At 45.0% G+C, this 100,954-nt stretch overlaps 1 protein-coding gene across 1 annotated transcript; it reads left to right on the top strand.

Moving 5' to 3' along the window:
• The first annotated feature begins 31,912 nt into the window (after nucleotides 1-31,912).
• On the top strand, nucleotides 31,913-89,718 carry LOC145402715 (tektin-2). The gene is made up of 10 exons (XM_080274684.1): nucleotides 31,913-31,922; nucleotides 33,058-33,209; nucleotides 44,777-44,884; nucleotides 49,584-49,733; nucleotides 54,648-54,782; nucleotides 57,866-57,959; nucleotides 63,470-63,582; nucleotides 63,971-64,114; nucleotides 70,281-70,471; nucleotides 89,520-89,718. The coding sequence occupies exons 1-10, from the start codon at nucleotides 31,913-31,915 to the stop codon at nucleotides 89,716-89,718; spliced, it is 1,296 nt and encodes a 431-aa protein (XP_080130810.1).
• Nucleotides 89,719-100,954: the final 11,236 nt, after the last annotated feature.

The following is a 100,954-nucleotide window of genomic DNA, read 5'->3' as shown; positions in this document are numbered from 1 at the left end:
TTTGCCTTCCTCTGCTTTGTCTTACATTGTTTTGCATTTCTCTTTCACCTTACTGTTTTGCCTTAGCCTTTTTACCTTACACTGTTTTTCCTTACCCTGTTCTTCCTTATGTTGTTTTGCGTTACATGGTCTTGCCTTGTGCTGTTTTGCCTTGTGCTGTTTTGCCTTACTCTGCTTTGCCTTTACTTCACTCTCTTTACCTTTACACTCTTGCCATACACTCTTTTTCCTTGCACTCCTTTTCCTTACACTCTTTTTCCTTACACTCTTTTGCCATTCACTCTTTTTCCTTACATTTTTTTGCCATTCACTCTCTTTCCTTACACTCTTTTGCCGTACACTGCCCTACGCTCTTTTGCCTTCCGCTCTTTAGCTTTGTGGGTATAGGAATCTTAATATTGCTTTTCCATAACCGTGCTTTTCCATGTTACACTTTCACACTGTCTTGTATTTTTATCAGCCTATTATGGATAAATATAATAGAAGAGAATCCATCCATCCATAACCCTATCCTACGTTGTCCCATGAGAAGCGTAGGAGCCCTGGGCTAGGCAAGTTGGTCCTGACATTTAAGATGAGAGTGACCAGCCTCATTCATCCCTGAGTGGCATTACATGATCAATAAACCCCAACCACCTCTTGGATATAAACCTTCACCGGCTCAACCCGATTGGAGTGCCGTAATTACCCACTAAACCACCAGACGTCAAAGTTTGGTTTTATGGTTACCACCCAGCGTCGTAAGTGGTTTCCTGGTGTACAAGAAGCCATTTGGCTTGTCATTCAGTGTAGAGTCACCCACAGGCAGAAGGAAAAGGAAAGAATAAAGGAAAGAAAGACAGAAGAGGGAGTGTAAAGTCATCCGTAGGCAGAAGGACGAGGAAAGAATGAAAGAAACAAGGACAGAAGAGGATGGAAGGAAAGAATAATGGAGGAGAGGAAAGGGTTGACACCTGAGAGCAGCACTACATTGAGTGAGTGGATGGTGAGCGCCCCCACCTACCACAAATACTGGAGTGACATCGAAATAAATAAATAAATATATATATATATATATATATATATATATATATATATATATATATATATATATATATATATATATATGTATGTATGTATGTATGTACCGTATACAGTATATATAAAATTTATTTATTAACTTATTTATTTGTGCATTTTACATGAAACTGTATGAGAAATAATTTATAAAAACCTTAACGATTGTCACTGTACACTTAGTAATTCTCTACAGTGCTTCTCAAACGAGGGAAATGGAGTTTTGAGACGAGTTTAATGTTCGAAATTAATAATTATAAGTGTTGTGTTTATGTGTGTGGTTGAACGTGAAACGCTCTAAGGAGTACACGATTTTGATATAGGTGAATCTTTTAGACAAGCTCTGTCAGTCTGTCGTTTATTATTATTATTATTATTATTATTATTATTATTATTATTATTTTGACGCTAGGTCCTTCACTCCCGTACATTTTTGCGAAGCCACATATTACGGCTTTGATGGTCGTGCCTGTCAGTACTTCTGCATTTGTCCTGCCTGTAACACCACCTTCAGTCATATCTGGTGAATCTGGATGTCCGAATATAACTCTCCCCTTTCACTCCACCAAGCTATTTCTCAAGTGTTTTGTGGACGGCTCAGTGTTTTCAGTATCTACCCTGCATCATTATTTTATTCATATCCTACTCCCACAGCCACAACCACGACCACACGAGCTGACTGAGCCGTCCACGCAACACTTAAGATACTGCCATATGGACTTCCAGCTGAGCGCTGTTTACGGGCCACCCTGTGTTTGTCCTTGTCACATAGTTTGTATAGTCACATTTTTTATGTTACAAATATGTGTGAGGTACATGTGTATGTGAGGTTGCATAAGTGTAAAATGGCCATCTCTTCGTCACAAAACTTCACATACACATATACCTTCATGCATATATGTAGCATAACTAAATTCCCAGTGTGAGCCATAAGGAAAAACACATCTAATACTGTTTTACTATACTGTGAGGAATTTATTTGTCGTCATTCATTCTTCATCATATGTGACAGGGAGCTACCCAGGTTTTGTCCTAACCCCCGAGTCGACCTACCTTGTGCTCTGACCGTGGCTTGCGGTGGTGACAGAAGCAGCAATATGATTACGTAGACGCTGATGTCCACTAGCACGTTACTCCATGTGTGCACCGCCATCTTGCTTTGTGCGGGACAGGTGCAGGGGGTTAAGGTAGTGGGGTGAGAAAAGTGGTGGTGGTGGTAGGTGGGTTGAGTGTGGATGATGGCAGAGTGTACTTTGTGAAACTAAATTCTGTTCACTTTAACTGGGTTTAAAAGTGCCATCTCCCCAGTTTGCATGCCAAGCTGTAACAAGTGATTAACAATTGAATATGATGCTGGTCACCAAGTATCCTTATGGAGGGGAGTAGTCTTTTTCAAATGGACGAAACTTTCCTCCCAGTTAGAGTAAATAGGTGGGATTGTGGTGAATTAGGCTATAAATGAATTGAAGGAGCTGGTGTTGGGTGGGAAGGTGTTGGTTAGAGGAGCTGGTGGATAGGTGGAACAGCGGTTAAGTAGGACGGAGGCTAGATGATATGATGATTAGATGAACTGGTGGATAGGTGGGCTGGTGGTTATAAGAATTGGTGGATTGGTAGGACTGCGGATGGGTGTAATGGTATCAGTTCTGCTGTACGTTAGGTGGAAGATTCTGATAGATGATTAGGTTAGATTCAGTGGAAATTTGGGTAATTTACGATTCACTAATTTCTTCACTATGTAAGAAATGCCATGACCATCCATTAAGTTCCTATGAGTACTGCAGATACTGACGTTTTGTGGGAGGTTAGGTTAGGTAAGGTTGGTTAAGCTGAAAATAGTAGATGGTTTGTGTGGAGAAGATGCTAGGCCGGAGGTAGGGGTGAGTCAGGGTGAGGCAGGGGGGTGATGGTGGCAGGGTTGAGACATGAGGCAGGGAGACATATGTGCGGATGAGGCAGGGTGAAGTAGGGGAATGGTGATGGGAGGTAGGTAAAATGAGGGAAATGGTGATGCTGGCAAGGGAGAGGAAATCGTTGGCAAGAGTAAGACAGACAGGGTGAGGCAGGCAGTGGTGGTGACAGGGCGAGGCACGTAGTGGTGCTGGTAGAGGTGAGGTAGGCAGTGGTGGTGGCAGGGTGAGGTAGGCAGTGATGGTGGTAAGGTGAAGTAGGCTTTGATAGTGGTAGGGGTAAGCTAGGCAGTGGTGGTAGCAGGGGCGATGTTGGCAATTGTGGTGGCAGGGATGAGGTAGGCAATTGTGGTAGCAGAGATAAGGTGGATAATTGTGGTGGCAGGGATGAGGTAGGCAGTGGTGGTGGCAGGGGTGAGGTAGGCAGTGTTGTCAGAGGGGCGGCGCGAGGAGGACTAGCACGTGAGGCAGAAGAGGTGGGTCTATATAACGCCAGGATGTGGGTCACTCCACCACTGACAACACCAGGACACTGACAGCACCAATACACTGACAACACCAATACACTGACAACACCAAAACACTGACAACACAAAAACACTGACAACACAAAAACACTGACAACACCAGGACACTTACAACACAAAAACACTGACAACACCAGCACACTTACAACACCCCAGAACACCAACAATACCAGGGCCCATATTCTCGTTGGTTGAGGACGCTTCCTAATACCTTTTCCTAAGCGATTTGTTTTTCTTATTTCCTTTTACTGTCTTCTTCTGTGTAATATTAATCCTTCCAATATTGTCATACTCTGCATAAATAACGTACGAAAAGATATTAACCACCCATATCCAGGAATAAATAGCTAAGGAAAGGGTGTTACGGAGTCTTCTTAACCTTACGAGAATACGGGCCCAGGACACTGACACCACCAGGACACTGACACCACCAGGACACTGACACCACCAGGACACTGACACTACCAAGTCAGTGACATCACCGGGACACTGACACCACCAGGACACTGACACCACCAGGACACTGACACTACCAGGACACTGACACCACCAGGACACTGACACCACCAGGACACTGACACCACCAGGACACTGACACTACCAGGACACTGACACCACCAGGACACTGACACCACCAGGACACTGACACCACCAGGACACTGACACCACCAGGACACTGACACTACCAGGACACTGACACCACCAAGTCAGTGACGTCACCGGGACACTGACACCACCAGGACATTTACACCACCAGGATACTGAAACCACTTTGACACTGACACCACCAGGACACTGACACCACCAGGACACTGACATTACAAAGTCAGTGACATCACCGGGACACTGCCATCACTAGGATACTGACACCACCACGACACTGACACTACCAGGATACTGACACCATCAAGTCAGTGACATCACCAGGACACTGACACCACCAGGACACTGACACCACCAGGACACTGACAACACCAAGTAAGTGAGATCACCGGGACACTGACATCACTAGGATACGGACATTACCAGGACACTGACATCACCAGGACACTGACACCACCAGGACACTGACAACAGCAGGACACTGACACCACCAGGACACTGACACCACCAGGACACTGACACCACCAGGACACTGACAACACCAGGACACTGACACCACCAGGACACTGACACCACCAGGACACTGACACCATCAGGACACTGACACCACTAGGACACTGACATCACCAGGACACTGACATCACCAGGACACTGACATCACCAGGACACTGACATCACCAGGACACTGACAACACCAGGACACTGACATCACCAGGACACTGACAACACCAGGACACTGACAACACCAGGACACTAACAACACCAGGACACTAACAACACCAGGACACTAACAACACCAGGACACTGACAACACCAGGACACTGACAACACCAGGACACTAACAACACCAGGACACTGACAACACCAGGACACTAACAACACCAGGACACTAACAACACCAGGACACTAACAACACCAGGACACTAACAACACCAGGACACTGACAACACCAGGACACTGACAACACCAGGACACTGACAACACCAGGACACTGACAACACCAGGACACTAACAACACCAGGACACTAACAACACCAGGACACTGACAACACCAGGACACTGACACCACCAGGACACTGACACTACCAGGACACTGAGATTACCAGGACACTGACACCACCAGGACACTGACACCACCAGGACACTGACACCACCAGGACACTGACACTACCAGGACACTGACACCACCAAGTCAGTGACGTCATCGGGACACTGACACCACCAGGACATTTACACCACCAGGATACTGAAACCACTTTGACACTGACACCACCAGGACACTGACACCACCAGGACACTGACATTACAAAGTCAGTGACATCACCGGGACACTGCCATCACTAGGATACTGACACCACCACGACACTGACACTACCAGGATACTGACACCATCAAGTCAGTGACATCACCAGGACACTGACACCACCAGGACACTGACAACACCAAGTAAGTGAGATCACCGGGACACTGACATCACTAGGATACGGACATTACCAGGACACTGACATCACCAGGACACTGACATCACCAGGACACTGACACCACCAGGACACTGACAACAGCAGGACACTGACACCACCAGGACACTGACACCACCAGGACACTGACACCACCAGGACACTGACAACACCAGGACACTGACACCACCAGGACACTGACACCACCAGGACACTGACACCATCAGGACACTGACACCACTAGGACACTGACATCACCAGGACACTGACATCACCAGGACACTGACATCACCAGGACACTGACACCACCAGGACACTGACATCACCAGGACACTGACAACACCAGGACACTAACAACACCAGGACACTAACAACACCAGGACACTAACAACACCAGGACACTAACAACACCAGGACACTAACAACACCAGGACACTGACAACACCAGGACACTAACAACACCAGGACACTAACAACACCAGGACACTGACAACACCAGGACACTAACAACACCAGGACACTAACAACACCAGGACACTAACAACACCAGGACACTAACAACACCAGGACACTAACAACACCAGGACACTGACAACACCAGGACACTAACAACACCAGGACACTGACAACACCAGGACACTGACAACACCAGGACACTAACAACACCAGGACACTAACAACACCAGGACACTGACAACACCAGGACACTGACAACACCAGGACACTGACAACACCAGGACACTGACACTACCAGGACACTGACAACACCAGGACACTGACAACACCAGGACACTAACAACACCAGGACACTAACAACACCAGGACACTAACAACACCAGGACACTGACAACACCAGGACACTGACATCACCAGGACACTAACAACACCTGGACACTAACAACACCAGGACACTGACATCACCAGGACACTAACAACACCAGGACACTAACAACACCAGGACACTGACAACATCAGGGCACCTACAACACCAGGACACTGACAACACCAGGACACTGACAACACCAGGACACTAACAACACCAGGACACTAACAACACCAGGACACTAACAACACCAGGACACTAACAACACCAGGACACTAACAACACCAGGACACTAACAACACCAGGACACTGACAACATCAGGGCACCTACAACACCAGGACACTGACAACACCAGGACACTGACAACACCAGGACACTGACAACACCAGGACACTAACAACACCAGGACACTGACAACACCAGGACACTAACAACACCAGGACACTAACAACACCAGGACACTAACAACACCAGGACACTGACAACACCAGGACACTGACATCACCAGGACACTAACAACACCTGGACACTAACAACACCAGGACACTGACATCACCAGGACACTAACAACACCAGGACACTAACAACACCAGGACACTAACAACACCAGGACACTGACAACATCAGGGCACCTACAACACCAGGACACTGACAACACCAGGACACTGACAACACCAGGACACTGACAACACCAGGACACTAACAACACCAGGACACTAACAACACCAGGACACTGACAACATCAGGGCACCTACAACACCAGGACACTGACAACACCAGGACACTGACAACACCAGGACACTAACAACACCAGGACACTGACAACACCAGGACACTGACAACACCAGGACACTGACAACACCAGGACACTAACAACACCAGGACACTAACAACACCAGGACACTAACAACACCAGGACACTAACAACACCAGGACACTGACAACATCAGGGCACCTACAACACCAGGACACTAACAACACCAGGACACTGACAACGCCAGTACACTAACAACACCAGGACACTGTCAACCTAATGACAGACAACACTAGAGCACAAACATCTCCAGTACACTGACCACATCAGGACATTGACAACACCAGGACACCGACAACAAAAGACTAACAACACCAGGACACTGACAACACCAGGACACTGACAACACCAGGACACTAACAACACCAGGACACTAACAACACCAGGACACTGACAACACCAGGACACTGACAACACCAGGACACTGACAACACCAGGATACTAACAACACCAGGATACTAACAACACCAGGACACTGACAACACCAGGACACTGACAACACCAGGACACTGACATCAAGATACTGACAAAACCAGGACATTAACAATAACAGAACACTAACAATATCAGGACAGTGACAACATCAAGTTCTTGATAAAACCAGGACGTTAACAACACAAGGACGTTAACAACACCAAGACACAAACAACACCAGGACACTAACAACATTTATACACTGACAACATTAACACGCAGACATCAACACACTAACAACATCAACATACTAACAACACTAACACACTGACAGCATTAACACATTCATAACACAAACACTTACAACACTAATACACTCACAAGACCAAGACATCGACAGCATTAACACTGACGGCATTACCACTGACAACAGTAACTCATTGACAACAAACACTGACAACACTGACACTTACAACTCTAACACACTGGAAACCCAAAGACACTGAAAACACTAACACACTGACAACACTAACCCTGACAGTACTAACACACTGATAACAGTAACACACTGACAACACTGACACGCTGACAGCTCAGGCGTTGTCAGCACTTACTGACAACACAAGCAGTTTCAGCACTGACAAACAAAACCAACTAAATCAGTAAACTGACAACACAAACATTGTCAGCACTTACTGACAGCACCAACACAGTGACAACACAAACATTGTCAGTATTTTTGACAACAACGACAACACCAGCACAGTGACAACACATTGTCAGCACTTACTGACAACACCAGCACACCGAGAACAATACAAACATTGTCAGCACTTACTGACGTTCACTGACAACACCAGTAGACTGCCAACACAAACATTTCAGCACTTACTGACAACACCAGCACACTAACAACACAAACATTCTCAGCACTTCATGACAACATTAACAACACCAGCACACTGACAGTGCAATCATTGTCATCACTTACTGACAACACCAGCACTGTGATAGCACTACTGACAGTCACAGCAGTAAGACTGACAACAGTAGTGACAGCACAAACACACTGACGACACTAACACTGACAACATTAACAACACTGACAGCATTGACACTGATAGCACTGACATACTGATAACACTAACACACTGACAACATTAACAACACTGACAACAGTGACAGGAGTACCACACTGACAGCATTAACACAGTGACAGCACTAACACACTGGCATCACTATCACATGAACAGCAGCAACACTGACAACACTAACACACTGACAGTATTAACATGCTGACAACACCGACAGCAGTACCACACTGACAGCGCTACCACACTGACAACACTACCACACTGACAACACTAACATGCTGACAACACCAACGCAATGCCAACTCTAAGGCACACTAACACACTGACAACACTAACACACTGATAGCATTACTACACTGACAACACTAACACATTGACAACTCTTACACACTGACAACCCTTAGACGCTGACAACACTGACACCAACACATTGACAACACTTACACACTGACTAAGACACTGACTTCACTAACACACTGACAACACGAACGCACTGATAGCACTAACACTCTGACAACACTTACACACTGACTACTCTAAGACACTGACAACACTAACGCACTGACAACACTAACGCACTGACAACTCTAACACACTAACAACCCTAAACACTGACGACTCTAACACACTGACACCACTGAGACACTGACAATCCTAACACACTGACACCAACACACTGACAGCACTACTAAATTGACAGCATTAACGTACTGACAACACTAACCCATTGGCAACACTAACACATTGACAGCACTAACCCACTGGTAACACTAACACTCTGACAACACTAACACACTGACACTAATGCACTGACGACATTAAGACACTGACAACAGTATCATACTGACATCACTAACACACTGACAACATTAACACACTGACAGCGCAACCACAGTGATAACACTAACTTACTTACAGCACTAATATACTGACATTAACACGCTGACTACATAAACATATTGACAACACCAACACAATGACAACTCTAAGGCATTGACAACACTAACACACTGATAACACTAATCCACTGACAGCACTAACATACTGACTGCACTAACACTGACAACACTATCACACTGACAACACTAACACACTGATAACACGAACACACTGATAACACGAACACACTGATAACACTAACACACTGACAGCAGTAACACACTGACAACACTGTAGCCGTGGCGCACGACTCTGAGGTTGTCATTATCGTACCCTGGCAATCTACCCGTCAACAGTGCTTCCGATTTCGTGCATAATATGATTTGTGTGTGATTCGTGTATAATGCGTTTGTAATGCTGGTTGTTTTACGGTCGGTTTCCCGTCCCTCTAACGCTTAGTGTGTAGCTGGGTTCTCTTTCTAGACCAGAGCTTAGACAAATAGGAGAGAGAGGCAGAACACAAAAACTCAAGGTAACAACCTTACATGTGTATTACCAAATTCTACAGCGGAACGGGTAGATGTCACAAATACATATATACTGGACAATTATAATTCTTAGGCCTAGATACGGGTTGTTAGTATCGCGCAGGATACTACTCAGGTCGAGGTTGGGTAAGGTGAATAGCACTTAAGGCAGAGGGGTTATGCACTGTTATTGTAGGAAGTCCAAGTTTTATATATTAGTGGAATTGGTGGTACTATTTCACTGTAGCTAATTACTTTAGCACTGGGGCCTGCGTATGATCTTAGTGTGGTTCGGTGGTACTATTTGGTAGTGTATTCACTGGGATAGCCCCGCATTTCACTGCCTTGCTGTGTTCACTGTCTCACAGTTTTCTTGCTTATTCCACCACTCATTTATATTGTCACTGATGCTTTTCTCACTGACTCTCTTTATACTGTTAATTCACTATTCTGCTTTTACTTCACTAGGTCACGGACACTGTGCTTTCACTGTCACTCCTTTCGGGTCTGGGCATCGTGGCGGTCAGGTACAAGAGCGGCGGAGATGACTCAGCCACACTACTGATGGGGCTGGGTTCCGCCGGGGGCCTCTGTGTTCAGGGGCCACGGGATCACACGTAGGGGCGTCCTCTCTCTCATCCGGGGCTGCTGGTGGTGGCAAAAGGCCTCTTGCTTTCAGGGCTTGGGGCGGGAGTCTGGCCCTCAGGGCTGGGGCCAAAAAGCTGCCTGAACTTCTTGCTCAGGCGCCTGATGGAGGACAAAGATCTCCGGCGTTGGGGTGTAGGGAGGTCCTGCATGAGGGTCTTGGAGGTGGTCTGGACTGGAGGTTCCAAGGGCTGCGGTCCCCGGCGGTCAGGGACGCCGTCAGGAGGGGGCTGTGGCGTCGGCCTATGTTGAGGTCCGTTAGGCAAGTCCTCTCAGGAACCAGCTGCAGAGAGAAGAGCCCAGTGGTAACGGGGCCTCTCCAGTACCCCTCCAGGCTGGGGGCTCCCTCTGGGTCGTAGGTTGGTGGGCAGGAGTCAGCACCTGATGGAGGAGCAGCTACCGGCCGTCTTCTACTGTAGAGCCCAGCTACTGGCAGTGGCCTTCTATGGGCGTGGCTACTGGCCGTCGTTAAGGCCCAGCTACTGGCTGTGGCCTGGGGGAGGGAGCGGCTACAGGCCATCTCTTGAGGGGCACCTTCAGAGTGGCTACCAGCCGTCTCCTGATGAAGGCGGGAGCGGCTACCGGCCATCTCCAAGTTACCTCATGAGCGGCTGCAGGCCGTCTCCTGTAGGAGGGTCGAGCGGCTACAGGGTGTCTCCTGCTTGCCTCCAGAGCATCTGTAGGCTGTCTCCTGTAGGAGGGTCAAGTGGCTACAGGCCATTTCGCTAAGGACACCTTCAGAGCTGCTACCGGCCGTCTCCTGACAAAGGCAGGAGCAGCTACAGGCCATCTCCTTTTTGCCTCCAGAACAGCTGCAGGCCGTCTCCTGTAGGAGGATCGAGCGGCTACAGTCCATCTCATTAGGGGCACCTTCAGCGCTGCTTCTGGCTGTCTCCAGATGAAGGCGGGAGCAGCTACAGGCCATCTCCTGTTTGCCTCCAGAGCGGCTGCAGGCTGTTTCCTGTAGGAGGGTTGATGGGCTACTGGCCGTCTCAGGGGTGCTGACTGGAGCTGGAGTAACAGCTCCACCCCGTGGTTTTTGGTGGTCAGCCCGCCCGGAAGGTAGTCTTGTATTCCTGCTATGGTGGCAGCAGGCAAGCTCTGGGTCATAGGGGCATGAGGCCTGGTCAGACTTATGTCCCTGTCACCCGGAGTCCAGATGCGCTGTATATGCTCCTCGTTGGGCTCCTTCTGGGGGTGTTAGGTTGCCCTCCGTGACATTATACTGCATTTTAGTGTTTGTGTATGATAATATTTGTGTATAATATATTCGTGTATAATAATATGATTTGTGTATAATATGATACGAAATCGGAAGCACAGTTGATGGGTAGATTGCCAGGGTACAATGATGACAACCTCAGGGTCATATTCCGGGACTATAACATACTGACACCATTAACACACTGACAATACTGACCCACTGATAACGCTAACACACTGGTAACACTAACACACTGACATCACTAACACTGACAACACCAACAGTCACAGCACTACCACTGACGACACTAAGACACTGACACCATTAACACTGGCAACACTAGCACATTGACAGCACTAATACACCAACAGGACTAACCTACTGACAGCATTAACACTCTGACAACTCTAGCACACTGACATCATAGTTATAACACACTGACGCCACTGTAGACCAACTCCTAGTCCATGGACCAGTACTATGCCATGAAAATAATCTTGAGTGTTAGGAGAAATGCTGATAACAAAACTGAAATACCCACCCGAGGAGGAGACCCCAGGGAGGGCAAGATACCCACCCCAAGAGGAGGCCATGGGGAGGTGCACAGGGCCCCCGAGCCACACCGGCCCGCATCCCCCGCTACCATATGCCCCTCTTCCACCCAGCCAGACCAGCAGGAAGTGCATCGCCCAGGTGCATTACCCTCCAACCAGGACAGCACTTACCAGACTCGGGGTGGGACTTGTTTGCACACAGTCCCAAGTAGGCCCTCAGTAATGTCCACTGGACTTGCTGCTAGAGGAGAAACGACCATTGGTCTCCCCAGTCCTACACACCCCAAGGGGAACAGCAGCACAGTAACGTCCACCGGACTTGCTGTAGAGGGGGCATCCACCAGATCTCCCTCTTCTGCCACCCACCTATGGGAGCAGGGGCACGGTAACATCCACTGGACTTGCCATTGGAGGAGTGTCTGCCGGACTTCCCCCACCTGGCATACCAGGGAAGGGAGCAGAGCCTTGGTAGCATCCACTGGACCTGCCATAGAAGGGACTTCCACCAGATTGCCCTCGGCTGCAACATTCCCCTGGCAGCGGGACCTCAGTAACGTCCATCGGACTTATCGCAGGTGAAGGAGTGTCCACCAAACCTCCTGTCCTCGCTGTCCCTGGGATGAGTGGCGCCCTGGTAACGTCCAGCAGACTTGCTGGGCGGGAGGAGCATCCACCGGACCTCCTTCCTCCACTACCCTGGGAGGAAGCCTTCGTAACATCCACCGGACTTGCTAGGGGGAAGGAGCATCCACCGGATCTCCTTCCACTGCCCCAGAGTGGAGTTCTGGCAACGTCTGCCAGACTTGCCAGGCTGAGGGAACAACCACTGGTCTTCCTTCCTCCACTACCCCGGAGACTCCTGCCGAGAGCAGCATCCCAGGCTCGGCCCGCCCCTCCAGAGGCCAAGCGAGATGCCCCTCACACTCCCCCCACACTGCTAGGAGTGGAGATTGCTCCACTACAGAGATCCAGTTGGAGGATGTCTGGAGTTGACCTGCTGTGAGCCTGGGCATCCTGTCCCTGCAGCCGAGCCCTCGACGCCCCCAGCAGCTGTCATACTCCCCGGGAGTGAGTGGCCGCAAACCATTCCTGAAGGCCTTCCCTCCCTGATGAGACTGCAGCCCCTGACCCTTGAGAGGAGCCCCGACGACCCTGGGCCAGGACAAGACCGGACCCTTCAATAGGACTCCCACCACAGCCAAGGACAGGCATCGAGCAGCGAGCCTACTGGCCCACTTTGGCCCCAGTCCCGAGCGCCACTATACTCCTAAGGGCCCCATCAGGAGAGGGCCACTGAAATAGCAGCCATGGAACAGAGGACATCACAACACCCCCAGGAGGCGACAATGGAGGGAAAGGTAGGGCGTACATGACGTCCGTGTGATATGGGCATTTGTCCCATACGGCAGCACACCCCTATTCAACAGAGTGCACCCGTTGCAAACATCTCAGTCCAGGTGCATTACCCTCCAACCAATCCAGCCCTCACCAGGACCGGGGTGGAGCTAATAAACTAGCTCCAGACAGCACTCCAGTGATGGCTGGTAGCTGCACACCTAAAGCAACGGCCTGTAGCTGTGCACAAGCAACAGCCTGTAGCTGTGCACAAGCAACAGCCTGTAGCTGTGCACTAGCAACAATCTGTAGCTGTGCACCAGCAATGGCCTGTAGTCGTGCAATTGTGACGGCCGGTAGCAGCACATACAAGAGATGGCCAATAGCCACTCGTAGAGCTGTCCACCCCCCCTTGCAGAACCTGTGATGGCCGGTTGCCACACACGGGGAGAGAAAGGCATGCCCTCTCTCCTTCTGCGGTTGCCTCGAGGGGCATGACACCGGTGACGGCCAGCAACTGCACCAGTAGACAGGGGACGGCCAGTAGCCGCCCCTTCCCTACACGTCACCCCTCATACGGACTTTGGTGATGGCAGGTAGCCACGCCCGTAGGTAGGTGATGGCTAGTAGCTGCACTTTGTCTGTGGTCCCATCAGGGAGTCGGGCCACGGTGATATCCGATTACCTCACCGACACGAAAGGGACAGCTGGTAGCCACCCTCCTCCCGTTGCTCAAGGGACCTCAGCGACAGCCGGTAGCCACACCAGGGAGGGACACCACAAAAGTCCCTCGCCCCCTGTGACTCCACAACCAGAGGGTGACCCCTGCTCAAGCCGCCCCACCAGTGGCAGAGCAAGTCCTGCCACTAACTCCCCAGCCCAAGGCAGCCTCCAGGAGGAGAGCCTCGCAATAGTGGATTGGTGGAGAGGACCTGTGTTGACCCCGGGGCTGCACTCCATCCAGCCGGCACCAGAGGGCGACCAGCACCTGCCGGACTCCTATCGCCAGCAACTCCGCAGCCCTACACTGAGGGCGAAGCAGCGGGAGTGAGACCGCAGCAGGTGGGCTCTCAGCAGTGTCCCTAGTACCCCAGGGCCCAACCTCTCCAGTCCTGAAGAGGAGCGACGCCCTTCCCGCACCGGGCACCTGCAGGAGCACCTGCAGAAGATATTTGGCCTCAGTCCCGAGGACCAAGCCCCTGTACCCAGACCCTCCAGTGCAGAGCCCTTCACCACACCCGACCGTAGCCCACTCCAGAGGACGACGCCCCTATGAGTAGTCCCGTGCCCCTCTAGATGAGAGGACACCCGTGGGGACTCAGCCAACACTTTGCCGACACCTGTGAGCCGCCAGCCTGCCCTCCCCGGCCAGCCCACTCCCTTGCCCCACACCCCTACCATGACTGTGACTTCCATGTCCGTGGAGTAAAAGTGAAAGTGACAATCAGTATATAGAGCACAGTGACAGTGTTTAACTACCTTAACTCCACTGAGTGCAAGACGAGACATTAACAGTGTTCTGCCATCCTGCTCCACTCAGTGAACACGGGACATGTGTATAATCATCATAGAGTGTATGCAGCCCAAGAACTAAATGTAATCCCAACTCCACTTAACCTGTTAACTGAGCATGGCAGTTTTTTTGGGTGTGTCTGTGGTGCGCAGACATAGGGGTAAAAATGAAATTTCCCAAAGGCCAAATTTTGTCTTAGGAATTGAGAGAACACATGCCAAAGTACATAGTAACAAAATATTAGCTCAATATTTACCTTGGTAAAGCCATGGATGAACATCGAAGTGTCTGATACCCTATTGGAATGTATGGTTTTCATTTTCTTTTTCGGTTTTGGTTTCAGTTTCTGTTTTGAAGGCTGAAACATGCTTGCATGGGACAGCCTTGGTCACCATGGCATTATCGTCGAAATTCACCTGCGCAGCCAGGGCTGTATTGAGCAGTCACACTTGGAACAGCCCAGGCTGTATAGAGCAGTTAACTGGTTAAGTGCAGCATCTGTCCGCCTGTCCTTGAGACTGCCGGTATCCTGTGTGATACCCGTAATACATTTACTAGTCCGAGCTTTGCCTTTGTGTAGAGTCTTGTGGATTATCCACCTGCCCTGTAATAAGAATTTGGTAATATATGTAACAGTGTTGCCCTGTATTTTCATGCCCTGTCCCTCTCACACTGTGTCCTAGGTCCGGTCTAGACAGGGAACCCAGCTATACTTTATGTGTTGCTAGGACAGGAAGCTGACCTAAAAACACCTAGCATAACAGCCACCCACCACGCTGCCCTTCAGCCCACATCGGACGCCCGAGTACGCAGCCCAAGACGAGCGCCTCTCCCGAGAGCGCACCCCAGACGGCCCACCTCCCACACCTGGCCGCCACCTGCACGTACCTGTGATTTAATCTCTGTATTCCACTTGTGTCTCAATTAGTGTTGTATTGTGTTACTGTTATGGTAAGTGTTTAACCCCTTAAGTCCTAATCGCATCAATTGATGCGATTTGAGTTTTATGCCAAAATGCCTAATCACATCAATTGAATGCGGCCTGTAAAAAACTGTGGAGCGTTTGCTCCACCCCGTTTATAACGTACATGGCTTCAGGCCAATGAGAACTCGCCCCTGATGTGGCGTGAGGGGGGATCGGACCAACCCGGGCAGTGGGGGGGCACCCCCCTCTCGGCCGCCTCCATGCCACCCTCTACTCCACTCCCTCACGCCCTCCTTGTCCCCCATCACGCTCCCACTCCTCCACACAACTGCATCTCTCCTCCCACAACAACCTGCGTCCCTTCCCACCCTCTCTTGCCTCTCTTCCCTCCCTGCTAGCCTCGTCCCCCCTCCCCAAACTTCACCCCATCTCTCCCTTCTTGTCCCTCACTACCCTTCCAACCCCCATCAGGCCCCCGAGTGTCAGGCCTGGTGTACATATCTGTTTCATATTGTTTCCACTTCTTCCCATATTTTTACACCTCACTCTGTTCATTTCTCATTTCGTACCTACCAGTTTCTGTACGTACGTAGTTGGAGAATGCTGTATGTTGTACTACATACGACGCATCTTATTTATTTGTTTTCATTCTTCCTACCTGCCCAGATTAGCACCTCTGAGTAGTGTCCGTCAGTGTTAGTTTTCGAAAGACTATGAGGCCTTGAAGGGCTACTCCCCGCACCTGTTTCATCTCCCTACACATACAAACAAACCTGTTTTCATGGCTGGTGTGATAAATTCTAATGAAATGGTGAGTTTCCACAAGAGAATTTGATTGTTGCCAAAACTGTAATGATAAGTGTGATGAAGTTTAATGATAATGTGATAATTGTAATGGTGTGATAAATGTGTAACGAGAAGTTGGGACAGTAAAAAGAGAAATCGGAAACAAATTATTGCTTTTTTTCCCCTTTCTTATGCATGCATTTATAGCATTATTCAACTTTATATTGATGACTTTGATGGTTATAAATATTTGTATGCGTCTGTGTTAGTTCTGGAATGACTATGAAGCCTTGTAAGGCCACTCCCCACACCTGTTTTATCTCCCCACACCTACATACATACCTGTTTTTATGGCTGGTATGACAAATCCCATTGAAATGGAGGATTTCCACAAGAGAATTTGGTTGTTGCCAAAAATTTTCTCCCCAAGTACCACCAAGGCCTTGTAGGCCTACTCCCCACACTAGTTATCTCCCCACACCTACATGCACACCTGTTTTCATGGTAGATGTCACAGAACACAATGAAGTGCTTTCTGTTCATGCAAAAAGCTGGTTATTTCCAACCCCCATACCTATAGGCTTACTCTCCACAGCCTACTTTATCTCCCCACAGTCTAGTAATCTCCCCACACCTACATACACCTGTTTTCATGGTTAGTGTGACAAAACACTTTGAAATGACCTGTTTCAATAAGAAAAATAAGTAGTTATCCAAATATTCATGTTTTCGATTGTTGTCGAGGGGTAACTATCATATACTTTTTTTTTCTTAACTTTGACGCGCGATTGTGCGGTAACTATTAGGCCTACGGGGGTACGGATTGCGTTGTCAGGTGTGTAAATTCTTCCTCTTTAGCCAGAACACAGTCAATTTGCCCTTGGTGAAAGTCGCCAAAACATCCCCGAATGGAGTGCTTCAGAAAAGCTTGGTATTCCGGTAGATGTCACTACCATGGGGACAAAAGCATTCCCCGCGCTGTTTAAACTATATTTTTCTTTGTTAAATATCTACACTCTTATGAGAAACTGTGAATTATAGTAATGTCATATACCGTAATATAAATAATACAAATAAAACACGTATATAAAACTGTTATGCTGGGTGTTTTTAGTCCGACCTCTCGTCCTAAGAACACCAGCGACTGAGCGGGGTCCTCTTTCCGGACCGGAAGTAAAGCACCCACAAAGGAACAGGACATAAAAACCAGGCAGTACACCTTAACACATCTATTGTCTTAATTCTTACACCGTGACAATATACACAAAGAGATATTGGATATGTATAGAGACAGGAAACACAGAATTAGCCTTTAATACAAATGATTAGGGTTACACTCACAATAGGCCAATCTTCACTTGTACATGGATATTTGGTACTAATATTATATTACCCGGATACTGTTTCTAGATAGAGATGGCGTTTTATATACTGAGTTCGTTTCACTACGAGAGGACGTGACCAAGAGTGGGGGGAATAAATATTACCATAAGTGGGTAGGATACGGGTCGCGACACTCGCTGGAGTCAGTCGCAGTAGCACTAGTTCACAAGTTTCTGATGAACCCCGCACACCTCTGATTTGAACCCACGATTTCTATAAGTCTTCCCCTATATAGTTATTGGTCTTTTCTGTTCTGCCAGGTACCGAGTCACTATGCACTGTGGGTAACTCTAGTCACTTATGTATCACTTGGGCCTTTACTCTGTCGTTCGTCACTGTACACTGCTGTATTGATTGTTCACTGTACTAGCGTTATTGGTGTCACTATGTACCCGTATTTTCCCTGGGTATCACCTGCTACTTGTCCTGGGCGTGAGAGGGGAGCCCTATGGGGAGCCCTTCTGCAGGGGGCAAAGCACTGTCCGTAGGGGCGTCACTGCCCGGGTTGTAGTTGTTGTTGGGGTGCAGGGAGGCCCTCCGATCTGGGGGCCTTGACCTGGGAGGCGGCCCTCACACTGGGGCCGCGTCGGTGGGGTGCAGGGAGGCCCTCCGGTCTGGGGGCCTCGACCTGGGAGGTGGCCCTCGGGACTAGGGCCGAACAGCTGCAGGAGGCGGGCCTGGCGCCTCTGGCTCCGAGGAGAGAGAGAGCCCGGGTTGTCTGGGCCTGGGGGCTGCTGGCCAGACCTGGGAGTCCGGGGACTGCGGCCGCCTACAGGAGAAAGCCCCGTCAGGGGTGAACCGCAGCGTTGCCTCCATTGGGTGTCCGTCAGGGACAGGGACCTCCCAGGGGTAGGTGGTAGGGCTTGGACTGGGCCACATCACCACTCCGACAGCACCTCCGGGGAACTGCTCCTGTTGGGAGACAAAGGGCGTCCCACGCAGCCAAGAGGAAAAGGGTCGGCCGCTCAAGGGTCCTCCTGCTTCGGGAGGGCCTTCGGAATCACAAATGAGGGGCGTACAGTGGCCACTCCCTCCTCGTCACGTACGGTGGCCGTGAATGCGGTTTCGTGACTCCTAGGGCTCGCAGCTGAAGGGCGTACGGTAGCCGCTCCTTCTCCCGCACGTACTAAGACAGTGCTGGCGGTGCTGCTCCCGAAGGAGGAAAAGGCAGGAGAGGGGTGCACGGGGGCAGCGCCCTCTCCAGTGTTTGTTGAGGCTGTAGCCGAGGGTCTGATTACCCTTGCACACACTGCGGCCGTAGCCGTGTGCCTGCCTACCTGCCGGAAAGTAACTGAAGGGCGTATGGTGGCCGCTCCTTCCCCGTCACATATGGTGGCCGTGAACGCGGTGTTACTCCCATAGGAGGAAAAGGCAGGAGAGGGGTGCACAGGGGCAGCTCCCTCTCCGGTACGTACAGAGGCCGCAGCCTAGGGTCTACTTACCCTGGTATGTACAAAGGCCATAGCCGTGGGCCTGCCTGCCCTTTGGGAAGTAACTGAGGTGTTACTCCCATAGTAGGAAGCAATAGTGGATGAGGGGTGTACGGTGGCCACTCCCTCCCCATCATGTATGGTGGCCGTGCTTGCAGTTCCACTATTCCTCTCTCTGCCAGTCGGGGCGTGTTCAATAACTAACGCCCCGAGGCCGTTCCTAGAGGTGGCTGTGACTGAGGGGGGTATAGTGGCCACTCCCTCCCCCTTCACGTACAGTGGCCATGATGGCGGTGTCACAGGAGGAAACAAATGAAGGGCGAACAGTGACCGCTCCTTCCCCAGTACGTACGGTGGCCATGCCGTGGTGTTGCCTGGGACTGACTCTGGATCAGTCCCACCTCGAACCTGGTGAAGGCTGCCCCACTTGCAGAGTCGTTGCCTCTTCCCGCTTACTTGGTGTTGGGACAGTTGCGGGGAAGAGGGACTCAGGACAGGGGTGTCCCGGTGACCCTCTTGTTCCGGGTCAATAGCCCTGCCGTGGTGTCCTCCTGGGGTGGTGGTGTGGTAGTGGCTTGGTGGTGGGGTGGGGGGTGGCGGGGTGGGTGGTCCGGCGGTGCCGGGTATTTTAATAACATAGCGAGAATTGTTTATATTTAACATAAACGGAATTTAAAATATCATTGATGGCATGTGATGGCAACTCGTCATTTCAGAGGTCCTATATTATTTAATTTCTGCTACATTTAGTGCAAGTTAGATTCTTAATACATAGATTGTTCAGACTGTAAATTACGCATAGTGGGTATCTTGACTTATTCAGTCTCTGTGTGGGCAGAAATTAATGTTGAGTAAATACTGGGACTCAATATTTTGCTCACTCCCTTCACGCATGCGCACAAGACAGTCCAGTGGTTAAGGTTTTTCACGAGAAGTTTGTTTTCAAAGCAAACGCACGAGGCCTAATGCTTAAAATAATACAATTTAGACTACTTGTGGTCTGGTTAGGTTAGAAAAAGTAAGGTACTGTAATTGCTTTGGAAGGTCTGAGGGGACAACACTACGGCCTACTCAAACCGTGGCAACACGTACGGGTCTTGTGCTGTTTCGACGTGAAGGGAGTGAGCAAAATGTTGAGTCCCAGTGTTAACTCAACATTAAATTTCTGCCCACATAGTGACTGAATGGGTCAAGATACCCACTAGGCGTATTTTACAGTCTGAACAAACTATGTATTAAGAACCTAGCTTGCACTAAATGTAGCAGAAATTAAATAATGTAGGACCACTGAAATGACGGGTTGCCATCACGTGCCATCAATGATATTTTAATTTCCGTTTATGATAAATATAAACAATTCACGCTATGTTATATATACACGTGTTCTATTTATATTATTTATACGGTATATGACATTACCATGACTTACAGTTTCACACAAACAGTTTATATATTTAACGAAGAAAAATATGCTGTTTAAACAGCACGGGGAATGTGTTTATCCCACTGGTGATGACATCTACCGAAATACTAGCTTTGAAAATACCCCATTGCGGTTGTGTAAGGTACCCTGCCTGAAACAATTGCGGTCTTAAGGGGTTAAGGGTCAGCTTCCCGTCCCTTGAACGCCTAGTGTGCAGCTGGGTTCTCTTTCTAGACCGGAGCTTAGACAAATGAGAGGCAGGACACAAAAACTCAAGGCAACAAACTTACACGTGTATTGACAAATTCTATATGTGGAACAGGTAGATGTCACAACAACAGGAATCTGGGCAATTATAAGACATATGCAAGGATCATGGGCAGTAGTATCATGCAGGATACTATTACCACAATAGTTCAGGGCAATAGGTGAATAGCACAATGAACAGTATTTAAGGTCTTTTGAGCACGGGAATAGGTCACGGTCACTTTGAGGGAAATATACACTGTGTTTAGGATGGGCAACTTATTCACAGATCTCGTAGTACAGAGGAATCACACTATGAGGGCCGTGTCTATTGTTCGCTGAAATCACTGCACTCTTGTTGGGTCTTCCTTATTTCCCTCACTGATTCACTATCTGCCCCAAACCGTGACTATCACACATTAATATATCTCGGACTTAGATTTCCTGGGATAATATAGCACACTGCCCAATATTCAGGTCACTATCACACTGTCACTGCACTTTCACTGTCACTCACTGTCGGTGGGGTGGTGGCGTGGTTAGGGGGCGGCGGGAGAACTCACAGCCCAACTCCTGATGGGGGATGGGTCCCGCCTGTGGCCTCTGTATCCAGCGGCCACGGGATCACTTGTAGGGGCGTCCTCTCATGTCCAGGGCTGTGGGCGGCGAAGGGCCCTGCACTGTCAGGACTGGGAACTGGGGTGCGGCCCTCAGGGCTGGGACCATAGAGCCTCCTGAATCGCTCACTTAGGCGCCTGATGGAGGACAAGGGTTGTCTGCGTCGGGGTAGGGAGAGGCCTCGCCCGGGGGTCTTGGGGGTGGCCTCGCAGTCCTGGTGGCTGCAGTCTCCTGCCATCAACAACTCCGTCAACGGTGAGCTGCAGCATCGGACTTCATCGGTGTCCATCAGGTAGGGTCCCTCTGGAGCCAGCTAGGCAGAGAACAACCCTGGGGATAGCACAGGGCCTCTCCACAGGTCCTTGGAGCTGAGGCGATCCTCCTGTGGGTTGCCTCTCTGGTGGTGGACAATAGGGTTGTCTACGCCCCTGCCTGTTGGCAAGTCTGAAGGCAGAGGACCTCCTCGTAGCGGAGTCACAGGGGGCGAGGGGCTTTGGTGCTCCTCCACGGCTTGGCTACCAGCCGTCACTGGGTTCCCGTGGGCAATGAAACAAGGGCTGCTACCGGCTGTCCCTTTGTCATAGGCATGGCTACCGGCCGTCTCCTGGGCCTGACTCTCTGACAGGGAAGCAGGCAAAGTGCAGCTACCAGCTGTCACGTGCCTGCCACTGTGGCTACCGGCTGTTGGCTTGTCCCTGTATCGAGAACAATGTGCCGACAAGGAGCGGCTACGGGCCATCTCCTGCCGACGGGCACGGCTACCGGCCATCGCCTGTGTCCTGTTCTTGGAGGCAACCTGACAGCGGAGCAGCTACCGGCCGTCTCCTGCTGTGTGGCCTGGCTACAGGCCGTGGTCATTTAAGGGCACGGATACTGACCATTGCCGCAGCCCGGCTACAGGCCGTGGCTCTTAGGGGGGAACGGCTACAGGCCATCTCCTGAACTTCAGAGTGGCTACAGGCCATCTCTTGTTGGGCTTCAGAGCGGCTACAGGCCGTCTCTAAATATGCACGGCTACTGGGCATTGCTGGGTGCTGCTAGGAGCTGTAGAGTCAGCTCCACCCCGATCCTGTCGAGGGTCAGCTCACCCGTAAGGTAGTCTCAGTTTCCTGCCATGGTGGCAGTGGGCGAGTTCCAGGTCACAGGGGCGCGTGGCCCAGGCAGACTTATGTTCCTGTCGTCTGTGGTTGGGTCACCTCTGTCTGCCCCTCCATAGGCTCCTCCTGGGGGTATTGTGTTGCCCTCAGTCACTATTCCTGGCATTTTAGGTACATGTACTGTGCAGTCCATTGTATTTTTGTAAGGTAATATACATGTAGGACTGGTTAGCCTGTGTTTGAGCCCTATTCCTTTGTTGCATGCTCTTGCCCGGTCCTGAGCAAAAGAACCCAAGTCCGTGCGCATGTTCTGTATTCAAGTTGAGCCGAGAACACGCTGCATAAGAAAAATAATAAATTCTTAAACTTCAGCTGAGTTTTCTTATTTTACTAACATAATTTTATTACTGGACTGGAGGCATAAATGTGAACCAAGACAGGCAAGAGTGAAGCGACTTTCCTCCAGCAATTGGAGCGTACGATATACCATTTTACTTAGACTGTGTGATATATTACATTGACAGAAAGTCGTCGTGTGTTTTTAAAGCCCTGTTGTGTGCGTACCAGTATTGCCCTCGAATCTGCTATATTTATACATGCTGGTTCCGGAAATAACTGGAAGCACAAAGTCCAAGCCATAATGAAGAAAAGGGTGGTAAACCCTTGACAAGAGAATTAGCAGTCAGTAAAGGCGTGGGAACGAAGTGAAAATGGGGATCTTCATTGACAGTTAAAATAATAAACAGTAAAATGCCGGGAATAATAGTGACTGAGGGCAACATGACATCCCCAGGAGGAGCCTACGGAGGGGTGAACAGAGCGCAACCCTACCCCGGGCAACAGGGACATAAGTCCGCCTGGGCCACGTGCCCCTATGACCAGGAACTCACCCGCCCCCACCATAGCAGGAAAAGGAGACTACCTTGTGGGCGAGCTGACCCTCGACAGGATCGGGGTGGAGCTATTACTCTAGTTCCAGGCAGTACCCCAGTGATGGCTGGTAGCCGCGCCCTTCTTGAGATGGCCTGCAGGTGCTCACCCCTTCTTCAGGAGATGGCCGGTAGCCGCTCCTGCCTTCGTATTGAGACGGCCGGTGGCCACTCTGAAGGTGCCCTTGAGATGGCCAGCAGCCGCTTACTCCTTTTTCAGGAGATGGCTGGTAGCTGCTCCCACCTTCATCTTAAGATGGCCGGTAGCCGCTCTGAAGATGCCCATGAGACGGCCAGTAGTCGCTCCTGCCTTCGTACTGAGACGGCCGGTAGCTGCTCTGAAGGTGCCCTTGGGACTGCCGGTAGCCGCTCATCCCTCCTTCAGGAGATGACCAGTAGCCGCTCACCCCTCCTTCAGGAGATGACCAGTAGCCGCTCACCCCTCCTTCAGGAGACGGCCGGTAGCCGCTCCCCCGCACAGGTCACAGCCAGTAACCGGGCCCCTAAAAGGCCACGGCCAGTAGCCGGGCCCTACAGCAGGAGGTAGCCAGCAGCCACTCCTCCGTCAGGTGCTGCCAAACCCCCACAGCGTGATATCCTCCAGGAGGAGAGTCACAGTCCCGAGGACCTGTGGAGAGGCCCTGTGCTATCCCCAGGGTTGTACTCCACCCAGCCGGCTCCAGAGGGACCCAACCTGACGGACTTTGACGACGACAGATGCCGCTGCTCACCCCTGATGGCGTCCCTGACGGCAGGAGGGCACAGTCACCGGGCCCCCGTGGCTGCCCCCAGGACCCCCGGGCAATGCCTCTCCCCATCGCGACACCAACGACCCTTGTCCTCCATCACGTGCCTGAGTGCGCTTTTCAGGGAGTTGTTCGGCCCCAGCCCTTACAGTGCAGGGCCCTTCGCCGCCCCTAGCCCCGGACGAGAGAGGACGCCCCTACGAGTGATCCCGTGGCCGCTAGATACAGAGGCCACAGGCGGGACTCAGTTCCCATCAGGAGTCGCGCTGTGAGTCCTCCCACCGCCCCACTAACCACACCGCCCCACCGACAGTGAGTGGCAGTGAATAGCGCAGTGACAGTATGATAGTGACTAGAATATCGGGCAGGTGATATCCAAGAGAATGTAAGTCCAAGGCCTAGTAATATATGATACCTGAGACCCGGGCGAACAGTGGCACAGTGAGAGTAAGAAGAGAGATCTAATAAGAGTGCAGTGATTTCAGTAAATATCGGACTCGGCCTTTATGGTGAAATTCCTCTGCACTACAAGACCAGTGTAATACTTGTCCAATCTCAGTACAGTTTCTATTCCCCGCCAAGTTATAGTGAACTATTCCCTTGCCTGAAATACTACGAACACTATTTATTGTGCCATTCACCTGCTATCCTGAATTATTGATTAATTAGTATCCAGCGCGATACTACCATACTAGTACATGATTTATAATTGTCCAGATTCCTGTTGTTGTGACATCTATCTGTTCCACAAATAGAGTTAGTCAATACACGTGTAAGGTTGTTGCCTTGAGTTTTTGTGTCCTGCCTCTCTCTTATTTGTCTAAGCTCCGGTCTAGAAAGAGAACCCAACTGCACACTAGGCGTTCAAGGGATGGGAAGCTGACCCTTAAATACCTTGCATAACAAACAGCTCGGCAGCCAAATTGTCTGTGCTATGCGAGGTGTTTTAGGAGTCAGCTTCCCGTCCCTTGAACGCCTAGTGTGCAGCTGGGTTCCCTTTCTAGACCGGAGCTAAGACAAATAAGAGAGAGGCAGGGCGCAAAAGCTCAGGGCAACAACCTTACACGTACATTGGTAAATTCTAATGTGGAACAGATAGATATCACAAACAGGAATCTAGGCAATCATACAACATATGTACTGAGCTCAGGAGTAGCAGTATCTTGCAGGATGATGTTGAGACAATAGTTCGGAATGAAAGTGTATAGTACAATGAACAGCACTTAAGGTGCTGGACAGGGGAATCAGTCACTTTAGCTTTGAGGGAAATTTACACTGGTTGGAATGGGTAGCGTGGCTATTGGTCTTATGTCGCGGAAGTATTATATTACTAGAGTTGAGTACCCAGTCTCTGTAGTCGCTGTAATCACTGTTCGGCTTCTCTTGCCCTGTCACCATTTCACTGTTGGTTTACACTCCCGGTCCTGTGACACTGGTAGAATTTGGGCTTAGTTTCCCTCTGGTATTCTAAAAAAAAAAAGGCCTGATGTTTTAGGTCACTGTTTCAATGTTTGTCTATACCTCCGGTAATGTAACTGATAGAATTTGGGCCTAGTTTCCTTCTAGTATTCTAACACACTGCCCGATGTCTATGTCACTTTTTCACTGTCACTGCACTTCCACTGTCACTGTCGGGGCTGGGTAGGGTGGCGGCGTTGGTGGAGGGCAGCCGGGGAGCTCACAGCCCGGCTCCTGAAGGGGGCTGAGCTCCGCCAGGGGCCTCCATATCCTGCGGCCATGGGATCACTCTTAGGGGCATCCTCTCTCGTTCAGGGCTGCATGCGGCGAAGGGCCCCACACTGTTGGGGCTGGGAACTGGGGTCCGGCCCTCGGGACTTGGGCTGAAGAGTTTCATGAAGCACTCACTCAGGTGCCTGACAGAGGACAAGTGTTGTCTGCATCAAGGTGGGGAGAGGTCCCGCTCAGGGGTCCTGGGGCAGCCTCGGGGGCCCTTCGGCTGCAGTCTCCTGCTGTCTTGGATGCCGTCAGCAGTGGGCTGCGGCATCAGCCTCTGTCGGAGTCCGTCAGGTAGAGTCTGTCTGGAGCCGGCTGTGCAGAGAATAGCCCTGGAGATAGTACAGGACCTCTCCATGAATCCTCGAGGCTGAGGCCTTCCTCCTGAAGGTTGCCTTGCTGGTGGTGGACTGTAAGGTCATCTGCACTCCTGCCACTCGGCAGGTCTAATGGCAGAACGCCCTCTCATGGTGGAGTCAAAGGGGGCGAGGGGCTTTGGTGCTCCTCCCTGGTGCGGCTACCAGCCGTTGCTGGGTTCCCATGGGCAATGAAGTAGCTGTGGCTACTGGCCGTCGCCTGGGCCTGACTCCTTGATGGAGATACAGGCAAAGTGCAGCTAACAGCCATCCTTGCCTGTCGGCACGGCCACCGGCTGTAGCCCGAGCCCTGTATGGAGGACGATGTGCTGACGAGGAGCGGGTACAGGCCATCTTCTGCCGATGGGTGCAGCTACCGGCTGTCACCTGTGTCTTGTCCTCTGAGGCAACTACAGGAGGAGAGGGGACGTACCTTTCTCTCTCCAGTGTGGCTACCGGCCATTGCTGGTTCCTGTAGGGGGGTATAGCAGCACTTGACGGAGGCACGACTACTGGCCGTCTCCTACCATGGGGCCTGGCTACAGGCCGTGGCCTTTTAAGGGTGCGGCTACCAGCCATCGCCTTGAACCCCGCTACAGGCCGTGGCTTTAAAGGGGGAGCGGCTACAGGCCATCTCCTGCAGGGCAGAGCGGCTACTGGGCTTCTCTGGGAAGCCTTCCGAGCGGCTACAAGCCGTCTCTGGGAGGTCTGAGCGGCTACAGGCCGTCTCACAAAGGGCGCGGCTACTGGCCGTTGCTGGGGTGCTGCTTGGAGCTAAGGAAGTAGCTCCACCCCAATCCGGTCGAGGTTCAGCTCGCCCACAGGGTAGTCTGTTTCCTGCTATGGTGGCGGCAGGCGAGTTCGGGTCATAGGGGCGCGCGGCCCGGGCAAATTTACGTCCCTGTCGCCCGGCGTCGGGCCGCGCTCTGTCTGCCCCTTCGTAAGTCCATAGGCTCCTCCTGGGGGTGTTGTGATGCCCTCGGTGACTATACCCGGCATTTTAGTCTGCTTATTCTGCTTCACATACAAAAACGTTTTATTAAAATAGGCTCTATTGAGTGCCCTGCGCATAACAACTTGAAATAACCATAACAAGATTTCAATGATTTATTGAGGGCAATCCCGAGCTACCTCTTTCGAGGCATGCGAGATAAAATATGTAGGCTATTAAGAACATAAAAACAGTTCAAAATATTATTTTTGGCAAATACTACTGTCATAGGAATAGGAGGTAAAGAGCTTCAGACGGCGTCCGTCAGTCATTTGTTTATGGTGCATCGTTACTAAGGTGGTTGCTAGGGACGCCGCCGATTTGTTTGTGGTGTATCGTCTCTTGGACCACTTAGTCTGGGAAGAATGAAGAAGCGTTTCGATCACTTACTTTGTTAATTTTCATCATTTAATTGACTTAGCAAAGGTTAGTCTCCGTTCTCACCAGGTCGCTCAGTTCCCCACACCATTAGCCTAATGCTGGCGTAAGTTTTGAGTCAAGTATATAACACTTGATGTAGTGCTGCCTACTTCCTTAGCCTTTATTATTATTTTTCTGTTCCTGTCCTCCTCTCTTCCTATTTCTCCCATCTTTCCTGTCACTTCTTACTGCTTTTCTTTCCTTTACAGGTGGCTTTACATTGAGTGACAAGCCAAATGGTTTCCTTCAAGCCAGGAAATCATTTACAACGCCGGGTGGTAACGGTAAATTTTTGCAAGTGGACAATACACCCCGCAGGTAGTGCAATATATTTTTCTGGTAGTTTTTGATGCAATTCTGAAAAAAATAAGTAAAAAAACGACTCAAATCACATCAAAATCCACCAGAAAAATATACTGCACCACCGGGTAACATGGAACAGACGAAACCTAACCAAACAGATTTAACGTAACCTCCCCAAACGCAGTAAACCTAACAAAACGTAACCGAGCATACCTAACCTCTCCTTGGAGAATACGTAATGTAACCTCACGAAACACAGTAAACCTAACCAAACCTACCCCAACATACCTAACCTATCCTAGGAGAATACGTAACATAACCTCACCAAACAAAGTAAACCTAACCAAACCTACCCCAACATACCTAACCTATCCTAGGGGAATGCTTACCCTTGAGATACGATTGTCCAGAACGAGGGTCGTCTGGCAATAACGTCGTGGTTCCAGAACCTTTGAATCCAGTGGTTTATGAACAATATAATTTTTCAAGCCAGAAGGTGTGTTGTCCAGAAAAGTTCCTTTGGAGTAAGAAACAAAGACTAAAATGTATCCGTTTCTTGGTTTTTGCGTACTTGCTGGGCAATAAACTTCTGAAGGTAATACACCGTGTCCTCCTCAGATTTCGATTGGAAATGCTTTATCACTCGTAAATAATCAGTATCACACCAGGGACCCACAGCACATCTTTCTTCTTCAGAGGCCATAGCGAGAAGGATTTGAATTTTCCATCCACGTTGAATCAAAAAGCACAATTTAAAATACTTGGCCAAATTCCATCACGTGACCTAAAGTAGGCATATGAGTGGGTGATACAAACCTACGAGACGCATGCACAGTCAAAGGGAAGAGAAACAAACGTACGAACACAAGCATTTTTTACCTGGAGTGGCCGAGTGAAGATCCAAGGTACCTGGTAGGTTTATTTGGGAATTTTAAATTAAATTCATTATCTCTGAAAATATCAGTTTCCAAATGGAGTAATGGGGGCTCTTTGTGATCCTTAGGGACTATACTATACGTTAATGGTTCTAAAATTCCAAAACTGCATATTGTCCACTTGTAAAATAATACCATGGTAACCATATAACCAAACCATACATGCTCCCTATGTGTCAGCAAGTGGGTTGGTGGAGTGTTAATGCCCCTTCCCGTAAAACAAAAAACTCAAAGTCAAATGGTCACCCCTTACGGGATTATGTTGTCTGGCAATAAGTAGATAGATAGCTAGATATAACTTAAAGTGCGCCAACCCCAACCTGACGAAGATCCCTAACCCTTTTGAGTTCAGTTGGTGGTCAGGTGTAGTCACATTGGAGGGGCGCTCTGACTTTTACCCAAGAAGACTCATTTCTGCTTCAAAACTCATGTTCAGTGAGTTTCATGAAACTACAAAATAACATTAAAATATAATAGTGGTCCAGTTCCAATCATATGAAAACAAGCTGACATTAGTGAGATGGACAAATGGGGAGTGGTGTAAATGGTACTGGAAAGTGTTAAGCATTCTGAGGAAGTGTATGTGGCTTTCTGAGGTTGAGTGTTGGGCCAGTACTGTATACCGATATAGAAAGGATCCACGTGTGCATACCTGGGAGGTGCATTTTTGGTATATGACGTGTATATTTGGTGTATTTTTTTTTTGTTGATTTGGAAAAGGCCTTTGACAGAGTCCCTATAGAGGTGGTGAAGTGGGCAATGAGAAAGCTTGGCTTGGAGGAGTGGCTGGTTAGGGTGGTTATGGCTGTGTATGTGGGTGCTCATACCCAGGTAAGAGTGAATGGAGATTTGAGTGGTGAGTTTTCCGTGAATGTTGGTGTGCATCAGGGGTCAGTTTTGAGTCCCATGTTGTTTATCATGGTACTTGAAGCCCTCTCACATGACTTCAGAAATGGACTCCCATGGGAGATGTTGTATGCTGATGACTTGGTGTTGATTGCAGAGAACAAAAGGGAGGTGGTGGAAAGGTTTAGGAAGTGGAGGGATGGTATGGGGCACAAAGACTTAAGGGTAAATGCAGATAAAACAAAAATGATGATATCTAGGGTTGGTGGCGGTACTGTCAAAGACGAGGGAGAATGGCCATGTGCAGTTTGCCACAAGGGCGTGGGAAGTAATTCCATCTTGTGCAGTGTTTGTGATAAATGGGTGCACAAGAGATGTGGTATCTGAGGTACGGTAGACTGCGAAATAATTCTGATTTTATGTGTATGGCGTGTTGGGGAGAGCAGGTGGAGATTGTCAGGCGTAAAAGGATTGAACTTGCTGGTGAATCTAATGAGTGTGAGAAAGAGTTTTGTTATTTGGGAGACATGTTGTGTGCTGGAGGTGGGGCTGGAGCTAGCTCTGTGGCTAGGGTGAGAAGTGGTTGGAAGAAGTTCAGGGAGCTCAAGCCTCTCCTGACATTGAGAGGACTCTCCCTACATGCTAAGGGGTCTTTGTATGCAGCATGTGTTAGGAGTGTAATGCTGTATGGTAGTGAGACCTGGGCAGTAAAGGAGGAGGATATTCGCCAGCTCAGACGTACAGAAATGACAATGATTAGGTGGATGTGTAGTGCGTCCCTGCGTGCAAGGCCTGGGGGGACTTGGTTTACGATGGAAGAGTTGAGAAGTAGGATGGGACTGGAGTGTATTGGTGTTGTGACGAGGAGAGGTAGACTGAGATGGTTTGGACATGTGGAGAGGATGGGGGATGATAATTGGGTGAGGAAGGTAAGAAGTGTTAATGCTGGGGGTGGGGTTATGAGGAGTAGACCGAGAAAGACATGGGACGAGGTCATTAGGTGTGACCTCAGGGTTAAGGGACTGAATAGGAAGGCTGCAATGGATCGTGCTGCATGGAGAGCCGCCATTTGGTGACCAAGGCCGACGCATGCAAGCATATTGGAGCCTTTGAAAATGAAACGAAGCAACCCAACCTATTAACTAAATGGTTTCCTGGTGTACAGGACACCATTTGACATTCACTCAGTGTAGAGTCACCTGTTGACAGAAAGAAGAGGAAAGAATGAAAGAAAGAAAGACAGAAGAAAAAGGATGGAAAGAAGGAAGGAAGAGAGGAAAGGGCAGGCACCCGAGAGCAGCACTACATCAAGTGAGTGGATGGTGAGTGCCCCAACCAATCACTGTTTCCCCAATTGCATATTAAACTGTAGAACTGGATCACCTATAATGAGGGATGGTGAGTGCCCCCACCTATCACTGTTTCCCCAATTGCATATTAAACTGTAGAACTGGATCACTTATAATGAGGAGGGATACATGTCATTGATTTGTTTCTGGACCTTCCAAATTTAGCAGAAAAACGTAACCATAGCTTGTTATAAATCTGGTCACTTTAGGTTTCTCTGGTTCAGTTTTACCAGCATTCCCTACCTAAAGTCTTGCATGTGTTCCAGTAGAATGCAGCTTTAAAGGAGAATGGCCAATTGGCTGGTAGAGTTTGTGTTGGTGAGGTGGGGGGGAAGGGGAGGAGGAGATCAAGGATATATAGGAGGAGAGGTATACGAGAGAGGGGTGGGAGCGTGAGTTAGAGAGAGGGCAGCCTGGTGGTGGAAGAATGGGTGATCATTCATGTGTGATCACTCTCTAGGATTACAGTAAAGTTTCTGGTAATAGAAAGATAGAGAGATAAATGTTTGTCACTGATATTTCAGGTGTTAAAAGGTCAAAAGATACTCCTGTAGCTATCATATGATTTTAAAACAACTCTGTAATGAATCACAGGCAACAGTAAGTGGCAAAAAAAAAATTTTTCACATGTCTGTCTGTCTAGTTTTCTATCAGTTGGCATACATCATAATCCCAGAAGGGGTGGCCACAAACAAATTGCCTTCCTGATGCCTTGTCCATTGCCATCAGGCTGCCCTCTCTGCAGCGTACTCCCTCCCCTCTCATATAGCCTACATCTCCACCTCGTCCATCCATCTCATCCTCCATCTTCCTCTCCCCATCTCCCCTCTACTTCACTCACACACACCCTATTAGCCAGTCTCACATTCTCCATTGTCTTCACATCAGCAACGTAATAAAACATCCTAAAGTAAAACACCTGCCACTGGATGGTTTTATTAAATCTAGGAGGGATCTCCATTTGTGAAAGCTTCCACAGAGTGTTGGAGAGAGACACCTTACTGTAGTGGCACCAATATGACTGGATGTCTCCACAGCCTGGTTACTGTGTACAGATGTCTCCAAATTCCCTCCCAATCCTTTCCAATGAGATTTTGAATTGAAGGAAAAGGACCGTTTCAGCCAGCAGTCTGCTGGATTTACATTCGGATGAACCTGTGGCTACTAATGCTAATCTTCCACAGGACACAAGATGATACTCCGTGTGGAAAAGCCAGTGCCACGCCATCAACCTGAGGAATGGGTGAGGAATAACGAGGCAGTGAGTCAGGCCAGCCATGATGTGCGTACCACCTCACACAATCTCCGCCACCAAGCGCACCATCTCCGCAACCAGGTATAGTTTTGTTATTGTCCTTTATTGTAATTTATCACCTTCTTTGTAATGTAACTCACATTTTTTTAGTGGTATAGTACATACTGTATTCCTGAATTTCAGATGCCATAATTGACTGAGATGTTAAATCCATCATGGAGGGCGAAACTAATATAGATGTGTCTCCAGATGCGCTACAGCTACATAGAGTGGAAGAGGACACTTTTTTTTGAAGGAAAGTGTATAATTTGCCAAAAGGATTCCAAACAGAGCGTAGTGTCAATGGAAAATGGAAGGAAACGTGTAATAGAGGCCGCTGAAATTCGCCAGAATGATGTCTTTAAACGTATAAAATTATTAAACGAAGAATCTGACACGGTACCACTGTAACAATGCATGCAACAAATCATACACGATGGCAAAATCTCTCAAGAAATTTGCAGAGAAAAGGGAGGAGAAAGAAGAGAATGAAATGGCTGGAGAGGGAATGGACAGTGAAATTCTACCTAGTACAGTACCCTCGCGTCCAACACGCGTTTCTCCAACACGATTCACGTCCAGCACGGAGAGCAAAAAATTAGTACTATTTAATATGTTCTAAGTACTGTAAAACGGGTGCATAAGCATAACACTGACAGAGCTCTGAGAAGTGGGCGAAATCCGCCGAGTTCGCCTCTAGAACGATCACCCCTGGTCCGACACAGTCATACTGGACGTTCCCGTGACGCTGACAGCCAATCAAAACTTCCGATCAAGTATCCTCCCCCGCCCGCTATCGTGACGAGATCGTGATGTCGCCCAATGAAAAACGCTTCTGCTCTCACGTGACGTTTTGTTTAAATTTCTCCCGCCACAGCGCCACTCAGTTGTATAATTCGCATTGGACGGTGCTTTTTTTCTCGGTGCATTTTCTGCCCTTGCTACTGCATTTTACCCTGCTCACGATGCCTAGGAAGCCTTCTGAGAACCCCAAGAAGCGGCGGCACCTCCCTCAGGCCACCAAGCTAGAATTCATCGAGAGGCAGAAGAAAGGGGAGAGGAATTTCAAAGGATTTATGAGGGAGGTTGAGGAGGAGCAGTAGCCATTATGCGCTAGTGACACCAGCAGCCATCCTCCAGGGACCCAGTAGGACTACCTAGTCTTGGATATCACCTTCCATTCCCAGCAAGCCCACCAACATTATCCTAAAAGGTTAGTTATCATTCATAGTACAGTATCATTTATTATAATTACAGTAGTACCAATATATGTATAGGTATATGGTAGGTATTTAGGGTGACTTGTCCTAGGGTTGCTGACATAATTCATTTTTCCCCATAAGCTCTGTTGTTTGTCCAACACATTTTTGGTCCAACACGGGACCCATGCTTGACAATATTACCGTGTTGGACGCGAAGGTACTGTACAAACACATGCCCCAGGCATAGGTCTTTGTCAGTGGCTTGATCTCCACCAAGACAAGAGAACTCAGAAAATCAAAATTGTGTTATATGTGGCTTAGTAAGAAAGAACAAGGAAAGGAAGAAGTATAGAGTGAGTACGTCTGACAGAGCAAACGTGTTTTTATCAGCCGCAAGCTTTTTTAAAGATGACGTTTTTGATCGAGTAGCGGATCTTAACACTGGTACCCATGTGTTTGCAGAACACAGTCATCATCAGGCAAAGCATTGCTTTGAGAGAAAATAAGAAACAACTTTCTCAAGCTTACAGAGATATGGAAATTGCAAAGGAGAGGGGAGAATCTATCTGTCTATCTATTGCCAGACTCCATAATCCCGTAAGGGGTGGCCATTTGACTTTGAGTTATTTGTTTTACGGGGAGGGGCACTAACACTCCACCAACCCACTTGTTGACACGTAGGGAGCGCGTATGGTTTGGTTTTATGTTTACCACCCAGTGTTATAAATGGTTTCTTGGCTTACAGGAAACCATTTGGCTAGTCACTCAGTGTAAAGCCACCTGTAAAGGAAAGAGAAGTAATAAGAAGTGACAGGAAAGATGGGAGAAATAGGAAGAGAGGATGGCAGGCACAGAAAAAGAATGATAAAGGCTAAGGAAGAAGTAAGCAGCACTACATCAAGCGAGTGGATGATGGTCGCCACCACCTACCACTAGGGGAGAATCAACTGCCAAAATCTTAGAACACAATTTGCTCCCAACAAACAAACTCTTTGAGGGAGAATTACCTACAAAACCAGCAAAACATCTTCTTGTAGCAGAAATTGAAAAAGAGCTCCCCTCAGAAGAAATCAAATTTGAAACAGATTCCTCTCTTAAAAACAACAGTTATAAATGACTTTATGTCCCAGGTGAGAATGATTAAAGGTTCATGTGTAAAGGCATTTGGTGAACGTGTTCATGCTGTCATAAGATGGTCATAATCGGTTTGTACTGTTCGAGCTACATGTGATCTTTGACAGCCATTTAAGTAGATCATTAAAGGAATGTGAATGATTGAGGTGAGAGTCTGTTAGTGGTACAATAGCTTTAGCTCTAATAGAAAGCAGTACTGGTACCCCAGTTCCAGCTCAGCTCCATAAGATTTGGTCATCTACTTCTAACAAGTTTAAATTACAAAATCTTGCCTGCAGGTATTGGAAGAGATATCTGGTGAGTGTTCAGTACCTATAATTGCAAGTGGCACAATTATAGATGATGAGGTTGGGCACGCAGTTTCAGTTTCAGAAGAAAGGAAATGTGTCACTGAAAATTTGAATGTTGACACAGAAGAGGCTGATCTTTGAATCATCCCTCATGTGGACTGGACTGTTACGAGTGGTACCGTAGCGGTAGAGTTGTAGTTCTATCAAATGATACTGATGTTGTGGTGTTGGATCGTAGGTATGTAGGACAGTAGATTAAAGAAGGGATGAATCAATTGTGGGTACGTTTTGGTACAGGTAAAAATTGTCATTTTATCCTGTTCATCATCTGTACAAGATTCTTGGCTCAGAAATGTCAGAAATTCTCATTAAAGCTCATATTCTAACTGGCAATGATGAACTGCATAAAACTGGTACAAAGGCAGCAGCAGTAAAGACAATAAAGAAGTACCTCTTAGAATTTGGAAAATCTCATGTATATGATGATGAGGATGGAAGGATTGAGAAGTATCTGGTTCAGGCTGTAAAACCTTCAAACTGTGACACGTTTGATGAGCTACGCTTAAGTGAATACGGATGGGGTATATCATAAGTGAGCTTTCTCTGACATCATACTCAATATCAGGCCATATATTACAAGCCTCTTACCTCATTAGACAGAATGTTTGTTTACTGGATAAGATTCCACCTCAGAAAGATCCATTCAGTTTTGGTTGGAAAATTATAGACGATGTAGTGAGACCAAGAAAGTACTTGAATTATCTGCCATCAGAGCTTTTAACACTTTGCAATTGTAAAGTTTGTTCAACAGACAGATGTCAGTGTCACAAAGCATTTCTTCAGTGTACATACACACTTTTGTAAATGTTCAGAAAAAAACTGCAAAAAATCCAAAATAAGGAGTGGGAAAAGTAGCTATAGTCAGGTTAATTTCATCAGACTGTCAGTACAGTGAATTTTTTTAGATGTGGCACCTGCGGATTGCCATCTCATAAAGGACTGACACGCAAACTAACACTGGATTTTAAATAGGCCTGACTGATTTATCTCATTTTACATAGGCCTACAGAAAAATACATTTGGATGTACAGTATAAGGGGAATTAAAACATATTTTCACCATCAGTTAAATAGCCAAAGATTTCAGCCCTTTAGGAGATAGCAGTGCACAGGTGCCACATCTAAAAAAAATTCACTGAACAGGGGGTCAGATGAAATTACCTTGACTGTGTGTGTGTGTGTGTTTTTTTTTTTTTTTTTTTTATGGCTTTACATAGTTTATGAGAGAATAATTATGATGTGCATTCTGTTTCTAATTTAATTTCTTTAATCATATGCTATTTGTAATACAAAATGTAACCATACTATGCCAAGAATCATATTTGCTAATTTTCATCACTGTCTGTGAAAGGACAACATACCAATGACCTTGTGTTGTGGGGAAATGCTTTCAGGTTTACATAGTGGAGTGATGGTATTGTTTATGTTGTTTATTCTTAATGAATTTTTCCTATTATACATGCTTTGTAGATCTGCTATATATTTACTAAGTAAGATCACTGTATATAAAGGTATACAGTATTTTTAAAGTATCCTGTAGCAGATTTTTTAGAAGATAAGACTTCTTAAAACTTAAATAAACCATTTCATTGAATTCCTTGACCCTTAAAACCTATATTTTGACACCAAAGTGAAGTAATTATGTAAAGTAGTCAGCGAGATCTAAGATTTCAGGAAATAGAAATCCGCCATTTTGAAACAGTGGCCATAAAAAGTTATTGCACCAACATCAGAATGTCTGCCCAAATCTTTCTAGTCATTTAGCAGCTTAGAATATCAAAACAACAAAGAAACTCTCTGGACCTAAAAATGTTTGTGGGGGTATAGGCTAGGTTCTGGATTAATATGCTCATATTTATTCTTAGATTTCACACTGACCTTCATGATTCTCAGATGGTGGCTGAGAACATGCAGCTCTGTGCACAAGTTGGATGGCATGGAATATACAGTGATTCCTTGACTGTAGCAGTTTTCATTATCTATGTGTGATGAAAATCTGCACTCCTTCCGTTATAGTGCATTTTTCAGCCAAAAAAAAAAAAAATTATTGTGCACCTGAACTGGTATCTGCTGAGAGTGATGGTGCAGTGTCAGTAGTTTCTGATGGCTTTGATGGATTCAAAGATGAGGCCCTACTCTAGGTGTTAATCTCAGATGGTGGAGACCACTGACTCTCCATCCCTAGCCTCAGAACCCTTACCTCAGACCCATCTCAGGTCTCTCTGTTGTATGCACTTCTTCCTTATTGTGTCCATGTTATCATTTTCGGTTAATCTAACCATGCCTGTGTTAATTTCTGGTACTTACCACAACACTGTTTATGTATTTAGTGGGTCTAAAGTGTCCCAAAAGAGAAAATGTGGGCTTGCATATAGAATAACTGGTACCATTTAGGATTAATCCCATAGGTACAATGTTGTTCTTATCATGCAGTTCCATTTTCACCTGCTATGTTCGGTACCAGTTATGTGCAATAACAGTGTTGTTATGATTTAGATATTAGAAAAAAACTGAGGTAGTGGTGGTGTGGTTCATGGCATTTGAACCCTGTGAATTTGCTTTCATAAAGAAATGTGTGCTGAATACCATATTATGTTAAGTAGAGTACGTACGTAAAAGTTTCTACAGTAATCACTCCAATATCCGATGTAATAGAGCCATAGGTAGGTCCGGTTATTGGTTTTGTCCGGATATTGGGCCCCAGCTTATGGACTTGTACTTATGGACCCTAACTCAGAGAAACACCTATACAACTCCCTGTGGACATGCATAGCACCTATTTAAGACCCAAGTCACACCAATAAGGCACATAAATGACTGAAATAAATGCAAAAGAAACATAAAATGAGGGTTTAGAAGTATGTTCATACATTAATAAACATTCTGGTACTTATGGACCCTAACCTAGCCTAACTCAGAAAAATACATTCCTACTGCACATGCATAGCTACTAAAATCCTATTCACACCAATAAAGGACATTAAAGAGTGAAATGAGGTAAGTATAGTAGGGAAAAAAGTACAGTATGAAACATTCTGGCTACTTACAACAAGTCCCTGGCCACCTCGATGAATAACCGCCTCCTCTCGGACTCTGACAGTAAGAACGATTTCCTGAAGCACTTGCAGTACACTGTTCCTGAAGTCTTGCACTGAACTTTGTCAATAACACACAGAAGTCCATTCTCTTCACAGTGTGCACTTTTGTCTAAATAATGCTCCATTGTAACTTAGTGTTGCACTTTAACTTTTCCCATTTTTCTTTTAATTTTCCAAAGCCAAAACAAACAAGTCTATTTACGTGACATTTTTTTTCTAGTCTTTTCTTTCACAACTTTAAATCCTTAACACAACACACTGTTTTTTTCACTGCACAACACTCAAAATTCCCGTGTGGTCTAGTGGAGAAGTTCTTGCTGTTTATTCACTGTCAGAGTCTGAGAGTATCACTGGCAGGCGACCTAGGGGTGCATCGCTGGGTCGTGGTGATGGCGTACCCACTGCAGAGGACTCTGAAGACAGCCGCAAACTCACGTTGAGCGGTGACTCCACCGTGGCTGATGTGCTGGGCTGTGGCTCGGAGCATGAGGGCCTGTCTTGGGGAGGCAACAGAGTGGAGCCAGGGCTGGGCACAGCGGGGGTCACGGGCCTGAAAAAACTGTCAGTGGTTGATTGACGCAATGACCGACGATTCTGACGATTGATGATGCGCTGCCTGAAAGCACGCACTTCCTCTCCTCCACGAGTCCCAAGGGCCCCATCTCCCTGTCGCAGTCCGGGTGTTCCAGGTAGTCTAGGACGAACTCTAGATGTTCCCGGAGTGTGCTCAGCTTGGGGATGGCTGGAGTAGTGTCCTGCTGAGAGGAGTCCGCATCATCGTCGCCTTCAGCGTCGGAATCTTCAAGTTCGGTACTGACACCTGCAACCGAAGACGCGATCTTGATATCAGACAATGTCTGATACCCAGGATCGCCCTCGTCGTCATCCAACCACTCACGAACATCGTCCACATCTACATCGTCGCCGTGTGTACGTAGCCGTGCATGGAAGTCATCCACGTCAAACCCTAGAAAATCGTACTCCACATCCGTTCCGAGAAGCAGACGAGACCAACCATTTTCAAGAGTTTTCACAGGGACTTCCTTCCATGCACTAGCCCAGTTGTACAGCACAGACTTGATGTTGTAGCGGCGAAGGTTTTCCAAAGTCCGCTTGCCTCGTGTGTCCCGTCCCTCCCTGCGCTCGTCCTCGAGAACAACCATCACCTCATCCAGGAACTTCCGACGGTATAGGCGCTTTGTTGCCATGATCACTCCTTGGTCCATTGGTTGAATGAGAGTAGTCGTATTAGGTGGCAGAAACATGCACCTAATACGGCCATTTTCAGCAACCAAGTCCTTGTCGCACAGGTGAGCAGGTGCATTGTCGAGTAGAAGGAGAGCCTTTACCTGGTCGCGCGGGATTCCCAGTGTCTTCGTCTGGTAATGGATGACCTCCTTGACGAAGTGACGGTGAGACCAGTCTTTGAAGATCACAGCTGTGAACCATGCTTTCAAAGAATGGTACCAGATGACAGGAAGGACATCCAGCACCCCACGAAGGCACCGAGGCTGCTTTGCACGGCCAACAACAACGGGCTTAAGCCAGTGCATGCCGTTAGCAATGGCACAACACAAAGCAGCTATCCGTTCCTTGGAAAGCTTGTGGCCAGGTACACGCTTCTCCGTCTCCTCGGCTAGAGTGTTCGTTGGCAGCGAGTGATAGAATAGGCCAGTTTCGTCAGCGTTGTAGACTTGACCGAGAGTTAGGCCCTCCCTGTCGATCAAGCCTTTCACCTTGTGCTGAAACTCGTCAACTCCATCCTCGTTAGTGTCCAATGCTTCGCCATGTGCTTTACGGTTAGTAAGGCCATGTCGCAACTTGAACGCGAAGAGCCAACCCTCGGATGCCTTGAAGTCTAGGGCGTCGTGAAGCCTGGCGAACTTCTCAGCAGCAGCCTTCAGCTCCGTTCCACGTACCATCACACCAGCAGCACGTTGTTGTCGATACCAAATCAACGTGGATTGGTCTATCTATCTATCTATCTATTGCCAGACGCCTCAATCCCGTTTGGGGTGGCCACAAACAAATCGCCTCCAAGTCGCCCTGTCCCCCGCCATTTCACTCCCCTGCTCCCAGCTCACACCCCCCTCTCTCATATACCTCTCCACCCCATCCCTCCATCTCATCCTCGGCCTCCCCCTCCCTCTTTCCCCCTCCACCTCACTCACATACACTCTCTTCGTCAGTCTTTCACCCTCCATCCTCTCCACATGGCCAAACCACCTCAGTGTGTTCCTCATAACGCTTCCTATAACATCCACATCAACACCACAACGCTCCTTTATATCCTCGTTCGTCAGCCTGTCTCTCCATGTGACTCCACAGGCTCCTCTTAAATAACTCATTTCCACTGCTCTCACTCTTGACTTGTGTCCTTCCAACAACGTCCAAGCTTCACTTCCGTACGTTAGAGTTGGTATCACAATACTGTCATGTAGTAACTTTTTCACTTCCATGCTCACTTCCCTGTTTCTTATCACTGCTTTCAAGGAACCAGCAACCTTTCTTCCCTGCTGTACCCTTTCAAGCACTTCACCCTCCAAACCTCCATCCTTACTCATCACACTACCCAAGTACTTAAACGTACTCACACTTTCCAATTCCTCACCATCCAACCTCGCTGTACATTCACTGACTTCACCTCTCTCAAAGACCATCACTTTACTCTTCCCTACATTCACCTTTAGATTCCGTTTCTTACACACTCTCCCAAACTCATCCACCAAGCCTTGCAGCTCCCCTTCGTCTTCACTCAACAACACAGTATCATCTGCAAACAACAGTACAGGGAGTTTCCAAACACTATCCTCTCTCACCATGGCCACTCCAACATCCACTACCCTACCTTGTACCTCTATTATTACCCCATCCATGTACAGATTGAACAACCATGGAGACATGACACATCCCTGTTTCAACCCAACCTTCAAAGAGAAAAATTCACTTAGATCACCATCCACACGCACTGCAGCCTTCGCACCATCGTACATACTCTTCACAGCATTCAACAACTTTCCATCTACTCCATATATTCTTAACACTTTCCACAATCCTTGTCTATCCACCATGTCATATGCTTTCTCCAAATCCATGAATGCCGCATACAACTTCTTTCCCTTCTCTTGAAACTTTTCCACTAAAGATCTGAGAATGAATATCTGATCTACACAACCTCTTCCCTTCCTAAAGCCTCTCTGTTCTTCTCCAACTAATTTCTCTGTTCTTTCTCTAACTCTGTCTATAAGTATCCTACCATACACTTTTCCTATTATACTAAGAAGACAAATGCCCCTATGGTTACCACACACTTCTTTTTCCCTTTTTCCTTTGTACAAGGGAATAATTATACCTGACTTCCAATCCTCCGGGACTCTACCTTCCTCCCAGGCCAATCTGCACATCTTCCACATCCATTCTACTACTATCTCTCCCCCATGCTTCAGCATTTCACCACACACTCCATCAATTCCTGGGGCTTTCCCCGATTTAACTTTCTTCATTGCTTCCACAACTTCTATCCTACTGATTTCTTCCTGTCTTCTCACCTCCCTCCTTCTCCCAGCCATTCCCCAGCCACTTATACTCGCATTACTTCCATCCTCTACGTTCAACAATTCCTTAAAGTGTTCTCTCCATCTGCTCACTTTTTCTCCCTTCTCCACTAGTAATCTACCATTTTTATCTTTCACTCCCCTGCTAACTTCACTTCCACCCTGTCTTACTCTTTTCACCTCTCTCCAGAACATTTTCTTTCAGTCCCTCCACTTTACACTCAGATTTCTTCCAAATTCCTCATCCACTCTCTTCTTACTCTCTCTTACTAATCTTTTCACCTCTCTCTTCCTTTCTACATATAACTCTCTCTTCCGCCTCTCAACCTCTTCCACGCCCCTATTTCTCATCCATTCATTGTATGATTTCTTCTTTTGTGCCACAGCCTGTTTCACCTCTTCAGTCCACCACGCTGTTCCTAGCACCCCCCTCCGTCTTCTCTTCCTTCCACACACCACATCACATGCTGCACATATTTCTTCTGTAAATATTCTACACACACCTTCCACGTCTCCCATCTGCTCCAATTCATATTTGCCCAATCGTTCCTCCACTTCTCTCTTATACTCTGCCTTTTTCTCATCCTCCAGTAGCCTTTCCACTCTCCTTGCAACTACTCCTTCCTCTCGTCTTTCCCTTCTTCTATTCCTCCAACTTTCTTGTACTTTAATTCTGGCCATCACCAAGTAGTGGTCAGAAAGTCCACTCCCCCAACCTCTATACACTCTTGCATCCATTACACATCTTCGCATCCTTTCATCCACACACACATAATCAATCATTGCCTTCCTTTCATTCAGTTCACCACCCACCCTTCTCATCACTCGCCATGTATACCTGTGAATCATTTTATGCCTGAAGAGGGTATTGGCTATCACCAACCCCCTCCCAGCACAAATGTCCACTAACGCACTCCCATTCTCATCTATCTCAGCAGGCACACCCCACTCACCAACTATTCCATCCACCTTCGCATTCCCAACTTTACCATTCATATCACTAATCAAAAACACTCTCTCATTCCTTCCAAACTTTTCCATGCACACTTCTACATTTGTCCAGAACTCTTCTCTCACTCTTCTAGCACGATCTTGCGTTGGCGCATACACACACACAATCGCCCACATTTGTATTCCAACTTTCAACTTTACCCACACAATCCTTGACCCAACTGATCCATACTGTCTTATGCTCCTCTTCCATCTTTTACTCACAACTATACATACTCCTTCCTTTGCCCTCTCATTCTCACCTACTCCTGCACATATACCCCATCCATACTCCCATTCTCTCACACTTTCTCCTCTCCATTTTGTTTCAGTTATGCCACATACATCCACTTTCGCATCCTCAAGCATCTGGACAATCTCTCTCTCTTTCACCTCATCATTCGCTCCCCTTACATTCCAGGTTCCAATTACAATGTCCTTTGTCCGGTCCTTGGTCGTCATCATTTGGTCAGTCCTTGTCCGAGGCTTATTGTTTGTTTTTTTAGTTAGTTGTTTTCCGGGGAGGGGCACTAACCCTCCGCCAACCCTTTTAGTCGCCTGCAAACTTGGGGGTAAACATAACCTTCCTTTCCACACTGCGTTTGCTTCTCGACGAGAAGTCAGCCTTGTACTGCATGAGTTTGTCTCGGGACCTCTTGATATCGAACAAAGTAGACCGGGCCAGGTTGAACTCGCGAAGAATGCGGGAAGAAGACCAACCTGCATCCACTTTCTCCAATATCTCCCTCTTCTCCAGAGTCAACACCACTCTCTTCCTTTTCTCAGGTGGCGGGGCCATCATCACACACACTAAGAGGAGGCCCGAGAGCAGCAGGAGGCCCTGCGGCAGGCAGGCCACCACCACAAAAGCGATCACGTGGACAGCCATTACGACGAGCGTGCACTAGCGGTGAGAGACAGGCGGGAAGTGGAGAGGATGCAGCGGCGCTCTATCGGACATCGGAGGAATGACGCGCCAAAACAATGCTCTTCCGCGGCGCGTGCGGTAAGTTCAAATTACGGACGGGAAAATTTTTTTTTTATTTTTTATTTTTTTGGGTTTTCGGACCATTTTGGGAATGTTGGATCCCAGGACGATTATGTCCGGGTAGTGGGGATGTTCGGTTATTGGGCGTCCGGATATTAGAGTGATTACTGTACTTGTTTGGTACTGTGCTTTATACATAGCAAATGACATTCGTAACGCCATTATTGCCTTCTCTTAAGTGTTCTGCGAGTAATCATTTAATGAAAAATTGTATCATAATTATTTTCAACCCAGACTAGCAACAAGACGTGGTGGGATGGGAATGACAGCACCACACGCCTCCACGATCGACACTATGAGGTGGAACGAGTAACACAGGACCTTCAACGCTCACTAACACAGGTTAGTTAGAATTTCTGGATTGATGGAAAATGCAAACTTGTGGATGTTTATGGCTGTGGGATGGAGTCAGGATTCTTCTGGGAACATAAATGGTGAGTGAGAGTGGGTCCCTCCAACTGGATAGTCTTTTGGTTAGTTTCTCCTTTTATCATTTTTGTTCATGTATTTATAAATTAATTAATATATTTACAGTAGACCCTTACTATAATAGGCCCTGGAATAGTGGATATCAGGTTTAACAAATGCTACTAAGGCCATCATGCTTTCGCCGGCCACACCGAACAATAGAAGAAGGGAAGGATGCGAGGAAGGAGTAGATGCAAGGAGAGTGGAAAGGTCACAAGAGGATGAGAAGAAGGCAGAATATAAGAGAGAAGTGGAGGAATGATTGGGTAAATATGAATTGCAGCAGATGGGGGACGTGGAAGGTGTGGACATTCACAGAATAAATATGTTCAGCATGTGAGGTGGTGTGTGGGGTGAAGAGAAGACGAAAGGGGGTGTAGGGAACAGCATAATGGAATGAAGAGGTGAGAGAGGCTGTGACACAGAAGAAAAAAGCATATAATGAATGGATGAGAAATAGGGGCGTGGAAGAAGTTGAGAGATGGAAGAGAGAGTTATATGTAGAAAGGAAGAGAGAGGTGAAAAGATTAGTAAGAGAGAGTAAGAAGAGAGTGGATGAGGAATTTGGAAGGAATTTGAGTGTCAAGTGGAGGGATTGTATGAAAATATTCTGGAAAGAGGTAAGAGAGTCAGACAGGGTGGCAATGAAGTCAGTAGGGGAGTGAAAGATTAAAAACGGTAGATTACTAGTTGAGAAGGGAGAAAAAGTGAGCAGATGGAGAGAACATTTTAATGAATTATTGAACATAGATGAAAGTAATGTGAGTATAAGTGGCTGGGGAATGGCTGGGAGAAGGAGGGAGGTGAGAAGACAGGAAGAAATTGGTAAGATGGAAGTTGTAGAAGCATTGAAGAAAGTCTAAATGGGGAAAGCCCTAGGAATTGATGGAGTGTGTGGTGAAATGCTGAAGCATGGGGGAGAGATAGTATTAGAATGGATGTGGAAGATGTGCAGATTGGCTTGGGAGGAAAGTAGAGTCCTTGAAGATTGGAAGTCAGGTATAATTATTCCCCTGTGCAAAGGGAAAGGGGAAAAAGAAGTGTGTGGTAATCATAGGGGCATTTTCTTCTTAGTGTAATAGGAAAAGTATATGGTAGGATACTTGTTGACAGAGGAATTAGTTGGAGAAGAACAGGGAGGCTTTAGGAAGAGAAGAGTTTGTGTAGATCAGATATTCATTCTTAGATCTTTAGTGGAAAAGTTTCTAGAGAAGGGAAAGAAGTTGTATGGAGCCTTCATGGATTTTACAAAGCAAATGATAGGGTGGATAGACAAGGATTGAGGAAAGTATTAAGAATATATGGAGTGGATGGGAAGTTGTTGAATGCTGTGAAGAGTATGTATGAGGGTGCTAAGGCTGCAGTGCGTGTGGATAGTGAACTGAGTGAATTTTTCTATTTGAAGGTTGGGTTGAAACAGGGATATGTCTTGTCTCCATGGTTGATCAGTCTGTACAGTATATGGATGGGGTAATAAAAGAGGTACAAGGTAGGGCAGTGGATGTTGGAGTGGCCCCAGTGAGAGAGGGCAGTGTTTGGAAACTCCTTGTACCGTTGTTTGCAGATGATGCTGTGTTGTTAAGTGAAGATGAAGGGGAGCTGCAAGGCTTGGTGGATGAGTTTGGGAGAGTGTGTAAGAAACGGAATCAAAAGGTGAATGTAGGGAAGAGTAAAGTTATGGTCTTCGAGAGAGGTGAAGTCAGTGAATGTACAGTGAGGTTGGATGGTGAGGCAATGGAAAATGTGAGTATGTTTAAGTACTTGGATAGTGTGATGAGAAAGGATGGAAGTTTGGAGGGTGAAGTGCTTGAAAGGGTGCAGCAGGGAAGAAAGGTTGCTGGTTCCTTGAAAGGAGTGATAAGAAACATGGAAGTGAGTATGGAAGTGAGAAAGTTACTACATGACAGTATTGTGATACCAACTCTAACGTATGGAAGTGAAGCTTGGACATTGTTGGAAGGACACAGGTCAAGAGTGAGAGCAGTGGAAATGAGTTATTTGAGAGGAGCATGCAGAGTCACATGGAGAGACAGACTGACAAATGAGGAAGTGAAGGAGCACTGTGGTGTGGATGTGGATGTGATAGGAAGTGTTAGGAGAAACACACTGAGGTGGTTTGGCCATGTGGAGAGGATGGAGAGTGAGAGACTGACAAGGAGAGTGTATGTGAGTGAGGTGGAGGGTGAGATAGGGAGAGGCCAAGGATGAGATGGAGGGATGGAGTGGAGAGGTATATGAGAAAGGGGGGTGTGAATTGGGAGCAGGGCAGTGGAATGGTGGGGGACAGGGTGACGTGGAAGAGATTTGTTTGTGGCCACCCCGTAAGGGATTAAGGCATCAGGCAATAGACAGATAGATAGATGAATTGCAGTATGTGAGTTTCCTGCTCATTTTACTCCAGCCTGGTTTGAAATTGCCCTTTTACCATTATGATTATTGAGTTGTAATAACAGACTCTAGTAATACTGTACAAATCATGAAGGAGTGCTGTGACAAGGATGTGAAATAAGCGGCAAAAGGGTGAAATTATGAGCCAAGTTAGTGTAAACTGGGTATACACTCAATCCTCATAAATCGCGGCAATTTGGGTCTGGACCGCTGCCACGATTTACAAATTCCATGGTTTATAAATAATAACTCATGTGAAAAATGATTTTGGGTCTGGACTTTGGCCAACCACCCCCCACAGCACCCTACCTACACCTATCTAGGCACCATCAAGCACAAACATACAAATTTAGGAATATTCAGTGCATGTATTTAATAGAAATAAGCAGTGTTAAGGGATCTCACCTTAATCCTATTGCTTAAGTGAATGGAGTGGGGTGGTGTTGGGATGAACTTAGAACCTTTCAGCATGAGGTGGGGGTGCTCCCCTCTCAACATGACAAATGAGCTCCAAACGTTGACTGTACGACAATGGTGGCTGCTTCTTGATGCCATACTGCTTAGAGCGCTTCATCGGGGGTTTGGGAGGGGCCATGGAAGGTAGGAGGCGGGGGGGAAGTTGCACAAAAAAAGGCAGGTAGCTCTCATACTACACGGCGATGGTCTGTAGTGTGCGGACTGGCGGGAAGAACAACAACAACGTGGCGGCATTAGTATGCACACTTGCCGTCAGGGACGGGTGGTGATTGTTTGTTGGGTCGCGATTTTCAAATTGAATGCCGCAGTTTACGATTCTCCTCGGAAAAGGCCCACTTCGGTGCCTAGGTACGCGATTTTTGTGACTTAACAGTGATTTAAGGGTGCCGGCAGTCTGACAGCCACTTAGCTGTGATTTACGAATCCGTGATTTATAAACACGCAATTTACGAGGATTGAATGTAGTTTACAATTTCATTACAGTACTAGGATATGTTATTGTAATCATTTATCTTCAAACACATGCTTGAAATCCCACCTCAGGCGGGGGCCCTTGGATGTCATGGACTATTACCTTTGTCGGATCTGGCTTTCCACAAAAGGTAGTCCGTTATACACTAGCAATGGTCTTTGTATTTATTTTTTGCTCCCTGAACTTTGCCTTACTCCATCCTTAGGTGGGAAAAGAGGTCTGAATGATAATGATGATAATGATGAAAACCTACCAAAGGATTTACGTATTTGTAGTGATTGACTCGGTACGAACAGCTGATAAAGGTCTAGCAAAATGATGTAATGGTTGTTTTGGTGTGTCGGTCTGTCTGTCCATCTGTAGCAAGGTGCCTTAATTCTAGTGAGCTTGCCATGAACAAAATGCCTTCAAGTCACCCTGTCCTTGGCCATCAGGCAGCCCTCTCTCCATCTAATGTCACGCTCATTTATGTACTTCTCCACACCATCTGTCCACCTCATCCTGGGTCTCTCCCTCCCATTCTCTCCCACCATTTCACTCATATACACTCCCCTAGTCAGTCTTTTACCATCCTTTCTCTCTACAGCCAGATTGTCTCAGAATACTTCCTAAACACTTTCCATCATACACACATCAGTACCACAACACTCCTGAATTTCCTTATTTGTCTGCCTACACATGACTCGTTTCGAGTAACTAATTTCCACTCCTCCTACTCTTGGCTCATGTCCTGCCAACAAAGTCCAAGTTTCACATCCATGTATTATTATGGAAATTCCATTATGCTGTATTGGTGTACTTGGGGAAAACTGAGGTGAATCTTGGCTGAAGCATTTAGACCTATATTAGGAGAAGAAATGTGCAACCATGCTGTTAACAAGGCTGACTCCTATAGGCATGGAAGAGTGCTTTTCAAAATGTATTTATATACACAAGGAATTTCATTTGTAAATATGCCATGGTATCACTCTCATCTTAAATGTCGGGACCAACTGCCAAGCCCCGGGCTCCTATGCTCCTCATGGGGCAATGTAGGATTGGAGGATGGATGGATGTAGGAAAGGTGACAAAACTGAGGAAGAAGTTTTGACTGTTTATGTGCATGGAGCAAGGCAGATGTTTAGTTTTGTTAGTGACATGAACGTTGAGAAATGACTACAGAGGTGTTGTATGATCATATGTGTATACTTACTACTCCTACTACTAATACTCCTTACAGAATTCCTCTTTACCCAGGTTTTGGATGAAATAGGGAAGCTGGAGGCAGCAAAGGAGGTGGCAGAAAGGGAAACAGAAGCACGTGTCCCTCCACTCAACACGGCCCTTCAGTGCCTAACTCTTAGGGAACGGCGGAGGGAGGGAGACCTTGTTAAGGATATAGCGGAGGTAAATAAAGACTAATAGAAAGCATAATGGTGAAACAAACTGCAGTACTCTTAAAACCAAGAAGACAGTAGCATAAGCTGGCCAGATGGGATGTAAATTAACATTTTCCAGCTGATCATTGGCAGTTGATTCCTTTCACTAATGAGTTGTTGTTGTTGTTGATGGTTTTGCCTAACTCCAGTTTGTCTGTCCAAGCAAGCCCATTGACCACAGGTAAGCAGCTGTTTCTGTGGGGCTGTCCTACAAGTATAGTACAGTACATATGCTGTGCAGGGACTGGGACCACATTGTGGTAGACAGCACTTTGCCAGGGTTGGACCAAGGTCATCCCCCATGGGGAGATGCAGGGATATATGAGGAGGTTTGGCTTGGGTGGATGCCTCAGCTGCTTAGTTCCATGCAGGGTGCACAGCTTCATCATATGTTGGCATCTACAGGGATGAATAAAACCCGTGTATAAAGACATCAACTGTGCAGGGGTAAAGAAAGTATGGAGTCGGCTTAGCACACCTAATCTCATGGAAGCAGATTTTACAATAGATGTAATATGATCTTTCCAGGATAAATCCCGAGAGAATGACACCCCAAGTATGTTTAAAGATGATGCAGGATTGGGCTGGATATTATTAAATATTAGTGGGTACTCTTTTGGAAGATTTTGACGAGTTGATAGGTGTAAGAGCTGAATTTTTGATGCATTAAAAACAACAAGATTACTTTTACCCTAGTAAGAGATACGAGCCAAGTCAGATTTTAGGTGTTGCACATCCTCGCCCCTTGTTTGTTGAAGTACTGTAGAGATGGACACTGCAGGAAGTGAATGGAAAGGTGAGGAGTGGAATCATCAGCTTATAAGTGGATAGAATTAGATGTACAGCTTAGAAGGTCATTGATGAGTGAAAGGAAGAGAGTTGGTGATAGGACAGAGCCCTGAGGAACACTGCTATTTATAGATCTAGGAGAAAAACATTGGCTGTCTACAACAGCAGCCATAGAATGACCAGAAAGAAAGCTAGAGATGAAGGCACAGATAGGAGGGTAGAAACTGTAAGAGAGCAGTTTGGAAATTAAAAATTTATTCCAGACATGATTGAAAATCTTTGAGATGTCAAGACAATGGCAAAGCTTTTGCCAAAGTCCCGAAAGGAGATTTGATTCGGAGTCTGAAAGTTAGGTAACAAGATTGTCAGTGAAGTGTCCCTGACGGAACCAGTACTGACAATCAGAAAGAAGGTTGTGATAAGAAAGATGCTTTAACATTTTTTTTTGTTAAGAATAGACTCAAAAACTTTTGAGATACAGGATGTTAAAGTAATTGGACGATAGAGGATTGAGAATGGTCACCTTTCTTTGGGACAGGCTGAATGAGAGCAAACTTAGACAAAGGCAAAAGAGTTTACCTAAGTAGGGTGTAAGCACAGAAGCACAGTTTTTGAGGACAGCAGGAGGGACCCCATCAGGCCCATATGCCTTGTTAGTATTGAGGCCAATGATGGCAGAAAATACATCAGTTGAAGAAATTTTAATGTCAGACATGAGGAAGTCAGAGGGGGGGAAGTGATGGAGGAACAGCACCAGAATTGTCTAAGGTGGAATTGGAGGAGAAAGTCTGAGCGAAGAGATCTGCTTTATCAGTAGCAGATATAGGTACAGAGCCATCAGAGTGGAAAAGAGGGGGTGAGGATGATGAGGTAAAGTTGTTGGAAAGGTTTTTAGCAAGGTCCCAGAAGGAACAGTAAGAATTCGAGTTGGAGATTTCAGAGCATTTAGTATGGATGAATTTATTTTTAGCAGAGCTAAGAACAGACTTAGCATGATTTGGGGCAGAAACATAAAAAGGGTGAGATTCAAGGGTGGGTTGGCTCTAGTACCTTTTGTAGGCCGCCTTCTTGTTGTGGACAGCATTAGAACAAGCGTGATTAAACCAGGGTTTATTTGCATTAGTCAGAGGATATGAGAAAGGAATGTATGCTTCCATGCCCAAGAGAATAACCTCTGTAATGCGCATTGAACACTCAGATGGCTCCTGGCCATGGAAACAAAAATCATTCCAGGGAATATCAAAGGAGTATTCTCTGAGGGTGTCCCAATCAGCAGCTCCAAAGTGCCACAATTGATGTTTCTTTGGAGTGTCCACAGGCCATACTGGAGCTATAGGACAGGTTAAGGCGTTAAGGTTGTGGTCGGAGGAGCCCAGTGGAGAGGAAAGATTAACAGTGTAAGCAGTAGGATTAGTCGGAAGGAAGAGGTTAGGTATGTTGGAACTCTCTACAAGGCATTCAGGGATATGGGTAGGTTGCAGTACAAGCTGGTCTAGGTCATTAAGGATAGAAAAGATTTAGGCATGTTCACCAGGTGGAGTAGCGAAAGGAGAGGAGAACCAAAAGTGATGGTGAACATTTAAATCTCCTAGAATGGAGATTTCAGAGAAAGGGGAAATGGATAGGATGTGTTCCATTGTAGAAATAAGAAAGTCGAAGAATTTTTTATAGTAGAATTAGAGGATAATCAACAGCACAGATATATTTAGTCAGACAATGACAGGAATGCTGAAGCCAGAGAGTCGAGAAATCAGAAGACTCAAGTTCAGGAACACGAGAGCATGTGTACACATGCACAACAGCCATCTTTGGCTTTGAAATGAGTGTAGAGAAAGTAGGAGGATACAGAGAAAGATGTGCAATTAGTTAGCTCAAACAGCCGAGTCTCAGTTAGGAAGAGAAGGTGAGGCTTGGAGGAGGGGAGGTGGTGCTTGGCAGAGAGAAAGTTAGAAGAAAGGCTGCGAGTGTTGCTTAAATGAAGAAGAATGGAGTCAGTGAATCATAATTGTCCTTAGTATTGCCTGCGTATCACAGTCCTAAACTAGTCAATATTTTTCGAGCTATACTGTAGAGTGGCAGAAACTGAGTGGTGTTTGTGAACAATAAATATAAAAGCACTCAGTCCTCCAACAGGTGATCACTTGGAGTGTGTGTGTGCATACAGTAGTATGAGTACCTCTGCCAGTGAAGTTTGAGGAGGTTATGAGTATACCCATTTCTGTTTGTGCATCTGTTTGTGCACAAGATATCTCAGAAAGTTGTAACCAGATTTCAGTGAAAGCTTGCGGATAGGTTGGCATTGGGTCAGTGAAGAGCTGATGAGATTTTGAGATAGATGTGGATCTTGATGCAGGAATAAATCATAAACTTATTGGCATCACCAAAGGTATACCTTCTTAAAGATTTTGTAACAAGGTAGACTAAGACTAGAATTATTTACCTCCACCATCATCATTTGATGGAGGTTTGTCTATAAATCATAAATTATATTGACTCTAAGTGCATTCTAGTTTGACATAGTTATGGATTTTAGTATGCTGGGTTTGTATTTTACTAGGGTTAAGTCAAGACACAGTCGTAAGCTTGGCTGGATGCCTGATGTATTTCCTTTGAACCCATGTTATATTTCTTTCAATTTAAGATACAGTATATTGATATGTATTTGAATTTTCTCAAATGCAGCCCAATTATGTAACAAGGGGTGCCTTTAAACCTAATTTTTACACCCCAGCCCTTTCTAAACCTGTCATATTCCTGCATCTTGTCTTGTGTAATTATTTGCGCTCTTTGTCATCTGTGGTAATAATGTTGTATGATTGTAGAGAGTAAACACATCATTTTGGATGCAGCTTCTGTATGCACATACAGTCTGCCCTCGTCTAACGTGGTTAATTGCTTTTGCACCCCTGCCGTGTTAGAGAAATTTCATGTTACAGGGACTCATGAAACCCCCTATTTCCTTCTGCACTCCTACCCAAAGTCCACTTTTTCTCCCCTTGTGGTGCGAAAAAGTTTTATACCCCCAATTTTAACCTCCTAGAAAGCATTAATATGGTTCAAAAAATTATAAATGAGTATTATTACATTTAAAAGGCACATTTTATTTACTTTATGGGAGGATAAGAGGAGACACACTATGCTGGAGAGGAGGAAGAGAGGAGAACACTGGTTAAAATTCTTTAAAGTCAGTAGCACTTATAACACTTCTCAGCAGGCAGAGTGGGGAGGCAGCCAGGAGCAGGGAGTGTCCTGATTGGCTGGATGGTTCAAAAGCGAGAATGCTGAAGTGTGCTTGGCTGGGAGGTAGATGACGCCTGTTGGCAAAGCAACACTGCTATGATTCATCTCATCACCTCCTGCCTAGTTCAAAAAAAAAATGTGTTAGCTTCATCAGTGGCCATGTTAGAAGTAATATTGCTTCCGGAAAATTGTACAGTGTTAGACCATTTTCATGTTAGGGAAAACCGTGTTAGACGAGGATAGACTGTACATGTATTTGGGTGCAGTTTGTTTTTGCCTTGTCATGATATATTGCTACTGCATATTATTTGTTGCACATTTGTGGGAACTTTGTATACAGTTTGGTGATATTGGTTCATTTTAACACCATTGTTCTTTAGTTTTCCATTTTCTTTTTTTGGGGGGAAAGGGATTTTGTGTGTGTGTGTGTGTGTGTGTGTGTGTGTGTGTGTGTGTAATTCACCTGGTCAGTCAGGATCACTTGATGGTCGTGATCGTCAGCTTTCACCCTCCCAGAAGAGAGCTGAGAGCTCATATAGTCCGATCTAAGGGTAAGGCTGTGACCTTCACACATGCACACACCTGTCCCCTTGCTCAAGGGGGACAGTAACCGCCCACTTCGTCAGTGAAACATTTCGCAACCTGAGCGAGGCGCGAACTCCCGTCCACCAGTTGGCAAGCGAGAGCGTTACCACTGTGTGTGTGTGTGTGTGTGTGTGTGTGTGTGTGTGTGTGTGTGTGTGTGTCAGAATGCCTGCATATTGGGGTAACTACATCCAAAGTGATGAGTTTATCTGTAACCATGTAATGACTGTCTGTGTAAACCTTGACTAATTTTGTGTGGTTGATGCAGCTGTCATTACAAGATGAGGTGCGTTGTGTGGAGCGATCCCGAGGCCATTTGGAGAAGGTGGTATTGGAGGCTGTTAGTCAACTCAGGGCCCTTCACCATGCCAAGCAGGCACTCCAACAAGATCTATCTGACAAGGTTGGTGTGTGAGAGCGAGAGAGGGAGAGACAAGGTTGGTGTGTGAGAGCGAGAGAGGGAGAGAGACAGAGTTGTTTGTATACTTGATCCATCAATCATAGATCTATCTATCTGATTGTCTAGATAGGTAGACAGTTATATATACATTAGATATAGAGATTTTCCTGTCCAGAGCATAGGTTCCTAGGGCAAGGCCATTCTACCCCAACACAGAAGGGAAGGTTGTCCAGTTGTTTGTCTCTGAGTACTGTATTAGACCCCAACCATCCTTTTGATGTAAACCCTTGTGGGCTGTATCAGATTGGAGCACCTAAACCTTCAGGATCACCAGATGTCTGCGTGGTTGTATGGCTAACACCCAGCACACAGTAAATGGTTTTTTCGGTTGCTGGAAATGATTTAGCTTGTCGCTGAGGGTCGAATCACCTGAAAATAACACTGCATCAAGTGAGTGGATTGTAACCACTTCCAGTTAGGTCCTGTCTAATAAAAGCAAAAGTTAAATGGAAATAAGTTTTCACTGTATCAGAAATTTCTGGATATATCAGACTATAATCTAATATCCCGGTACTGTACGGGCAAAAGTTTTGCATAACAATGGTGAGTTTGATGCACTACAATCTCAGCTATGCCTACTATAGTTTTTCCTCCTTAACATGGTGGATGTTTTTGTTATCTTGCAGTTAATTCCTTGAGCATAATGGGAGAATAAGTAGTGTTGCAGCTCTGTAGCTTCTCCGTGACACTCTTTTGTGACTAGCACCATATTCCAGCATTCATCTTTTGCTGCAGCTTACCATTCAAGATGAAGAGGTGATAATTTTAGGCCAGGTTAGTGTCAACAGTGTAGTTTGATGTTGGACATCTTCTGTTTTGTCATCCATTGGATCATAGATAAACAGGTTACATAGCCAGTGCCCACAATCAGATTCTTATTTCTTCAGTCCATTGTTATATTATAAAGTTTTCAGTACTATAACCAGACAGTTTTACACAGATTTGGAAAGAGCTGTCTTACTTAAGGGTTTAAGAAAGAAGTTGTCTACTATTTGAAAAGTCTCTCTAGAACTGCATAGATTTGTCTGCAATAGGGAGAAGTACATCATCAGCGTGAATTGATGAATAAAAATTGTTACTGTACCCATGATAAATAAATATTGTGTAGGAGGGTCCGATTATATCTTAAATAATCAGTACATCTCATGATGTCTTGAGAAGAAATCTGTAATAATCTGGATATGCATTTGTCAATTCTGACATGGAACTGTCACAAGCAAGTAATATGTGGCATTGCAGACAGGTTTACCGGCATGGTGTTGAATCATCAGGCACTTTTCTTTATCCATTGTCTGTCGTGTCAGATTGTTTCACAAAAAGTGTAGACTAATATTTTTTGGCCACGGATATAATTTATTAGAGATTATTGATGATAAACTGGTAAGTCATACTTTCCTGAGGTCAGGATCATAAAAGAGAAGGAGAATGAACAGTAAAGAGAGATTAGTTCAGAAGGTTAAACAGTAAATGGTAACCACCATGTCCATTTCCACCTTTGGAGTGTATGTACCTGAGACAAGGCAGTTGTAATTCGTACCATTCATATTGTTTGTTTCATATTGTTTATAAAGGCTTCGACATGCTTCCATGCATTGTCCTTGGTCACTTAACATCGGTTCTCCACGCTGCTTGATCTGTGGCAGCCTCCCTATTCAGTACCTTATCCCTGAGGTCACATTCTGTGACTTCGTCCCAGGTCCTTTTCAGTCTGCCTCTCTCAACCCTACCTCATGTGTTCACACTTCTCACCTTCCACACCCAGTTGTCCTCTGCCATCCTCTCCACATGCCCAAACCATCTCAATGTACCCCTCCTCATCACAACACCAGTGAATTCCAGTCCCATCCTTCGTCTCAACTCATCAGTCATAATTCTAGCCCCCTAGGCTTTGCATTCAAGGATGCACTACACATCCATCTAATCATTGTCATTTCTATATGTTTGATACTACCAATATCCTCTTCCTTTACTGCCCAGGTCTCAGTACAATACAGCATTACATTTCTGACACATGTTACATACAAAGATCCCATAGCACAGAGGGAGGGCCCTCTCATTGTTAGGAGAGGCGACAGCTCCCTGAACTTCCTCCAACCACTCCTTACCCTAGCCACAGAGCAGGCTCCAGCCCCACCTCCAACACATAACATGTCTCCCAAATAACAAAATGCCTCCACAATCTCGGGAGACTCCAGCAAAATCAGCACTTTCATGCCTGAGTATCTCTACAAGCTCTCTCCGACACACTGCAGTCACAAAATCAGCATTATTTTGCAGTCTGCCTCAAATATCAGTACATCTCTAATGCACCCACATATCACAAGCACTGCAGAAGATGGAAGTACTTCTCACACCCTTGTGGCAAACTGAGCACATCCACATTCCCTCTGCTTTGACAGTACCAGCATCAGCCCTAGATACCTTCATTTTTGTTTTAACTGCATTTACTCTCAAACCCTGGTGCCCCATTCCATCTCCGTTACCTAAATCTTTCCTCTGCCTCCCTTTCATTCTCTGCAGTCAACACCAAGTCATCAGCATACATCTCCCATGGGAGTCCATTTCTGAAGTCACAGAGATAGCTTCAAGTACCATGACAAATAATAAGGGGCTCAAGACTGAACTTTGATGCACGCCAGCATTTACGAAAAACTCATCACTCAAATCTCCATTCACTCTCGCCTGGATGCGAGCACCCACACACTATATATCAAAAACCTTTTAGGAGACCAATCTATGCCCCTGGTAGCATTTTACGTGACAGCAAAACCTTTGGTCACCATTAGATATCGAACTGTAGCACATAAGCCACAGTATGTGCAGTCTGAGAGCTCTGCCAACCTCACCACCGGCTATGAAACACCACAACAAAAAAAAGTGCCTGTAGTGAACAAGAAGAGTTGTACTGTACTAATATTTATGTTAATTTTCTTTAAAGCAGTGTTGATTAAGTCCTGGTGATGGAGCATCTATATCCTGACACCACAGTGCTGTTACCGCTCCCACTTATGGTCTTTCTCATCCAGCAAGCAGCTCTCAGGACTGACAAGACACAGGAGGAACTGACTGAACACTCACCACAAATTTCCTTCAAACCGGACCCACTCAGAGTTCCCTCAGGTTAGTTAATTAAAATACTGATATGTGATGATTAAGTCTAATTGGACTCAACGTATTGAGATTTGGTTTGGCAATGTTGTGGTGAGTTAATGAATAGATTTCAGTTCTAGGTTGTAATTTATATCCATACCAGTGCAGTACTTTTTGGTGCTGGGTTAGGATGCCTTCACATGGAGACACTGATGTGATCAGGCAGCAAAGCTGCCTGATTTTATAAATATTCCTGAATCCTCTCCCTGTCCTTCGAAAGAAAGGTGGTGAACTGCAGAAGAAGGACAGTTTCAGCCTTCATTCTACTGGGATCTTCATCAGATGAACCTGGGGTGCTGTTACCATAACTACCGGAGTACTTTGCAACTAAGGAAGTTTTTGCAAGGCTTATAACCCATTATTCACTCTCAGCATGGGAATTTGTAGGGACCCTGATGAAAAGGCATCAGGCCACTTTTGGATCTCATTCTCATCAGGTTAGGGACCTTTCTAGCACCTCTTCCATAGCAGTTTATCATGGACCCTATACCCTTTAACCTTAAGTTGGCCCAGATTATAGTTCTTTTATAGCTTATTTCACATAGCTCATTGTCAGAAAAAGACAATGCTGTGGTTCTGCATCCTTTCAATAACACTTCTTCATGAGACTAGAATCATATTCTATCACTAATTTGTTGTTACAGCTCAGCATTCAGACTAGATGGAAGTCAGTTGTAGGTCAGGTTAAAGTTGTTGTTGTTGAGTAAGCCGGTCTGTCTGGGTGAGTAAACTGAGTATGCAAGCAAGCAGCCAGCCATCCACCAGTGCAGGGTTGTCCCATGCGGTGAACTGTTGTTACGTTCTGGTAGACAACGCCTTGCCACAGTGAGGTGTGGGTAAGAGTGTGGGTGTTATGTTTCCAGATGTATGCCACATTTGCATCCCTCCACCCAGTTAACAAGGACATCACTGTCTACATCACCACATTACTGTACAGATGTGTTTGGTTATATGTTATCAGCCCGCATTGTAAATAGTTTCCCGAGTTAGAGGAAACTATTAGGCTTGTCACTCAGTGTAGAGCCCCCCAAAGTGGGAAGAAGAGTAATACAATGTGGTGGGAAGGATAGGAGAAAAAGGAAGAGAGGAGGGCAGATGCAGAAAAAGATTGATAAAAGTGCAGGAACAATTAGGCAGTACAGCATCAAGTGAGTGGTTGATAGTTGTCACCACTTACCATCTTTAAGTTAAGTAAAAAAGATGTACACCATGTCATTCTCATGTATGGTAATTATGTTTTTCATACAAATGTACACTGCATAACTAACGTCTCTTTATCCATCAATCACAGACACCTTAATCCTGTAAGGGATGGCTACAAACTAATTGCTTCCATGTCACCATGTCCTCCACCATCTGGCGGCTGTATCTCCAGCTTATATCCCCCTCTTTCATATCGTCCTCTCTCATATGGCCACCTGAAGATGGCAGAGGACAAATTGACTTGGAGGCCGTTCCTGGCCACCTGAAGATGGCAGAGGACAAATTGACTTGGAGGCCGTTCCTTTGTGACCACCCCACGTGGGATTAAGTGTGTGGTGATCAATAGCTACCGGTAGGTAGTTATATGGGTAGATACACATGTAGACAGACAGACAACCAAAAGGAATCATCCCAGAATCATAGCTGATAAAAGGGTGGATTGCTCCTTATCTCCTGTTAACCTCCTCATACAGCCAGTGCATTATCTTGATTTTTCTTCATGTTGTCTTCAGATGTTATTGAGATAAGGATAGATTGGGCATTAATAAGATAATAAACACTTACATAGTCTCAAGGGCAGCTACATTATTTTATAGATTGTGTAGCTACTCAGAGCAAAGTTTGGATGAGAGTGCATGTGAGTGAGGTGAAGGGGGGAAGGGGAGGGGGAGGCAGAGACAGAGGATGAGATGGAAGGATAGGGTGGAAAGGTATATGAGAGAAAGGGGGTGTGAGCTGGAGAGAGGGCAGCCTGGTGGCAGAGGATAGGGTGATATGGAGGTGATTCTTATGTGCTTACCCCTTATGAGATAAGGCATCTGGCTGTAGACAGAGATACATAAATAGAAGCATGCACATAGACTCTTTGATAGCAACAGTCAAAACAGTGATGTAAAAATTATAAGAGCTTGGACTATACAGGAAGACCCTGATGATTTTTTTTTTTTTCTGAATACTGCCTAGTTTCCCTTAGAGATATATATATATATATTTTTTTACATGTTGTTGCTGTGTTCCCAGGTTCATCTGAAATGTGAACCCAGTGGGCTATAGGTTAAAGATCCCCTTCTCCTGCAGACCATCCTCCTCCATTTAGGAGATAGGGAAGGAGTTGATGGGCACATGCACAACCAGGCAGCTCCAGTGCCACCACACAGAGGCATCCCTCTCCAACACTACCATGCAGAGATACAGTGGTGGTAATACTATTATTATTATTATTATTATTATTATAATGGAAGCGAGGCGTGGACCTTGCAAGAGGGGAACAAGTCAAGAGTGAGAGCAGTGGAAATGAGTTACTTGAGAGGAGCATGTGGAGTGACGTGGAGGGACAGGTTGACGAATGAAGAAGTGAAGGAACGTTGTGGGGTAGATGTGGATGTGGTTGAAAAGATTAGGAGAAATACACTGAGGTGGTTTGGACATGTGGAGAGAATGGAGAATGAAAGACTGACTAAGAGGGTGTATGTAGGTGAGGTGGAGGGAGGGAGAGGGAGGGGTAGACCGAGGATGAGGCGGAGGGATGGAGTTGAGAGGTATATGAGGGAGGGGGGGGTGAGTTGGGGGGAGGGGAGTCAAATGGTGGGTGACAGAGTGACTTGGAGGCGTTTTGTCTGCGGCCACCCTTTGCAGGATTAGGGCGTCGGGCTATAGATAGATAGATAGATAGATTATTATTATTGGTAGTTGTAGTTGTAAGAAAAGTAGTAGTAGTAGCAGTAGCAGCAGCAGCAACTCAAGGGTCATCTGAACATGAACCTGGTGGACTGGAGGTCAGAGTTGCCCTTTTGCAGTTCACCATCTTTTTGTCTATGGATTGGAGAGGATGAAGGGATGCTTGTATAGCTGGGCAGCTCCAATGACCTGTCATGCTTGTACCACCACATGAAGGTATCCCTCTCCAACACCAGAGATACAGTTAATATGGCATTTAGTATTGCTAAAGAATACATACAGTGTGTGCTGTATATACATGAAAATAACACCATGCATTCTCCTAAGGAGTCCACATACTGAGATCTGCCATAATCCAGCTGATGTTTTCTGTGGACTTGAAGCTAAACCAAGTGTCAAAACCAGCTTATTATTTTCCATCAGTTGCTGAAAACTGTTTGTGGGGGGGAAGAAATCCAAGATTTATAATAAGATTTTTAATAAGATTTTAGTGGTAGATGGGGGCACTCACAATCCACTCACTTGATTTTGTTTTGCTCTCGGATGACTGCCCTTTCCTCTCTTCCTTCCTTCTTTCCATCCATCTTCTTCTGTCTTTCTTTGCTTCATTCTTTCCTCTTTCTTATGTCTCTGGATGACTCTACACTCCCTCTTCTGTCTTTTTTTCCTTCATTCTTTCTTTTTCCTTCTGCCCATGGGTGACTGTGCACTGAGTGACAAGCCAGATGGTTTCCTGTACACCATTTACTATGCTGGAAACCATTTATTATGCTGGGTGGTAACCATATAACCAAATTATGGCCCCTGGTGGTTTAGTGGGTAATTAACCCCTCCGTGACCGCTGGTGTCGAATGACTTTTAGCCGATGAATGGCCGCAGGCGTCGTTTGTGCGCAGTCTATAAAAAACAGCAAAAATTTTTGGGAAGTGAACGAACGTTCTGAACATCTTCAGACTGACCTGCACTACACCCCCATACACCCCATCAAGCAGTTCAGAGCCTGCTGCTGTGATGAGTCGATTTTCGATTTTTTCACTTGTGGTCATGCTTAATCACGCACAACTACACCCTTTATCTTGAGCCAGACAGAAAATATAATCTTTGTCCTGTCTTGCGAAACACACACAACCACCCTGTTTACAATTATGAATAAATACAGGCACAAACGAAAAAAACATGATAATGAGAGAAAAATACATTTTTGTCTTGGTATTTTTATCTGTTTGCTCAGGTTTGTTGTACTGGTTTGGATCATTCAGTGCAGTGGGACTTGTAGAAAACTGTGAAAACTTTTGGGAAGCGAATAAACGTCTGGGATGTGAGACTGACCTTCACTGCATACTCTCTCACCTCATTTGTCATTTCACCACCTGCTGCCGTGATGAGTGGATGTACGATTTTTTCACTCATGGCCATGCCTAAACACACATAGGTACACCCATTATCTTGACCCTGACAGAAAATATCATCTTTACCTTCCCTTGCGAAACACACACAACCACCCTGTTTACAATCATAAAGAAACACAGGGATAAACAAAAAAAAAAAAAGAAAAAAAAAGGAAAGAAAAATAAATTTTTATTTGGTATCTTTACCTGTTTGCCCAGGTGTGTTGCACTGTTAGGAATCATTTTACATATTCTTTGCCTTTTACAAGCATAACAGGAAAGTTTTCACGTGATGCTTTCGTCGGTGGAAAGGCCTTCCTTCCCTTCCTTCTTGCCTGCTAATGAGCTCATGCGAGATGCGAATGTCAGGTTGCCTAGCATTTCAGCCCTCACTGTCCAGCCTGTACACTGAAGGGATGACATTTATCTCATTTAGGTCTGAAAACAGACACCCTTGCCTCCCATTTCCAACAAACTCCACCACCTAGACTACAAAAACAAGTCGATACTATCATAAACACAATAAACACCAAAAAATGCCAAATAAATTCATAATATAATTTTTTACATTGAAACCTTGCATATTTTATGTACTGAAAAACTTCAAAATACACTTATATAGTTATTTCACACCTTTTCAGCACCATTGACAATGTTTTTGGTAAAAAAAAAATGCGATGTTGCGTCTGCAATACCTACAGTATTTGTGACTAGTATCAGCTGCCTAAATTTACGCAACTTCCACGTTCGATTGCATGCCACAAGATGGGTCTAGGAAGCTGAAATTTGCACTGCCACGTGCATCAGAACTTCCCCTTCAATATGGGAAGGGAAAAAAAATAATTTTCGGAACTTCAGAAAATTGCCCTGGTGTCGGCCAGGGGCACTTGTAAAATTCCGGACCCACGACCATAGTAGGGTTAAGGTGCTCCAATTGGATTGAGCCAGTGGAAGTTTTCATATCCAAGGGGTGGTTGGGGTTTATTGCTCATGAATTGCCACTCATGGATGAGTGAGGTTGGTCACTCTCATCTTAAATGTCAGGACCAATTTGCCTTGTCCTTGGCTCTTATGCTTCTCATGGGGCAACACAGGATTAGATGATGATGATGACAATTAGATATTAATAGTGTGAGAGTATCAGCTTGAACCACATTTTATTATCAAAAGATACTGCAGGATAAGCTCATGAACTGGCGATATCGTCTGCAGGGAGTCTCCTTCCTCCTGCCTGGCTGGAACACTCGCTTGCCAACATGAACAGGGCAGAGGCAGCCATCAAAGGGTCACAGGCACTCAGGGATAATATGTGTATCACCATACAAGTTAGTAATTGTACCTGCCTCATACAGTGTGATATTTAACACTTTTTTGTTGCTCTTCTTTTTCAGTACAGCACAGTATTGCTAATTTTTCTATTTAATTACCTTTTAATTTTTATCACATTCTCTTCATCTTTAACATGACCCTGATTTTTGCCCTGTTGCAGCTTATTTCCCATAGCTCAGTGGGAGAAAAAGACATTGTTACAGCTCTGAATCCTTTCCCTAGGACTGCTTCATGACTAGTTTCTTATTCTGGTGTTAATCCATTGGTATGGCTCAACTATCAAGATGAAGAGATGACAGTTTTAGGCCATATTTAAGTAAAAAGGGCATAGGAAACTGCACCGAAAGAAAAAGATCAGTACTCATATTTTATCCTTCTATGCAGACAGCAAGACGTGAAGATGAGACACAACAGACAGCCACTGACTATGCCTTGCGCTGTCGCTTGTACCAGGAAGCTCGTGCCAGGGATGAGCTACAGTGGCAGAAAGAAAGACTGTTAGAGGAAATCAAGGAGCAAGAGCAGGAAGTACACAATTAAGGATATTCTTTAAGCTGCTTTTTTTTTGTGTGTAATGTGAGGTAATGATAGGTACGATGATATAAAGTGTGTAAATGTGAATGTTTATGCCCGTGAAGTGAAGTCAGGATTCCAGGGACTTGAATTGTGGGTGAATGAGTGTGGCTTATTTAATTGGGCAAACCTTTGGATAGTTTCTCCTTGTCAGGTTCTTTCTTGCACTCAGGACCCTACTTCACTCCATCGTTAGGTGGGAGAAGAGGTCTGGATGATGATGATGATGATGGGTATTAGCCTGTCATGACATGTGAAATGGATGTAAGGCTCGTATGATGAGAATGGGTGTGAGGCTGGTATGACATGAGAATGGGTGTGAGGCTGGAATGATATAAAAATGAGTGTGAGGCTGGTACGACATGAGTATGGTTGTGAGACTTTGGTGTGGCATGAGTCTAGGTGTAAGACTTTGGTATGGCATGAGTCTGCAAAGCCAAGAGTGAGAGTGATGGAAGGACTACAGTAATCCCTCGACTGTCCGATGTGATAGAGCCAAAGGCATGTCCGGAAAGTGGTCCCGTCCGGATAGTGGGCCGCAGCCTCCTGGACTTGTACTTATGGACCCTAACCTACCCTGACTCAGAAAAACACCTATACAACTCCCTCTGGACATGCATAGCACCTATTTAAGACCCAAATCACACCAATAAGGGACATAAAACACTGAAATAAATGCAAAAGAACCAGAGAATGAGGTTTTAGAGGTGAGTTTATACAATATTAAACATTCTGGGTACTTACAACAAGTCCCTGGCTCCTGGACTGGTAGTTATGGACGCTGACCTAGCCTAACTCAGAAAAACACCTGCCTACTGCACATGCATAGCACCTAAGACCCTATTCACACCAGTAAGGGACATAAAAGAGTGAAATGAGGTTTTAGAGGTAAGTATGGAAAATACAGTACAATATGAAACATTCTGGGTACATACAACAAGTCCTTGGCCATCTCGATGAATAACCCGTCTCCTCTTAGACTCTGACAGTAAAAAGGAGTACCTGAAGCACCTGCAGTACACTGTACATGAAGTCTTGCACTGAACTTAGTCATTTGCACTCAGAATTCCATTCTCTTAACACTGTGTACTCGTCTTACTTGTGCTCCATTGTACCTTAATGAAATAAGTGTTGCACTCTGCACTTAAAGTCTTTGTACTCATAAATCCATTTTCTAAACATAACACACTCTAGTTAATTTGCGCTCCATGGAACGTTAATAAAATCAGTGTTGCATTCTGCACTTTAGTCTTTGCATTCACAATTCTAATTTCTTAACACTTTGCACTGTTTTCTTTACTGCACAACACTGTAAATTCCCGTGTGGTCTAGTGAAGAAGTTCTTGCCATTTAATCACTGTCAGAGTCTGAGAGTAGCTGATGCAGGTGGCCTTGGGGTGCGTTGCTGGGTCGTGGTGATGGAGTACCCATTGCAGACGACTCTGAAGACAGGCACAAACTCACGTCAAGTGGTGACTCCACCGTGCCTGATGTGCTGGGCTGTGGCTTGGAGGATGAGGGCCTGTCTTGGGGAGGCAATGGAGTGGAGCCAGGGCTGGGCACAGCAGGGGTCACAGGTCTGAAAAAGCTGTCAATGGTTTATTGACCCAAGGAATGACGATTTTGGCGATTAATGATGCGCTGCCTGAAAGTGTGCACTTCCCCACAAGTCCCAAGGGCCCTATCTCCCTGTTGCAGTCCGGGCGTTCCAGGTAGTTGAGAACAAACTCTACGTGTTCCCGGAGTGCAGTCAGCTTGGGGATGGCTGGAGTAGTGGCACACAGAGGAGTCCGCATCCTTGTCGCCGTCCTTGTTGGAATCTTCAAGCTGGGTACTGACACCTGCAACTGAAGATGCGATCTCGATATCAGGCATGGTCTGAATCCCAGGATCGCCTTCGTCGTCATCTAGCCACTCACGCACTTCATCCACATCAACATCATCCCCATGCACACGTAGACGTGCATGGAAGTCATCCACGTCAAAACCTAGGAAATCGTGCTCCACATCCATTCCGAGAAGCAGACGAGACCAACCATTTTCTAGAGTCTTGACAGGGACTTCCTTCCATGCACTGGCCCAGTTGTAAATGGCAGACTTCATGTTGTAGCGGCGAAGGTTTTCCAAAGTCTGCTGGCCTCGCTTGTCCTGTCCCTCCCAGTGCTCGTCCTTGTCCTTGAGAACAACCATCACCTCGTCCAGGAACTTCCGTTGGTACAGCCTCTTCGTTGCCACGATCACTCCTTGGTCCATTGGTTGGATGAGAGCAGTCGTATTAGGTGGCAGAAACATGCACCTAATGCGCCCATTCTCAGCCACCAAGTCCTTGTCGCACAGGTGAGCAGGTGCATTGTCGAGGAGAAGGAGGGCCTTTACCTGGTCGCGTAGGATTCCCAATTTCTCCGTCTGGTAATGGATGACCTCCTTGACGAAGTGGTGGTGGAACCAGTCTTTGAAGATCTAGGCAGTGAACCATGCCTTCAAAGAATGGTACCAAATGACAGGAAGGACATCCATCACCTCACAAAGACACTAAGGCTGATTTGCACGGCCAACAATAACGGGCTTAAGCTGGTGCATGCCGTTAGTACTGTCACAACGCAAAGCAGATATCCGTTGCTTGGAGAGCTTGTGGCCAGGTACACGCTTCTCTGTCTTCTCGGCTAGAATGTTCGTTGGCAAAGATCAATAGAATAAACCAGTTTCGTCAGCGTTGTAGACTTGACCGAGAGTGAGGCCCTCCCTGTCGATCAAGCGCTTCACCTTGTGCCGAAACTCCTCTACTCCATCCTCGTTGGCATCCAAAGCTTCGCCATGGGCCTTACGGTTGGTAAGGCCGTGTCGTAACTTGAACGCGAAGAGCCAACCCTCTGATGCCTTGAAGTCTAGGGCGTAGTGAAGCCTTGCAAACTTCTCAGCAGCAGCCTTCAGCTCCATGCCACGCACCAGCACACCAGCAGCAAGTTGCTGTCGATACCAAATCAACGTGGAGCAATCGACTTCTGCATACCGGGGAGTAAACATCATCTTCCTCTCCACGTTGCGTTTGCTTTTCGATGAGAAGTCAGCCATGTACTGCATGAGTTTGTCGCAGGATCTCTTGATATCAAACAAAGTAGATCAGGCCAGGCTGAATTCACGAAGGGTGCCTGAGGTTGACCATTCCGCATCCATCTTGTCCAATTTCTCCCTCTTCTTCTCCAGAGTCAAAACCACTCTCTTCCACTTCTCAGGCAGCAGGGCCATCATCACATACACTAACAAGAGGCACGAGAGCAGCAGCAGAGCCTGCAGCAGGTAAGGCACCACCACAAAAGCGAGCACATGGGCGGCCATGATCACGAGCGTGCACTCACAACAAGAGACAGACGGTAAGTGGGGAGGTTGCAGGGGCGCTCTAGCAGACGGCGGCGGAACTATGCACCAAAACACAGCTGGTCTGCGCCGCGCGTGCCGAGTTCAAATTACGGGTGGAGAAAAGTCTGATTTTTTTCAATTTTTTTTGCTATTTTTGGCCCATTTTGGAAATATTAGATCCAGGGACCAAAATATCCGGTAAGTGGGGATGTCCGGAAAGTGGGCGTCCGGATAGTATGGGGATTACTGTATTCAGGAATGCGTGTGGGTTGCATATGTTGGATAGAATACAAAACAGTAATAACAAATATAGAGTATGGAAGGCTGTTGATTTCAGGGTAGAAGAGTGATTGGATATGAATAGGATGGTTGTAATAGTAGTAGTAGTAGTATTTGCAGTCCCAGGCTCATCTGCATGTGAACCCAGTGGACTGCAGGCAATTTCTGCAGGCTGAAATTGCCATTTTTATGCAATCCCTTGTCCTCCTTTTTGGCTATAGGGAAGTAGTTAAGGAACGTGTGTATAACCAAGCAGCTGATTCACCAGGTTATAGCAGTGCCACCACATGATGGGGACTCTTTCTAACACTAGTAGGATATAGAGGGTACACATATATATGTGTAAGTGTGACATTGGATAGAGACATTGAAAGCCAAATGGAGATTGAATACAGTAAATATATGTATGAGAAAGCAAGGTACAATGACTCCATGTGTGCAGGATAAGTGTCAGTTTACTGTGCCACTTACATGGAATCAGTGTATTTGGAGGTCTGTAACCCATTATAAAAATTTTGTGTTAATCATCCCTTCTGTATGACCCTAGCCTTCCTACTCTAGACCCCCTGTGACCCCAGCTAGACTACAGATAAACTCCCTAAGGCCATATGCTACTGTATTAAAGTAAAACACAAGACAGTGACTTTAAAGAGGTTTAAAAGAATAAAAAGTGGGGAAAAACTCACCATACTAGACTTAGCTTGCCTACTAAAGATGCTCTGTGGCTCCAGCTAAACTCAAGATATTCTTCCTAAGGACTTAGCTTGCTGTATAATGGTAAAGCAGTCATAAAGCAGTAACAGTGAAGAGATTAAAAAAAAAAAAAAAAAAAAATAGCTGTGCAGGCAGTTTCAGCCATCATGGTTGGTGTACAAATAGCTAGCTGTAAAATCAGCATGCTTTGTCTGCACATTTTTTTGTCCATGCACTGAGACTTTTCACACAGGGTACTTGCACACATGGAGAAAGTTGAGGAAGCTAAACAGCTGACAAAAGACAGAAAAATAAAATGAGTATGTTGACAGAGAATTGTCATTTTAACCATAAATCATATTGTATCGTATCATTTATAAAGGCTCCAACGTGGTTGCATGTGTTTGCCTTCATCACTTAATGGCGGCTATCCACACTGCTCAATCCCTGGCAGCCACCCTATTCTTTCTCATATCCCTGAGGTCACACTCCATGACCTTGTCCGACGTCATTTATGGTCTGCCTCTCACAGCCCTACCCCTGACGTTCACACTTCGCACTTTCTGCCCGCAATGGAAGCGTTCACAAACTGAAGAGTTGTCAGTGATCACTGGGTAATTTAATCAGGAACTCCGTAAAATCCTCCTGGCATGCACAGTCATATCTATTCTAAAATCCCTTCCATGATTCAATACTGTAATCATTGGCTATTATACCAGTTTTCTATATATGATTTGCTAAATAAAATATTGCAGAACAGTTACTAGAATGCACTGAGTTCTCTGTCAGCATTCATCACATAATATTAGAAGTCTCGCTGCATTTTTAATTTGAAAAGCTTATCATTTAGTTATAAAAAAGATTAATGTTTCATCTAGCAAGAGCTGAAGAGAATATACCAACAATTAGTTATTTAAAAAAAAAAAAAAAAAAAAAAAAAAAATATGCAGCTGAAATCATACAAAAGTGGAGCCGCTGACCAAAATCGCGAGTACCGATGATTCCATGACGACAACAAAACTTTGTGGGCGTGTGCATGTGATATTCATCTGATCCCTGTAACTATTTTGCAGGCATACGAGTTTACGTTAGTATTATATATTGGCATATATATCTGATAATTTCATTTGATTAAAATTACTGTATGTTCAAAGACATGACTGACAATATGAATACAGTACTGTAATCGCTTTTAAGCCATGAGCAATATATGTCACAAGGTTTAGATGGTATATTAGGTTAATTTAGTGATTACCCTAAATTTTATCACACTAAAATTTCTTTTTATTGAGTAAATATATTCATAAAATTATACTTATGAACAAAGAGATAAAGTTAATACATACAAAACAGTAGTTTAGTTGACTACATTTTTATTTTTCAAATTGTTATCAGGTGAGAATTGGCAACTTTTGGGAGTTTGTGAGTGCTCCCATTGTCATCCTCCATTCTTTCCATTTCCTCAAACCACCTCAATCTACCCCTCCTCATCACAGCACCAATACACTCCAGTCCCATCCATCCTCTCAACTCTTCAGTTGTAAACCTAGCCCCCTCCCAGGCCTCGCATTCAAGGACACACTACAAATCCATCTAATCATTGTCATTGCTGTATGTTTGAGCCTACAGATATTCTCATCCTTGAAAGCCCAGGTCTTACTGCCATAAAGCATTACACTCCTAACACATGTCACATCAAAGATCCCATTGCACAGAGGGAAGGCCTTCTCAGTGTCAGGAGAGGCAGTAGCTCAGAGATTTTTATATATCCCTTCCTTTTCTCATTTAACAGATATCTTCTCTGGAGGTGCAGCTGCAGGCATCGTCCCTCCCTCTCAAGGTGGCTCAGACACGATTAGAAGGACGCACTGAACGGCGAGGTTGTGACCTGGTGAGGGATGCAGCGCAGGATGGGTTGGCTGCTGAAGTTACACAGTTGACTCAAACACGCTCCCTACTTAGGCAGCAGCTGGCACGTGCACTGTGAGTACTTCACCTTGCATCATACTACTGGATTAAAATGTAGGGAGGTGCTTCAGAGAGATGCCTGATTATGCAGATGTCCCTCAACTCCCTTCCATGAGGATGATGGGTTGCAGGGGAGGAGTAATTTTTGCCAGCAGTTCAGTAGTTTCATATTCAGATGAACCGGGGCTACAACTGCTGCTAATAATATAACTACTGGAATATATGTTATTTGCTAATGCCTGTACCATATATGATTTAATGTTGCCATCCATACATCAATCATCCAGTTCTTTATTAACCCATGAGGAGTGCAGGGGCCCAGGTCTAGGCCCTTTAGTCCAGATATTTATGATGAGGGTAGCCAGACACTCGCTGTGAAGACAGTTCTTATCTGTGTTCAGTTTTTTGTAAGGTATCTTCATTTCTGGAGGATGAAGTGCTTGAAAGGGTAAAACAGGGAAGAACGATTGCTGGTTCTTTGAAAGCAGTAATAGGAAATAGGGAAGTGAACATGGAAGTAAAAAAGTTGCTGCATGATAGTACAGTATTGTGATACCAACTCTAACATATGAAAGTGAAGCTTGGACCTTGTTGGAAGGACACAGGTCAAGAGTGAGAGCACTGGAAATGAGTTATTTGAGAGGAGGATGTGGAGTTACATAGAGAGACAGACTGACAAATAAGGAAGTTAAGGAGCATTGTGGTGTGGATGTGAAGTTACATGGAGAGGCAGACTGACAAATGAGGAAGTGAAGGAGCATTGTGGTGTGGATGTGGATGTGATAGAAAGTGTTTGGAGAAATACACTGAGGTGGATTGGTCATGTGGAGAGGATGGAGAGCGAGAGACTAATGAGGAGAGTGTATGTTAGTAAGGTGGAGGGATGAGAGGGAGGGGGAGGCTGAGGATGAGATGGAGGGATGGAGTGGAGAGGTATATGAGGGGGGTGTGAGCTGGGGGAAGGGCAGCGAAATGGTGGGGGACATGGTGACATGGAGGCGATTTGTTTGTGGTCGCTTCCTACGGTATTATGGCATTTGGCAATGGTTAAGTAGATAGAAATATTTTGGGGGATTGGAGTATTTTAAAAATATCTTGTTTCATAAAATTATTTAAATAATCAGTGCCAAGGAGTATAGTAATTCATTTTTATATTATTAATGTCAAACTTATGCAGATGATGATGTGGTGCTTGTTAATAGTGAACAGGAGTTTTGCTGACTGATTCAGTTTTGTGAATGCCTGTGATTTATGCAGTCTGCACAGCATGTAGATTAAAGTAATGGTTGCTCGAAGAGGAAGGGATTCAGTGTGACGGTGAATGGGGAGACTGGAAGTGGTAGAATACTGTACAGGTATTTTGTTAATTAGCATCATAGTTTAGTGCTAATCTCTTGTTATAGCTCAACATTCAAATTGGAGGTGTGACAATTTTATGCCTAGTTATAGTGAACAGAGTTAAGGTGCCATGATAGAAAAGAGGTAAATGTGTTGTTTTTGTTGCTTAACACCAGCCCTGTTGACAGTAGATAAACGTAAAGCTTCTGTGAGGCCATCCTACAGGTACAGCAAAGCCCATACACTGTGTAGGGATTCAGCATTCCCTTAAGGTAGACATCACTTAACCATGGTCAGACCAAAGTCCTTCCCATGGTGAGGTGCAGGAAAATATGAGGTTTAGTCATGGGTGAACGCAGCACTGCTCAACATAGATTGCACAGCACCATCACGTGTAGGCTTTCCTTCAGTGTCAGGTAAATGCTTAAAAGAAGAGATCAGAGTGACCTTAGGAGATGAAGTGGCTGGTACTATGAAGGCTTTTATACAGAAGTTTGATTACAAACATTGCAGGAGAACTCTTTGAAGGTTTGTCTATACCCACAGTAATGTATCATTGTGAGACCTTGAAATGGCATGGCTACTGAACCAGAAATCAAGTGTGAGAGCAGTAGGAATTGGATGATGAGGAATACGTGTGGTATGGAAAGTTTGGATAGGATAAGAAATACAGAGATTCATAAAAGATATGGAGTAAGGATATGTATTGATCAGAAGGTAAAATAGTGTAAAATGGTATGGTTACACTAAGAGGACTGATATGAGTAGGGTTGTGAAGTTATGAGTATGTCTGATGGTCAGTCTGGAATGTTAAAGAGAAGGTGGATTAAATGAATGTGTGAATGTGTTATATTCCAGGTATGGATGTTGAGGAAGTTAAAGAACTGATGAATGGTCAAAATGGATGGATGGATGAAATTTGTGGGGAGATGCATGTAGCAGAGATTCAACTCATTATTAACTTGGTAGTCAGTGAATTATGGAATGGTCTCTGTTTGACAGGTGTGTGTGTGTTTGTGTGTGTGTGTGTGTGTGTGTGTGTGTGTGTGTGTGTGTGTGTGTGTGTGTGTGTGTGTGTGTGTGTGAGAGAGAGAGAGAGAGAGAGAGAGAGAGAGAGAATATCCTCCTCCTCCTCATCATCATCATCATCCAGACTTATTTTCCCATCTAAGGATGAGGTGAGGTTAAGCCCTTAAATGCAGGTGACATTCTTTCAAGTTTACTCTTGTAGATACCATATGCTCTTATTCAGTTTCAGATGAGTCTCTTCCACTGGGGGTTTATTAATATTTTATTTAACCTTTCTAGTTCGAAACATCTATGCTGAACTGAATAAAATCATCATAAGATGGCAATAATAAAGTGGAAAAGACATCCCCAGGATCAGAGGGTTAAGCCTCTAAGGAACTGAGAATATGTTTAGATGATAAATGATTGGATGTGTGGCCCATTTCATTTCTAGTTCTCCTACACTTGTGTATTCCTCTTCATATTTCTGGATCCCTCACAGTTCTTTTATTTATGGAAAATAATTTGATGGTGATGACAATACTACATGTATCTATAATAATATGTACTCTTTCATTCTGTCCATCAGATGATGACATGCTTTGTAATAGAATCCCCGAATACTTTTGATGTTTTATATGGACTGGAAGTTAAACCAGGTGTCAAAACCAGCAAAATTCTTTGCTTGTCAAAAAGAAAAAAAGAAAGAAAAAAAAAGAAAAGAAAAATCTGAGGTGTGTAATAAGTTTTGTAATAGTGTGAGAGTCTCAGCTTGAACTCTAACTTTATGTACTTGTGACTGACTGTTTCCTGCCTGAGAGTGGCGATTGCATGGTTAGTTGTGAGGCTCATAGCCACATTTTTTTTCTCATAGTACAGTAGTACCTCCCAGGGTTGATAATAAGACATTGATATACAGTACTGTGTGTAGTTTTTATACTTCAAAGAAATTACAAATCGTTTCGTTTCGTTTCGTTTTTAAAGGCTCCAACATGCTTGCATGTGTCGGCCTTGGTCACCTAATGGCGGCTTTCCACGCTGCACGATCCATTGCAGCCTCCCTGTTCAGTCCCTTAACCCTAAGGTCACACTTAATGACCTCGTCCCATGTCTTTCTCGGTCTTCCCCTCATAACCCCACCCCCAATATTAACACTTCTCACCTTCCTCACCCAATTATCATCCCTCATCCTCTCCACATGTCCAAACCACCTCAATCTACCTCTCCTCATCACAACACCAATACACTCCAGTCCCATCCTACTTCTCAACTCTTCCATTGTAAACCCAGCCCCTCCAGGCCTTGGACGCAGGGACGCACTGCACATCCACCTAAACATTGTCATTTCTGTACGTCTGAGCCGGCGAATATCTTCCTCCTTCACTGCCCAGGTCTCACTGCCATACAGCATTACACTCCTAACACATGCTGCATACAAAGACCCCGTAGCACGTAGGGAGAGCCCTCTCGATGTCAGGAGAGGCAAGAGCTCCCTGAACTTCTTCCAACCACTTCTCACCCTAGCCACAGAGCTAGCTCCAGCCCCACCTCCAGCACACAACATGTCTCCCAAATAACAAAACTCTTCCACACACTCAAGAGATTCACCGGCAAGTTCAATCCTTTCACGTCTGACAATCTCCACCTGCTCACCCCGGCACGCCGTACACATAAAATCAGCATTATCTCGCAGTCTACCTCTGATACCACTTCATCTCTTATGCACCCATTTATCACACACACCGCACAAGATGGAATTACTTCCCACGCCCTTGTGGCAAACTGCACATGGCCACTCTCCCTCGTCTTTGACAGTACTGCCACCAACCCTAGATATCATCACTTTTGTTTTATCTGCATTTACCCTTAAACCCTTTTGCCCCATACCATCTCTCCACTTCCTAAACCTTTCCTCCGCCTCCCTTTCATTCTCTGCAATCAACACCAAATCATCAGCATACAACAACTCCCACGGGAGTCCGTTTCTAAAGTCACGTGAAAGGGCTTCAAGTACCATGATAAACAACATGGGACTCAAGACTGACCCCTGATGCACACCAACATTCACGGAAAACTCATCACTCAAATCTCCATTCACTCTCACCTGGGTGTGAGCACCCACATACATGGCCATAACCACCCTAACCAGCCACTCCTCCAAGCCAAGCTTTCTCATTGCCCACTTCACCACCTCTCTAGGGACTCTGTCAAAGGCCTTTTCCAAATCAACAAAAACAAAATAAAGATCCCTTCTCCTACCAATATATTTTTCCTGAAGCTGTCGAACAATGAACATGGCATCAGTGGTCCCCCTACCTGGGATGAACCCGAACTGCATCTCATCAATATTCACTCTTTCTCTAATCATACCATCTAAAACTCTCTCCATTACCTTCATTATCAGATCTAAAAGCTTTATACCTCTATAATTTCCTCTTTCCAGGGCATCACCCTTCCCTTTATACACGTTTACAATTACACTCTTCAGCCAATCATCTGGGACAACACACTCATAAATAATCCTATTTATCAGGTCAGTGACTAAACTCACCCCTATATCGCCTGAGGCCTTCAACATTTCGGCAGTCAACCCAGACTCACCTGCTGCCTTCCCCACCCTCATCCTGCCTATTGCCTCACTCACAGTAGCAGTATCAATCAAAGGCCAAGGGCCAGACACTGGATCTGCTGGCTCCAAACCTTCCCTGTCCCAGTCAAACTCCTCATTCAACAACCGGTTATAATGCTCTGTCCATGCATCTTTAATATCCTCACTGTTCACCACTACCCTTCCTTCATCATTCTTCACACACTGCTTACCTATGATATCCCGATTATCCCTCTTCACCTGACCTGCCACCCTAAATAAATTTTTTCTTTCCTCATGATTTAGGTTATCAAGTAATTGTCTCTGTGACTCAGACTTTGCCCCGTATACCTCTCTTCTAGCCCTACGCTTGGCAGCCAAATATTCCTCTTTGCTACCACCCTTCTTCCATTCCCGGAAAAGCCTTCTTTTCTCCTTAATTGCAGCTTCTGCACCCTCATCCCACCACCAAGTTACTTTATGTCTTGGTGGTCCTCTTGTCCAGCTGCATGTTACATCAGTAACTCTCAAGAAATTGTTCTTGAGGGCTCTGTACTGTTCATTAACGCCTCTGTCTACAGCTCCCTGTTCAGCCACCACTCTCCTCAACTCGCTATAGAAGGCATCCCTTACTACTTGGTTTTTCAGCTTCCATATTTTCCTCCTAGGTACATGAGTCCTCTTTTTCATCACTTATTCTTTAAGCACCATATCACAAATCAACAGTTTGTTCTGCTGCACACACTCCTCACTTCCTATAACTTTAACATCCCTCACTAGCCTCCTATCGGCCCTCCTAACCAGAAAATAATCTATCTGACTGCTATTTCCCCCAGACTCATACGTAATTAACCTACTGTTTTCCTAAAATATGTGTTGCATACAATCATATCCGTTGCCTCCCCAAACTCAAGTATCCTTTCCCCTTCTGCATTCCTTAGACCATATGCACATCCCCCATGCACTCCTTCATAACCTTGTGCTGCTTCACCTACATGACCATTTAAGTCCCCTCCCAAAATCACTATCTCATCATCCCACATACCACCCACTACACGTATTAAATCATCCCAAAATCTATCTTTCTCTGATTCATCCAATCCTGCCTGTGGAGCATATGCCGATATAATCGCAGCTACCTTTCTTCCCAACAGAATTTTCACTACCAATATCCTATCGCTTACTCTCCAAACATTCATAACATATTCCACCCATTTCTCCTCAACCATCACACCAACACCTCCATATCCGTCTGTCCCCCCCTGCCAAAACAACTTATAGCAACAGTCCTTCCCAACAATCATTCTGGCTGATCCACCCCTGTACCGGACTTCCTGCAAACACGCCACATCCACCCACCTCCTACTGAATGCCTCAACGACTTCCCCTGCTCTTCCCCTCAAACTTCCCACATTCCATGAACCCACCCTCATCCCCATGGGTGATTTACTGTCCTCAGGCTTGCTTTGAAACTTATTTTGTTTTGTCATCTTCAGTATTAATAAAGGGGGACAGACACAGCACAGGTCCCACTCACTGCACAGTCCCAGGTCCAGACAATGGATCTGTGACCCCTAACCCACCAGCTTACCAGTGGCTGTGGTAGTGGCCTTGGGGCACCCCGCCAGGACAGCTGCAGGGACACCCTCCAAGCGCGTCTTGGCACTGCAACTATCCCGCCATTATACACCCACTGATAGGGCAGCCTCCTGGGGCGCTACTCCCAGGTTCGGGCCCCTCTCTATTGGCCGGAAGCGGCAGCCTGGGAACCGCAATGCCCTGTACCCTCTAGCACAGGGCTGAGCCCCATCTCGCCCTGGACCCACGAATTAATATTATCCTTGTGGATGCAGCATCCCCTTGTTTTACGGATGAGGATGCATTTGAAGAAATCCAGTGCATGATGATTGATTGTACATCGAGTCAGTAATAACATGGATTTAATGGGGATAACTTTTTTGACCAAGGGTCACCCACGCAGCAGTCAAAAAACAAGTTTCCAACTCACCTGAACTGGTACAGTAGCTATTGCTGCACTTAACTTGCTGCATACCACCAAAAATGTATAAAAAAGTTTGGGTTGTAAACTGGTAACTATTTCGCTTCACTGCACTTCATTTGGCGTGTGATCTCCAACACTACACCATTGTTCCATCACTGACACTAATACATGTGATAGTGAATGAGTTCAAATGACACTGTGGAGCACACAAATCCCTGTAGGCTTGTGTGACAGCAATTGTACAAGCAAATACAGTGACCGTACATCAACCAGAGACTTTGTACGAGATCATGATGCAGTAGACCCTCACTGTAATGGATCCCAGTACTGTATACAGTGAGTCTTCGATATACAAAAGGGATAGGGACCAAAACAAACTTTCGTAATTCGAAATTTTGTATATCGGAACGATTTTCCCCATTGAAAGATACATATAAATGGGGGGATGTGTCCCAGGACCCCCTCAAACCCTCCATCTAAGCTTTACCCCCCCCCTTGTTTTGAAGTAAGCAATACCTGATACAATTGTAGAGAAGGAGGTGGTCATATTCTTGCACATCTCGCTTTTCTTTGTCACAGTCCCAACGGTGGAAGCTGCAAGGCCTAAAGCACCCCCAATCTTCGAGACTCCCTGCCTCTCCCCATGGGGACTTATAAACTCCAATTTTCTTTCCAGAGTTAGAGTACGGTGCTGCTGCTTCTTTGCAGCTGGCTTCCCCAATGCTGGAGATGATGCAGGGCACTTGGGAGTTATGGCGACACAATATGAAGAGGTGAAGAGCTGCAAAAGTATCCTCATGTACAGCGAAGCTGCGAGGAGAGGAGGGACGTGGACTCAAATGAGAAGTGCGCGAAAATTTGTTTACCAGAGAGGGGTTAGTTCGTTTTCTCACAGCAAGCGAGCGCGGGGCTGTGCACCGCACCCATTTTGAATTTTTCGTACAGTATTCCATTAACTCTTTAAACGCAGATCGTCACGTTTGCGATGCTCGGCGAAAAGGACATAACGGCGGAGCATCGCGTTTGCGATTCTAGTAAATTTTGAATAACCGCGGGCAAGCAGGCTCCAGCTGGTATTGTCTATCAGTACCACCACCCTTTAGCTACAATTAGCACACTTTACCTTTGTACTACTGACCTCCGTTGTTGCCAAGTATCGCGTTTTTCCCCCCTCCCCCCCCCCACCATGGCCCGGCCAGCCTGGCTGTGATACATGGCAGTGCTCTGACTGCTCAGAACTGTAAATCTGCGCTCTCCTCTCACAAGCAGTTTATCCTAATAGGAAACGCTTGTTTCCCCAGTTGTAACACTAGCTTTTTTTCGCACGGTTTGCCCCTGTTTAGCGTCAGTTTACTGCAGGCTTTCAAAGTGACATTATGGCGAGTTCTAGCTCTTCCGAGTCAGTGCAAGCGGCCGACAGGAACAAGAATAAAGTGACGGGCGTAAGGCAGAATAAAAAGCGCACCGCGGTGATCTTTTGGGAAGTACAGTAATATGATTGAAAATAATGTAGTATACATGTTTTTAGCTGTGAAAATGGAAATGTTTGTTGAGTGACGGGAAGACCGCCGCCGCCCTGCATGTTGGCCGTACGCTTTGTTGATTTTAGCCTTATTTTCAGTGCTTATTGTACAAATACGGATTCCAAACTACCTTTACGTTGTAGTATAAAGTTTACTGTGACAGAATGAGGCTGTGGTAGAGGGGAAACCGGGTTGCTGGAGGTGTGAAAGTGAAGATTTGGTTACCCAACTTTGCAAGTCTCCACAAGTCCTTGGGTAGTCCACGAAGGCACAACACCTGTCTCTGGAGAAAGCTGAATGTAAGTACTATCTGCCTTACCAAGTATAATGTTCTAGGGTTAAACTCTGATTTTTGGTTAATATTTTCCTACAGGTACTCAGACCGCGATACAACCCCGCCACTCGGGGGGGGGGTCGACTGTTCACGGCCGCGTTTGAAGGGTTAACCCCTTCATAGCTGCCAGCCTTGAACAACACTTTACTGTTTCGGTGTCAGTGATGTTGAGTTAGGGCATCCTATAAAAAACTGCGAACAATTATGGGAAGGAAACGAAAGTTGCTGGTGTGTTTACACGACCCTACTCTACCATCCCAAGCAGGCAGGTGTTCTCTTCAGTCCAGATGTATTCGCCGATGTTTACATGCTTCTGTTACATGCACCCTATCTTTGAGTAAGTTTCTTTCAGCAAGAGAACTTAATTTACCACCCTCAAAATAGTCAGAAAAATACAGAAGACAAACTAGAGGAATTTGAACTGAGTTGGTAAGGTCTTTAGGCTGTATGCATACACGAAAGATTATGGGTTTTACAATTTTAAGAAACAATGTGGAACAAAAATGTTTGCTAATCAGAAAAAAAAATTAGTATTTCGTCGCACATGTTCTCGTAGGTTAGAATTCAGTTACACATTCTTCGTTCGGTATCGCTCTTCCCAATATATTTCGAACCGGCTGAGCACAGTTATTTCTGCTCCTTAAAGTTAGTGCACATTTTCTGCTCAGTCTTTTGTTCGTTCTCATGTGTATGTGTGAAAGATAGAGAACTGATACAAACAATAATGTATTCCATTATCGCTTTCATAGCTGCTGGCCTTGAACAATGCTTTACTGTACCGGTGTCAGTGACACTGAGTTAGGGTGAGCTATAAAAAACTGCGAGCAATTATGGGAAGGGAACGAGGGTCACTGGTGTGTTTACATGACCCAACTCTACCACCTCAAGCAGTCAGGCATTCACAGTTCACTTCATCCCAGATGTTTTCACTGATGTTTACATGCTAATATAACATGCATCCTAATTTTATTCATTCTTATACAAATCATAGCAAATCACAGGATGGGTTTAGGGGGAGAAGTAAGAAAAAAAAAAGCCAGGTGTGCCAGACAGGTCTTTTCACATGTGTAAGAAAAAGAAATTGGTTTTAGAACTTTGAAAAAAATGGTCCCAAGGCCAACTACGGGAGCACGCAAATATCTGAACCCACAACCATTGAGGGGGCTAAACATATGCTTTACTTTAAGCAGTAAAAGCACCTTCCCAAATTGGGTCTTCCTGATAGTTTGTTATATTTTTCAGATTATTTCTGGGTTGGTAAATTCTGTACAGTAAACGTTTCGTGTTAAATCTGTTTCCCCATCGTTTTTAGCTGTTCTGGTGTGACAACTCTTGTTTATTTCATTAACATAATGGCGGAAAGGACTGTTCTTCCCTAAGTGTTTAACTGAACCTGACCTAACCAAGCTTATCTGTACCTAATTATTTAACCTAACCTAACCTAACCTCCAGTTGGGAAATTGGGAAACAATATCCACCTTTGAGCACGTTGAGTTTCTTCCACTGCGCTGGAAACGATCATAGGGGAAAGTGATGATAATAACAGGGAGGAAATTTTTCAGCAAGAAAAAGTAATTTGCCAAACTGAAAGTTGTCAGAAAATTACTGAAACAAACTGGAGGATTATGAATTGAATTGGTAAGGTCTTTCTGCTGCTTCAAGTGTACAATGAAAGACACAAGTATCTTCCTGAAGTCTGATAAATATAGGGTGGAAAAATTGAACCATTTGAAACACGCACTAGTAAAAACAGAGTTTTCATTGTATTTCGCCTGATGTAAATTTTCTTCAGACGGAACCGGGAAGATAGTTGTATCTTTCATTGTACATTTACCGGTAAATAAACCAATCTAACAGTACTTATGTTTTGATTCCGCCGGGTTAATCGTGATTTCAGACTATTCAGGCACCCCTTCACACCCTATAGTCTGGATAATCGGGCTAACTCTGTATTTCCTTTCGTATCGATTTTCATATCATCGAGACAGATATTTTCGTTTTGTGGAATTTGTCCTATGTTCATCGCTTTCATACCATCGAAAATTCGTACTTCGGGTTTTCGTATTTCGAAGACTCACTGTACTCAGTATAGTGGATATCAGATTTAACAGATGCATGAAGCCCAGCAAACAGTGTCCATGAAATTGGGCATAGTGGGTCACAGTACATATGTTTCCTACCCATTTTACTCCAGTTTGACCAGAAATTGCCCCTACCCCATTACAATTGCTGAGTTGTAATGCAGTACAGTAATCTCCTTACTATCCGGACGCCCACTTTCCGGACACCCCACTTAAAGGACATTGTGGACCTGGACCTTTGGAACCCAAAAATGGCCAAAAAAAGAAAAAAATCCCCCCCAAATCCGAATTTTTTTCCCACCTGTAATTTGAAATTGCTGCGCGGCGCCGAACAGCTGTTTATACCATGGCCCCTTCACCCTTCCTTCCTCCCCTTTCCACCCTCCCCTGTCATGGTTGCCATTTTGTATTTTTCATTACCAAATGTGGGCCAATTTGGTAATGAAAAATTCGTTTGGTAATGAATCAGAATAATGCATTACCAAACGGATTTTTCACATGTATGATGATACACAGGATGGAGATGGTGGATTGTTTGCTCTCTCTGATTAATCTGCTAGCCTACATAGCGTGAAAATAATCAACATGCTGTTAACTATAGGGAGAGTGATTACATGTATTTCCACTTGTATATATAATTAGTGAAGAATAAATGCTAGCGTTACGAATTTGGTAACGAAAATTGAGGAAGTGTGGTAATGTGGCCATTGCAATCTGGCAACTCTGTTTCCCCATCACCAACACTCCAACAGTTACTGCCTAACTTCGATCGTAAGTAGATGCTTATCGCAGTGGAAGCCACACGTGCTTGTTTTCTGTGAATAAACAGTGAATAAACTGCAATACCTCGCCGCTAGACCACATGGGAATTTACAGTGTTGTGCAGTGTTAAGAAATTAGAACTTAGAGTGCATAGGATCAACTGTGGAGTGCAAATTGGCGGTTGAAACTGGCGTGGTCAATTAAGAACAATGTGCAGTGTTAAACATTTATAACTCACACTGCAAAGAATTAAGTGCAGCACAACACCGGATTATTGTATGTGCTTCAAGAGCATTTTCACCACTGCCAAAGCCTTAGAGATGATGGCCACAGATGTGCTGTAAGTACCCTGGCTGAGGTACAGTCACTTCTGATTCCTCATTCTTTGGTTCTTTTTCACTTACTTCATGCTTTATGTCCATTATTGGTGTGAATAGGGTCTTAAATAGGTTTAAATAGGTGCTATGCATGTCTGGTAGGGAGTTATTTAGGTGGCTTTCAAAGTTAGGCTGGGTTAGGGTCCTTAAGTACCAGTCCAGGAGCCAGAGGCCCACTTTCCAGATGGTACCACTTTCCGGACATGCCTTTGGCTGTATTACATTGGATAGTAGAGGGATTACTGTACTAGTCGTAAAGAAGTACAGCACTGTACAATGACAAGGATGTGAAATAAGTTGCAAAAGGATGGGTATTACTTTAGAAGTAACCAATGTTACTGATTTTCATTATATTACGTCCCTGAACTATTCTAACTTAACCAATGTTACTGATTTTCATTATATTACGTCCCTGAACTATTCTAACTAAGACTTACCTTTTAAGCCAAAGGATGAAATTATGAGCCAGATTAATGTAAAAGCAGTACAGTATACAGTAGTTTTCATTTTTCTAACTAGAATATTCTGTTGCATTCAATTGTATTCATTTATTTTCAGATGTGCTTGGAATCCCACCTCAGAGGGGACTCTCGGATATAATGGACTGTTGACTTAAATGGACCTGGCTTTCCCCCAGTTAGTCTGTTATAGTGAGGATCTGCTGTAATTGTATAAGCAATAATGCAATCATATAAAAAGAAAAAAAAAAAAACTAATTTTCTGGTAATTGCTCAAGTAGTTCAATGCATACTGGTTCATCATAAAATGAAAGTGTGCCCTGTATTATATATTTACTTTACAATTCCCAAAGAATTTTTTATTTCATATACAAAATGTCTATCATTCAGCAAGTACATATTATTGTATTGAACACAAAGTCCCCTTTATAAATCTGTTGCATTTTCACATATGGTAGTAGCTAAAAAAGTGTTTGTGCATTCTATGTGAAACACTAGACCATGGACAATAGGTACTGGGATGTGCAGCCGTGAGAGTGTTATATGTTGACTTGTGACATTTTGTACCAAATCTAAATTCGTATTTAATGACTTAGCTTTATATAAATATTCAGATCCTATCTATCAATAGCCAGATGCCATAATCCCATAACGGGTGGCTGTCTGTCTTTGAGTTAGTTGTTTTACAGGGAGGGGAGCAATACCTCCACCAACCCACTTGTTGACATGTAGGAGACATGTGTGGGTTGGCTTTATATATATATATATATATATATATATATATATATATACAGTACTCGTCAAAAGTATTCAGCGTTGTCCGCCGGGCGCGCTATACTTATGGCCCAAAAAGAATCACCCATTTTTGGGGGTAAAAATTGAGCCACAAGTTTGAGCTCCGAGCATGACGTCACGGTAGCCTGAGGCCTTCCGACGCGCTGGTTGGTTCCTGCCTCAGTCGCCCACAGGCTGCCTGAGAGAGAGGAACTCCGCCGAGTGTCCCTCTCAAATTGTGCCATTTTTTACCGAGTGTCCCGCAGTGTTTTGGCCTTCACAACTTTGTTATGGCACCTACCTGTGAACTGTTGAGTGAAATCATATCCCAGATCATTGCTCTAAAGGAGGCAGGCCACCAGACAAAGGAAATTAGTGAATTGGTTGGTGTGGCACGATCGACAGTGCGTCGTTGGTGTGCGTGGTTTCGGGTGGAAAACAGTGGTGAAGTTCCCACAAAGAAACCGAGGTCTGGTAGGCCTAGGAAAACTTCCCCAAGGTCTGTTAATGTTTTAAAACGTGCAGTGGAGTTTAATCCTCATGTGAGTGCAAGGAAAATTAAGGACAGCAACCCGGAAGTGTTTGGTGAGGTGTCAGTGAGAACAGTGTCTCGTAGGGTGCATGAGCTTGGTTACACAAGTCATAGGCCTGTGAAAAAGCCTCTTCTCACCAAGAGCCAGAGAATTCGTAGGCTTGCCTTTGCTAATAAATATCTAAACTGGGGTGAGGAGCAATGGTTGTCAGTGTTGTGGTCTGATGAGGCAACGTTTAGTGTTACCTGTAACAGAGAAGCACGTGTGTATTGACGCAAAGGTAGTGACCCACTTGACCCACGGTATGTGGAAAGCATAGTAAAACATCCTGATTCACTCATGGTATGGGGTTGTTTCTCAGGGAAGGGTTTGGGAAAGCTTGTTGTACTTCCAAAGAACCTCAGAGTGAATCAGGATGTTTACCTGGAGCTTCTGTGTGATCATTTACCAGACTCCTTCGAGCTAACGGGTGCACGAGTGTTTCAGCAGGACGGTGCACCTGCTCACAAGGCCAAATTGGTCACCAATTGGCTTCATGACTGCGAGGTATCATTCATGAAAGACTGGCCAGGAAATAGCCCAGACCTCAACCCGATTGAAAACCTCTGGTACCTCGTAAAGAAGAGTCTCCAAGGGAAGGACGTGAGCTCTCTGCCTAAGCTGGAAGCCGCCATTCGTGACTCCTGGGACAAACTACCCCTCCAGCACCTCTGAGCCTCGCCCTTTCACTTCCAAGACGTCTCAGGTCCGTGAAGAAACGTAAAGGCTACCCTACGATGCACTGAAGGTAAATAAAATGCATTATTTATATGTTTTTTCAATGTTGAAAGGTTTGTTTCTTAGGAGGGACGCAGGGTGCTCCATACTTCTGGCGAGCACTGTATATATATATATATATATATATATATATATATATATATACAGTATATGTATATATATATATATATATTTATATATATATCATCATCAGCAGCAGCAGCCGTTTCAGTATCCACTGCAGGACCGGCCTATCTCGACCGAAGTCGGGACGATACAGCCAATGTATCTCTACCAAGTGGCTTAGGCTGTCTGGTAGAGATTGTATGTAGGGTGAGAAGTGCTTGTAAGTGTAATTGTAGTGTTGGAGTGGCTTTGGATGTGTGTGTAGTCTGTGAACCAAGTGTAATCGGCCTGTGCAAGCCGACTGGGTGCAAGCATACTTTACAGCAAATGACACTGGTTCAACCACAGCACCCCTTGTGTCCGCCAATGCAGTACGTAGCCGGGTGAACACTCCCAAAGTTTATTACCCTGGCGGGGCGCGAACCCTGGTCCACCCGTGTACGAAACACACACTCTACCACTGTACCACAGAGGCTCCATATATATATATATATATATATATATATATATATATATATGTATATATATATATCTTTATTGCATGGAAGAAGGAACTAAAGGCCAGAAGCCTGTAAGATTGTTTCCTCCAAGAAAAAAACAAAATCAAGATAACAGAGAACTACATTCAAGATCTGTTTGTTTCGAGATGTATGGACACATTGCGTCTGCAAGACTGGAGGTCATAGACAGTAGGAAATACAGATGGAGAAAGTTAGTTCCAGATTTGACCTGTTGCATGCGTGAAGGAGTGGGAGTAATGGCAGATGCCTGCATCAGAGAATTCGACAGAAAAGGAGTGAGAGTTCGTTGCTAGACAGGTGGTACGTGCGCACCGTAGTTGTGGAGGGATGCAAGCAGACAGTTTATAGGAGCAGTGATCATTGAAGTAGAGTTAGAAAAGAGATAAAGATGCAGCAGTGCGGCGAAGGGACAGAGGTTGAAGGGAGCCAGTAAGAGGAGGAGAGTCAATAAGATGGAAAGCCTTTGACTCCACCTTGTTGAGAAGAGCTGTATGTGGGGAACCTCCCCACACATGAGAGTTGTATTTTACACAGGGGCGTCTAAAACCCGTGTATAACTCCTAGGCACTGGGCATGGGTAGACCTATCCACGTCCCAGAACCGGGTTATTTTCAGGAAAGTTGATATTCCCCCAAATATATATTTTTTTCATTACAAATCAATCGCAAATGACAAAAAACATATAAAATGCGCATACTTACTCTCTGTTGGCGATTTGGAGGTGGTGGTATGGTGTGAGGGAGCAGGTGCGTGGCAGCTGGGCTGAGCGTGTTCAAGGTCGTGGTGGCGTGTTGACGGTGGTGGTGGTGGAGGGAGGAGGGATGATATCTCGTGCCAAAATAAGTGTTGAGTGTGTCTTTGTTTCTCTCACTAATTCACAGTGCTGTATGAACACAATATTACAACTAAAATAGCAAAAAAGCACATGAAAGTAACTAATAAAGATTGGCTTATTTTATGTTTTCCATGATATTTATTTTCTAATTTATATCTGTTTAGGTATTCACAATTATTTACACACTACTTACATATTATTTCACTGTTTTTAGTACTTCTTGACAATGTGATGCTCCCTAAAGGCTAGCTATGGTCAGTACAAGTGTACTCAAGCACCGATACACTCTCCCCCACACCCCTCAGGGTCCCCTAGTAGCCCTCCCCACCACCCCACCCCTCCCGACCCCTACCCCTACCCCGAACCAGTATCAGCTGGTTCCAAGGCCACACTCTTCCTATGCCGGCCTCCCACCACCCTCCACCACAGCCCTCCTCACTGCTGGGCTGCCCTCCCAGCCCTCCTCCACCCCCACCCATTCCCTCTTCCCCTGCCAGCCAGCATGACCCCGCACACCAGCCATGCTGGGACAATACTCTGAGTCCATATGACTCAATACGAAGTTCAAACATGCCCGCGAAAAATTAAAACGCCATATGACGTGGACTGTAGGTCTCTACCAAGTCAATACCTGTGCAGGGGTAAAGAAGGCACGAAGTTGGCTTAGCACACCTAGTCTCTTGGAAGCAGATTTTACAAGTGAGGCAATATGATCTTTCCAAGATAAATCATGAGAGAATGGAACCCCAGGTATTTTAAAAGATGATTCAGGATTGAGTTGGATACATATTGTTAAAAATTAGAGGATAATTCTGTGGAAGATTTTGATGAATTGAAAGATGTGAGAACTGAGTTTTTGAAGCATTAAAAATAACAAGATTACTTTTACCCCAATCAGAGATATGAGCCAAGTCAGACATTAAGTGTGCCACTGCCTCATCCCTTGTTTGTTGAAGTAACTGCTGAGATGGACGCTGTGGGAAGCGAATGGAAAGGTGACGGGTGGAGTCATCAGCGGATAAGTGAATAGGGGTAGATGTACAACTTAAAAGGTCATTGCTGAATAGAAGGAAGAGAGCTGGTAATAGAACAGAGCCCTGAGGAACACCACTATTGGTAGCTCTAGGAGAAGAACGGTGGCCGTCTACAACAGTGACTATAGAATGACCAAAAAGGAGGCAAGAGATGAAGGCAGAGATAGAAGGATAGAAGCTGTACGAGGGCAGTATTGAAATTAATTACGTGTATTTATGTCAGACTCGATAGAATGCCTTTGAGGTGTCAAGTGCAATAGCAGCGTTTTTGCCAAAGTCCCGAAAGGAGGATGGCCAGGAGTCCAAATGGTAGGTGAGAAGATTGCCAGTGGAGTGCACCTGACGAAACCCATATTGGCATTCAGAAAGATGGTTGTGATAGGAAAAGTGCCTTAAAAATTTTTTTTTAAGAATTTCTGAAATACAGGATGTTAAATTAGTTGGGTGATAGGGATGGGACTGGCTGAATGAGAGCATACTTCAGGCAAGAATGAAAGGTACAAGTTGACAGACAAAGGCAGAAGAATTTGCCTAAGCAGGGTGTAAACACAGAAGCACAGTTCTTGAGGACAACAGGGGGGACCCAGTCAGTCCCACAAGCCTTGTTAGTATTGAGGCCAGTGATGGCAGAAAATACATCAGGTGAAGAAATTTTAGTCAGCCATGAGGAAGTCAGAGGGAGGAAGTGATGGAGGAACAACACTGGAATCATCTAAGGTGGAATTGGAGGAGGAAGTCTGAGCACAGAGTTCTGCTTTATCAGTAGAAGAAATAGCTACTGAGCCATCAGAGTGGAAAAGAGGAGGCAAGGATGATGAGGTGAAGTTGTTAGGTTTTTGGCAAGGTGCCAGAAGAAACAGGAAGAATTTGAGTTAAGAGAGTTCAGAGAATTTAGTACGAATGAAACTGTAGCAGAGCGAAGAACAGACTTAGCATGACTCCGGGCAGAGACATAAAGAAGATGAGATTCCGTGGAGGGTTAGCTCTAGTACCTTATGTAGGCCCTCTCCTTGAACGCATTAGAACAAGCATGATTAAACCAAAGATTTCTTTTTTTCATTAGTCATAGGATAAGAGAAAGGAATGTATGCCCTCCATGCCTGAGAGAATAACCTCCGTAATGTGTGAGGCACATGGATCTTGGCCATGGAATCAATAATCTTTTCAGGGAAAATCAAAGAAGTACTGTCAGAGGGCCTCCCAGTCAGCAGCCCCAAAGTGCCACAGCCGCCACTTCCTGGAAGGGTTCACAGGCCTTACTGAAGTGATAGGACAGGGTAAGGTGATAAGGTTGTGATCGGAGGAGCCCAACTGAAAGAAAAGATTAACAGCATAAGCAAATGGATTAGCTGTAAGGGCGAGGTCAGGTATGTTGGAACTCTCTTCAAGGCAGTCAGGGATATGGGTAGGGTGCTGTACATGCTGCTCTAGGTCATTAAGGATAGAAAAGATGTAGTCTTGTTCACCAGGTGGATCAGTGAAGGGAGAGGAGAGCCAAAGGTGGTGAACATTGAAATCACCTAGAATGGAGATTTCAGAGGAAGGAGAAATTGATAGGATTTGTTCCATCTTAGAAGTAAGATAGCTGAAGAACTTTTCATGGTCAATAGAATTAGGGGATAAGTAAACAGCACAGATAATGGTTACCACCCAGGGTTGTAAATAGTTTCCTGGCTTACAGGAAGCCATTATGCTTGCCATTCATTGTAAAGCAGAGTAATAAAGTGACAGGAAAGATGGAAGAAATAGGAAGAGAGGAGGACAGACACAGAAAAAGAATGATAAAGGCAAAGGAAGAAATATGTGGTACTACATTGAGTGGATGATGTTCGCCACCTCCTACCACTGATTACAGTTTTTCTTAGACAATTCTATTTCTTCGACAAAATCGTGAGTCAGATGTATAATTTTAAAAGTCTTGGGACCCACCCAGTCAGATGTTTTTCTTATTAGCTACTGCACAAAAGTGTATACAAGGAGAAACACAAATTCATACAAATTTTTCTTGGTACAGAGATGCTCTTCATGGATTGCAGCGCCACCTACGGTCAGTGGATGTTGACTTGGGGCGTAAGAGTCTTTCTGTCAGCCTTGAGAAGAAAGTGCAAGACTCACGTCGCAGCCTCATGCAACCTTCACCACCCCGGTCACTCACTCAGGCTAACTTGACACTCACTGGTTCTCTCAGGGCTCACCCAACACATATACTTTAACTCACTCAGGCTAACTTGACACTCACTAGTTCTCTCAGGGCTCACCCAACACATATACTGTAGGTATTAACAAGTGCTCGTGGGTCCTTCGGGCCCCTTGCACTTGCTCCTGCGGAGGGCTCTCACTTTTATGTGCTGTTTTAATGTAACATTGTCACTTGGATATTTTACAGCTAACCAATTAATTATGTTATTTTGCAGCTTCGGGAATGGAACCCAAGTTGTCTTAACACAAGTCGGAAATACTGTAGTTGTAGCTGTGGGCAAAAAATTCTACGGAGATCATATGCCAGGTGCCAGGAGCGGCGTTTTTTTTGGTCAGAATGTGATCGCTTATTAAATATAGTAAAGGTTTTTCAGTCGTGATGGGACCAAGTATTTTCACATCAGCGAATTTTTTTGCGATTTCTGTGCCAATTTTGGTGTGATTTGAATGTGTAGTTTCGGCTGCCCAAAATACACACACACAGACACATGGCTAGTGCAATAGTATATTAGATGTAGCAGACACCCAGCATACAATATGGCAAGGTCTGTATATTCACAGAATAAAAATACTGGGAGGGGTATGATGATATCCGAATCGATGATTACAGAGTAATGTATAGCATCCTCTGCAAAGAACTGAACCTGCAAGTATTGAATTCATGAATGTTGAGGGCCGACTGTATATTGTGGCCATCACGTTCCATGCTTTACTGCCAAGATAAAAAATGACTCAAACAATTCACTGTACCCTTGATATGATGCAGCCCTTCATACCACAACACACCTCACACTTAGAGCCAAGTTTTACAACATAACCTCACCTAAAAATCTCTGGGAATACCTGGCTGAAGCAACTACAGTAGATTCCTAAAGTTCATCAGGGTCAAATCCAAATGAGCCAAGGACCACAACTCATACAGCAGTCACCCAACATATAATCTATCTTATAGGAACTGGTACAGCAAACCAGAGGTGTGAACTGCGACAAAAATTCAGTTCTGCAACGCAAATCCGCAAACAAAAAAAAATTGCCTTCTACTACCGCAAATTCGCAAAATTCTTGATATTTGGAGTTTTGCAAATGTGGGCAAACGATTTTTATCCCTTTCAGTACAACGGCATCAGCTTCATTTTATTCTGGATACCATTAGAGGATTATGTTAAGTTTAGGTTAATATTTTTCATAATCAAAGAGTTATAAATCATCTCTAGTTACTCATCCATTACAATTATATCTTTATATGCACTATTCTGACTAACAATAGGTGCCTTTATGAAGTTTGGAAAATGTCTAAAGTGATGAATGGGGTGTTTGAAATTAATGTTAAATCCATCCATCCATCCATCCAACATCCAATCCTACATTGCCCCAAGAGGAGCTTAGGAGCCCGGGGTTAGGCAAGTTAGTCATGACATTTAAGATGAGAGTGACGAGCCTCATTCATTCCTTAATGGCATTACGTGAGCAATAACCCTAACCACCCCTTGGATGTAAACATTCACTGGCTCAATCCAACTGGAGTGCTGTAATTACCCACTAAACCCCCAGGTTCCAAAATTTGGTTATATGGTTACCACCCAGCATAGTAAATGGTTTCCTGGTGTACAGGAAACCATTTTGGCTTGTCACTCGTTGTAGAGTTACCCACAGGCAGAAGGAAGAGGAAAGAATGAAGGAAAGAAAGATAGAAGAGGGAGTGTAAAGTCACCTGTAGGCAGAAGGACGAGGAAAGAATGAAGAAAAGAAAGACAGAGGAGGATGAAAGGAAAGAAGGATGGAGGAAAGGAAAGGGCAGACACCCGAGAGCAGCACTACATTGAGTGAGTGGATGGTGAGTGCCCCCATCTACCACATAAGTAAAAATAAAATATATATTGCAATTACTGCAGTATTAGTAGTTGGTAGAGGAGCTCTCCATCCACACGATGCAGTGCTGCTTTGGGTGTCTGCCCTTTCCTCTCGTCTTTCCTTCCTCTTCTGCCATTCTCTCCTTCATTCTTTCCACTTCCTTCTGCCTGCAGGTGGCTTTTCACTCCCTCTTTTGTCTTTCTTTCCTTCATTCTTTCCCCTTCATTCTGCCTAGGGGTGATTTTATTCTGAGTGATAAGCCAAATGGTTTCCTTTACACCATTAAACCATTTACTATGCTGGGTGGTGACCATGTAACCAAATTATGACACCTGTTGATTTAGTGGGTAATTAGGGGACTCCAATCGGATTCAGCCTGTGTAGGTTTATATCCAAGGGGTGATTGGGATTTATTGCTCATGTAATGCCACTCATGGATGAGTGAGGCTGGTCACTCTCATCTTAAACATCAGGACCAACTTGCTTAACCCCGGGCTCCTCTGCTTCTCATGGGGCAACATAGGATTTGATGATGGACGGATAGATAGTATATTAGACTGTTTTTACTGCAAAGCAAGGGTATATCCTTTACTACTGTATATAAATGAATTAAATTATTACACTTCACAGCTCACACTTGACAGGTTGACACACCAGTCCACCTCTGTTCCTCAGTTGTCACTCCTCAGTCACAGTCACACTCCAACAACTGAGATAACTCCAACATACAGTATATCTATCTGTCTTTATCTATCTGTCCATCTATATTGATACCACATGGGGAAAGGTGGTTGTCTGGTAAGAAAAATGGTAATATTTTGTTTGGTTTCTTTTTGTATGTTTTTTATTTGAGTTGTTATTTATGTACCTAATGATTTTTGTTGAGATCGAAATACTGGCACTGGCAGTGCTATAAGTCTGACAAATTTGAAATTTAGACTAAAGATCATATTGTAGTTGGACTGGGAGGCTTCATAGCACATCTTTACACTTTTCATCATGTTAATGATTTGTATGCTAAGCAAGTCTTTCTAGTATCGATGTAGCTTACATCAGTAGCATACATTATAATGTCTAAGAATCTGGAGAGTAAATTGGTCTTGATTTAGCTTTATATTTTTCTTTGTTTACTGAGGGAAAAAACATCTTTGCTGGCTTTTATCCTTAGATTCTTATTTCTTATCCTTCCTCCAGAAAGCACATACAGTATATCATTAAGATAATGTAGTGAGGAACTTTCCAATGTAAAGCAGAATACAACTTGCTACAACGATGTTATGCATTATAATTTAATCACAAGTATGAACGTTGCCCCTTCTTGGCTTATACCCATTTTCATTCCTTTCCTGAGAGCTTGGTATGAAGCCAATGAATATCAAAAAGAGATGAATTTGATCTTCAGCCATTCTCTCTCTCTCTCTCTCTCTTTCTCTTTCTTTCTCTCTCTATATTTCTTTTTGAAGGAACTGTAAAATTATCATACATGAAAAATGCTACTGTACATTGTACTGAAGGTGAATTTATCGACGAGCTGGCAACTCACCTAGACGCCCTCTGCTGGGCTAGGCCACTTACATCAATATACCATACCTCTACATGTGATACCCCTGTCAAGGGGGGAAGTGGAAATAAGAATGGATTGCGAATAAATCGTCAGTTGTCACAAATGAATCGACTTATGAAATCAAATACAGTAGTAAGTTTTTACTTTATGCTGGCTTACTTCACTGATTCTCTAGAGACAAGAATTTCATAAACTTTCTCAATAGTACTCAGTGGAGACTAATCACTCACAAATGCTGAATTGTTGATATTGCTGCCCTCTGAGAAAGTGTCCTTACCCCTGACAATTGATAACTAATCCATCCATCCATCATCCAATCCTACATTCCATGAGGAGCGTAGGAGCCCGGGGCTACTAATACTACTAATACTAAACAGATTCTTGCTGGTGCTAACTCCTGGCTGGCACAACGGATTTAAGAAATAATATGAAAGAACTGGCTTAACTACCAGTCATGGTTAATGTAAGAAGTTTGTGCAAACTCAGAGTAGCAAACTAAAGTAAGCAGAATGTGGAGAAATCAGACAAGATTACAGTATTACATTTAATCAAGCTCAAAAAGAACTGTAAATTTATTGATTATAACAGATAAATTTACACTACAAGGGAACTTAAGTAAATTAAAAATATCAAAGCAAAGTAAATACACTCACTGAAGCACTCAAACAACTACTGTACCTAATAATCTTAAGCCTAGAAAACAAGGAAAGAAAATATTGGTCAGTGGAGAAAAATGGATCAGTAGCTGCGAAGAGGCTGGGCGTCTCTGCTTGCTGCTCGAGGTGCTGCAATTCACACTGCTGATGTCCATTGCTGCTGATCAATTCGGTGGGGAGATACGGGGATCGTAGAACTGCTAGAGACTGTAGCCATTACGACGGGGTCTTGCTTCTCTGCTGGGCTCATGACGTCCTCCTCCTGTGACAGGTCTACACCAACTAATGTTCTCACGCCGGGTACAGGGGCATGAGAAATGGGCTTGGCTTAACTTAACGGCTAGAAAGGCAAGGCAGAGGAACAATAATTACACAAAATACATCTCTTAGTGAAACGTGCTGCCCATGCATAAAGACAGTCACTCATGGTACATAATGAATGTTATGAAAAACTTTGTTTCAAATCTAAGTACAAATGCTAGTGGTTAACTGACTGAGCGAAGTTCTATAGGGTTTCAATATTGTTCCAGAGTTCCCCAAATAATGTACTGTACAATGTCACAAATTACCATAATAATAATACGATCTTGTGAATTCGTGACAACCCTGGCGTAATGATGGGGGATAGAAATATCTGTACCACCATACCCCACCTAATGATGGCCAAATCCTGGTTGAATGATAGGTTTTGATATTTTTTTACCGATTTGGATGATATTTTAGACTAAAATTGTGTGTTTGAGTTGATTTATAAACTGTTTTTAGACTTAGATTAATGTGTTTTAGCCTTAGGTGGGGTAAACATTGTCATGTTGGGGAACAGTTTACTAAGCTTGATTTTTTCCAGACATATTTGACAATTTTCAGATTTTGTTGGTTTTAGTGAGTTACTGTATTTACAGGTGTTAGGCTTAGGTTAGCTTCTTTTACAGCTGGTAGGCCATTTAGACTGGCTTTAAACTTCTTTTTGGACTCATTTGGGTGGGTTTAGGACTTGGTTGGAGGGGAAACCCAAGGCTCAAAAACGCATCCCTATACTTTGCTTTACATGTTAAATCTATTCCAAGATACGATACCCCCTTAACGATGGGTTTTTACTTAACCAATTGCATCGTTGAACCGGGGTATACCTGTAGATGTTTCCGGGCAGATTTGTGTTTGTGGAAGCGCTGCCGCAAATGCAAAACTGCGAATTTGCGTAGAATTTGTCGCAAACGCAAATCCACAAACGAAATCACACTTCCGCAATTGCAAAATTTGTGGTCTGCAGAAGTGATTGTGGAAGTGCCCAGCTCCTCAGCAAACACATAGCACTTGTAAGTAGGATATAGTACAGTAGCTATACTGTATCTGGTTGCACACCTTTCCAGTTTTTCTATATCATAGTCTTAAAATTCTTATAATGTTATAGTGCCACTGCCTGTTTTAGCAGCATACAGTTACTTTTAATAAAGGCAATGTATTGAATACTTAAAAAAATAAAGTGTTTGTTTTACCAGCTAATCTTTCTTTGCAGCATTTTAAGTAATTTTTAAAGATTTCCCTGTTCCTTTTTTTCACATTGCAAGGCATATTTAATGATCATTCTTACATGAAGTCCTCAGCCCAGTACAGAAACAATGAATGTGTCCATGTGACTGTTAGGTGTCAATACATTTTACAGTGATGTGGTGCAATGGAGGAGCCTCCACAGACCATTTAAACCAACATTGCAGCACCACCAGGATTGATATTTGTCCTTGATGGCAGCACAGCTCTGCCTACAGACTCTCATACATAGCACCAACCCACTTGGCCAGCATCTTCCTCCATTGGAGCATTGTGAAGACACCTGACAAGGGGTGAGAGAGTCATGGCCCTCAAGCTGGAAAACTAATTATGAGGTGGTGGTCACGTGATCAGAAAATGAACTGCTTATCAGTAAGATGACAAGATTAGTTTTGGCTGGGGAGGTAACAGTATAAGAATTTCAATGTAATCACAACTTACCCAAATCTTCCTCAAGCTTCACTGGCATGTCATAAAAACACTTCTATGGTACTGTATTTACATCATGACACCAGCCCTGAAATATGCCTAGCATATTTCAAATGGTTAGGTATTAGGACCCAGGCGGCAAAATTTGAGGGTGTGCATCACCATCTCCTATTGATGTTAGGAAGGACTACTGGGGACCTCAGGAAATACATTTTAATCAGTACCCAATGTTAGCTTACAAGAACTTGACAAAATAACTAACTGTATGTAAATAACACACTGTTTGATGCAAATTACATGAAAACCTATTTCAACACATGGTTCTGTTTGTTGTTTACATTAGTAGTCAGTTACTATTGGCATCTCAGGAGGGATGCAGGGTGGCTCAGTGGTAGAGTACTGGACTCAACACTGCGGAGTTGAGAGTTCAGGTAGCTGCCTTGCTGGGAGGGGTAGCACTCTCCCATCACCCTAGCAGGGCTATATGATCTATTAAGTTTTAGCTTGGGGGAATAAACCCATGGCACCTACGGAAGACCAATGTAAGCAGTCCTTGACAGCCCTGCACAAGAACAGTGGTAGTAAATTGATTGACTGATTAAATATAATAAAAACTAGTGGTGCTACTGGCAGGGTCATATGCTGCTGGGAATTGTGGTAGTCAGGGAACCATCTTAACCAACCACAGGGTCATGAAGATGAGTGTAGTAGCTTCACATCTGGACTGACTAACAAGTTCAAATCCATTCCTAAATTCAGATTTGTTTTTGCTAGCAGAACAAGAAAGATGGTAAGATTCTGCAGTCTTCTTTCCTTGTCCTTCCTGCAAAATAAATCTTGGCTATGAGAAGAAAATTGTCAGGTAAATACTATTTGTTTTTGCTACAAGATTAAGAATTCAAAATTTTCCCATGTGTCCAGTTCTTCCTGTAAAAACTAATCAGTTAAATCATGGACTTTCTCCTCCAATTCCACCTTAGATGATTCCAGTGCTGTTCCTCCATCACTTCCCTCCTCTGACTTCCTCATGGTTGACATTAAAATATCTTCAGCTGGTGTATTTTCTGCCATCACTGGCCTCAATACTAACAAGGCATATGGGCCTGATGGAGTCCCTCTCATTGTCCTCAAGAACTGTGCTTCTGTGCTTACACCCTGCTGAGGTAAACTCTTTCACCTTTGTCTTTCAACTTGTATCTTTCTTTCTTGATGGAAGTTTGCTCTCGTTAGCCAGTCCCAAAGAAGGGCGACCATTCCCAACCCTCATCGTCCAATTGCTTTAACATCCAGAGTTTCAAAAGTTTTCAAGTCTATTCGTAACAGAAAGATTTTAAAGCATCTTTCCTATAACAACCTTGTTTCTGATCATCAGTATGGGTTCCGTCAGGGACGCTCCACTGGCGATCTCACCTACCTTTCAAACTCCTGGTAAATCTCTTTTTGGGACTTTGGCAAAAACTTTGCCATTGCACTTGACATCTCAAAGGCTTTTGATCGAGTCTGGCATAAATCTTTAAATTTCCAAACTCCCCTCTTACAGTTTCTAATCATCTATCTGTGCCTTCATCTGCAGCTTTCTTTCTGGTCGTTCTATAGCTGCTGTTGTAGACGGCCATTGTTCTTCTCCTAGATCTATCAACAGTGGTGTTCTTAGGGGTCTGTCCTATCACCAACTCTCTTCCTTTTTTTCATCAATGATCTAAGCTGTACATCTAACTCTATCCACTCGTACGCTGATGATTCCACCCTTCACCTTTTCATTCAGTTTCCACAATGTCCACCTCAGCAGTTACTTCAACAAACAAGGGATGAGGCTATGGCACACCTAATGTCTGAAATTGGCTTGTATCTCTGACTGGGGTAAAAAATAATCTTGTTGTTTTGAATGCATCAAAGAGTTCTTACACCTATCAACCACACAGAATCTTCTACAGGAGTACCCACCAATGTTTAATAATATCCAGCTCAATCCTGCATCATCCTTGAACATGCTTGCGGTTTCATTCATTCGGGACTTATCTTGGAAAGATCATATTGCATCTCTTGTAAAATCTACTTTCAAGAGATTGGGTGTGCTAAGCTGACTCCATGCCTTCTTTACCCCTACACGGTTGTAGACTGTATATGTGGGTTTTATTCGCTCCTGTTTAGAGTACAACTCTCATGTGTGGGGAGGCTCCCCACATACAGCTCTTCTCAACAGGGTGGACTCAAAGGGTTTTAGTTTCATCAACTTTCTCCCCTTACTGGCTCCCTTCAACCTCTGTCTCTTCGCCGCACTGTTGCCTCTTTATCTCTTTTCTGTTGCTGCTTCAAGGGTCACTGTTCCTTTGAGGTGTCTGCTTGCATCACTTCACCTCTACGACGGGTGCGTAGCACCCATCTAGCAACAAACTCTCATCCCTTTTCTGTCCAACTTTCTAATGCAAGAGTTAAACGTTACTCCCAGTTCTTCATTTATGCAACAGGTCAACTCTGGAACTGCCTCCCTTTGTTCGTATTTCTTACTTCCTATGGTCTCCAGTCTTTTAAACGCAGTGTGTCCAGGCATCTCAAAATGAATGGATCTTGAATTTGGCTCTCTCTTTTTTTTTTTTTTTTTTTTTTTTCTTGGAAGGAACTGTTTTGTGGGCTCTAGCCTTTGGTTCCTTCTTCCTCGCATAAAAAAAAAAAAAAATACTCTGTTTATGAATATGACCCTAGTTGCCAGGTTGTCACAAATACCAGTTACCCACCAGTGATAGGCAAGCCACCATTTATTGTAAGTCCACATTAATGTTGCCATTTTTGCAATTAAATCCCAAGTAAATTCCAAAAAGACTATTTATTAAAGTTACAATGCTACTTGGGATGTGACTTTGCCAGTTTCTCCCAATTTACAGAACTCGCGAGAAGGTGTGATATTTTGGAACACATGTCTGTCTATGGTCAGGTATCTTAATCTTGGAAAGGGTTACACATACAAATTGTCTCCATGTCCCTCAATTCTTCGCCATCAGGCTGCCCTCTCTTCAACGCACACCCCCATTACTCATTTAGCTCTCTATTGCATCCCTCCATCCCATCCTCAGTTTCCCCATCTACCTCACTTTCTCAATGCTCATCCCTGTGCAAATTTCATTTGTATGAAAAATAATTGAGGAGATGGGAGGAGCACTTTGAGGATTTGTTTAATGTAGAGAGTGACAACAGTGCGAGTATAAGTGGTTGGGGAATGGCTGGGAGAAGAAGAGATGAGAGGAGGGAGGAAGAGATCAGTAGGGCGGAAGTAGTGGAAGCAATGAAGATCAAGTTGGGAAAGGCCCCAGGAATTGATGAAGTGTGTGGTGAAATGCTGAGGTATGGGGGTGAGATTGTTGTGGAGTGGATATGGAAGTTGTGTAGATTGGCTTAGGAAGAGGGAAGGGTTCCAGAGGACTGGAAATCAGGTATAATTGTTCCTTTATACAAAGGAAAAGGGGAGAGAGAAGTATGTGGTAACCATAGGGGTATTTGCCTTCTTAGTGTGACTAGCAAAATTTATGGTAGAATACTCATTGATAGGGTTAGGCATATGACAGAGGAGCTAGTTGGAGAAGAACAAGGGGGATTTAGGAAGAGAAAAGGGTGTGTAGATCAGATATTTGTTCTAAGATGTTTGGTGGAGAAGTATCTAGAGAAGGGAAAGAAAGTGTATGTTGCCTTCATTGACTTGGAGAAAGCTTATGACAGAATAAATACGGAAGGTATGTGGAAGGTATTAAGAATATATGGAGTGGAGGGGAAATTGTTGAGTGCTGTGAGGAGTATGTACGAAGGACCCAGGGCTACGGTGTGAGTGGATGGTGAGCTGAGTGAGTTCATTGATCTCAATGTGGGACTGAAACAGGGTTGTGTGATGTCTCCATGGCTGTTTAATATATACATGGATGGGGTTGTAAAGGAGGTGCAAGGTAGGGCAGTGGATATGGGGATGGTTCTAATGAATGAGGGTGAGATTTGGAAGATTCCGATGTTGCTATTTGCTGATGATACAGTATTGTTGAGTGAAGATGAATGGGAGTTGCAAGGTTTGATGAATGAATTTGGGACAGTGTGTAGGAGGAGGAAGCTGAAAGTTAATGTAAAGAAAAGTAAAGTTATGGTGTTTGAGAGGAATGAAGTCACAGAATGTACAGTGAGGTTGGATGGTGAGGATATGGAGAATGTGAATGCATTCAAGTACTTGGGTAATGTGATGAGTAAGGATGGAACTTTGGGAGATGAAGTGCGTGAAAGGGTATAGCAGGGAAGGAAGGTTGTTGGTACACTGAAAGCAGTGATGAGAAATAGGGAGGTGAGTATGGAAGTTAAGAAGTCACTGCATGATAGTATTGTGATCCCTACCCTGACGTATGGAAGCGAGGCGTGGACCTTGCAAGAGGGGAACAAGTCAAGAGTGATAGCAGTGGAAATGAGTTACTTGACAGGAGCATGTGGAGTGACATGGAGGGACAGGTTGACGAATGAAGAAGTGAAGGAACAGTGTGGGGTGGATGTGGATGTGGTTGAGAAGATTAGGAGAAATACACTGAGGTGGTTTGGACATGTGGAGAGAATGGAGAATGAAAGACTGACTAAGAGGGTGTATGTAGGTGAGGTGGAGGGAGGGAGAGGGAGGGCTAGACCGAGGATGAGGTGGAGGGATGGAGTTGAGAGGTATATGAGGGAGGGGGGGGTGAGTTGGGGATAGGGTAGTCAAATGGTGGGTGACAAAGCGACTTGGAGGCATTTTGTCTGCAGCCACCCTTTGCAGGATCTAAGTGTCGGGCTATAGCTAGATAGATAGATAGATGAAATATGATTCCTTGATATGTGGTAGGTGGGGGCACTCACCATCCACTCACTTGATGTAGTGCTGCTCTCGGGTGGCTGCCCTTTCCTCTCCTCCATCCTTCTTTCCTTCCATCCTCTTCTGTCTTTCTTTCCATCATTCTTTCCTCATCCTTCTGCCTACGGGTGACTTTACATTCACTCTTCTGTCTTTCTTTCCTTCATGCTTTCCTCATCCTTCTGCCTGTGGGTGACTCTACACTGAATGACATGCCAAATGGTTTCCTGTACACCAGGAAACCATTTACTACATTAGGTGGTAAGCATAAAACCAAATTTTGGCGCCTGGTGGTTTAATGGGTAATTACGGAGCTCCAATCGGATTGAGCCTGTGAAGGTTTATATCCAAGG

The sequence above is a fragment of the Coenobita brevimanus genome, chromosome 58 (genome assembly GCF_032717465.1).
Source record: "Coenobita brevimanus isolate Jiangsu-jjx chromosome 58, ASM3271746v2, whole genome shotgun sequence".
Taxonomy (NCBI): Eukaryota; Metazoa; Arthropoda; class Malacostraca; order Decapoda; family Coenobitidae; genus Coenobita; species Coenobita brevimanus.
The sequence above is the reverse complement of the archived record's forward strand: the minus strand, read 5'-3'. Positions and strand labels throughout refer to the sequence as shown.

Coding starts and splice junctions, on each gene's coding strand:
- LOC145402715 (XM_080274684.1), top strand. Junction 54,783..57,865: donor AACAAGATCTATCTGACAAG/GTTGGTGTGTGA, acceptor TTTCTCATCCAG/CAAGCAGCTCTCAGGACTGA. Junction 57,960..63,469: donor CCCACTCAGAGTTCCCTCAG/GTTAGTTAATTA, acceptor TATCGTCTGCAG/GGAGTCTCCTTCCTCCTGCC.